The sequence below is a fragment of the Myodes glareolus genome, chromosome 6, assembly GCF_982192425.1.
Source record: "Myodes glareolus chromosome 6, mMyoGla1.1, whole genome shotgun sequence".
In the NCBI taxonomy this organism is placed as follows: Eukaryota; Metazoa; Chordata; class Mammalia; order Rodentia; family Cricetidae; genus Myodes; species Myodes glareolus.
This window is the reverse complement of record NC_142031.1, coordinates 40668282-40812460: the sequence shown is the minus strand read 5'-3', so window position 1 is coordinate 40812460 and position 144179 is coordinate 40668282. Positions and strand designations below refer to the sequence as shown.

The window sequence follows — 144179 nt, the reverse complement described above, 5'->3', positions numbered from 1 at the left end:
CCCAAACACACACATACACACACATGTGCGCATACTCACACACATACATACACACTCATGCACACACACTCAAATACATACACACACACACATACACACGCACACTCAATCTGGCGGAAGCCACTACTATTTCTCTCACTGAAAGCACTACTACTCACCAAGCATATAGTAACTATAGCATCTGGATTTTCAGATTCTACCTCTCCCTCTCAGTAAAAGATTCTCAGTACATCTATTAAAATAATGATTCTTTAGGAAATCAGAGTAGGCTTGAGGACCCAAAGAGAGACATACAAAGATCTAATCTACATGGGAAGTAGAAAAAGACAAGATCTCCTGAGTAAATTGGGAGCATGGGGTCCTTGGGAGGGGGTTGAAGGGCAGGGGAGAGACAGGGAGGGTAGAAGAGAAAATTGTAGAGCTCAATAAAAATCAGTAAATAATAAAATAAAAAGGAACAGAAAAGAAAAAGAAATCAGACTAGGCAACTACTCTGTTCAAGACTCTAATGCCAGGCAGGGAGGGGGGGGGGGGCAACTAGAGAGATGAAGGTGTAGGACTGGGGTGGAAGAGGCTTAACAGAGTTAAACGGAGTATAAAGAAGCCCTCTGAAAGTCGGCATTACATCCAGCTGTGTGAGTGCCGGGCTTCACCTGGGGAGCTAGCTAACTGCTCTCTGTTGAAGACCCATTCCATGGTAGCGAGTGGGTACCAGTGCCCGGCTAACAACTCCGCTCTGGAAGTGTAGCAAGCCCATGCAGGGAGTGCATTCAGATGGTTATCAGTGTGGCACAACCGCCAACTAAACACCTGTGCTGTTCCACAGACCAAAGCAGCTCCCAGCTTCAGTCTGAGAGGCCTCCTCCCAATACCAAGGGTGAAGACAGAGACTCATGGCTGCCCCAAACACAGAGAAAAATGACCTTGAGGAATCAGTCCTAAACAAGTCACTAACACTACCCCCTCTCCCCCTCTAAAGCTTAGGGAACATTTCAAAAGAGGTGGAAGGAAGTATGTAAGGTCCAGAATACAGGGTGATGGGCTGAAAAATACCATTCTCTAGACTTTATTCAACCCTTGCAGTCAATACTCACAACAATTACATTCACCTGCACTGAGCCCTAGCACTAATCAGTCAAGGATGGGAGGAGTTCATGTGACCCTATCTTTTAACCCTGAACTGTTGGTTATTGGTAGATTCTGAGAGAAGGGGAAATCATTACTTTAGCTGTGGACTCATGGACAAACTCACCAGACTCCAGCACACAGCTCCACATTCATGGTGACACATATGGCCCTGGTTAATCATAGTGGAACACAAAACCAAACCAATAGATATGAACATGGGTAGCAGAGGGTGGAGGGGAGTAGAGCAGGAAGGCAGCAGGTGAGAGTGGTTAGTACGTAATGCGTACATGCACAGAATTGTAAAATAAATGCAAACTGAAATTAGAAGGAGACAGCTGTGTCTAAAATGAAAACAATAGCTACTGTAAAGATATTCACTATAAGAGAAATGTAAATTGAAATGGCAATAAGATATATCTTTAACAGCCAGGCAGTGGTGGTGCATGCCTTTAATCCCAGCACTTGGGAGGCAGAGGCAGGCAGAGCTCTGTGAGTTCAAGGCCAGCCTGGTCTACAAGAGCTAGTTCCAGGACAGGCTCCAAAGCTACAGAGAAACCCCGTCTCGAAAAACAAATAAAAACAAACAAAAAAGATATATTTTTAGCAGAAATCTTAGAATAAGAAAAACTTGAACTCTTATTAACATTATTTAGAATGAGTCAAATATTTGTGAGACAATAAAACAGAAGATAGTTCTGGTATAAAACACATGGCATAAGGACATTATCGGTGATTTTCTGTATTCGTCCGACATATGAACTTGAAACCAATCATCACTCAGAGATGAATATTTATTTCAGTGTTTGTCTCTGAATGATGGCTGGTTCCAAGTTCATGAGACTGTCTCCAATTGGCTTCCACTTGCAAAGAAAAATTAGTTTTCTCCAATAAGTCTCACAATGTAGATTAACCACACGTAAGGCAGGTCCCATGCCCAGCAGTTGATAGAAAACACAAAATGAACTCATGGTGTTTTGTAGACTTTTGTCTCATATTGCTTTGTTTGGGCATATTTGTTTTATTGATCTTTTGCTTGTGCATTGTGGTTTCCAATTTTCTGTTTTTGTGAGTGTGTTATGTGTATTTGTGTGCTTCTTTTGTTTCCTCTTAGGTTTATAATTGTTGTGTTTTGTTTTTTTGTTGTTTTGTTTGCTTGCTTAAAAGAAAGAGAGAGTATGTAATTGGGTGGGTGTAGAGGTGAGGAGAATCTGGGAGGGGTTGGAAGAGCAATATCTATGATCAGAATATATTGTATGAAAAACATTTTCATTAAAAAATAATATTAACAATTGTTATCTGAGACTTGCCTCAAAATATTACTAAATAATAATGTTCTTCTTCCCATGGTGCACATTCCTTCAAGCATCTGCTCTAATGATGACTTTGTGGGATGCTTTACGAACACACTGAAATTGTATGCAATGCATACCTTTTATCATCATTTCCTGCCTTGTTTTGCTCTGTATCACCAGCTACCACACTTTTTACCTTACTTAGTACTTATATTTATTTTCTGATACCCCTTCTTTATTATTTTCAGCTCCTAATTTCCCTTTATTAAGCCATTGTTTTTGCCTAGGTTCCTAGGAGAGCAACATGACATGGATGCTCGATACGTATTTGTTTATATTTTAATTGCTTTAACCACATTCTCATAATATACTCTCTCTACTATGAGTTTGCAATAAATTTCTGTGAGGCAAGTCAAGACACTTTGAGAGTAATAATCAGGGTGGAAACCCACAACTAATTAATAACTGCTCAATAGCAGGAGCTTGCCATGTAGGTCCATGGTTGAGCACTGGCTTAGCATGCTAAAGACCCTAGATTCCACCCCAGTGTAGCAAAAAATATATATTTATTTATTCATGCATGCATTTATTCATTTCAAAAATGTAACCACCCACCAAAAGTCATCAGCCTTGTAATTTGTGTAACACAAAGAGGTCACCTTATCTGTAAAGGGTACATCATGGGAAGTTCAGAGGTGAAGTATTGTCCTTGGTTCTTCTTTGGGTCTTAATGAAAGCTGAACTCCTGACCAATCTCTTCATTAATCAGATGACATTTCAATTTTCTTTCCCTCAGCTTTGTATTCTCAACATAAATTACTTGGGAGAAAGTGTAATATCAGGCACGGCAGTGGACAGAAGAGTTCACCTTCTTGACCATACAACCAGACTGCAATTTAGTTTTCATTAACAATGATTTCACACATCTCCAGGTCTTCCTAGAATCTATGTAGTTCTTCCTGTAACATCTACTACTGTTACTAGCACGACCAGAAAAAAAGGGCCTTGACAGCATAGGAAATTCGCAGCATCCCACCTACCCTAAGATCAAATCACCAGCTAGGGAGTCCAGTAGTAGGAAACACAGAAGCTTGAAAATATGGCCATCACAGAAACCAAGGAAACCAGAAGATTCACGTGAATCCAAAGACTACTCCCAGCTTTCTCCAAAAAGCTCTCCAACTCTCTTTCTCAGTGTGTCTAGAGAAACACCTTGGAAAGACAAAGAAGTATCTAAAGCCCAGGACATCATCAGAAGATCACAGTTGCATTTAACAAACTCTTGAGGCCCCTGATCCACATTAGCAGGATCATACAGGATCATAATGAATAAAATATGAACAGAATCTCTGTCCCCTGCATCATTTGGAATTTGTCGCCTGACATTTGCAACCTGGATTCATCAAGGAGATCTTAATGGCTCTCCTGCCTATCTACTTTGCCAAAGAACCTCTGCTTACCTTGAAGCATGGAGCATAGCCCTGGCTTTCACCTCATTCCTCATCCACCCATGCATGCATGAATTCTACTTTCAGTTCTACGATGAATGAGGGAATCTGAAGAAAATAATCTGTTTAGAGATGGAAGAGCAGGCATCAAACCTCAGAGCCATTCATTGACACCTGCTCTGTGGCTTTGAGCTGCTCCTTAACCTCTTTAAATCTGTTTCTTCAAAGACTAGAGATGGAAATGATAATTCACAATCTGGAGGAAGGAAACAATGCCACAATTGTTTACTTCTAGAGCACCAGAACAGCTGCGCCAGTTCTTCTGAAGCTAATAAGACTGAAGGGGCAGGGTTTCTAATCAAATGTCAGTGGAGAGTTCAGCCTTTTCCTGTGGACACTAATTGAATGGAAGCAGGCTGCTTTCCTCAAGTTGAGGACAGTATAGGCTCCAGGGAAGGAGTCCCTGCAGCAATCAGCAGATGCCAATAACTGTTTGCTTTGTTTTCTATTTAGATACAAGGTAGTAACCCTGATGTTTTTGGAACTCACTGTGAACCCTGGCTGTCCTGGAACACCTTCTGTTATAGAACTCTCAAATAACTCTAAAGACATTTCTGACAACTCTGAGGCCTCTCAGCAGTAGTGTCCCCCTCCCCCTGGGGACCAGGAATCTAACAATTATTCTCTGTGAATGTTCTCCAGAAATTGGGGGAAGAACCTGTAAGATGTTGACTCAGTTCCTGATGTATGCACCAAGTGGGAGGCCTCTGGGAGACTTGATTAGACTCAGCCCCTGGGAAAAGGGTCAAAGTGACCCTCAGATGTTTTCTCTAACCTGGCAATCACTCTCTAGCCAATTTTTGGTAATAGCCCTTTTGAATAAGCCAAACATAATAATCAAAGAACAACCCCCAGACACCCACCTTGCTTCTGTGGTTTTTTCCATTAAAAGTAGCCTTTATCAGCTATTCAGGGACTTTCTGGCCTTCCAAATGGTGAAAGACCCTGTCATGACAGAGTTAATAAAATCCTCTTGCTTTTACCTCAAAAAAAAAAAATCTGTTTCTTCCTCAGAGAGGCAAGGATAATAATCAGCCTTGAAATGCATGCATTTGGATTATGTAAGAAAATGGATATGAAAGACCTTAACCTTTTTTTTAACAGTTTTGAAGAATTAAACCCAAGCTTTCATGTGTGTTATGTAAGAACTTAAGCACTGAACTACCCATCTATCCTAAACTTCAGAAGTTCATTTATTTCATGCTGAGAAAGAATGTCTTTCCTGAGGAAAATTGCAAGGTTACTCTCTGATGCCTTCTTTTGAAATGAGTCACTGCATCATTTAGGATCCCCTGATCCTTGGCAAAAGCACTTGCATAGAGAGACATTTCCTTACCCACCAAACATGTGGGAGATACAACCAAAAAATAGTTGGATGCTATTAGGCAGAATTAGGGGCTCACATGAATGCTCAAAGAGTGTTTCTCTCCCCAGACTCTCAACTGGAAGATCTCAGTCATGCCCCAGTGCGTAAGATTCCCTTGTCAGTTGTTTGTAATATTCTACATATATGTCCCAGCTTGCTTGCCTCATCAGCTTAATCTGTATGTGTACTTAGTGAGAAATTGAAGCAATCAACCAGAAAATGGACACCTAATGTTTGTTATTGAGGGACCCGAAATTAGCCAGGAAGCTACTGACATTAGGAAAAAAATATGGGGAAACAGCTCATCTCTCCACTTCATTTTGCTAGAATTACACACGTGAATGTATATACTTTTACCTCATTATAAGATGAAAGTTTGCTTTGCAAATTAAACAGGAGAATGAAGAGTCCGTAGGTCTCTAAGGTTGGGAGTGAAATCAGTGAGCTCAAGGACGTGATCAGTAAACTGAGAGATTTATACATACACCTCGGTGTGCATACGGAGTCTCAACCTCCCTTGTGCCAATCTAAGCATTTATCTATAAACTCAGGAAATCAGAATTTAAAAATTCATTGGCATAAAAGTTAGATGTGTGTATACAAACGTGCATGGGTGTTTTCTCCAAGGTGAAATCAAGTTCAAAAACGCGACTCTTCTTGGGAAGCAAAGTAGAAAGCAGTCCTAAAAGCTCCTCTCTGGACGCTTTTCTGGGGAGAAGATAATTAGACTTTTCTCTCTGATAAGATATGCAAATCATTAGGAGCAATTATCCAATGTCGAGGCAGTGCAGCTGTAGATCTCCTTGGGCTCAGAGCCTGCACCGTAGGGAGGGCGGGGTTCTCGAGGTGACTGATAGAACAAGAGGAGGTAAAGATATACACATCAGAGGGCAAGTTTAATACAGAAAATGTTGACAACTCTATGACGCTGGGAGGTCTTCTTAACTGACATTTTCCTAATTTTGGAGATGGGAAACTTGAAGCTCATCGAGTTCAAACAACGTCTTCAAGTTGCCTTGTGAGTACATGGCACTGACAGGAGCTTTATTTATTTAACTTTATTTTTTACTTCTTGATTGTGTACAATTAAATCAGAGCAGTGTGTGGTGGTTTGAATGTAATTGGCCCCCAAATCCCATCGGGAGTGGTACAAGTAGGAGGTGTGGCTTTGTTGGATTGGATATGGCCTTGTTGGAGGAAGTGTGCCACTGTGGGGGTAAGCTCTGAGTGGGCTTCCTATGCTCAGGATACCGCTGAGTGTGCCAGTCAACTTCCCGTTGCCTGTGAGATGGAAGACCCTTAGCTATTTCTCCAGCACCCTGTCTGCCTGCACGCTGCCATGCTCCCTGCCATGCCGATAACGGACTGGAGCTCTGGAATCGTAAGGGAGCCACCCCAATTAATGTTTTCCTTCATGAGAGTTGCTGTGGGCATGTTATCTCTTCACAGCAATAAAAACTCTAATGAAGACACGGTGCAGTAAGGTATTTATTGGGTAGTTTCCCACTGCTTCACCGGTCCATTCCATGGATAACATTCCGTCTCTGGAGTTGACTTTAAGTAGTTTCCAGGAATGGCAAGGTGGCTCAGTGGGCAAAGGTGCTATCACACAACCCTGGTGACCTGAGTTCAAGTCCTGGAATCCAGGTAAACATGGAAAAAGGAAAACATTCCACAAAAGATGTTCCATGACCTCCACATGTCTGTACACACACACACGTACACACACACAATCATGCTAACAAATAAACACACCTACTGATTAATTAAAATTGTATGCATATGGTACCCTAAATGTTTATTTATTATGTAATACAGGAAAATAGAATTTGATATTCTTGCCCAGCTTCCATATTCAAACATAACATAAAAATGTTCTTGTTTCATTGACAAATGTGTACTGGAGATTTTTCCTTGGGACACCTACAGGGTATCTCATTCGCCATTGGCCACACCTCCATAAAGGTGAGCAGAAGCTCATGTACTCAACCTCTAATGAAGAAATTGTAAGTCGTTCCCAGGTCTTTGCTAATACAATGGGCATCATTACTGATAAACGAAGAGATATGTATCTCGGTGGATCTTAAGTTGCGGCAGCTGTCTTTATGTTCAAAGAAATCAGTCTTTTGTCTAAGACAGGAGTTGCAACATTGTTTCACTTTGACATTCATCATTTGACTTTAGTAATGGAATATGTACATTTTAAATTGCTTTGCTTGATTGTACCATCTTTAGGATATTATTTCGAATGGCTTGAGCTTTGGGTCTTTAAGAAAAACAAATATATCACCCCTTCTTCCTGGTGTATAGATGCTTGTGTAATACTAACACAGGCTGGAACCATTAAAAATCATAAAAAGCCCTTACTTATGCATGCAGCAATGTTTTGGTTGTATGTTTTATAAATATTTTGTTCTACCTTCTGGAGTTTATCCTTGTGTCATGATACATGGATGTAGCTTCTAAGAAATGGGATCCACATCTGCTTATGTAGTCCTGTGGTACCCAAAAGCCAGGCAGTAGGCTCAAAATAAAATTAATTCAGAATTCCAAAATATATACCTAATCATTTCAAAATCATTTTGGTTTCCCTGTTATAGGGTTCTTGGCAGGCTGTTTTGGTAAACAATCAGTGTTCTATGGGCTATCATAAGGAATAGGAGTCTATATGTAGGTGTTTGTACAAGAAGTCAGTAAAGAAGGGAACTGAAGAGAACATCATAGAGATGCGTGCACATCCTTATTTGCTGCAGTACTTTCCACAATAGATATCTTGTATACTCAATCTAGGAGCATATCAACAGATGATGGCCAAAAGTATGGTCCACTATTCAGGCATTAAGAACAATAAAAATATGCTGTTTTAGGAAAATGAGTTCAACTGGAAATCTTGTTGTTAAATAAAATAAACCAGGTCTTGGAAGAAAAAAAAACATTACATGTTGTCACCCATATGTGGATTTTGACATTTTCTTAAAAGAGATGCAAGCATAGGGAAAAACAACTAGGGCTGAGAAAGGAGCAGAGGAAGGATGAGCAAGAAAATGAGAGGTATGAATAATAACAAAGTACATGAGAATGTCATCATCTTTCACAATTAATATATCCAAAGAAAAGGAGGAGGGAGTAAGGGACAGGGACTCCAAGCAGCCTTCTCCCCTGTGAGGCACTGGCCAGCAACCATGGGCTTCATAGATGCTTCATTTCCCCGACAAAGACCTGGAATTCAGTCTTCACTTGAATACTTCACAGTTAGGGAATGTGGACACGCTTTTAAATTCCCTGGGCCTTTATGATATCAATTCCAGAGGGAGAAGGTGAGATATTCCCTGCTTTCCTAGTCTTTGTGTGAGTTAAATTATTTACAGTCTTCAATAGTCCAATCAGATATAAAACTACCCCACATGAACAAACCTCTCACAACACTGAGAGGTAGATAAGATTTTATTTTTCATTTCGTGGGTGAGGAATGTGAGACACAAAGCTTTCAGGAGTCACTCAACCTAAGAGAAGCATGCAATGCAAAAAGTGAGAGTCCTCATGGTGGGTTATGATGGAAGTGTCTTTCAAAATTCACACATGAATGAAGCACAGAGTCATTTGAGCATGTTGCTGGAGTCCCTCCTGGTTAGAGCTTCTAAGCAAGTTCTTTCTGAAGGAAGGTCTTCTGGGATGTGTTTCTGTTTGAAGATGTTGATGATGAGAAAACAGAAAATCATGCAAAATAGGACAGAACAGACATGTAGAAGAGTGGGCTACTAGTGAGAGGCTCAAGGCAAGAACATACCTGAGCTGCTTGGCTGAAGAACAAGTTAGCAAAGAACGAAGCTTCATTCTGGGTCTGGGGTACCTCACTCAATGTGATGTTTTCTAGATTCATTTATTTGCCTGAAAATTTCAAGATGTCATTATTTTTTCTGCTGTGTAGTACTCTATTGTGTAAATGTACTGCATTTTCCTTATCCATCCTTCAGTCAAGGGGCATTTAGGTTGTTTCCAGGTTCTGGCTAAGACAAACAATATTGCTATGAACATAATTGAGCACATGTCCTTGTGGTATATACCCAAAATGTACTCACTCATAAGTGACTTTTGGACATAAAGCAAAGAAAACCAGTCTACAGTTCACAATCCCAAAGAACCTAGTCAACAATGAGGACCCTAAGAGAGATATACATGGAACTAATCTACATAAGAAGTAGAACAATACAAGATCTTCCTGAATAAATTAGGAGCATGGGGACCATAGGAGAAGGTTGAAGGGGAGGGGAGAAGAAGGTACAAGAACAGAGAAAAATGTATAGCTCAATAAAATCCATTAAAAATTTTCTTAAAAGAATGAAGCTTCTCTATCTTCCTACCAGAGATGGTAAGGAACACAGTGTATCATTTTTGTTGGAGAAGCATGATAACTCTTCCTACTTTAAAGGAGCATCTGATTCTGTCTTATAGCTTGCCATGTTCACTGGACTTCTGATGATGTCCCACAATGCTCTGATGAGTGAGGACAACACAGAGAATGAGCAAGATTCAAGTTCTGTGCTAGCTGCATCATCACATTCCCTATGCACTGATTTACATCAGAGATTCCCCTAATAATCTGTTAAACCAAAAGTCTAACATTGAGAAAAATTGAAAACCACGACTGAACCCAAATCATACCATTCAATAGTGGAAGGCACTGAAGGTTTGGAAGACTAAATGGCTTCCCCAGAACCATAGTTAGATGCAAACAGAACCATTACAAGAACTGTCCAGGAATGTCCATGGACTGTCCCATGATGCTCTTTCATGTATTAGCCATTCTTTTTTTTTTAAAAGAATGATCAAAAAAACTATTCTTAACCATGGATATTTTCTTCCCATCTTATTGGGACAAAGATAAATGTCCATGAGATTTGCTTCACATGAAAATCAGAAACCAGAGAGGGGAAAGTGTATGTTTTACATTTGTAGTTCTACCCATTTCAGTTTCTGCAAGGAGTGCTATTTCCTGGTATCTCCAGAAAAGGATTATAGGATAAAATGTGTCGTTGGGATACATGCTAGGAACTGCCATAAACTTTCCTCTCCATTCTCACCACCTCCTATATTCTGCAAGTCATACATATTACCTCTCACCTTCAACCACTGCATGAGTCTCCTAATAAGGAGATTAGATTGTTCTCTGATGCCTCTACGATCTTACCCAATCTATAAGTCTTCATCTCTTCATACAAATTTTCTCTTTCAAACACCTGAAGGCTCTCCCATCAAATAAAAGGATTTAATTACTTAAACTTAGCATTCAAAGCCTTTTGAAATCCATTGCTCACATTATGATTCTCGTTTTATAGTTAAATGTTACAATTTGTATTCTAATACAGAAATATAAGTTTGTTTCTCATTCCTGCTGGAAGCTCTATTTTATCGCTAATGTAGGCCTTTGTTCATCTTTTCCTTTGGCCAGTGTGTTTTCTCTTGACCATTCCTATTGGGAAGTTCTCCACCCTTCATGATCCAACTCAGTATGTCTTCTCCTATGTCTTCTCCTAGGTACAGTGTGACTTCTCCTAGATACAGTATGTCTTCTCCTAGATACAGTATGTCTTCTCCTAGATACAGTATGTCTTCTCCTAGATACAGTGTGTCTTCTCTTAGATACAGTGTATCTTCTCCTAAATACAGTGTATCTTCTCCTAGATACAGTGTATCTTCTCCCAGATTCAGTCTGGCGTCTCCTAGATACAATGTATCTTTTCCTTCACTATGTCAAGAAAATGAGATGTCTTCCAAATTTGATTCCATACTGGTTGACTGTACTCTTTTATGCAGATTTAAAGTGCTGGGTTGTATTATCATTATTTTATTTCAATTATAGGCTGTGAGCTCTCTGAGGACCGAGCTAGAGAGATCTTTATATCTGCTTAATAGGATGCTAAGGTACAATGAGTGCTCAGTATCATATCTGATGAAGGAATAGTGCTGAAAGAAGCTAGTATTTACTCCTCTGCTACCTAGAGAAAAGTTCAAGAGTTGAGGAGAAAGCCTTTTATGAACTATCGCTATTTTCTGCCCAAACAGAAGAATGGGGTATGGAGGCTAATTGAGACGCAATTATAGAGTCAATAAAACTCATCATAGCTAAATGACATTGTTAAAACAAGAAGAGCATCAGTCAGAAAGCCAGCCAGGGATAGGTGAGAATAAGTCATGTCCACCTTGTTCTGGGTCTTCCCTGTGAAACCAGGTTACCAACCCTCTTTATAGCCTGCTTCCAAAATTGCTGTTGACATTTTAGAGCATTGCAGTTATACAGATAAAAAATAAAGGACCAACAGAGGCATGGTGGTGCACATCTTTCATCTCAGCACCCTGGAGGCAAAGACAGGTGAATCTCTGAGTTTGCAACTACCCTGGCCTCTGGAGCAAGCTCCAGGACAACCAGTTTTATACAGAAAAACCCTCTCTCTAAAAACCAAACAACTGCACATCATGCAAACAAACAAACGTAAAAGAGCTATGCAAACCAAAGGTAACTTTAGATCCTACTCTATGCTGCCGAGCATCACCTGGCAGAGACAGGAAGAGTTTCAATGCCTCTTGAAAAATGGGATTTGAGGACTGGGAAGAGGGCTCTGTATTTGTAAACTGCTTGCTACACAAGCAACAGAACATAATTTCAGATCCCTAGAACATACATTAAAAAAAGCTGAACATGGAAGAGCACACCTGTAACCCTAGCCTTGGAAGGAAGAGACAGGAGAAGCCTAGGGAGTTCGGTTCCAAGTCCATCTGGCTGTCTAGGTGTGTTCCATGTTCAGTGAGAGACCCTATCTCAAAAAATAAAGTGGAGAACATCTGAGGATGTTAACTTCTGGCTTCCTTACATGCCTACATGAGTGAAAATATACACATGTATACACATACACACAACCCCTACTTGCACATGCACATGAAGACACAATCATATTTGAGTCTTTATCTAGTCACTTGAAGGATTTATTAAGTCTTTTTCCCTCTGTAAAAATCAATTTTGTGTACTCTGCAATTATTATCAGACCTAAATAACCAATATAAAGAGCTGGAAATTGTGAATACTATTTCCTGCAGGGGGGAAAGGCACATCTGGAATGACAGACTTAAGGGTACTGCTAATTAGGAAAGGAGCTGAATACTCACAGAGAAGACTGGAAGGAGGTGTGGTGTTGCTCTGGTAAGAACGGTGAGGAGCAGCCTGGAGGTTTGTAACACTAATTTATCACTTTTTCCTAAGTCCCTCTATGTTAGAGGAGGAAAAAAACATTTCAGATCTTATGCAATAATGCATACATCCCTCTGTAATCAAGTGCTGAGAGATAGGAGGGAAACCTCACTCAGTCTTGGTCCTGCCTCAAAGTGATGTGTTAGACTTTGTTGACTCCCCATGGGAAGCCTTATCCTCTTTTAGTAGTGGATGGGGTGTAGGGTGGGTGGAAGGTGGGAGGAGCAGGAGGAGGGAAAGGAGTGGAATAGGTATGTAAAATGAGGGGGAAATTGTTTTAAAAAATTAATTAATTTTTAAAAAGAACTCTATTCACAATAGCACAGAAGTGGAAACAAACAAGGTACACATTGAGATTAGTAGATAAGGAAAGTGAGACTCATATTGTATGTGCATCTCACACACATACACACACACATAGACACACAGAGAGAGAGAGAGAAACTGCTCTTTTGTTTCCTTGCTGCCCAGACCCAAATAATCACACAGAAACTATATTAATTACAACACTGTTTGGTCAGTGTCCCAGGTGTATTTCTAGCTAGCATTTTCATTTAAAATTAACCCATTTCCCAGAACCCTCATCTGGAGATGGATGGAGATGGAGGCGGAGAACCACGTTGGAACACTGGACCTAGCTCCCTAGGTCCAAATGAGAGGCAGAAGGAAAGAGATCGTGAGCAAAGAAGGCAAGGGCACAGGAAACCTTCATCCGATGTTGGATGGCGATACAGATGGAGACCCATATTGGAACACCGAACTGAGCACTCCACAGTCCAAATGGATGAAGTCCAGAAGGATGAAGAAAATAAAAAAAAGTAATCAGGACTGCGAGGGATGCGAGCACCCACTGATACAAGGGGACTGATATAATGAGAGTTCACCAAGGCCTGTTGGACTGGGACTGAACGAGGACGTGATCCAACCAGATTCTCTGAAGGTGGCTGGCCCGGAGCCTTTTTGAAAAGCCATTGACAATGACACTGGGACTTGCTTCCTCTGCATATACTGGATTTTGGCGCTCCAGTCTGTTTGGACTCTCATCTTCCCCGGACCTGGAGGGAGGGGGGAGGAACTTGAACTTCCCACAGGGCAGGAAACCCTGACTGCTCTAGGGGATGAAGAGGGAGGAGGAGAGGGAGTGGGGGGAGTGGGAGGGTGTTGGGAGGAGGGGCTGAAATGGAAACTTTTATAATTTAATAAAAAAAATAAAAAAAATAAAAAAAAATTAACCCATTTCTATTAAGCTGTGTATCACCATGAGGCTGTGGTTCTGGCATTCTAGAGTCTTTCTCCTTTGGCAGCTCCATGGCATCTCTTTGACTTTGCTTACTCTCTCTATATATATATCACTTACAGCTTGACTTTATCTGCTAAACCATTGCCCCCAAACAGCTTTATTCATCAACCAATAAGAGCAAAACATATACAGAAGGATATTCTACATCATCTTCCTTTTCTATTTAAATAAAGGAAGATTTTAGCTTTAACATAGTGAAATTACTTATACAAAACAGGCATCAAGCAAGAATTAGATTTACAATAGTTAGTCTATTTGTATCTGGAAAGTTTCATATCTAATTTATCTTATATGATTTTCTTTAGGTTCACCTTCTTATTTAGCTTCTCTAGGATCATGAATTATAGGTTCAAAGTCCTTCAGTTATGGCTAGAATCCACTTATGAGTGAGTACATATCATATTCCTCTTTTTGGGTCTGGGTTACCTCACTCAGTAAAGCGTTTTCTATTTCCATCCATTTGCATGCAAAATTCAAGATGTCATTGTTTTTGACCGCTGAGGAAAACTCTAATGTGTATATGTTCCACACCTTATTTAGCCATTATTCTATTGAGGGGCACCTAGGTTGTTTCCAGGTTCTGGCTATTACAAATAGTGCTGCTATGAACATAGTTGAACAAATGCTTTTGTAGTGTGATAGGGCATCTCTTGGGTATATTCCCAAGAGTGGAATTGTTGGGTCCTGAGGTAGGTTTTTAACATAACTAAAGAGAACTATAACTATTTGTCATCAACTCTTTAAAGACCCCAGAAGGGGTCTTTTGCATTGTAAGCAACTTCCAAAACTCTAGAATTGACAGAGACATCTTGCTGCCTAGACAGTCACCCAAAGTTCTTCTGTAATGTTGGGGCATCAATCTTCACCTTGAGGTCCAAGGTATCCTGAGACTTTTCCATAAAGCAGTAAATTTCAAGATCTGTTATGTCCTGTACTAGTAAAGTTCAGAAGTTGCTTTTTTCTGTGTCCTGCAGAATATTTGGCAGTATCTTCTGTAAATCAGAAACCCTGAAGAACCATTCCATCTTTTGGAAAGTTTCTATCTCTATTTAAGACTTTTTGTATATTGATACAATTTTAGGATATATTTATCATATTGTATTATACATTTTCACCTCTGTCTGATCAAGATACTTGAACATTGTTTACATTTTGAGTTCATTGTCCTCAATTGCTGCACAGTTGTTTAAAGATCGTTTAATATTCTAACATGAAGTCTTAGTCTTTAAGTTACAAAGGAATTGAGTATTATAGGTCAATAGTCATTCGTGTTTGTCATACTTACAGTTAGACTAATAAGTTTCTTTAGATACATAAAGATTATATTCTGCATAGATAGGTAATTTCAACCACGTCAAAGAACTGTAGAACATGGCATGTAAATAACTTAGGTTTCTGTTGACATGAGACATGATCGCTCCTGGCAGCACCATTCTATTTCTGTGAATGTTGAGCACCAAAGACACCCCACTTGGAGTTTGTTTTCTTCTTGGCAAAACTGGCCTTTGGGCAAGGAACTGCCCATGCCTCAACCACTGACAAAATGTACAGTGTCTGGACTGGACAAGCAGGATACAAGAAAAAGATTGACAAACCTTGCCAAGACAGGGTTTATTTTAAAATATTGGGTATGAAATATGCCAGTATAAGAGCAGTTGGCTGTCGGGGTCTAGTGCTAGCCCAGACCATAAATTATTTCTCTGTACTAGATCCCAACATAAACTATCTCTCTCTAGACTGGCGTGGAGGCACAGGAATAAAAACACAACTCACATGTCTTCATCAAGAGGGAGATTCTCAGAGATCCCTCATGAAATCCTGAGTTCACACCCTCAAGAATTCCCCTCGTTTATTCTCCGAACAGTTTTATATATCAAAACATAAACTGAAGGGGAAATTCATTAGCATTCTGTTTCCTAGGTAACCAGGTAAATGAATTTTAGTCATGTCCACATACACTTGTGTCTTCTCTGTCACGTCTTCCTGGTCAGTCTGCTAGCTCAGTCATGTAGGCTCGAATTAGCATCTTTATTCATGCATCCTCCAAATTACAGAGAAAGAGCAAAACAACATCCTGACACTTTGATAGATTAGCGACAGTCTGTCTGGAAGGGTATGTGACTACTTCAGCTGTGGCCTATGGCTTTAGAGCCTGGCTGCCATACCAGATAGAAATATGGGCCTACAATCCACTCTCTCTTATTAATTTTAATAAAACCTGTGCCTCTGCAACAGGACACATGATCATGCCTGACTTCAGCAAAGACTTCTCCAATTACCCAAATTTTCCCATTTCTGGAACAGGCATTCATAAATGCAAGCTTCTGTCTTAAGCATCTGGGAAGAAGAAGCTTTGAACCCATTATTGACTGCTGATCTCTGTGAAGAAAAGAGATTAATGGAGAGAGATACTTTTTGAGCTCTGGTCTCAGAGCTACACTTTCTTTTCAGAATAAATTATAATGCCTTGTGAATAATTGTGCTCCCAAAGGCTATAGTCTCCTATCTAAAGGAGAAGAGAATGGCCTAAGTTGAGAACGCTTTTTCAGTTGATTAGGAACACCACTTAAATTTTACATTGTATAAAATTTAAAATTCTGAACATTTTACATTAATTTTAATTTTAATTAATTTTAATAATTTAAATAATAATTTAATAAATTTAATTTTAATTAATTTTAATTTTGCATTAAATCTGAACATTTACAGGGTGTATCAAACTTTTCTTAATATCTTATAAGCAGTTACAAACATAATCAGGTAAGTATCATAATTCTCAGCATTATTGGTCAATACCAACTTTTCTCAACATCTTAGTTACAAAGATCATCAGGTCTACCACTCCTTTACTGTATATGCAGTCATCTCATCAGCTTTATTTTCTTTCAGTGACAAAGAACATAAACACATACACACACATATATGTCATGTCTTTTTGTAATTCATTGCAAGGGCTTTTTCACCTTGCCTTAGCAAGGCCACCTTGGTGCTATTATGCCTGATCTGTCTGTAGCAGATTTGTCTGCAACTTTTATCCTCTTAAGTTGTTTCCAAGGAGCCATATCACGCTCCACAATTTCTCTTCATTATTAACCATATATGCAGTTCTTCCATTGGAAGAGCCATTTGTAAAATTCAACATAACATCCTAAAAGAGGTCTTTTTTTTTTATGGTTTTTTTTTGGTTTGGTTTTTTGTTTTTTTTTTCTTTCTTTCATTTATTTATTTATTTATTGAAAATTTCCACCTCCTCCCCGTGTCCCTTTTCCCTCCCCCTTCCCACCTCCCCCTCCCTCTCTAGTCTTAAGAGCAGTCAGGGTTCCCTGCCCCGTGGAAAGTCCAAGGTCCTCCCCCTCCATCCAGGTCTATAAAGGTGAGCATCCAAACAAACCAGGCTCCTAAAAGGGGTCTTTAGCTATAACATTGGCAAAATATAGTTCTGTGAATTTCAACAATTTTTCATCTGGGAAAAGACTATTACTCTGACCTTTAAATTGAGCAAATACAATTGTCCAAAAATCAATATCTTAAAATTATCAATTGATCATAGTCAGTATTCTGTTAAACTATCTCCTAGATTTTATCCTGTTCTTTTGTATTAGACAAGCTACTGCTTTAAATTAAGAGTTTAATATCTTAACTGGCACAACTGGGAAGGTGCAGCCATAAACAGTGTTCTGTTTTTTTTATATATATATAAAACTGTTGTAGAATAGTTTTGTACTTAATACACACACTTGACATAGCTGGATCATAACTAATGTACTGTACTTGTTGATTATTGTATACTCTACCTGTTGACCTATCCTCTACCTGCTTGAGTACCTGTTTGGCAGCTTCTATAAGTTCTCTATTAGAAATTGGCTCATTGCTCCCTTTAAGAATTTTATTTGTATCTCAAGATCTCCCATAAGAATATTATAACTAAGGCTTTAAACATTGTATGTTTAATTAAAAGTTTGCAAACTACCCTCCTCTTAAATTGTAAGTTTGCCTAGCTGATAGGAAAATGGAAAAAGGAAAGCATATTTAACCCAATGATGCTTGCCTAAGTAGATACCAACATGCAGAAGAATGAAAACAGACCCATATTCATCTCTATGCACAAAACTCAAGTTTAAATAAAACAAGGACCTCAACATAAAACCAACCACACTGAACCTCACAGAAGAAAAACTAGAAGTACACTTGAATGCATTGACACATCTCAAACACAGACTCAGTGGCCCAGACATTGTGAGAAACAATTAATAAATGAGATCTCCTGAACTGAGAGGCTTCTGTATAGCAAAGGACATAGTCAGTAAGACATAATATCAGTCTATAGAGTGTGAAAATATCTTTACTAACCACTAATCCACTCCAAAAACATACAAAGAACTCAGGAAATTAGTCATCAAAGTAACAAATAAACCGATAAAAATATATGTTACAGACCTAAACTGAAAACTCTCAACAGATGAACTTAAAATGACTGAAAGACACTTTACAAAATGCTCAAGTATAACATTCCTTAACCATTAGAGAAATGCAAATTAAAATAACTCTGAGATTCCATCTTATCCCTGTAAGAATGACCAAGATTAAAAATACTGCTAATAATTTATGCTGAAGGGAATGTAGGATAAAGAAAAAAAAAAAAAAGCTCCTCCACTGCTGTTGAAAGTGCAAACTGGCACAGCCACTTTGAACACTAGCATGACAATTTTTTTCAGAAAATTAGCAACAATCTACCTTAAAACTCAGCAATACCCCTTTGGGGCCTATAAACAAAAGATGCTCAACCATACCATAAGGACATCATCCTTTACAACAGCCATCAATACTATAAAATATCTTGGAGTAACTTTAACCGAACAAGTGGAACTGTATGATAAGAACTTTAAATCTCTGAAGAAAGAACTTAAGACATCAGAAAATAGAAAGATCTCTTATTCTCTTGGGAAAGTAGAACCAACATAGCAAAAATAATAATCTTACTGAAATCAACATACAGATTCAAGGCATATGCCCATTTAAAGTATAGCAAAATTTTTCACAGACTTTGAAAGAACACTCCTCAACTTTATAAGAAAAAAATAAAAACTCAGGATAGCCTAAACAATCTTAAAACCCTGTACAATCAAGAAACTTTTTAATCTATTACAATCTCTGCATTAAAACTTCATTACGGAGCCTTAGTACTGAAACCAGAATGAAAACGGACATAGATATCAACGGAACTGATATCAATCCACACACCTTCAAATTAAAGATGTCTGACAAAGAAGCAAGATTTGTGAAATGGAAAAGAAGAATATTTAACCTACTTATTTATTTTTAATTGTCCTGAAGCTGCAGTTTCCTGAGGCTTCCTTTCTTCAGACCTGCCTTTCAGCTTCTATGCCGAAGCTGTGCTTCATGGAAAGGGTAGGACACAGGCCCTCTCTGTCTGCCAGCTGCCTTCACAAGCTTTGGTGGGTGTAGCTGCACCGATTTGTAACTTTCTTTTTTTATTTTAACTCGTAATCATAAAATTAAGAGAATTCCTGAATACTCTCCTTTGTTTTACTGACTGACTTTGGGCTGACTGTGTGGGGTTAAATTTGTTCTCTAAACTTACTCTGTCTCCTGCTTGCGTTTCCCTGCAGGTGGGTTAGATTCAGCTGGCTACTGTGTGCATGTGGTGCCTCAAGTTCAGAGGTAACCTAGGTGATTTTGGGGCCAAATGCTGTATTTTTTTTACCTATTTAGCAAGCGATAAAAGTTGTAATTCTGTGACTTTTACACTTATAAATTTTAAATATCTCTGCCATTGTTTCTGCTTCACTCTCTTTCCTTATGTGTGTATATATAACTTATATTTACAAATTTTTACTCCCAATTTAAATTTTGTACCACTTCTTTACATTTTTTTTTAATTTGTTCTCTATTTCTGAGCATTAATTACTCACATATCCACCTGTGGTAAAAAAAAATTTTCTCACGGGTTCCTCACATTCTCCTTCGTACTTCTTCCATGTTTTGGGGGGTTCGTGGATCAGCCCCATGTTGGATACCATTTTGTTGGGGTCCAGTGGCAGCCCTGACCATAAATTATCTCTCTGAACCAGACCCCAACATAAACTATCTCTCTCTGAACCAACATGGAGGCACAGGAATAAAGATACAACTCATATGGCTTTATCAGGAGGAATATTCTCAGTGATTCCTCATGAAACCCTGAGTTCACATCCTGAAGAATTTCTCTTGTTTATTCTCCAAACAGCCTTATACATCAAAGCATAAACTGAAGGGGAAATTCATTAGCATTCTGTTTCCTAGGTAACCAGGTGAATGGCTTTCAGTCACATCCACATCTACCTGTGTCTCCTCTGTCAGGTCTTCCTGGTCAGTATGCTAGTTCGATCACGTAGGCTTGAATTATCATCTTTATTCAGGCATCCTCCAAATTACTGAGAAGGAGCAAAACAACATCCTGACCCTTTGTTAGGTTAGCGACAACCTGTCTGGAAGGTTATGTGACCACCTTAGATGTGGCCTATGACTTGAGAGCCTGGCTGTCACACCATGTAGGAATATGAGCCAACTGGGTGAGACCCTAGTTCAGCAAGAGACCTGTTTCCCCAAATAAAGTGGAAGCGATTGAGACAGACACGCAGAACCAATCTTTGGCCTCCCCATCACATCAGACAGACAACACACACACACACACATGCATGCACATGCACTCACACACCTGCACATGTATGCACCTTCACACTCATCAAAAGGTACATGTACACATACACATGCAAAAAAACATCATTTCTAGCCTTAACCACTGAACTTGAATTCACTAACTGTCACAAAGAAAAAGTTCTGAAACTTTATTACTAGTAGTTTCATCTCGGTTTCTTTCTAAAACTTTTCTCTTTAAGTATGTGTGTGTGCATGCATGAGTACTGTTGCCTAGGGAAGTTAGAGGCATTGGATATCCTGAAGCTTGAGCTTTAGAGTGGAACCATGAAACGTGGGTGCTAAGAGCTCAGATTGGGGTCCTCTGCCAGAATAGGTCAAGCTCTTAAGCACTGAGCAATGTCTGCAGCCCCATCCTCTGTGTCTCATCCTCTGAGGAAATTAAACTGGATGTGGGGAGACACCGGTCATTCTACCTACCACTTTGAAGTCTGATGCCTTAAAATGTTGAGACCATGACCAGTCTAGGCTTCATAATGACTTCTACACCATCTTGACATACAGATTCAGATCCCATCTCAAAATTAACTCATTAATTCATTTATTGACTAATTAAAATGAAGCACGGGGAAATTAAAGAATTTTTTTTAGATTTATTTCATTAGAAGCTCTTGATTTTGATCCTGGGTTGCTTATCTCTATAAACAAGTTGAAGTACAGGAAATGAAATTTCATTTCAATTTTTTTTCTTTTTTAAATAATTTTCTGTACAAAGAAAGTGTGGCTCGCCTGTCAACTCTAGGACGGCAACAAGAAAACAAGTTCTCAGAGAGTCTCCAATAAGTTACAGAATTTTCTTAAGGGCAGGGAACCTTCTCTGATGTCTCTAAAGCGTTCTGAGCTCAGGGAAGAGGATGTGTCTCATTTAGTAGAGTGATTATGTAAAACACTAAGGCCTTGGGCTCAATCCCCACCACGTGTACGAGGAGGCTGGTGCATATACAGTCCTGTAACTATAGCTCTCAGGAGGTAGAAGCACTCTGATCACAAATTAAAGATTGTCCTTGGCTATCCTTGGCTATCCAGGGAGTCTGCAGCCAGCCTGAGATACATGAGACCCTGTCTCCAAATAAACAAAAAAAAAATGTGAATAAAAGTAAAAAATGACTCCTGAGCTGGGAGGGGCACCGGTGTTCTGATGGTGGAACTCAAATGGCTCAGAGACACTGCCTGAGTCCTTTCAGTACCTGGCATTATTCAGTCTTGTCCTGTTGAGTGATGATGTCAGGGTCAGTTGGTTTTCAAGATTATCACATGGCCACCCCACAGAAGCCACTCAATATAGGCTTGATGAATGGATTTGTAAATAAATCATTGATTCACCCTTCCCTGGCAACAGATGGCAGCTTTCAAAAATGTCTTTGTAATGTTAATATCTTATGATCTTATCCTTGCAAGAAGCTTTGGGTAATACCCATCTTTTTGTAATCATAATCAACCTGAGGATTACCTTTTAGATGAAGGTTATACTTAACTGTCCCCCTAAGGAAGAATCAGAATATTGTGAGAAAATCAAGAGCAGTAACTGAAAAGGGGCCAGCGCTCCACCCCTCTGGGTCAAACCCCTCCAAGTTTCAGAAGGATTCAAGCAGTCCAAAGATCCCCATATACTGACAGACTTACATCCACTCTGAAAAAGACATTTCTTTGGGGACAATTGTTCTAAGGACTCTTACTTGCAAACAAAAAACAAAAAACAAACACACACAAAAAAAAACCAACAACAACAACAAAAAAAAAAACAATATCAGAGCCTTCTGAAACTTCCAGACAGTTGAGAAGGGTACGAAGGGTGGATATGAGGGTTGTGAATGTCTTTGGGTACCTTACTTTGTGGTTTGTCTGCATGGAATGATATGGCAAAAATAACGCTTTGTCCAGCTCATGGAATGCGCCAACCTACTCCCCTGGAGAGCTGACCTACCTCACCCTATGCCCTAAGCTGACTGTTGTTCCACACTTCTCTAATACTAAACTTCTTGAGTTTTTCTGAATTTATATATATGATCTATGAATGTCCACACAAGAACATTTGCTGTGTTTAGAAAACCTCCACTCAGAAATCATGGAAACTATGAGAAATTATGGTGTTAGTTTAATGAAGTCACTAGAATGCAAAGGTGTAATGTAAGGAATGTCCCATAACTAGTAAATGGTGGAGATGAAATATTATTCTGTTTAGTGTCTAAGCCTATGCATTATTTTTTGGTTCCTTTACATTTTTTAATTTCAAAGTTATAAAAAAAGCCATCTGTTAATTTGTCAAAAATTGGAAAGTACCATGAAATTGTAAAGCATAATAGCACATAAGTGTGCAACCCAAAGTTAAAGGCCAACGCTTTGATCTACCTCCTTCCCATCAGAAAGTATCCAATAAATACAACTTACTTAGTATCTTTTTTAAATTTCTAAAGAAAATTTCCTTAAAGTACAATTTGTTGAGTACCTTTTCTTTTCTATTAATAATACTGCAATCAGGAGTGCCTACCAACAAAAAATTCTGTGAAGTTTTATTTTAAAATATTAACATCTTATTCAACATGTAAAACAGATGCACGCTTCTTCCTTAGAGATGAGTATTGAGACCACTTCTAGCAGCTGCAAATATCACTGCAATAAACACCTTTTGTAGCAATTTTGAATTGTGTTGAAGATTCAGTTCAGTTTCTCAAGTGTGTGCCTTTGCTGTAGTTCTGGGCAGCTTGTTTTCTCAAGATTCAGAAGCTTCCCACCATCACTTGGGAATCTCCTCTTCTGCTTTGTTTCCAAACCATCTCATTTTGCTGCTGCAAATCTAAAATTCATATGTGGGCAGAAGAGGAAAAGGCAGGTGACATCTCATGGAGTGGCTATGACATGATGATAGGTTACCTGGACTGCCTGCCCTTTGTTTTCTAAGCTGGACAATGGGGCACTAACAGGCCTCGTCGGACAAGCACGGATGCGAGGATTAAGGGATGAAACAGGTGTCATGGACTCCAAATCACCACGTGAAACTCATGCAGCCTTGAGAGGTGTTTGCAGATTCAGAAAAATGTTCAAAGAAGTGAAATAAAGGGGGTGAGTGTGCTCCTGACCTGCTCACTGTAGCTCAGAAATGGAGCTGTTTCTGTAGCTCAGAAACGGAGCACAGACATTCCCCGACCCCCTTAACTCCATGGTCATTCTGCAGGGGCTGCTCCACCCTGCTATGCCCTCTCTCCTCCTATCCCATCCCAACTTTCACCCAGGAACCCCTTCCCTTCTTCCTCCTTTCCTTGGGGCCATAAAATCCCCCAGCTCAGCCTGTTTGGGCACTGAGACAGGGTGGTAAGTGCAACCAGGCAGGCGGGAGTTCCTTTGTTTCAATAGCCTGCCAGCAGCAAAGTAGGCCTCTTGTCAGCGAGATTCCTGGCCAGCAAGGGGCACTGATCCTGTAGCAGAAGATCCATCAGAGGGGTGAGTGTGCTCCTGACCCACAGCAGAAGCCAGGCAACGGAGCACAGACATTCCCCAACCCCCTTAACTCCATGGTCATTCTTCAGGGTCTACTCCACCCTGCTACGCCCTCTCTCCTTCTGTGCAGTCATTGAGACTGCTTCATAGGTAAAGCTGATGCTGCCAGCTCTGATCTCATGAGTTTGATCCCTGTGATGAACCGCATGGTACAAGGAGTTAGTACCCATCATCCTCTTGAAGGAAATTGATACTGCCAGGAGCAGACCGTGTCTCACTGTCATGAAAAGTCCTAAGTTTTAAATGCCACATTCTGTAGTCTTTGAAAGGTTTGAAGAATGCCTATCCATCTGAAATACATCTCTGTACATACAGAAAATCTAACTAACATGACCACAAACTTGAGTATTATAGATGATTATCTGTTAACCTATATTTCTTAATTTTGTACATTACATTTTTAAATGAGGTACACAAACACAATACCTTAGTCAAGAGCAGAAATACATATACACAGTATAACAAAATTGACCTTAAATTTATGTCAATAGACCAAGATTCATACCAATGCAAATCTCTATAACATATCCTTATTTAAATGTATACAAACATTTATAAACAACCAATTAGGAAATTTGGGTGTAATTCTCATCAAAGTACTTATTGCTGTTTGTTGGGCGAAGTAATTTTAGAGGTGTTGATGGTGATTTTTCGGGGGCTCTTGGTTCATCAAACCATATTAATATAGAAGGATTCCACAGAATTTCATCCTCTGTGGAAATAGAAGAAGGACTTCTTTTCCAAAGCAGCATATCCTTAGACACAAATTTTGAAGTCAAGAAACCTTTAAAATATCTAAGCTGGTTTATCTTAGCAGCCCATACAACGAAATGTTTCTGTGTACTTAGCTCCTTCACAGTCAAAAATTAAAAGAAAACATAATAATATACATAATCCAGATGATCTGTGTATATTCCATCTTTATGTGGCTTATTTGTTTTTATTCTATTACTTTTTAACATGTGCTTTATTATCTTTACTCCTTTAATCTATGACTGTCTTACTCTGTCTCTTTAAAGACTTTGTTTTATTTTGTTTTAAACTCATTTATTTTTATAACTCTTTATACTCTTTTTCTTCTCTCTCCCAAGCCTATGTACATTTAGTTAACACTGTGACACATTTAGAGGTCTTTTTTGTCTGAATCTGTCCTTATTGTGTATCTGTAATTATTTTCTGACCAGAAGCATTTCTTAAAATGCTAAGCACTTCTTTAAAACCTAAGCTGCGGCATTGCTGGGGGAAATATGGCACTTCCTGCTTGCCCTGCCCAGTCCAGCACGGCAAAGCTGTTCACTGCCTCTGAGAGTCAAGTACATTGCCCCATTTTTAGGCACACAGCTGGTCTTTGTTGCCACTAAGCAAGTGTAGCACTCTGCTCATGAACTCCATTTAAATGCTACATAGCTGGACCTCATCAGAGTTTGCACTGGCAGCATGGCCCAGGAAGCCACAGCAGTTTCAAAACATCATGGCTTTTTTTCTGCTACCGCTAAATCAGGAAAACCTCTTTTAAAGGAACCATGCCTCTGCTTGCTTCTAGTAAACAGAGCCTACCCAAGAAAATGCTGCTACCAAACCATGCTTAACCCTACTTTTGTGTCTAGAATTCCTTTTCAAGCTCTCTCAGGTTTTAAGTGTATTTTAATTGGCCACGTTGGCACACCAATTTGTTTGTAAGGAGCTGCTCTTTTGTTTCCTGGTCGCCCTGCACTCAGAACCAAAATAATCACACAGAAACTGTATTATTTAAATCACTGCTTGGCCCATTAGCTCTAGCTTCTTATTGACTAATTCTTATATCGTAATTTAACCAATTTCTAGTAATCTGTGTATTGCCATGTGGCTGTAGCTTACCTGGTAAAGTTCTATCTGGCTCCGGTGGGGCTACATGGTTTTTCCTTAACTCCGCCTCCTTTCTTCCAGCATTAAGTTTAGTTTTCCCTGCCTAGCTAATTTCTGCCTTGTTATTGGTCCAAAGCAGCTTCTTGATTCATTAACCAATAAAATCACACATAGACAGAAGGACCTCCCACATCAGGTCAGGGATGGGACAAGTCAACACTTTTCATCTTCCTTCCACCTACCTTGTTCTGCCCAACAAAATGCACCTCAAATTCTACACTGATGCTTTAAAAAGCATACAAATGCTGACAGTAGACACCCTCTTAGCATTTCAGAGGTCAGATTTGTCTGTACTGTGCAACTTACCAGAATCATTGAGGAAGAGCTTTGGAATCCAAACCAGCACTGAGATCGATGACAAGCTGTAAAGATTAAGTGTATAATAACAAAAGGTTGGAAAACAACCCTGAGATTATGTGAAATAGGTTTATAATTCAAAAGATTTCTCCCATATAAGTGTGTGTATGTGTGCACACTATGAACATAATAGCTACCTTGTGAATAATGTGTACACACATACAATGATACATGCATGCATATATACATGTTCTGGCACGTGTAAATCTCAGATAATACAGTCATGTGTATATTAACATAGCTATGGACATTATTCATGGGTGTTTATTGCACACATATATATGTGTATACATGTGTGTACATATACATTTAATTTGCACATACTTACTACATATGAGATGGGGAATTACCTTAAAGGCAGCACTGCATAGAGCTTTGTATTTGATTGGCATTCACTAATGCTTGCTGAAACATCTACCTTAGCCATTCTGTTTTTATTGTTGACCAGGAGTTAATGTTTAAAAAAAAACCTGGTCACAAAGAAATTAACATCTAGTGATTTATTGCCATCATTTTAGGGGAATAATCTCCCTATAAAACAGTCATCAGTGAGTCACTTGGGTGGAGCTGCTGTGGTCAGTTGTGAAAAAGAAACTTAATTACCACCATAGGCAAGTGCTCCAAACAGAGGTAGGCTAAGTCTAAGTCCTTCTGGTAGGCAGCTCATAATGGCTGGATGGGACACCAAGGCTGAGGTCTCAACAGTGAGGGTCTAGCCCTATCACCAGTAGCTAGTAAAGGTCTGATGTTGAGGTAGGAGGAGGGGTCCAGGCTTTTCCAAATTGAGGAGAGCTTTAGTGACTTTTCTGGTCTCTTGCTGCTTACACTGTTCCTCACTGGACAAGGCTATCAGGGAACAGTGATTGACACTGAACTGGAGTATGAACCAGATTGAAGTATGTGTCTGCTGGTACTTCATTTCATGACCTTGCTCATTAATTCACCCATTCATTCATTTTTCTAGTAATCACACACGTCAAGAACTATGCTTGTGCATATCCCAAAGAGAGTCAAAATGGTGACTACAGCTCTGAGAGAAAGAAGGAAACAAAACAAAGTATCTTCTACTGTGGAGGCCCAAAAATGTGAGCCTATTTCCACCTTGTCTGGGGAGCAGAGAGTTGGAACTTACTTCTGTTCCTTCAGAGTTATTGTCATTTTTCACCTCAAACAAAGGTCCCAACTAGATTTAGGTCAGAGAGTTCTGTTCTCTCAAAGTTATTGTCGATAGGTGTGGCTAATATCCTGACCTTGTATTTCAGGAACAGAGAAGTAGATATGTTTATATCCCAAACAAAAGTCTAAGGATCCTAGTAAGCTCTTACTTCCTTAAGGAGAGAGATAACAATGGATTCCACCCAAGGAGTTGTTTGCCTACAGAATGTTTTAGTCTAGGGTGTGAGCATTACTTGCCTTGTTCTAGGAACAGAATGCTTAACTAAGAATGTAGCCCACAACCTTCAGTTGGTCTGTTCATTTCTTAATCATGTTAATGTAGTTTTTATCTTATTCCTAGCTTTTGGGGTTGGGGTATTTTAAGCAAATGGAAATTAAACATGGGCGATTTCAGTATTCACTGGAACCCACTCCTGGTACTATCCCATGTGTTCTGTTTTATTATTTTCACTCATGTCTTTGTTCTCCTTACCATTTTTCTAATCCCCATGCCCCTACCCTGGTAAGTGGTATTTTTGCTGAAGCTGGTTCTGACACTTGAACACGAGGAACTCCACACTAGTGCTGCCTTTCTGTAATGCCCCATTTAGTCCTCACCATAAAATTGAGCTGATCACTGTTATTTTTCCATTTTATAGTTGAGGTAACTGAGGCCAGGAAATAGGAAGTTGCTGCTCCAAGGGTCACCATGTAAGAAATATTTGAGTTGGAGTTAGAAGCAGGTTCTGGGTCCCAGAGACCCCACTTTAACCTCCTCCTAGAGTATAGGAGAGTGTGGAGGGAAAGTTGAGCCTGAACTAGGGTAGGAGGAAACACAATGTGTTCCAAGGAGAGGGACCATAGAAGCAGAGGGTACACATGGCAAGGGAGGACACAAAGAGGAAGAAGATGAGGAAACAGCAAGATGGGGACAGGAATACCCAGAAGTCACACCAGTTATCATTCCTAGCATCCCTTACCTGTACAAAGGACCCTCCATCTTGCTGCTATTACACTAAGTTTCCACCAACTTCCATTTATGTAAAAGCACACATGTGCCCTGAAAATTTTCAAGTCCTCTGCCAAGGTAAGGAACATTTGGTACATCTTCCTCAAGAGCCTTCCATGGCTAGGTGAGCCCAGTTTGCCTGGTGTAGCCCCTCTTTGTGCATAGTGTCCTGATCAAATTATTATTTGTTCTCCCATCTTTTCAGGACTGACTTGATTCAGAGAGTAAACACTCTGCTTCCTCTACTATGGAGGACAAAATGTTCCCACTGTAAGCCACTGAAGGAGCAAAGATGAGTGAGTGAGAAACAGAAAAGTCCTTGGACCAGAGGAAAATTCTTTTGGGTGTGATTCCCCAGCACCTCATAAACCAGCCATGGTGACACATACCTGTAACTCCAGAGGCTGGGGCAGGAAGATCAGAAGTTCAAGGTTTTCCTTGGATACCATAGTGAGTTTGAGCCAACCTGGACTCCACATGGCCCTATCTCAAAAAGAAAAACGTGTAGCTGATAAGACAACAGGACTCACCAGTCCTGATCCTCCCAGTGAGAGACCAAAAGCATAGCTGAGCATGGGTTTGCAGCCTCCACGGCTCTGGGGAGACACAGTGACCCCTCTACCCTATATGAGCCACAGTTCCCTCTGTTTACCTTGATTTTGTAATCTCCACTCTTGCAGTCTCAAACCCCAGATGGTTTCTAACAGATCTGCCTGTCCACATCAGTAAGCAGGTGGGGATTAAGGGGATGCCAGAATTATACAGAAAATCCAACCATTCAATGCCAGCATGGTGAAGGAGTGAGAAGGGTGTCAGAAGGAAGGAGCTCAACGATGGTAACAGGTTGGAATGGAGAACATGATCCTGGGAAGGTGAGGATAAGTAATGACCCCTCCAGCTAACCTCTGTTTACAGAACTTTCCCCAGTTCTCAGCCCCAGGGCTCTCTGGCCCAGAGGGCTTCAAAATTCCCCTGACAGACACCCTGTCTCTGCAGGGAAGACATTCTTGTTATCTCAGGGATGGTCAGACATCCAATATCAAACTCTCCTGTGTGGAAGGCATGGGGGAAACATGCCACAGGATTCTTAGTCTTAGGGTCTTCCACAATCCTCCAGGGAAAGCCCAATGCTGGGTCAACTGATGTCAGAAAAACCTTTATCTGAGCCACCTTCTCTGGGCTTTGGATCAAGGCAGCAATGGCCAGCTGGCTGTGTGATGTGTGACAGTGGACAGGTGATGGTAGAGAGACTCAGGGTCTGCAGGTCCTGTCAGGCTGAGCCTCTGCCCCTATGAGGCCTGTACAGCCCAGGGTAGCCAGTGGACTGTGAATCTGTTCTCTCTGCTCATGTCTTTCCTGGCAGTGCTGTGCCTCAGCTCAGCAGGACTCGCTTTATCTCTTCTGGTTGCTCCTTATTTTGCATTTTGAGATAGAACATTATGTAGGCAGAAGTCACAAAATAATCCCACACTAGTTTAGAATTACGCATAGTAAAGGGTTATTTATTTACGGGAGACTTACAGATCACTGCCCTAGATCACAGTCCTCTGCACAAACAGGGAACAAGAATAGAGTCTAGAAGCCAGAAGCAAGAGCTGGAAGCAAGAGAGTGAGTGCATACTTTACAGCTGTATTTATAGTATAATAGACCAGGCCCAAGTGGACTGGTATCTTAAAGGTTAATGTCTGAAGGAGCAGAAGGAGCTCCCACAGCAACATTACAGTCGAGGTGAGCTGCAGAGAGGGACTCTTTATTTGCTCATGGTAATGGGTGGAGCAGCATAGGTTTTCCTATAGGTTTTTACCAATTCCAACTCCGGAGGCTGATTTTTTAACCTTTGCCAATGTCTTTTGTTCTTTATCCTTATTCTTTCCTTCCTTCCTTCCTTCCTTCCTTCCTTCCTTCCTCTTTCCCCCACCCCTCCCTCCCTCTCTTCCTTTCCATTTTATTTACATATGTATGTGTGTATATATGTATGTATGTATGTATTACATGCATGTACGCATTTGAACTAGAGTCTTGCTATGCAGCCCAGACTAGCTTCAAACTCAGCATCTTTCTGCTTCTGTCTGTTGAATGCTGGGATTACAGGTCTGAACCACTGTACAAAGCCCTGATTGGGTTTCTATTTATCTCTTCCTGAATCCTAAAACTTCAAAGCACAGCCACAATAGAAAATAATGGTATTCTGGAAGGTTCAACATCTACCAAAGCAAACTATGTATCCCCACAGCTGTTCATGATTTGTATTTTGCTACCCCCTCCTTCCATGGTTTGGAGAACTGAGATTTTCCTTGACCTTAACATTCTTTTGGGGACCACTTAGGTATGCTATGCTCATTTTTAGATAATATCCCATAATTGAGACACTAATAAAAGAAGCCCTGGCAATTTCTCTCATTCAGAAATATATCCATTTGCAAGCAGTATCAGAGACACAAGAGTTGGATGCACCTGGAGAGAACTTCTGGGTTTCTGTTGGCTGAATCATGCCTGGGAACTGAGCTCATTACTGGACCTTCCTTCTTAGACATTCACTCACAGGTCATACCTCTGTCCCCTGTAGAGTTGTTTAGAGTAACTTTCTGACAATGTTCAAAAACATCAAATCTAGAACCATCGTCAGAGGCAACGTAATCAACAATGTAAGTCACTCTGTCTTTGTAGCTCCCAGTGCTTGAGAAGGGAATAATGGTGAAGGGTGAGGGGCAGCTGCCCACTCCCCACTTCTCATACCCCAGCTGTTTCTCCTTCGAGTCCTTGACTCTGACCTTCCTACTGTGAATTTCCTCTGCAACTTACTCAGGAGCCATTATGTACTAAATAGTTTCTACACATTTACCTCATCCAGTGAGGCTGGGAATTTCCCTGATGGAGGTAACAAGAAAATGAAAGGACAAACATGGAAGAATTGACAGATACATGGACACAGCAAAGCTGAGGTCAGGGGGGCTATGCACACTGAGACGGAGGGGCAGCTGTGAAGCAACCCAGGACCTCAGCATGTTTCCTGGGAACCACACAGAGGACTTAGTTAGCTACTCTAGGAGGGAGGTGCCTGTAGGCAGCAGTCTCAGACTAACTATTGGAGAGGAGGAAGCAGCAGTTGTCGTCTCTGCACAACCTGGTCAACCATTCATAAACAATCATTCTTAGACTGAGGAAGTTTGTGCCAAATTCTCATGCATCTGAGGCACTGGTCCTTGACATGGCTGTTTCCATGCCAACAATACACATTCACTCGGAATTTCATCTTCACACATTCGCTCAAGGCTTCTGGTTCCCCCATACACTGTCCCTTTTTTGTAAAACTTGATACAAGGTCCCACCAAGTGTCTCTAGTTGGCCTGGCATTCATTTTGTAGACCAGGCTGGCCCCAAATTTACAGAGATCCACCTGCCTCTGCCTCTCAAATTCTGGGATTAAAAGTGTGTATACCATCACATTTTGCTCAGTCTCTAATATTTTAAACAACAGTTTCTTAAATGGGGAAATTGAGGCAACAAAAGGTTTGAAATGGCAGAGCCAGGGCTCTTCTGAACTGGATGTGTCTCTTGGGTCACCTTTTACAGTTGTTTCAACCCCAGCTCAAGAAGAGCTAGTCACATTACAAACAATGTAGCCAGGCGGTGATGGTGCACACCTTTAATCCCAGTACTCAGGAGGCAGAGGCGGGTGGGCCTCTGTGAGTTTGAGGCCAGCCTGATCTAAAAGAGCTAGTTCCAGGATAGGCTCCAAAGCTACAGAGAAACCCTGTACAAATGCCCCCCCCAAAAAAACACAGAACAACAACAACAAAACCCAATGTATATTTGCACACTCAGTACAATCTTGTAGTCATCTTGCTTTAACCAAACCATTACAGATTTTCAGGTTCCCCACCCCCCTCTGGATTAAGATCTAGGTGCACTACTCTGGGCTCAATCTGGGAGTTTCTTTCTTCAATATATCTATTGTTAAACTTTTTCAATTCTGCTTGATCTGATTTAGTGTGCCAGCAGAGAAACTTATTATGGGGGATGGCAGAAAACCAATTACAAAGAACTACACAGGTAATTAAGGAAAATATTCTTCCCCAGGGAAGGGCATACCACCTGGTTATTCAATAACAAATGGTCAGCTCTGAAAACAATTGAAGAAAATGAGGCCATGAATTTGAAAGAAGGTTTGTATCCCAGGTAGCATTTCTCCACGGAAGGTAGAAATGATATGTTTATATTATAACCTCAGAAAAATTGTTGAAAAGGTGAAAAAAAACTATGTAGAAATAGTTTCTAAAGGGGAATGAAGAATGAAGCAGACGGAAGAAAGGAAGGAAGGAATAAAGGAAGGAAGGAAGGAAGGAAGAAAGGAAGGAAGGAAGGAAGGCTTTTAAAAATATTGAGAAACATGACAAAAGTCTCCAGGTAAAAAATAAAAACCGAGTTTTTTGTATGGTGATAGATATGGATCTATTTTCATTCTTCTACAGGTTGACATCCAGTTATGCCAGCACCATTTGTTAAAGATGCTTTCTTTCTTCCATTGTATAGTTTTAGCTCCTTTGTTGAAAATCAGGTGTTCATACATTTGTGGATTAAGATCTGGGTCTTCGATTCGATTCCATTGATCAACATCTCTGTTTTTGTGCCAATATCAAGCAGTTTTCACTACTGTAGCTCTGTAATAGAGCTTTAAGTCAGGGATGGTAATGCCTCCGGAAGTACTTTTATTGTATAGGATTGTTTTGGCTATCCTGGGTTTTTTGTTTTGCCATATAAACTTTATTATTGTTCTCTCAAGGTCTGTGAAGAATTTAGCTGGGATATTGATGGGGATTGCATTGAATCTATAGATTGCTTTTGGTAGAATTGCCATTTTTACTCAAGTCCAAATGGATTAAAGACCTCAACATTAATCTGACCACACTGAACCTGATAGAAGAGAAAGTGGGAAGTAGTCTACAAGACATGGGCACAGGAGACCGCTTCCTAGGTAGAACCCTAGTAGCACAGACAATAAGAGCAACAATGAATAAATGGGACCTCCTGAAACTGAGAAGCTTCTGTAAAGCAAAGGACACTATCATTAAGACAAAAAGGAAACCTACTGATTGGGAGAAGATCTTCACCAACCCCTCATCAGACAAAGCTCTGACCTCCAAAATATACAAAGAACTCAAGAAACTAGACACTAAAACTCTAATTAACCCAATTAAAAAACGGGGTACTGAACTGAACAGAGAATTCTCAACAGAAGAACTTCGAATGGCCAAAAGACAATTAAGGTCATGCTCAACCTCCATAGCGATCAGGGAAATGCAAATCAAAACAACTTTGAGATACCATCTTACACCTGTCAGAATAGCTAAAGTCAAAAACACCAATGATAGCCTATGCTGGAGAGGATGTGGAGTTAGGGGAACACTCATCCATTGTTGATGGGAATGCAAACTTGTGCAGCCACTGTGGAAATCAGTGTGGTGGTTTCTCAGGAAACTGGGAGTCAACCTACCTCAGGACCCAGCAATTCCACTCTTGGGAATATACTCAAGAGATGCCCTATCATACTACAAAAGCATTTGTTCAACTATGTTCATAGCAGTACTATTTGTAATAGCCAGAACCTGAAAAGAACCCAGGTGTCCCTCAATAGAAGAATGGTTAAAGAAAGTGTGGAACATATACACATTGGAGTTTTACTCAGTGGCAAAAAAACAATGACATCTTGAATTTTGCATGTAAATGGATGGAAATAGAAAACATTTTACTGAGTGAGGTAGCCCAGACCCAAAAAGAGGAATATGGTATGCCCTCACTCATAAGTGGATTCTAGCCATAATTAAAGGACTTAAAGCCTATAATTCGTGATCCTAGAGAAGCTAAATGAGAAGGTGAACCTGAAGAAAATCATATAGTTATCCTCCTGGATATTGGAAGTAGACCAGATTGCCAGGTAAAACTTGGGTGCACGGGGGGAGGGGGAAGTGGATGTAAGGGAAGATGGGTAGAGAGAAGGGAGAAGGGGAGGATTCAGGAGAGCTTCAGGAAATGGGATGGGTGGGATGGAGGAAGGGTGAATATGGGAGCAGGGAAGTAAATATCTTAATTAAGGGAGCCATTTTAGGGTTTACATGAGACTTGACTCTAGAGGGGTTCCCAGGTCCAAGGAGAGGTCCCCAGATTGTTCCTTGGGCAGCAGAGGAGATGGTGCCTGAATTTGACTTGTCCCATAGCCACACTGATGAATATCTTGCATATCACCATAGAACCTTCATCAGGCAATGGATGAAGATAGAGACAGAGACCCACATTGGAGCACTGGACTTAGCTCCCAAGGTTCAAATGAGGAGCAGAAGGAGTGAGAACATGAGCAAGGAAGTCAGGACCATGAGGGGTGCGTCCACCCACTGAGACGGTGGGACTGATCTAATGGGAGCTCACCAAGTCCAGCTGGACTGGGAGTGATGAAGCATGTGATCAAACTGGACACTCTGAATGTGCCTGACAATGAAGGCTGACTGAGAAGCCAAGGACAATGGCACTGGGTTTTGATTCTACTGCATGGACTGACTTTGTGGGAGCCTGGTTTGTTTGGATGCTCACCTTTACAGACCTGTATGGATGGGGGAGGACCTTAGACTTCCCACGGGGAAGGGAACCCTGACTGCTCTTAAGACTAGAGAGGGAGGGAGAGGTGGTGAGGGGGAGGGAAAAGGGAGGCAGGGAGGAGGTGGAAATTTTTAATAAATAAAATAAATAAATAAAAATAAAAAAATAAAAACCGAACAATTGAGAGAACTAGAAAGACCACAGTCATTCCACTACTTCATCTTCAGGCATGCCCCTCACGTTTGGAAGCGGTTTGCACCCCTCAAACGTGAAAGGGGTTCACTGAACATGCAGGTCCTATCTCTGAGACACTGTCTGTATTCCTGTGCTGAGTCCAGACATCTGAATGTTTAAACGCAGAAAAGAGCTGGGTGGACTGTGTTGGGGAATTCTCTAGATTTCAGGTGCAAGTGGAGAGGCACGTGGCAGAGCTCAAGTTCTTATCCAGATCCATTTATTCCTAGCTATGTGACCTTGAGTGAACCCGTTTCTCTGTTTCTCCATCACTTAACAAAGAAATGCTTTAAGTCAAAGCTTACTGAATTTGAAGAGATTCAGAATTCATAACGCAATTTAAAACCTTAGGGAGTCGAATCTGAAGATTGTCACACATTCCAGATATTCCTGAATTCTTCAGTTCTGTAGACTCGTGGTGACAATTTCTTAGAATAAGTGTTCTCAGAGGACATGCTCTTACTGAAACACATCCTCTATCAGGATTTCAGCTTCAGAATCCCAAAAGGGATATTTGGTACTAGGCATAGAGAAGCAGGTGGTAGAGCATAGACAGCACGAATGATCATAGATAAGCACTGAAGAAACCAGCCATGTTAATCCCTCAGGGTTGTCTCCTCAATGGATGAAATGAGTACCTGTTTTCCATTCAGAGGCTGGGAGTAGATGCTGTTAATGACCTGGGGACTTTGCTATATGTGGAGCCAGAGCTCTCCCAAACCTTCCAGAATGTTTATTCCAGATTAACATTGACCTCCATGGACCTTTATTTTTGACTTTGTTTCTCATCCAATAGAACCTATCCTTAAGGAAGACATCACAAGTACTTTATAGCCTGCTGACTTCAGCCTATCTTGGTCAGAGACCATACCAGATCCTAGGCCCCTAAGCTATAAAACACATCTTCATGGTCACGTGCACTTTGCAAAGGAGTTTTGATGTAGTCACTTAGGTTTTACTGTGCACATGGGATCAGAATAATTATTACAAGAAAACCTTTTTCCAAAATTACACTATACTTAGTTGTATCTAAATAAACTGGCCTGGTGTCAGACTCCAGAGGTTTGAACCAGTCAACCAGTACCCACCAGGAATGTTTCTCTGCTGGCCATGACACTTGGCAGGGACTCCCACAGGGGAGTGTTTGTAAGTAAGTACTCCAAGTTCTGTTGGGAAAACAAAATTTAGTGAGTGAGTCACAGGCAGTGGTACCCACTAAGCAGGTTGCATAACTGGGGCAGGTAGGCACACTGATGAAGGGCAAGTGTCTTGATGGAAAGAAAAGCCTGGGAGACACAAGGAAACAGTTCAAAGGAGCAGTGGTCCTTAGCCCTTGTCCTAAGGAGGAGTCAACAGTCTGACCAAAGGGAATTGCACTGAGAGAAAAAGAAAATGCAAGTAAAAAGCAAAGAGGTGTGGAGGCCATGGCCCCAGTGACTAAGGCAAGGACACTTGAAAGGTGGGGCAGAGGAAGCGAGACTGGTACAGTGAACTCTGGCCAGGTCATAAGAGTGTCGAGACTTTCACTTTCACTTTCACACTAACTGTCCCCTCCTTTTTGAGGAAAGTACAGCAAGCTGGCAAAAAAAAATTAATAGCATGGTGTGCAATAATAAAATGGTGGGAAACAATCTAAGGTTATGTGAAAATGGTTTTGAATTACAAGGCATTTCTCCCTCTGTTGCACACATGCCTAAAAGTATGCATGTTCCCTAACGTTTTAATATTAGACACATATACATAAGTGTATATACACATAGTGTTATTTGTTAAAAATATATATGCATGCTAGTAATACTACATGCATGTATATGTATTATGCATGCAAGCATGTAAAAACACGTACATGTATATCCATTGTTATATGCGTGGCATTTGTGGTCATTATATATATGCACATACATTTCTTGGGAACACACTTATTTCAGGAGGGTGGTAAGTTGCCATAAAGATAATAGTGCATAGTGCTTTGCACTTAAATGGCACTCACTAATATTTGCTGATGTAAAGCAAACCTCTGCTTTGCCCATCCCATATTTTATCATTGACTGTTGCTGTCAGGAGTTAATGTTTATAACTGACAATAAAGAAATCAACAATTATTGACGTAAGGCCAGCATCTGAGAGGAAGTAAACCCTTATAAAATAGCCAACAGTGGGCGACTTGGTAGGCAGATCTGCTGCATTTAGCTGTGCAAAAGGAACCTCACCGCCTCCATGTGTGCCTACAACATGAATGAAATATGGCTCGTTGAAAAGCGTGAGACCACAAAAGTAATGGGTAAGTGCTAGATTGGGCACTGGGGCGTAGGTCATAGGACTGAAGGTCTGGCCCTACTGTCAGCTACTGTTTAAGATCTGATGTTGAGAGAAGTTCAGCCTATTCCAAACTGGGTAGAGCAGATTTTACTGACTTTTTGGTCTCTTGCCACTTGTGCTATTACTGACTGGATGAAGCTTCTCCAGAAGCAGTGGAAATGGAACTGGTTAGAGTGTGTTCAAGAAAGTTTCCCTTTGAGGAAAAGGACCCCTATGAGCAGAGGGCAATGTGACTGGGAGGGTGCCAGAAGGGAAAAGAATTGGAAGAGCAACCACAGGGAAAGGAGGAGCCCGGGGGCCATCCCAGGACTCAGCCTCTTCTGCAGGCTAACTACTTACTGCTTCCAGCATCTCGGCTGTAAAAGGACTCTCGATCCTGCAATCAACCTGGGTGCTTTCAATGAACCCTCATTTATGTAGAAGCACAGATGTGTTCTGAAGTCTGCAAAGCCCTACAGAAGGTTAGAAGGCTCAGTAGTATATTTTTGAGAGCCTTGCCCCACAGGTCACAGGATGCCTGGGTTAGCTCAGGCCCTGCTTCATGCATGCTGTCCTGACCCAACTACTAATACCACCGTCATTACTTCAGGGGTAATTTGATTCTGAAGATAAGCTTTCTGGCCCTCTGCTATGGAGGCTTAACGTTCCCATTCCAAGATTCAAGCCGCTGAAGGAGGAGGAAATGGGGAGGAGAGCGAGTGAGAAGCGAGAGCTGCGGAGGCGGGGGTGGTCTGGCCAGAGGATGGTCCTTACATAAAATGGCTTGGTGACTGGGGATGCAGCTCAGTTATAGAGTGTCAATTCCAGCACCACATAAACCAGGCAGAGTGACACCAGCCAGGACTCCTAGCACTGAGAGTTACAGATGGGAGGATTAGAATTTTAAGGCCATTGTTAGCTATCTAGTGAGCTTGGAGTCTACATGAGAACCTGTGTTTAAAAACACTTACCTAGAAATATATCATTAAGTCCTGCCACTGACCTTCTCTGTCAGAAGTCAAAGACCTTGCTTGCCCAGAGAGTGCAAGGCCCCTGGGTTGCCTGCTCTGCCAGCTGTTTCTTTTATGTGCTGTGACCTTGCAGTACTCCAACCTGTCAAAGAAATACGTCGGAAACAAATTGGGACGTGTCTGCCTGTTGAGATACCTCAACCCATCCCAAAGCCGAAGCCGCAGCCAAAACCAAAGCGGAAGCCTGTGGAGCTTAAGGTGGTGTTACCTGATAATACTCAGGTGGTGATTCCTAAGAAGGTATGTGGCATCTCTTCCAGGTACTCTCTACTTCCAGAACAGAGGCTGGAACCAGGCCTCAGGCCTTCCTGTCTCAGCACTTCTTTATCAGAGCCCCCTAGTAGTCCCTGCCATGTCTCTGGAGTCACAGTCTCAGCTCTGAAAGATGCTCTCATGATCAGGCATCATCTAAGCCTGACCTCTACTGGATGGAGGATGAAGGGGAAATGGGGCACACGGCAAGATCTTCAGTCACAGGGTGTCAGAGGTGCAGTGATCCTGGCTTTCAGAGTCCTCCAAGGAGAGCCCCAAACTGGAGCAAATCAGTGTCAGTGGAAACTACCTGAGTCAGGGCAGTTTCACCTCCTCGGGTTGGTAATTCCAGGTAATGTTAGCTGGCCATGGACTGTGTGAGCAGTAGACAGGTCCAGGGTTTGTAGGCCCTCTCATTTGCCCCTCCCTATGAAGCCTGCACAGCCCATGGTGGCCAGTGGGCTGTGCATCTGTTTTCTCTGTGCCTGCCTTTCCTGGACTCAAATGCAGCAGGAGTGTCTCTCTCTTCTGATTGCTCCTTATTTCTACCTGTCCATACACAGCATTCTCTGTCAAGGTGAGGAATGGAAGGGGAGTCTCCTGATCTGCTCCTGGCAAAGGGTGGGTTGTCATGCGCTTTCTTTTCTTTTTAATTTTTTTATTATTTAATTATTTTTATTGAGCAATACATTTTTTTCTGTTCCCCTCTCTTCCTCCCCTCTTGACTTCTCCCCTCTTCTGTGAACCCCATGCTCCCAATTTAATCAGAAGATCTTGTCTTTTTCTCCTTCCTGTGTAGATCCCTGTATGTCTCTCTTAGGGTCCTCTTTTTCATCTAGGTTCTCTGGGGTTGTGGATTGTAGGCTGGTCTTTGTTTGCTTTACGTCTAAAAGTCATGATTGACTACTTATTATATTTGTCTTCCTAGGTCTGGGTTACCACACTCAATATGGTTTTTGTCAAGTGTTTTCCTTGGCCTTTCCCAATGGCCCATTGTGGGGGCAGATGTTTACCTTGGCCAATGTCTCTGCCACTGCTTTGGGTGACTTCTTTTATTTGTTCATTCGCTCATTCGCTTACCCATTCATTTATTTTGAGCCTGCATCTTGCCATGAACCGCTGAGTGGCCTTAAACTCAGCATCTTTCTGCTTCTGCCTCCTAAGTGCTGGGATTACAGGTCTACATCACTGTGCCCAAACCAGAGAGCTGGGATTTTCCTGGATCTTAGCATTTGTTTTGGGGCCACTTAACTATGCTCTGCTCATTTCTAGATCACATCCCATGAGCTTAAGTGTTAATGAAAGAAGTCCTGATAATTTCTTCCATCCATAAGTTCACCCAATTTCCACTGAATTCCAGAAAATTGTGGGATGGGTGATTGTTGGTTGGGAGTATAGAGAGAAGGCACATGTTGTTGTCATCTGATGCCATGTATGGCAGCCAAGTTCATAGCAGGGCCTTTCTCGCAACCCGAATCTTTTCTTACAAGGTATAATCTCTGTCCTTTGCAGTTTTTGGAAGACCATGAACTGAGTATACAGTATGGCTGAACTCAATGATGGCAGATTCTATACCAACAGAAGTCAGCATTCTCTGCCTATGCCTGAGGATTGAGGTGAAGTGAAGCAGGATGAGCAGCTGCCCCTTGCTTCTCAGACACCAACCATTTTTCTTACAGGCCCCCACCTTCCACCGTTCCTACTGTCAACATCTTCTGAGACATACTTAGGATGCAGCATATATAGACTCGGAAGCTTAGGCACATTGTCTATTATCTTTTAAACAACCGTGTCTTAAATGGGAAAATTGAGGACATGAATCACTTGAAATGACAGAGTCAGGGTCTCCCAGCTCTGGGTCCATCTCTTGTGCTAATCTCACAACTGTTCACTACTCAAGCCCTAAGGAAACTTTCCACTTTGTAAACAGTGAGAACTTGCAGTCTGTACATCTGCAGCCATCTTGCTCTGATCAAACCAAGGCCAGTTATCAGAGTGATTCTGACAGACAGAAGAGCCATGTCTTGAGGAAGGATCACTCTTCTAATTTACCTGCTGTCTCCCCCTCCAGGCGCCCTTCCATTCAGAGTCAGCCCCTCCCACTGCCTCAACTTCTCCTCTTTGCCCACTCCCTGACACTTTCTCCATCCCAACAGCACCTGAAAGGGATGGAGTGAGAAGTAATTGGTGCACTGAAACACAGGGCAGCTTGTACAGAGCATAGCTTGACTTCTCCTGTCTCTGCTGGGATGGGTACAAACCTCCCATTCAGACTACAAGACAGAAATCCATTCAACCCTGAGATGTCCCCAGACTTTACCCCATCTGAAGATCTCCTGTTCAGGAGGCCTCAGTGCCTCCTGCAGCAGTACTTTTCGTCAATGCAAAACCTTATACTAGAGGTTTGGTTTGAGAAAAACCTAGGCTCTTTGATTGCACATCCTATGTGATTAACAGCACAGCCTTTCCTTCTGCCTCAGTACTAACCAACAAGCCACAGAGGCTGCCATCTTCCACAGCTCAGGTGTCTAATAAATACCTCTTCCCACTTGATTTTAATACGAAGTTCCACTACTGTCGAGTTCATTGCAGCTATCAATCTCTGGGGATCCAGTCTTAGACAGTCAGACTCCAAGTCAGCTGTCAGCCGTATCCTGCCCCCAGTTTGCAGGATTATGCAGTCTTCCTCCCATAGCTGTATCTCTCAGCTCTTCTTTGTCCCAGAATGTGCCTTGGGGAGTCACAGAAGGCAGAACCCTGTCTGTGGAGGCTGTCACCACTCAAATTACTCAAACAGAACCTCCCTCACCTGGGAGAGGAGGATGTCAATTATGGAGCAATTGGTCAGTCCAAACTCTCATCCCTCACTTACACAGCAGTGCAGGGCAGCAGAGAGGAGCCATCTTGCATTAGGTCTTGGTCTATCATCTTATCCAACACATCACCCAAATCCTCCTGTCTTCAGGGAGAGAGGTAGACAATGGATTTCATAATCAGGTCATCCAAAATCATTCAGCTGATACGGGGTAGAACCAGAGGGCTGGAGAGATGTCTTAGCAGTTAAAAGCACACATGTTAAGAACAAGAAATCATTCCTCACTGCCAGGACAGGACAGTCCTCCACATGAGTAAGGAAATGGTGTTTTTTGTTTATTTGTTTGTTTGTTTGTTTGTTTGTTTTAAATCAAGGTTTAAACCCAGCACTCAGGAGGCAGGCAGATCTCTGTGAGTTTGCGGCCAGCCTGGTCTACAAGAGCTAGTTCCAGGACAGGGTCCAAAAACTACAGAGAAACCGTGTCTTGAAAACAAACAAACAAATAAAAATAAATGAAAATGGGGATTTGGGGGAGGGTGTTTTGTATGCTAACACATTTGGGGCCACTTAGGGAAACAACTTCACTTGTTTTATATTCAACATTAAATAAACATTTCTTGATTTCTTTTTTCACTTTCAGATCATGTCTTCAAGAGAATCAGCAAAAGACTTAAATAACTCTTCACTTTTTACTATGAAAAAATTAATAAAGAAAGCTTTGTGTTGAAATATTTCTTCTTGATGGCTTCCCATAGATAATACTAGTTTTAAGCACACACACACACACGTGTGTGCATGTGTGTGTGTGTGTGTGTGTGTGTGTGTGTGAGAGAGAGAGAGAGAGAGAGAGAGAGAGAGAGAGAGAGAGAGAGCAAGAGCTTGTGTTTGTGTGTGTTTGTTGGTTACCAATGTGGCTAGAAAATGTCAGTAGATCCCCAGGATCTAGAGTTTCTGACAGTTGTGAGCTGCCCCACCCAGGTGCTTGGGGGTCAGACTCTGGTACTCTGGAAAAGCAGCAAGCACCTGTGACCACTGAACTATCTATCAAGCTTATGTGAAGGCTTAGTGGTGGATGCCAGATAAAAGAGAAGTGACTCAGATGGGAGTTCCCTCTATATTACAGGTAGAGCAGAAATCAGGAAAGGGAAGGAGTTTGTTCAAGGAAGCTAGGGGTTTATAAGGGTTGATTTGAAAAGCATCTCTCTGAAAGTCTCCCGTGAAGTCCTGACTCCCAACTCACACCCCACTATCTTAGAAACAAGATTACTGCAGATACAATTGCCTAAAATGAGGTCACAATGAAGTGGGGTGCTGTGGGATAGTGCTCTTGTACACTGTAAAGATTTGTAACTCATATTAGTTTAATAAAACATAGATTAGCTGGTAGCCAGGCAGGAAGTATAGGCAGGGTGACCAGACTAGGAGAATTCTGGGAAGAGGAAAGGCAGAGACACAGTCACAAGCAAGATGCAGAGGAAGCAAGATGAGAATGCCACACTGAGAAAAGTTACCAAGTCACATGCCTAAACATAGATAAGAATTATGGGTTAATTTAAGTTGTAAGAGCTAGTTAGTAATAAGCCTGAGCAATAAGTCAAACAATTTATAATTAATATAAGCCTTTCTGTGTTTATTTGGAACTAAACAGCTGCTGAACCAGGCAGGACAGAAACTTCTGTCTACAGTGGAGAGGGGGTGCCTTAAGCAAGATAACAAAAACTCAGAATCAAAAATTGGGGTTCATCCTGAAGACCAGAAAAGCAAATCAGCCATCCACTGGCTCTTACCTTGACCTCAGTCTAAAAATGGTGTTCTGGTGTTCCTGCCTCCAGGAATCTCAGAATGAGACTGAACCTGAGAACTGTTTCCTTCCATTTTATAATTCTCTCTATGACTGAGATTAAAGGTGTGCACCACTGGGATTAGAGGTGTGTGTTCCCACTGCCTGGTCTGTAAGGCTGTTTTACTCTCTAATCTTCAGGCAAGTTTTATTTATTAAAATACAAATGAAATGCCACCACAGGTGCCCTAATTCAGAATGACTGTTGTCATTCTCTAAAGGGGAAATTTGAAAAGAGACATACCCAGCTAGTATGCAAATGATGACTGAAGTCACCTGACTCAGTGAGAAGCGGATGCTGGAGGCCAGGAGAGCAACCTGGAACAGGTAGGTACCTCCCTCCGAGGGACCTGGGCCCTGCTCACACTGCATTGCATGCTTCTAGCCTCCAGAACTGTGGACACATTGAGGTCTATTGCTTAAGGATATAGTGTGGAACAATGGCAGCCTCAACAAATGAACCCAGCTCTCAGACACCATAGCTGCCCAAATGTGCCATTTCTGCCTGCACAGTATCTTTCAGTACTGAAAGTGGAGCGGACCCAGAGTAACCCCGATAAAGGACTGCCCTCTTCACATTAGAAATGACACTGTCACTGGTGCCTTGCATTATTTCACAAACAGCCTGTAGCATGTTTGTCCCAACTCTCAAAAAAATTTCATCCTCCATGGAGTGATCTTCCCCACAGCCCCAGTATTCGATTCTCCTTTCACAGCGCAAAAACAACCACAGACATGTCCAAATGGATGACTGAGTTTTAAGAAAGTTTATTTATGGACATTGAAATTTGAATTTATATATTTCACATGCCATAAGATACTGCTTATTTTGGTATTTCCTTTTAAAAACAGAGGCTCAACTATATAACCAAAGCTAACCCTGAACTTCTTGTTGATATGGGATTCCCCTCTGTATGCTGTGATTACCATTGGTTAATAAAGGAACTGCTTTGCGCCTATAGCAGAGTTATAGGGGAACAGAGCTAGGCAGGGAAAACTTAACTGAATGCTGGGGAAAAGAGGAAAAAGAAGGGAAGAGTCAGAGAGAAGCCACATAGCTCTGCTGGAGCCAGGCAGAACTTTAGCCGGTAAACCACAGTCACATAGATTAATAGAAATGGGTTAAATTAATATGTAAGAGTCGGCCAATAAGTTAGAGCTAATGGGTCAAGCAATGATTTAATTAATACAGTATCTGTGGTGTTGTTTCGGTTCTGGGTGACTGGGATAAGCAAATGGCCTCCTTCAACATCTTGTCTTTCTGATACTACATTCTGAGTATCATTTACACATGTCAAAACCATTCTTAATTGACCTACAGCAGAAACAAGGGGCAAGGTGATTCAGACCTTAGAAGGGCAGTCTCAGCTTTGGCAGTCTCTCCACGTTTATTTAGTTTGTGCTATACATTCTAATCAATATGTTCAGCTTCTGCTTCCCCTCACAGTTCTACGTACCCCTTCCTCCCTGTTTTATAGCTGCAAGTGTCCTCTTCATCTGCCTCCGTTTCATCCGCACCAGTCCTTGGACATGATTTTTCTCCTGCCTTAGAAATGGGTTTCTTCTTGGGTTTACTCTCATTCCCGGAGCTGGAATGGAGTTTTGGGGGACAGGGAGATCCATTATTTGTGGGTCTTCAGAAGACAGTAAGAAATAGTGTCTGTAGTTTTGTAAGAACTTGGAGCTTTGAACTACAGAAAATAAAGATAATATACCAGTCACAAATTCCAGACTACTGAAGAGCTGAATAACAAAATAAGAAATATTAGAAATAGATCTGACAGCCAGGCGTGATCCTGTCTGCTTTCAGAGGCTCGGTCAGCTCAAGGTCATCCTCAGTTACACAGGAAGTTAAAGGTCAGCTCAAGGTCATCCTCAGTTACACAGGAAGTTAAAGGCCAGCCTAGGTTACATGAGACTTTGTCACAAAAGAAAACAATAAAACTAATAAAGAAAAATAGAAATATGTAAGGCAGTTAATTATTTCAAATATAGAAACTTTTTATATAAAACACAAAGATCATAAGAACACATTTAGTGGATTGGACTTTGTAAAAAATTTTGAAGTTGCATATGAAAAAACAAAGTAAATATAACTTCTGCACAAAAGAACACTGTGGGAGAACACTATATGGCTTACATAATGAAAGTTATGAGAATATAAAACTCACCCAATATCAATAATAATTTAAAAAATCCAAGTCAGAGTTTGAGAGATGGCTCAGCAGTTAAGAGCACTGTCTGTTCATCCAGAGGTCCTGAGTTCAATTCCCAGCAACCGCAAGGTGGCTCACAATCATCTGTAATGAGATCTGGTGCCCTCTTCTGGCGTGCAGGCAGAACACCATAAATCTAATAAATAAATAAAGCTTTTAAAAAAATCTAAGTCGTTGCAAAGATAGGTCAAGGACCTTAAACAGACAACTCACAATATGTGCTTATTTTCACTGAACATGTAAGGAGAAGGGGATGTAAGAAGAAGTGTTCAAATACAAAAGAGCTCGTCAGAGTAACAGTGGTTACGCCCAAGGCTGTAAAGATGTGATGAAAGGCTCCAGCTTCAGAGATGAAGGTACATAAACTAGTGAGGTCCACAAAGGACACCACTTGACAACATCCCTTAACATGTGTGAAGTCCCTAGCGTCCAGCAACACCACTGAGTATCTCCTGAAGGAACATTATTTATGTGTTCAGAAAGCATAAAGGGTGTGGCAAGCATAGCCTGGGTGGGCATGGTACTTCTGCTCTTGGCAGGCAGAGGCAGGAGGATCCACCTACCTCGTCTTAATAAGCAAACAGGGTTTCGGGATGCAGCTCAGAGGCAGTGTCGCTGGTTAGTGGACTGTAGGTTGGGTGTGTCCAGGTTCTTGGTCCTCTCATCCACCGAGTTAAAGTAAGTCTCACAGACTTATTCAGAGCTAAGGGATAATATAGGCTACAGAGAGGTACATCATCAAGATTAATTGTGGGCCACGTGAGTACTTGAGGGTCCCAAGCTACAGCCTGTCTCACTGTACTGGGTTTAAAAGACGGAGGATTGGCTTCTAAGAGCCATAGTTTGAGTACTTCTCTATTTTGATTGATAGATTAAGTCATACATTCATTTTTTTAAGTGCCGTGACCTTCCCAGAATGTGTTTAATTTTTGTCATATACATGACCAATTGTATATGCATAAGTACAAGATAGTTATCACAGGATTCCTCCCGGAATTCAGTTTGACTTTCTGTGAATATACCCAAAACCAGTTCAGGTTGAGTCCACCCTTTCACCATTTCTACATGGATATACTGAGAATGTACTTGAATAAAATCTATCTAAATTGGACCCTTAGGATTGGAGAAACTTACATTATTGTTGATGGGAGGTGTAGCCTGATGCAGATGCAGGTGTCCTGAGGTTGTGAGATGTATTTTTTTTCAAAGATGGTTGTGTGCATAGGACATACAGATAAAGGAAGAAGGCTTCCACGTGCATTCTTACAAAAACAGGGTGTGTGCATACCCCAAACTATGTGGGGGCCTGGTTGCTAAGTTACTCTCTGTGCTTGTCAGCCTCAGGAGAGTACTTGCCTAACATGCACAGAGAAAGAAAATAATAACATAAAAGTGGAGACATATTTTTTTCAGTTAAAGAAAAAAAGTAAGAACCAGGTGATGGTGAAACATGCTTTTAATCCCAGGACTCAGGAGACAAAGGCAGGCAGAACTCTGTGAGTTCAAGAACAACCTTGTCCGCAAAGTGAGTTTCAGGACAGCTAGGGCTACACAGAGAAACCTGTAAACAGAGACTGCGAGTTAGTTTTCCTACCACCCAGACCCAAATAATCATACAGAATCTATATTAATTACAACACTGTTTGTCCAATGGCTCAAGAGTATTCCTAGCTAACTCTTATATCTTAAGTTAACTCATTTCTCTTAATCTATGTATCACAACGAAGTTGAGGCCTGCTGGTTAGGTTCCAGCATCTTTCTCCTTTGGCAGCTACATGGTGTCTCCCTGACTCTGCTTTCTTTCTCCTCTACATTCAGTTTCGTTTTCCCTGCCTAGCTCTGTTCTACCCTGCCATAGGCCAAAGCAGCTTGCGTGTTCATGTATGTGAGTGTGGGCACATGAACACACACTTATACATACACAACAATAATTTTGACTTGGGAGGCGGAGGCAAATGGATCTTTGTGAGTGTGAGGATAGCTTGGTCTACATCGAGAGTGCTAAGCTAGTCAGAGATACATAGAGAGACCATGTCTCATCATCATCTTCATAGTTTTAAAGATTGGATAAGCTATAGTGCAGACATACTCTTTGAAATAGTAGTCTACAGATTAATGAGGTAAATTTAAATGTACTGGCACGGAACTGTTTCTAAGATAATATACATTATTGGAAAAGCAAGAGTCAGAAATACATACATCTATGCACACACTAGCATCTATTTTCTGGGTTTTGTTTCCTATTTCTGTTATTAAACACCCAACAGTGACCAGGACTGACCAGCTCAGCTATTACCTAGGCCCACAACCAGGCCATGGACTAGCATCTACCCCATCTAGTGTGGGAGCCCAAAGAAGTGGTCAGTTCCAGCTAGACCAAAGGTCAGAGTATTCAAGCCTATTTCTGTTCTTTCAAGGATATGACAGGGGGTTTGACCCAGGGAATAGCTGTCGACAGGATGCTTGGTCTAAGGTGTGGTTGTTGCATGTCCTGCCTAAATAACAGAATACTTAACTCAGGATATAGCTGTTTGACATTTCAGGTATTGAAGCAGGTAATCACTCTGTTTGTCCTTTGTATCCTTTGTATCATGTTGAAGCAGTCTTTTCCCTCCCCCCAACCCCTGCCTCCTTTTGGATTGAGGTATATAAGCATATGGCGAATAAACACTGTCGAATTCAGGATTCACTGGATTGTCCTCCACGTTCTATTCTGCATCTCTGTTCTTTTCCTTTTGTATCTCTGTTCCTCCTGCCTATTATATCTAATCCTCATGCCCTACCCAGGAACACGCTAACCCCATCAAGGCTAGATCCCAACAGATGTCGCCCAACGTGGGACCCTGACAATCTAGGACCTTCAAGAGCTCCTGAAGGGTCTTGTCCTGCAGAATGATACCTGGACGATCTCCATGACTCAGGCAGCCTCAGGATGTCCCAGAGGAGTTTTGGTGAGGATCCAGTGAGGATGGTGAACCAGAAACCAGAGGCCTTGAACCAGACCAATGACTCACTGTAATGAACATTTGCTAGAAATGATGATTGGACCAAAGGGTGTACTGTGTGACACACTGTTCCCAATGCCACTAGGACAAATGAAGAGGTGTTGGAGAGGCAGAGGCAGGAAAGATGGAAAAACAAAGATTTTTTGTTTTTGTTTTTACCTTGTTTTCGTTTATTTGCTTATTTTGCTTTTTAAATGTTTTACTTTGGAGAAGGTGCTGCAGGGCTGAGGAGAAGATGTGCGGGGACTGGTAAGTGAGCAGAATGAGGATGCATGATGTCAAATTTCCAAAGACTCAACCAAGAAATTATGTCAAATTAAAAATGAATAAAAAGAAGAATTGGCAAAGATGGAATTTCCCACTGTGCCCTCCGATGCCTCTTAACCTGATTCCAAGTGCACAGTCGTCAAGCTGTACTTGAAATTTTCTTAATTTTTAAAATCAACGTTTGCACGTTCTCCTGGTTTGCAATGTTAAATAGAGTTTAAGCAGTGACAGCCCAAGGTGTTTGTAAAATGTTGGAATGTGTTAGAATCACTAGATAGGGTGGACTCTCCCCAACACACACAATCTCCTGATATAAAAATATAATTGGGGTCTCATTTCCAAGTGTGCCCAGCTCCTTTCTGTCCCTCTTGGTGGGAGTAATGTGCTCATTTCTGACTATCAGGCCATTTCCCCCACTCCATCCACAGAGTAACCCTACAGCAAGGTACCAGTGTGATCATCTGGAAGGGCCATCATGACTCTGGCTGGGAGATGCCTTGGTAGAGGTTAGCAAAGAAACCAAAAGAGACTACAAACAAGGACTTTGGGTGAAAACAGCAGATGAGATGTGGAAGGCCAACCACAAGCTGGTGTCTTGTCGGCCACCAGTTACAGCCAAGGCAGGCTTGAGAGGTGAGGAAGACTGTGACTTAGGAAGTCTCCATTCTGAACATGTCTGACCCAAAGCCAGGTGTTAATCTTGATCTGACTCTGGACACAGCATTGGGGAAGATAAAAGAAAAGGTGGAGTCGTTTGCCAGAGCCGTTAGTGTGTCCCTTGCTTCAGAAATCAGTAAAGCTGGTGGACTGACAGACAGTGCATCAGAGACTAAAATAATAGAATAGTTGTAGCTCAGCAGGTAGAGTTCTTGTCTAGCAAACACAAATGGGGTGCGCTGGGGCACACCTATGATGGACACCCTAGGGAGTCAGAAGTTCAAGATCAGCCTTGGCTACACAGAAGAGTTCGAAGCAGCTTGGGACACACGAGACCCTGACTTAGCTCCTAGTACAAACACGTCCTAAAAAAAAATATGATGTCGCATATACTCTTCTCTATAGCTTGGTACAGGAGAATTTACCTTCTTTTTTTAAATTTTTATTTATTTATTTATTAAAAATTTCCACCTCCTCCCCACCTTCCTTTTCCCTCCGCCTCCTAACCTCCTCCTCCCTCTCTAGTCCTAAGAGCAGTCAGGGTTCCCTGGCCCCTCCATCCAGGTCTATAAAGGTGAGCATCCAAACAAAACAGGTTCTCACAAAGTTAGTCCATGCAGTAGAATCAGAACCCAGTGCCATTGTCCTAGGCTTCTCAGTCAGCCTTCATTTCCAGCCACATTCAAAGTGTCCAGTTTGATCACATGCTCCATCACTCCCAGTCCAGCTGGCCTTGGTGAGCTCCCATTAGATCAGTCTCACCGTCTCAGTGGGTGGACGCACCCCTCGTGGTCTTGACTTCCTTGCTCATATTCTCACTCCTTCTGCTCCTCATTTGGACCTTGGGAGCTAAGTCCAGTGTTCCAATGTGGGTCTCTGTCTCTATCTCCATCCATCGCCAGATGAAGGTTCTATGGTGATATGCAAGATATTCATCAGTGTGGCTATGGGACAAGGCCAGTTCAGGCACCCTCTCCTCTGCTGCCCATGGAACAATCTGAGGACCTCTCCTTGGACCTGGGAATCCCTCTAGAGTCAAATCTCTTGCAAACCGTAAAATGGTTCCCTTAATTAAGATATTTACTTCCCTGCTCCCATATCCACCCTTCCTCCATCCCACCCATCCCATTCCCCCAAGCTTTCCCGAATCCTCCCCTTCTCCCTTCTCTCTACCCATCTCCCCTTACATCCACTCCCCCACACCCTCCTGCACCCAAGTTTTGCCTGGTATTCTCCTGGATATTGGAAGTAGAGAATTTACCTTCTTGTTCTGTTCTGTAATAAATAAAGGTGGTTATATATAGTACCACTAGATGGCAGCACTTAGCCAGCAATGCTTGCAATAGGTGTTTTACAGCCAGCCTAGGAACTGCATTTGATAATTTGGATTGGAGAAGATAGGATTCATGTAGAATTGTGCAGCTGTTTCCTTAGATGAAACAAAAAGTATTTCAATGTCTACTAGAAATTTTGTTGGTTGTGATATCCCAAAACATCTGCAGACCTGAGTTCAGATCCCCAGCATCCCAAAAAAGCTGAACAGAGCAGCCTATTCCTGTAACCTTGGTGCTGGAGGGGCAGACTGGGGATGGTCCCGGGAGCTCACAGGCAGACAGTCTGGCAAAAACTGGGAGCTGCAGATTCAATGAGAGACCCTGTCTCAAAAGAAGTAAGGTGGAGAGCAATGGACGAAGACACTTGTCACCAGCCTCTGGCCTACACACACACACACACACATACACACATAAACACACAGGTACACAACACAGACCCACATGCACACACACATGCACGCATGCACACACAGACATAGGCATGCACACATCTGTGCACAGACATGCATAAATGCAAATTAAAAATAAATAAACATTGGACTGTAAAAGTATTTTCAGTAGAACGAGAAGCACTAGAGAAACCATGAAAGTGCGTGATTCTGAAGAGGAGGGAAGCCCCGCCGGTGGTTGTTTTGTAAAGCGAGTCTCTCAGCAGCCGCACAAGAAGCATTTGCTGCATGCCGCATGGAAGGGCGAGGAGCAGAAGCTAAATGTGGCAGTCTCTACCTGCAGATGCTTGCATGCAAGGAAGCAGAGGAGAAAACAGAGTTGAGTCTCTGGGTCTCTCTCTCTCCCTCTCGTCTAAGCTGGAAAGATGATGCAGGAGGAAGAAAGGATGAACAGGGGGTGGAAGCAAATGCTGGGCAAAGGAGAATGGCACAGAGACATGTGCGGCTGACCTCACGGTGGAGAGAATGTACAGAGCCCTCCCCCATCCGCAGCGACCTATAGCCATGTTTCTAGCTTCCTAGGTTCATGTGCTCTTAGAGGAGCCCTGGAAGCAGCAGGACCAGAGACCATGAGCCATCTCTAATACCAGCCCTTCTAGCCCCCGATCCTGTGAGCAGAGGCTCCCACACATGGCAGGTGAAGTGAGACACCTCAGGTCCACCTCTGGAGCATCGCTGGCAAACATGACAGGTGTGCCTAGGCCATCAGCTGAAAACCACCAGATATGTCTTGGGATCCTAATTTCCATGTTAATAAATTAGCTGATGACAGCGACTAGACAGACATCATGGTGCATTAGAGAGGCTGAGGCAGGAGGACCACCAATTTGAAGATACTCACGGCATATTGGATTCAGGTGGAGAAAAAGGCTGAGAATGTGATGGAAGACTTAGAGAAGTCCAGTCTGAAAGCTTTCGTACAATTCAGTTGTTCCTGGAGCCTTCAGAGTCTTGTGGACTCATAGTGATGGTCTCTTACAAAAAGTACTGACAAAGGATGTATCCTTACCAGAACATGTCCTGAATCTAGCCAGCAGTTTCAGGAACCCAAGTGGGATGCTAGGTTTTGGGCAGGTGGTAGAGATTTTAAAGGAGCTCCGAGTTTAATTGGGAAGGCAGGAAACAGAGAGAACCCATCCAAGTGAAATTCTGGTCCCTCTGAGCAGGAGATGATCCGGGATGAGTGGGCACAGAGAGAAACATATGTGCAAGGTTTCAGGGGAGGAGGTCAAGAGGGACATTCAAACGGGAGTAAAGAGTCTATTAGAAAAATGACCACTGCCATGGACAGACAGACAGACAGAGAGGCAGCAGCATGGCAGAGGTGTTCAGGCCCCAGATACACAGCAGGGACACAGGGCAGAAGTGGGAGCTCTTCGTACACCTTCCTGAGGATGGGGTGGCTTCACAGGGTAAGGAAAAGGAGCGAGGAATGGGATGTATGGTCACCAATGCCCCTTTGGATAGAGCTCACTTTTCAGAGGAGAGATCCTGGCCCTAGGAAGTCTATTTGCTAGGGACTCACGGTGTCCCAGAAGGTGCCTGTGAGTGGAAAAGTATCAGGGCTGAGCAGCAGCTGGGTGGTGGTACTGCCGACTTCTGCATGTGACCTGTTCAATGGTGAAGGCAGGCGAGACATCATGAAGGCCTACAGAGGCAGTGGTCCCCAGGCCTAATATGGAAGGATAAATTAGGGTTCTCCATGTGGCCAAAGGGAAATCCAGTAGGGTTTGCAAAAGGAATGCAAAACAGAGGGGTATGGAGGCCACGGAAATGTGGTGTGGAGGCTCAGAGCATGATGGAGGGGGGCTGGAAAAGCACGTGGCTGAGGATGTGGCAGAGCTGAGGACCATTCAGTTTTCATGCAGAAGGCCCCCTGCTATGAGTCAAGCAGAAGATCCGCAGGTACCGCCATCCTGACCTCCGCCTGTTGCCTGTGCCCTTAGCTTACTGGTCTCTGTTGTCTCCAGCGAAATGAGGGCAGAGATTTAGAGAAATAAGGAGAGCTGGGCAGGCTGGGAAGAGGACCGTTTTAGTAGTCTGATGTACCCTTATCTTCTGAAGGATTCGAGTAGTAAAGATGTTAAAATAAACATAACAGCCAGGAATATAGATGATCATGTTACCCTATAAACAGCACCAGAACAGACAGAGCCTCAGAGCAGGAGGGAAGCCAATTCTGTTGTGCTGTGTAGCCCAGCTCCTTGGTAAGGTTAGGGCTTTCAGCCTGAGGACCACACACACATACACACACACACACACGCGCACGCACGCACGCACGCACACGCACAGCCGTTTCCTCCACGCTGGAGCCATGATGAACTGTGGCCAGGAGCTCTGGGCTGGGTTGTGTGTCTGCCCAGTGGCTCTGTGACCATTGGCCATCTGGCTAGGAGCCTCAGATCATTAATTAATCTAATCCCGCGATTAGAGGAGAAGCAGGAGCAATGACTCGTATGATTAGGCCTGGACTAGCCTGAAATCAGCATTTAACCAGAAGCCTCTGATGACCCCAGGGCCAAGCCGCCACTTCTGCCTGCAAGGTCACCTCAGGTTTGACAAAGCCAGCTGAAGACCTTCGGACCTCACACCTGCAGGCTGTCCTGTCCCTTCCCAGAAAACTTGTGCTGCCCCATAAGACTTAGGTTATCTTGGAGAAGGCCATGGATAGTTACAGCACAGGTGTAAATGGCGTGCAAACGGATCTCTACAAAGGTGAGGAAAGTTGAAATTAAGAATAAAACAAAGTACAGTGTTGCTAACTGTTGCTTCTCTCGTAGCTCTGCGGATTATAATGCAAGAAAGGAAGCGACAGCTAGGAAGACAGGGAAGGAAGTGATGAAACTGTCAGAGATGATTAAAGATAAGATGAAGAGGGGCGAAAGGATAGGAACACTGTCGCTACCATACCAAAGTCACTGCTGCCGCCATCACCACTGTGCCGTGAACACTGTCGCCACCATACCTAAGTCACTGCCGCCACCATCACCACTGTGCCGTGAACACTGTCGCTACCATACCAAAGTCACTGCCGCCACCATCACCACTGTGCCGTGACCACCGCCACCATCACCACTGTGCCGTGACCACCGCCACCATCACCACTGTGCCGTGACCGCCGCCGCCATCACCACTGAGCCGTGACCACTGTGCCACCACCGCCATCACCACTGTGCCGTCACTGCCACCACCATTACTACTGTGTTATTACTGTTATCCATTATTGCGACCACTGCTACTATTACTACTGTTTCTGGACAAGATAGCCCCCTGCCCCCCGAATGAGACCAAAGAGCTAACAAAATGCATGAGACAGCAATTTCCAAGCCACTAGACATCATATCATACAGGACACTGGCGTCTGAGAGCTTCAGAACCAGTGATGTGAGCCTTAGGCTTAGCTCAGTTTGTTGTCTCTAGGAAGCTTCTAGACCGTGGCGCAGCTCAAGGAGTCGTGTCCAGACGGTGATGAATTCTAAGTTGGGACAAAATGAAGAGTCCAGGAAGACTTGAGTCAGAGCATGTGGGCATGTCCTGGAGAGGAGAGAGCTGCATAGTAGAAGCTTCCAGAAGGTGCCCTTCGAATAGTCAGAAGTCCAAGCAAAAAACCAGAGAGTAATAGTTCAGGGTGAGCACACAAGATCAGGAATAGTGCTTCTTCCAACAGTCAGGACGGAGCATGGCATGGGTGGGAAGAGCAATAGCCATGGCCAGAACCCTGAGAAGTGCTATCTCCGGTACACTGTCACCGCTGATGAATAGTTAGTAGCCATGGCCAGTACCCTGAGAAGTGCTGTCTCCGGTACACTGTCACCACTGTTGAACAGTTAGTAGCCATGGCCAGTACCCTGAGAAGTGCTGTCTCCGGTACACCGTCACCGCTGATGAATAGTTGGCCCTAGTCAAACCACTTACCCAGTCCTGCCTGTCAAGCTAAAAACAAGATACAAAAGAGTCTGAGTGTTTCATAGTAACTGCACTGTATCCAGAATAAAAGTCAAGAATAGTTATGAGAATAAAAATACACCCACTGCCCAATGTTGCTACTTATATGCATCCAGTCAGAAATTACTAGAAAATGCACATAATAAGGAAAATAATAAGGAAATGCAACTGATTCTACCTTCCCACAACTGACATAGAGAAGACAAAGACATTGACTCATTGCCCATATCCCATGCCCACCATGTTACACAGAGGTAACAAAATTCTGAGAGACAAATAGAATCGTATTTCATCTAGAGATGAAAACTACAATACCTCAATGCCTGAGCCAAAAAAAGGAGGAGGGGAGCTGCAGAGATGCCTCGGGAGTTAAGAACACACATTGCTTTTGCAGAGGGCCCAACCTCAGCTCCTAGAACCCACATGGGGTGTTTCACGACTGCCTGTGACTCCAGTTTCACGGCCACTGACGCCCCCACTTGGCCTCCATGGGCACACATACACACACATGCATATACACAAAAATATTTTATTGATCTGTATTGGATTAAAAGACTGAATATTGCAAAAACAAAAATAAACAAACAAAGGAAAAACAGTGAACCCAAAAAGGCAAATAAATATGAACCCAGACACAGAGAAGATTCTAATTAGAAAATAAAGCTTTGGTGAGGTGAACTTTGAGCTGGGCAAGGCAGAAGAAAAATAATTTGAAAAACAATAACCTAGCGATTTTGCATGTACTTATTTATATCTCACTTATTTGTGTACTTACATATTCATGCATGCGCACACGGATGGCAGACAAAGGACAACTGGCAGCAGTCACCTTTCCCCTCTATTATGTGGGTTCCAGGGATTGGACTCCGGGCATCAGGCTTGGCAGCAAGCACTTTCACTCAATGAGCCATCTCAACAGCCTCTCCAAATTTTGTTAAAACAGGCTCAACCAATCCCAAGCACAAGGAAGAGGAAGGAAATTGTACCATGGTCCATCATCAATCAAACTGTCCAAAGCTAATGATTAAGAGAAAAATATGTAAAGAAACCAGGAAAATGCCCGTTACACGGAAAGAGCAGTGGAGACACCAGCAGACTTCACGTGGGAAACAGCACAAGCATAAGGAGCGTTATGCTTTAAAGAGATGAGAGAAAAACAGACCTGACAACCTAGAATTCAACAATAGTAAAATGATCTCCCAGGAGTGAAGGAAAAGACAGATTGTATCAGACAAATAAAAGATGAATGAACTCATATTTAGAAGTCCCACAGTACAAGAAAAAAAAAGTTTATTAGTGTATTTTTGTCCTGAGTATGTTCCTTTAAAAAAAAAAAAAGTGTGTGTGTATATGTGTGCCTGCTGTTTCGTATGTGTATCGTGTGCATGCAGCTACTCTGAGAGGCCAGAAGAGGGCGTTGAATGCCTTCCAACAACAGTTACAGGTTGTAAGCTGCCAGACGTGGGTGCTGGGAACTGAACAAAGTCCTCTGCAAGGCTGCACCTGCTCTTAACTATTGAGCCACCTTTCCAGCTCCATATATATTTAAACATGCACACACTCGAGAGAGAGAGAGAGAGAGAGAGAGAGAGAGAGAGAGAGAGAGAGAGGGGGAGTGCTTTGTTTATGTTCATCTCCTGGCCCTCTCTTGTGTTCTTATCTTGCCTCTTTCTTCTTCTCAAAAAGCTTTCTTTGTACTCTCCTTTAAAAATACCCATGTCCCGTCTATGAGGGAAGACAGGAGGCCTTGGTCTTCTTCAGTCTAGCTTACTTTACTTAACGTAATGATCCTTGTCCATCTACTTTTCTGCAGATTCCAGTCCCATTGTTCTTTACAGCTAGCACAGCCCCACTGTGTATATGTATCTTCTTTTTTTTCCCTTTCTGAGGGGGCCAGGCAGCTGAATTCACTATGTAGCCCTGCATGGTACTGAACTTCCATCCTCCTGCCTCTACCTCCCAGGTTTCTACCTATTTTCTTTATCCATTCATCTGTTGCTGAACATTTAGGTTGAGTTCATATCTTTTGAAATAATATTTTATTTGTGTGTTTACATATGAGAGCAGTGCTTGTAGAGGCCAGAAGAGAGTGTCATTAATAATTGTAAGCCACCACACATGGGTGCAGGGAACTAAATTCAGGTCCCCTGAAATAACAGGAAATTATTAACGGCTGAGCCATCTCGCCAACACCATGCATATACCCAGGAATAGATACCTGAGTGATACGGTGGCTCTAGTTTTTTGAGGAGTTTCCATACTAATTTCCATAGTGGTTGCAAAATTTCCATTCCCACTAGCAGTGCAGGTTCCTTTTCTCCTGATCTAAGGTAAGATCTCAATACAGTTTGACTTTGTATTTTCCAGAGAGTGATCATTTTTTTCATAAATTGTCACTATTGGTGTTTTGAAAAACCTCTTTATCAGTCATTTGTGTTTTTCCTTTTTTAAAAAAATAACCTTTGAGTAAGTTGCCCACTTATTGACTTTGGGTTTTGTGTTGTTGTTGTTGTTGTGTTAGCTCTTTGTTTCAGATGACAGCTCCCTGTCAGTCTTCCCCATTCTGTGGACTGTCTTCACTGGGCAGTGCTTTCTTTTGCTGTCTTGGAGCTTTCAGATTTTCTGTCGTCCCATTTGCCAATTCTCACTTTTGTTGTCTGGGCCACCGAGTGTAACACTTGAAAAGTTCTTGAAGTGTTTCCTCTCATTTTCCTACAGTTTCAAAGTTTCAGGCCATACATTCAGATCTCTGACCCATTTTGAAAGGAGTGTAGAGCAAGGCGAGAGACTGGCTTCTTCTATGTGAGGATGTCTGTGTTTCCCAACACCACTTGTTGACGAGGCCAATGTGCCCAGCTTTCACATAGGTACTAGAGTTTACCTCGGGTCCTCATGCTTGGGAGGCACAAACTTTACCTTCTGAGCCAACGCTCCAGTTCCCTTGTTTCTTTCTCTAGACTTGCCGCTCTAGCTAAGAACCCCAGCACTGAATCCAATACGAATGCAGACAGCGAACACCCTTTTTGTGTTTTGTAAAACTCCAAATCTATAATCACACCCACATATAATAACATAACGTAAAGCTAAATTATGTCAGAAATAAAGCAGTCTACTATCTGACAACTTAAGCATCAACAATTAAAATAAATCAAACTAGAATGAAATAAACACATTAACAAAAATCCAACAATTTGTTACTCTATCACATGTACTGTTGTCTCGAAGGGAAAGACACAAGAAAGCAGTAGTGTTTGGTCGAGACATCACCTCAGCTCCCTAACACCCCTTTATACAAAAAAGTCTGGATTACTTGCCTGGGGGCTTCACCCCAGCTCCTGGCATAAGCTCCCTCCCCTGGGAGTGGCCTCAGTCCAAACTCCACCTCCAAGCAAGCCCACCAACCCCTCCCCAGGAAGGTCAAGACCACTCCCACAGGCTACTTAAACTGCCCACCAGAGAATGAACACGAGGTCTCCAGGTTTAGCGTGGTCTTTCCCTCTCCATGTTTCCCCAGGGCCACTTGGGAGTAAGGTCATCTATTAAACATGAAAATCTTAAATTCGGTTTCATTTGGTCTGATAAGGATTATTAGCACCAGCAGAGAGGCTCATCTAAGAGAAAATACCTAACAAGTAGTATCCCAAGTTAATACTGCTGACAAAAACACACTGTGAAATACAAACACCGTTTAAACATAAACAAACAAAAACCTGGCATTATCAAGCATTCAGAAAATGTAGCTAGAGAAATCTGAACACTCCCCATATTTCAGTCTTACACGTGTTAACTTGTTTTCTAATAGATTTGGGGATTCTTTTTAATGCAGGTTTAATTCTTTTGTTCCCTGTTATATGCCCACCCATGCACACCTCAAAATTTACATCATTGTCTCCTCAAGCTTCCTGTGCACTCCCTGGATTTAGGTCAAGATGGAGTCGGTCGTCTTGCAAATGTATCAGTCTTCAAAGATAGTCTATTAAAGTGCAGAATCTGAGTCAGGGGACAGTGGTTGCACACACCTTTAATCCTAGCACTCAGGAGGCAGAGACAGGCAGATCTCCGAGTTTGAGGTTAGGTTGGTCTACAGAGCGAGTTCTAGAAAAGCCAAAGATAAGCAGAGAAATGCTGTCTTGAAAAGAAACCAAAAAGAAAAACAAAGTACAGAATCGAATAAAACAGTCTGGATTATGTACATATGGCTCAGTTGGTGGGTGGGAATAGGGCCTAGTGTACAAGCTCCTGATACACAGCACTTCCTTCAAAAGCAGACACATCTCACTCTTCAGCCCAGGAGGTAAGACATCTCCCAAGGTCCTTGTCTCATTCTCAAGAGGATATTCTTTCAATTTTTTCCTTCAGTCTGTTATAATATTGATGTTTCAGAGTTGGAGTCTATAGTCTTTATTATACTGAAATGCAGTCTTTATATTTCTGTATCTTCCAGGGTGGGATCCTAGAGGGCTGCTGTGCTTCATTGAAGGCCTTTTAACAATCTCTTGAGATTATCATGCAATCTCCTTCCCTGATTCTTACATACTACTTATAGTACATAAGAGTTGTAAATATGTAAGTAAGTCATGTAATTACATTGACTGAATTGCCTGTGTTTAAGCACCATGGCATTGCTGGGATGAAATGAATTTTATCAGTGTGTGTTAGCTTTTCAAAAAGTTGTTGAATCCAGTTTGCAAATATTTTACTAGGGACTTTTTCATCTATATTCATCAAAGAAGTTATCTATAGATTTCTGTTTTGCTATGTCCTTGAAAGTTTTCATATCAGGGTAATATCAGCTTTATGGGGTAAGCTTAGAAGCAGTCCTTCCATTTCTAATGTGTGGAATGGTTTGAGGGGCAAAGGGTAGTCAGTCAGTCCTTTAATAAGAAAAATGACAGCAGGTGGAAGGCCACGGAGGGCCAGCAGAGGAAATGGCAATTATGTGATAAAATTTTAATTATTATTTAAATCTCTTTAAAAGATAATTAGCCATTTAAACATTAATCACAACACAGCGTGTACATAAGGGTAAAATGTGGCCACCAGTCCATCGAGGTCTACACGTAGGAAGTAGAAGTATACAGCTTCAAAGCTTTTCCGCTGCATCTCAGGTCCACGATGATTCAAAGGGAGAGTTGATAAGTTAAGGTATGTACTCTAAACTCAACGCAATCACAGGAACAATAAAGACTCGCAACTGATATACAAGCAAAGCAGATAAAAAGGAAATAAAATGCGTCATCAATCCAAGAGGAAAAGGGACACATGAAGGGAGAAAGGAGGGAAGGATGGAAAATAAAGGAGGAAATAGCAAATAACTAGAAAGACAGAACATAGAAAAACAATGTGTCAATGAACCCTTTAAAATGAATGATCTAGAACTGGCAAGATGGCTCAGTGAACAGAGCTGTTTGCCACCAACACTGATGGCCTGAGTTTGAACTCAGAGCCGCATAGTGGAAGGAAAGAACCAGTTCCTACAAGCTGTTCTCTGACTTCCATGAATAAGCCATGGAATAATTACACACACACACACACACACACACACACACACACACACACACACACACTAAACATGCTATGAACTCTTGATGGTTCAGATTGAGCCAAGGAAGGAAATGATGGAATCTGCTCTCCCTGAGGTCCCTTCCTTGGCTCAATCTGGACCATCAAGAGTTGATAGAAAATCGGGAAAGTGGTGCCCGTGCAAGACAGGGGTTTCCAAGGCAACACAAAAACAATCTCATGCTTCCCTTCCATTCATTCATCCATTTTTGTATAAAAACTTATGCCAATCGAAATAATAATCATAGAGAGGCTCTAAAAACCAATGAGACTTACTTGGGAACAGCAGAGTACCACAATGGATCCCTCTGTCACAGTGAATGATGTGCATATGAGAGAGAGAGAGAGACAAGGCAAGATTTTACATCTTAAGTCTGTTCTTACTATTAGCGTGTAGATGTGCTGTGTGTGTGTGAGTGTGGACACACATGTGTCATGCACCTGCGTGAAGGTCAGAAGACAAGGTACAGAGCTGGTTCTCCTTCACTGTGTTCTTGAGGTAGTCTCTTTTGTTGCTTCTCTCCCTACACTGCATACTCCGGGCTCACTGGCCCAGAAGCTTCCAGACACTTTTCCTGTCCTGTTTCCCATCTCACCTCAGGAGTTCTGCAGCTGCAGAAATGCTCCACTATGTGCAGTTTCACGTTACACATGAGTCCTGGGAATTGAACTCAGGTCTCTGGGCTTGCATAGTCAGTGCTTTTGCCTATCAGTCTGGAAAGCAGGAGTTTTAAGGGGAAAAGGGAGAGATTTGTCCAAGACATTTGGTAATAGAGGTTTATGAAGGATGTTTAGATATAGGGTTTACTGTTCTTGAAAATCCAGCAGAAATTGGTATCAGCTCATTTATGGGAGTGCTGTAGCTAGGCAAGTGTTTGCACCAGAGAATATTATCTGAATTGTTGCAGTCTTTAAAAAAAATATCAGAGATGGGTTGACCAGATATTTGTTGCACAAACCTTGCAACCCGAGTTAAATCTCTAAGACCCACATAAATGGGGAAGGCAGAACCAACTCTATGGAGTCCTCCTCTGAAGTTTATGTACAGGCTGTGATACTTGTGCACTCCCATGCCATACTGTAATAGCAAAAATACTAAAAAAAAAAATAAAATGTAAAGTCAAAAATGAACATTGTTAGAGTCAGGCAGTGGTGGCACATGCCTTTAATCCCAACACTTGGGAGTCAGAGGCAGGCAGATCTGTGAGTTTGAGGCCAACCTGGTCTACAGAGGGATTACCAGGACAGGCTCCAAAGCTACACAGAGAAACCCTGTCTCTAAAAACACAAATAAATAAATAAATAAATGAACAAACAAACAAACAAGCTTTGTTCCATAACTGAGTGCACACATGGAAGATAGTCACAGCATTCAATGTGCAGAGTAAGAAGATTCTCTTCTGAACCTTTAGAAGTTTTGAGAGAAAGCACTGTCTGAGAGAGGCAGGCAAGAGCCCTGCCCCCATATGACTTCATTGGGTTGAACTAGAAAGACATCAAAGTCACCAGGCTTACCGCTTATAACTCAACAGTGTGCTAACTAAATTTACTTTTCCTTGGGAGAGGGGAATAAATTTCTCTTTGCCCCAGATAGGGCACCAATAACAGACCAAAGTAAAATTTCTGGTGAAGTCCAGCATGGTGAACCAGTGAGTTCATTGGGATCACTTACATAACATGGGCACTTACAGGTACCTGGGTGACCCTAAACAATTGCTTCACCACAAAGTCCCACCCCGTCGCTGCTAATGACTTCATGAAGGCTGCATCAGGGAGCTTTGCTTTTAGTCACCTTCTACTTCCGGTTATTCTAGGGTCTTCCAGGGCACTTGCAACCGGTGAGAAGCAGAAGAGGATAATGACTGCAGTTCCAGGCAGGGGTTCAGTCTTCTCACTCACTGTTGTGATCACATTACCATTACCACAGACCTAACGATCTCTGTATAGTTCTATTTCCTTGGCCTGACTAGCAAGCCTCAGTAGTCTCTACTATACAATGGGCACAAATAAGTCATGTTATGCCTAGAGGGAAAAGCTGTAGTACAATAATGCGGACACCCAAACTCTCCAATGATGTCGCAAGGGTGTTCTGTCTGGTTTTATATCAACGTGACACAAGCTAAAGTTATATGAGAGGAGGGAGTCTCAATTGAGAAAATGCCTCCACAACATCAGACTGTAGTCCATAGGAAATTTTTTAAATTAGTTATTGATGGGGGAATGGCTCAGACCATTGTGGGTGGTGTTACCCCTGGGTTGGTGATCTCAGGTTCTATGAGAAAGCAGGCTGGGGAAGCCTTGAAGAACAAGTCAGTATGCAGCACCTCTCCATGGCTCCTGCATCGGTTCCTGCCTCCCGGTCCCTGCCCTGTTTGAGCTCCTGTCCTGACAGCCTTCAGGGATGAACTGCGGTGTGGAAGTGTAAGGCAAAGGGTCCTTTGCCTCCTCCAAGTTACTTATGGTCGAGGTGTTTCACCAAAGCAAAACCCTGACTAAGATAAGGGAAAATCTCCAAGGCCCAGGAAGTGTTCTAGTTCTACGTTCAAATACAGACGCTGCCCTGCTCGCCTGGAGATGAAGGTATTAGGAAGTAGAGGCCTCTCTTCCCTGCTGTCCCATGAGGGTGTGACCTCAGGCAACATTTCCTCAAAGCAGGGTTCTCTCTGATAAGATGAGGTCATCGTCAGTGTCTCCTCTGCCAAACAGGTGCTTAGAAATGAGCTGGGGGAGGTGAGTCTAGGTATGCCTGGCTGTATAGGCAAAGGTAACCATCACATTTTGGCAGTTCCGGCGGTTGTGAGTGAGAATTGGTGAGCTATGCCATGTAGGATAAAGTTCACCGTTGAATTCTGGCTGTCCCTGCCGGGGCCATACGTCTCTGTAAATAAAGGTTTGCATCCCTCTCAGATTAGCGTTGCTGTTCTTGCTTAAGACAGGGAGGTTTCCCTTTGCCCTGGTTTTGAAAGCTAACTCCCGTCTATGCTATTATCAGCAAAGCCAGAGAGGGCTGACAGTTCCAGGACTCTAAGTTATCAGGGAATAGTTCAGTCAAATAAAATGTAGTTGAAATTTAACTGAACTGTCAAAAGCTTTAGTGAAATGAGGAGTTCTGTCCAGAGCTGTCCACATGATTAAAAACGATCCTCTGTGTACCCGCCTCTCGGCAGGTGGGGTGATCTGTCTGGCCACTCAGTGGGCAATGTACATTTACAAGTTCTGTGTAAGCCGTGGAGACCTGTCCTGTTCCAGCTATTTCTAGAAGACACTTCACACCAAATGCAGGAATTTAAGAGTCTCTGTGAAATGCTGTTTGCTTATTTATTCCTTGGCAGGGTCTCTATCCTACCCTTGAAGCCACTACTTAGTGGAGAATGACACCTTAAACTTCCGACCCTCCCGCCTCTGCCTTCAGGGTGCCGAGCTGTAGACATGTGCCATGCTACCTTGTTTCATGCTGTGCTGCAGTTGCAACCTAGGTCTTCGTGCAGGGTAGGCAGGTGCTCTGCCAACTGAACTGTAGTCCCAGCCCTTCCATGAATGTGTATAAAGATGCCACTGAAGAGACTCCAGGCCTTTCCTCATAGATCTCTTATTATCACCTCCTTTTCTCATAGATCTCTCTCATCTCCACTCTTTGCAAGGCTTCTGTTCTCATAGGTAATCAAGGATTCTGCCAGGAGAAAGTGAAATCTGTGGTACTTCCTATTCAATCAGCCATTCAACATGCATGATCGGAATGCCTTACTCAACCACATTCTTAAGTCCTAGAGATATAGACAAAGATGCATAAAAATACCCAGAGACTAACATATAATAAGCAAAAGGAAGTTAATAAAAACACCATGACAAACACCCAGACTGTCATGTTTAGATTCACACTCGACCCTTGACTTATTCTTATGTTTATTTCCCAAAAGTTAAAAACTTCTTAATCAAAGATTGATACACAGAAGTCAAAGAATGGCAATTGTATCTTTTTTATTTTTAAGAACTTCTTTTCAATCCCCCTAGTTATTTAAACATTTAGAAGCCCACAGAATCTCATTGGCTGAGGAATGCTGTGCTGGCTGGTTTTATGTCATCTTATCACAAATTAAAGTCATCTGCGAGGAGGGAACCCCAATTGAGAAAACGCCTCCTTAAGATCGGGCTGTGGGCAAGCCTGTAGAGCATTGTGGTGGTGCACCCTCTGGGTTGGTGGTCCTGGGTTCTATAAGAAAGCAGGCTGAGCAAACCAGGGGAAGCAGGTCAGTAAGCAGCTCCCCTCCATGGCCTCTGCATCAGCTTCTGTCTCCAGGTCTCTGCCCTGTTTGAGATCCTGTCCTGACTTCCTTCCATGATTACCAATGATGTGGAAGTGGAAGCCAAATAAACCCTTTCCTCCCCGAGTTACTTTTGGTCGTGGTATTTCTATTGCAGCAATAGAAACCTTACCTAAGGCAGAAGCGAAGCAGCTAAGGGAAGTCAGGACAGACCTATTAACAATTTTCATGTGTCACTGGTTTTTTTCTGTTGGGCCATTGGTATAGATGCCCTCAGGGGGTTTTTTTATTTTAAAGATTTGCTTTATTTTTTTAATATGTGTGTTCATGTACATGTATATGTACGTGTGTATAACACACGTGAGGTTGCCCTCAGAGACCAGAAATGTGCATCAGTTCCCCTGGAGTTGGAGTTATGAGCAGTTGTGCGTGAGCCACCCAACATGGGTGCTGGGAACCGAATCTGGGTCCTCTTCAAGAGCAGTAAGTACTCCGAACCACCGAACCATCTCTTTGACTCCTACCCTCAGGGTTAGGAGGGTACATAGGGCATCTGACAATGGACAAACCATCTGCCTGAAGTTACAGGAGGGTGAGGGATGGTTGTCATTACATCACAACAGTCGTGGTTTCCTCAGATATTCATCAGGCATGTCTGTACAAACGAACCATAGAAGTCTTTGGTTGGAGACAGAAGTGAATTTTGTACCCTTCTTCCTCCAAGCACTTTGCCAAACAGAAAGAAAAGATGTGAACCTGGGTATTGTTGAGGAAGAGAGCAATCCAAACAATGGGTCTACAGTAGGAGATTCAGAGTGGGAGGAGACTGCTCGCTGGAGACGGGAAAGAGAAGACTGGCTGCTCTCTTTCCATTGTGCCCCTCAGCAGATGGCACAGGCATTGCCATGGTGACCACATGAGGAGTTTGCAGTTGTGCCCAACTCCTGCCATTTCCTCATGCTTGCCTATCCTAGATCTCCAAGGGATCTGTTTAGAATGCAGAAGCTCTCCAGTCCACATCTCCTGCCCATTCCCAAGTTTTAATCTGTTGCTAGAATTTCTCATATCTTCATATGTCCTGTGTTAGATATTCCCTGTGTCTCTCAGTCCTTGTCTTTACTTCCGTTTTTGTGACTCAAATCCTAACCAATGTGGCACCATTTGATTGCATCCACACCTACAGGCAACAGCCACCTCCAAGCCTATAGAAGCAGGGGCAGACCACTTCATTCCATCTCAGGCAATAAAAGAACCAAACCCCTACCTTTTCTTGCTCTTCCAAAACTTTAGCAAACCATCTCATATGTTTTTTTGCAATTTCTAATTTTCTTATGTTTTCTACACTAGACTCAATTACATTCCTAACCTATGTCATGAACCTATAAACGAACTTTCTAGTAGAAGGAAGAAGGAAATTCAAGATTTCTCTAATATGCTCCATAAACTTGGGTTAAGGGAGTAGCTTAGAGATAGAATGTTTGCCTAACATGTACAAGGCTATGGGTTCAAGTCCCAGTACCCCAAAAAGGGGAGTGGGTAAATATAGCTCAATGGTATATTTGCTTGCCTAGCAAGTATGGGGCCTCAAATTCAATCTATACAAAAATAAACAAAATACACTTGACTTTATTCTAAACAATAATATCTATAAGATAGCGAGTTGCTATCTATTTTCTAACATATATTAGAGCAAATTCATAATCAGTACTAACCTCTATGCATCTAAAATGGCTGTCCAGGGTAGTCCAGGCTCTTCCCCCATCTTCTGAGGCCGTGTCTCCAGCTTCCACTCCATTCCCTTCCATGGCTCCTCAAATCTTCTCCATCTTTCTACCACTTGCACACACCTTTCGCAGAAGCAAGCATTTTCATGCTTCCGAACACCCTGTTATCTCTTCATGAAGATATCCTGCCTCTCTCCCCAACCAGAAAATCTGCCTTCCTCTTACTCCAAACAGTCCCTACATTTTGAGATTTTATTCCATTGTTTCATCTAAAAGGTAGCTCTAACTTAACTCCACTGGCCTTACTACACAGTGAGTTCCTTTTTTTCATTCAAAATGGAATCCCAGCACAATGCTCACATAGTAGGTCAGAGTATTCCTGCTGAGTGAGTAACTGGGTACAAAGTTTATTCATCTGAAAAAAGTTAGGAAATAACGCCTACCTTATAGTATTATTTTGAGAATTCAGTGAGGAAAATGCACTGGGTGCTTTTGCAATCAACTCTTCATCGTTTTATCTCTATTAGAATAATGGAATAGAAATTGGGACCTAAAGAGAGGGGTTATTGTGCACTCTTGCTCGGCATAACGACAACAACAAAATCACAAGTACACGAGACACTTGTCTTGAGCCTTCCTTACAACTCTGAAACCTGAACAATGAAACGCTCCTCAGAATAATGACTGAATGTGTTTGAGATGGCGTGTCTCAGGAGGATTCTAGGAACTGCATGAAGAGAAGAGATAGCCTGCACAATGATGACATTAGGAAACATCTCCATCTACAGAAGAAAGTAAACTACAAGATACGGCAACAGTGCTTGAGATACTTTGACCATGTTATGAGAATGACGGCAGATACCTGAAGATAGCACTGCTTGGAGGAGTGCACCGGGATAAGGCAAAGAGGAAGGCTCAAAAAACTAGATAGACAGCATAAAGGAAGACTATGGAACCTTGGGTATGACAGTAACACAAGTATCTGGGACTGCCCAGGATAAGAACAACTGGAGAATCGCCATAAACGGCTGCCCATGCATGCTTAAGAGTTGTCGGGGCATAAATGATGACAATGATGATGATGATGATGATGATGATGATGATGATGATGATATTGTGCACAGAGACCCCAGGGGGCATTTCTGGATAGGGATGCCTGATGGATGCCCTAGTGTGGCCAACAAGGCTTGGAAAGGCTGCACACCTATCGGTCTAGAGTTCAGAAGCCAGGATTCAGGATGTAGGGTAGGTGTGGCAAGTTACAGGGGCATGCAAACTTTGAACCAAACTAGGCTAGAATTCAACCCTCAGAGGGCAAGGGACAGAGAGACACCAGAGGAAAAACAGTATTTGTTTCTGGAATCAGATGGGGCCTTGTCTGCTGGGCTAGTGAGATGTTTTGTGTTCTTTAATCAGAACAGGGTGCACTTGCTCTGAACCACTTCCCATACCATCCCAGGCTTTTCCAGTTCATGACATCAAGAAGCCATTGAAAGCCATAGAACAAATATCAGGAGCTCTCAATTTAGACAAGACAGTTCTAAGTTACTATGTAGAGAGAAGGTTATCTGTTGAATGCACTTATTTTTTTTTTTCATAGAGAAATTTACAGGCAAGCAAGATGGTTTAGTGAGCAAAGGTGCTTGCATGTCTGGTAACCTGAGCTTGAGCCCCAGAATCCACATAAAGGTGAATGTAGAAAACAGACCCTACAAAATTGTCTTCTGATCTCCACATGATCACAGTGGTGTGTGCACCACCCCATCTTCATATCGTGTACACACACAGTTTTTTTTTTTTAAGACAGGGTTTCTCTGTGTAGCCCTGGTTGTACTGGAACTTGCTCTGTAGACCAGGCTGGTCTCAAATTCAGAGATCCACCTGCCTCTGCCTCCTGAGTGCTGGTATTAAAGGTGTGTGCCATCAATTTTGGCTGATAAGTTTTTAACAGAGAGAGAGAGAGAGAGAGAGAGAGAGAGAGAGAGAGAGAACATTGAAATGGCTGAATGATTTAGAGCACTGGCTACTGTCCCAGAGGACCAGAGTTTAATTCCCAGACCTTGTGAAGGGCCACTACTGTCTGTGACTCCAGTTTTATGAATTTGTTGCCATCTTCTGGCCTCCATGGGCATCAGGCTTGCAAAGACATACAGACAATATATCCATACACACAAAGTAAAATGATGATTAAAGCATTTTTTAAAAGAAAGACATTTACTTTGGGGCGTACTTACCACACAAGCCTAACTAACCACCTGAGTATAATCCCTAGAACTCCCAGTGAAAGACAGCGTTAGCTCCCCAAAGTTGCCCTCTGACTTCTACATACTTGCTGTGACATGTGTGAACATGCACTCATCATATGTACACACACACACACATACAAATAATAAATGAAATTTTAAAATTTTTTTAAAAAAATTTACTTTAAAATAATGCTTTGGTATACATATAATTTTACCATTTATTAAAGATAAAGCAAATAAAGCAAATTTGCATGCCAACAAGATGAATGCACCTGTTTATTTTTAGATAAACAACCTTGACTGAATGTTTGACACTATAGGGCATAAGACACTCTAACATGTTTCAGAGTTGGTCAGTATTCTAGTTCTAGCATGGTCAATGCTGAAAATACCACTTCACACAAATACATCATACAAAATGGCAGAAGTACTTTTAGGACCATTTGATAAGTAGGCAATACTGTCATAATACCAACCCAAAAGTCACTGAATTATATTTTTAAAAAAGTAAAACTCAAGTTAACAGAAACAGAAATTTTAAAAACCAAGAATCCTACAACAATATAACCAAAAGATATAATATCCTGCTACCTATATGCTAAAGAATGGCAATAGGACCCTGTCTCAAAAACCAAAAAAAAAAAGAAAGAAATAAAAAATGTATTTCTTATGAAGAGACACCATGACCATGGGAACTCCTTCAAAAGAAAGATTTAATTGGGGCTTGTATACAGTTTCAATGGTTTAATCCATTATGGAATATGGCAGCCTGGGTCAGACATGGTGTGTGGAATATTCCTTTACACTGTGCCACTATATCTTACGGTGATTGGTTTAATAAAGAAGCTGACTGGCCTACGGCTAAGCAGGATAAGATTAGGTGGAGAACCAGACTAAGAGAACTCTGGGAAGAAGAAGGGAGGAGTCTCAGAATCGCGAGGAGACACAGAGAGAAGGAAATGAGCTTGCGGTACTGAGCAAAGGTACCAAGCCATGTGGCAGAGCACAGATAAGAAATTTGGCTTAATTTAAAATGTAAGTTACTAGTGACAAGCTGAAGCTATTGACCAAAAATTTGTAAGTAATAATAAGTCTCAGTGTGGTTATTTGGGGGCAGCTGCTGGGACACAGAGAAACTCTGCCTACAAGGGTGCTGGGGAAGTGGCTGACTCCTACATCGGGATCCACAGGCAGCAGGAAAAAAGTGACTCCAGGACTGGCTTGGGCTTTTGGAACCTCAGTGCTCACCCCCAGCGACACACTCCCTCCAACAAAGCCACACTCCCTAGTCCTTCCCAAGTAGTGCCTTTCCCTGATGACTAGGCATTCAGATATATGAGCTTATGGGGACCATTCTTATCCAAACCACCACACTGACATATACCAGTCTGGACCCTGAGCCGAGGTTAGGCAGCTGTGCTGGCTGGTTTTGTGTGTTAGTTTGACACAAACTAGAGTCCTCGGAGAGGATGGAGCCTCAGTTGAGGAAATGCCTCCACAAGATACCGCTGCAAGGCATTTTCTCAATGGTGGAGGACCAGCCCACAGTGAGTGGTGCCATCCCTGGGCGTGTGGTGCTGGACTCTCTAAGAAAACAGGCTCAGAAAGCCAAGGGAAGCAAGCCAGTACGCAGCATCCTCCATGCCTCTGCATCAGCTCCTGCCTCCAAGATCCTACTTTGATTTACTGTCCTGGCTTCCTTCTATGATGAACAATGCTGTAGAAGTGTAAGTCAAATAAACCCTCCCGCTCCCCCAACTCAACTTGCTTTCGGGCAGTGGTGTTTTATTGCAGCAATAGAAACCCTAACTAAGAGAGTAGCCACTCTCTGGCATTTAATGGCAGGCAGCACCTCAGTGGAAATATGACTGTCGAGTATTCAGAAACAAGGCTGGGCTTCTAGCCTATCGTGAGTGAAGCCCTGGGTTCAGTCTTGAATAGGAGGTTTTTTAAAAAATTTCCCCATAACAACAATTGGCCTATGCCCAAAATACCTGGAACTCAGCACATATTTGATTTTGAACTAATTTTTGGTTGGTGTGGGTTCAAAAACAGCTTGTTTTTCACCAATTCCACGCTGATTGCACTTTCTCTGTAGTTCACGTGGTGTGATTTCCTTTTACTTGCACACCACTACCTGTGATCTTTAAATATTTGTCTCTTTATTTACTTTCTTGTTTGCTTACTTTTCTGTGTGTGCAGATGCGAAAGCACCACGACTTGCATATACAGCGTGCATAGCGTTCAGGATCGGCCCTCTCCTTCTACCTTTTCAGGGGAGGGTCTGTCTTGTTACTATTGCTGTGCTATGCCCTCCCAGAAGCTGTCCTAGAAGCTTCCAGATAAACCTCCCGTCTCCACCGTCCATCTCTCCAAAGGAATTCTGGGATCACAGGTGTGTGTGCTGTTGGAAGACCCCGACCCAGCTTTAGCTGCAGTAACACCATTCTGCAAGGCTCTTTCACAAATAGAAATAATGGAAGGTCAGAGAGAGGGCAGCCTCACAGGCTGCAAAACAGGAGATTTATGGTCAGACATCTGGCAGGATATCTGAGGTCAGGGGGCGAGGGCAGCCTCACAGGCTACAAAACAGGAGATTTATGGTCAGACACCTGGCCTGGGAGGGGAATGGAAAGTTCGGGGAAAACCATACGTGCTTTAGATAGGGTCAGGTCAGCTATTATCTGGTCTCTTTGTCCCGGCCAGGGGCCAAGGGATATCTGGTTTCTTTGATCCCGGCCAGGGGGCCAAGGGACCTGCCCTCAAATTCACCCCTCGCCTCATTCAAACTGACCAATGAGATCCCTGTAACCATGCATCTGCTTCTGTACCTTGCTTCTGCCTACCCCAACCCTGTATAATTTGCCCCAAAACCCAGCCCGGGGTGCTCAGTTCTCCATGTGACTGTAGCACCCGCAGGTCCTCTGTGAACAATAAAAAATTTCCTCTTGCTCTTGCATCCAGTGGCTCGGGCTTGGTTCTTGGGCGAGGGTCTCCAAGTGTTTAAGACACCCTCTGGGTGGTCTTTCACTGTGCCCCTGTGTGTTTTGTTTTAACATGGGTTCCGAGGATTAAACTCAGGTTGTCAAGGTTACACAGCTATTGTCTTTACTCTTGAGCCATCTTCCTAGCCCCTTGCGATGGTTGTTTGGCATCTGCTTTGACTTTTGTCTACACAGTGAGCTCTTCTAAGGAGATAGATTTCTAAAACAACAATAAATCCCCACCATGGTCTGCTTACATGGGTCTCATTCTACGGCAGAGCACTGTTACCAATGGGAAATTCCATGCAGTTGCCACAGGGCAACTCAGAAATGCACTCAGGGCTTTCTGCATGCTAGGCAAACACTCAGTCACAGAGCAATATCCCCAGCTGCAGCGATGTTCTTTAAGGAACTTACCCGTGTTCCCCAAACCTGGCTGAGAGTGGGGGTTGAGCCATCTCAGTTTTCAGATGAACCTGTCACACACCCCAGGTTATGGGAACCCTGAGGGAATTAACAGCTCCAGTGAAAAGCAATGAGATTGGGTCACTTAGGCTGGTAGCCAGACCTGGACATAAACTCAAGTGGACAGCAGCTTGGGTCCACGTGGCCTGTAAGCAAAAGACTAGGACTCAGGCCTGCAAAAGATCCAGCTGAACTCTCAGCTAACCCGGGATTGGAGACACTACCCAGTAGCCCAGGAGATGAACTACAAATGGGTCCCAGACCGGTGACCCCACCGAGAAACTAGCAGGTGCAAAAGCCAAGTGTCTTGACCCCTTGTGATTGGAGTTTTGCATTCCCAAAGCACAGAACAATTTTCACCAGGCAAAGAATATTATGACTATTTAACAAGTAAGGAAAGTAGAAGCCCGATGAGGCTCAAGGGTGGTATTGTGGGCATAAAGAAGAGCAGTGTAACACACTCTTTTTCCTTCTACAGTCCAGGTCTGGGGGCAGCATGGATTCCTCCACCACCGTTTGTGCCCCAAGTACAGAAAATGGGCACATGGGCACTACGGGCACTACGGAGGACTCTGGGTCACATACAAGTGCAGAAGTGCCTGCTACACTGCCACAAGAATGTCTGATGTATTCTGACTGCCAAGAGTGTGCGCTTCCTTCCTCTCCACAGGCTCACATTCTCCATCTGATGAGGGAATGTGGTGACTAGTGGGACCGGAAGAGGAGACAGTCTGGGAGTTGAACAAAACCCAAAACTCTGCCCATGGTATCACAACTGTTATGGTTTTTTTTTAATTTGAATTTTTTTCTTGGCTGTCACTTGAACTTTGTCTTTGCCGTTGAGCTTTGTCTCCTCTCGTGTTTGTTCAGGGAGTAGGTGGACGATGTCATTGCACTCACCTAACTTTTATGTAAAGTACGCACACTGTTCCTTTACATTGTTTTCTGCTGTTGTTCATTTTTATTATGTATGTGTCTGTTTGCAAGTTAATACTACATGAGTGCAGATGGCTACAAAGACAGGAGGAAGCCTTCAGATCTCCTGGAACCGGAGCTTCAGGGGTTGGGAGCCACCACACATGGGCGCTGGACACGGAACTCGGGTCTTCTGGAAGAGCAGCAAATGTTCCTAAGCACTGAGCCATCTCTCCTGTCCTGATTTTGGTGGTTTTTGTTTATTTGGTTGTTTTTGTTTTTGTTGTTGTTGTTGGTTTGGTTTGGCTTTTATTGTTATTGATGATATCTGTTTGTTTTTTGAGACAAGGTTTTTACACTGTAGTCCAGGTTGGCTTCATACACAAGTAAATCCCCCTGCCTCTGCCTCCCAAGTGCTGAGGTTATAGGTGTGAGCCACCATGCTCACACAGTACAGTTTTTTTTTTGACATAGTTATTAACCTCTGTGGCCTCAAAACTCACACATCTCCTTGCTCCAAATCTTGACATAAGAAAGTTGTTGGGGTTATCTTCAAATGGTCAAGTCTGATGTCTGTGGGGAGTCCATCCTGTAAATCTCCTAGGCTGCTTTACTTGCTTTTCTTCCTGATAGACTGTCTGTCTCTCTGTCTGTCAGAGAGTCTGTTGCATCTTCACCTGCCATACCAGGCCCTGAACCAGACTCATGTCCCAGAATTGGTTACCGTTTGCAGGCATTGCCTGGATGGGTAGACAGGAAGTGAGAGGCCAATCAGAGGTTCCAGTAGAAATTTGCTCATGTGTTCTGCTCTTTCTCAGATTTTAGAAAACTACTCAATACTCAAACCTTCCCAGAGGCCTCTGGAATTAGTGTTGACTTGCCCTATGGAAGAAATCTCATGGTTTTCTTCCCATGCCCACCTTAGGCCCCAGAAAGTTGCAGTCTGATATCTACAATCAAGGGAAGAAGACCAGGATGTGAGATTTTAATATATCAGATGCTGCTTTCAAATGAGTGGGCTTCCCACAGGCAGCAGGGTACATGGTATATAGAAGGCACTACCCACAGATTCTCTCAAAGGAAGAACTTGGTGGGTGGGCTGGGTAGGGGTGGCTCTATCATTGTTACCTTGGTGATTGTTTTATTGGTGTTAGCCTGCAAAGCTCCTAGGCTCCCCTACCTCCATTCTTCCCTCCGCCTTCCTTACCTCTTCTAGTTCCATCTTTTTAGCTTGTATGACCGGGATCATGTGCATACTAGGCTAGTACTCCATCATGTTGGACTAGCTCTTTGGCCAGGTGTAGATAAGTAGGGCTAAGTGAGGGGCAGGAGCTCCTTTTGGGCACGTTAGTGACAGCAGGTGTGCCTGTCCTGGAAGAATGTTGTCTGACACAAGGTAGGAGGATTTATGCATCAAAATGTGGAGGTCTTCAGAGCCTGAACCGATGGCAGATGCTGATCTTCAAAACTGATCATCCTCTGACGAGACAGAACTCCTCCTGGGCACAGCTACTGATGCCAATTCAAACTATTCAATTCTTAAGCTAGGGGAACAGATGGACCTGTGGAAGGCCAAGGTTGCTGGCTCCAGCCTTCAGTTGCTAAAGAGCCACCACTCAAACTCCCAACTTCATGCTGGCATGCTGCCTCTACACTCTGCAGTGAGCCCACAAATCCTGCCTTTTCAGGTTTATGCGGCCATCATGGCAGGCCAAAACACCAAGTCCCAGACTTCATTGGCCCCACATCCCTGTGACGGTGATTCTCTATGATAGATATAATAAGGGAGGTCGGCTGTGTTCATAGCTGCATCACAGGACTCCACCCCTGCATGGTCATCAGACAGGCACTGGCTGTCTGCAACTCAGATTAAATGAGCCTGAACCTCCTAAGGTCCTTTCTTAGATTTTTGGGGTCCTCTGGGGGAGGGTATCCCCACGGGTGTTCTGGTACTGCTTCTACATGAGCTTCCTTAGCTCCATGGTGTATCAATCCAGAAACAAAACTAAGTCCCTGATTGTTTTCTCCATGAGCACTAAATGAGTCTCATATAGCCCAGTCTGGCTTTAGTGTAGCCAAGGGTGACCTTGAGCACCTAACCCTTCTGCCTCCATTTCCTTAAGGGCATGCATTACTGCATCCACTTTGTATTGTGTGTAGATGGAATCCAGGGTGGACCCAATGCAGGCGGCACGAGCATTCCACCAACTGAGTCATCTTCCCAGTCCAACAATTGCGTCTACAGAAGCTTATGAGGAAGGAGGAGAGGGCTTTAAACAAAGGAAATAATTCGCTTTAGAGTAAACAGCTAGGCTCACAGTCAACACTGGCCTTGGAACCCCTGCTTCGATCACTGGAGGTGTCTTAGTGGCCTGCTCTCCAAACTCTCACTGGTTCCTCCTATTCTTGCTTACTCATTGTTTGGTGAAGCTAGCCTATTGAGCAAGAGGGTAGCAGGCATGGCAGGCACCAGAGACTGCACACAGCCTCTCTGGCCCCTCTCTTTCCCCTCCAGGCCTTTACTAGTCTTTTGTATAGGGAAATAACTGCTTTCTCAGTCTTGACTCTTGCTGCCCCAGGTTGGAGTTTCAAACAAACTTTCTCCAAGTAATTCATCCAGTCACTTACACACACACACACACAGAGAGAGACAGAGAGAGAGAGAGAGAGAGAGAGAGAGAGAGAGAGAGAGAGAGAGGTGGAGTAAGATCCCTCAAGAAATTTCTAATGCAACTTCTTAACAGAGTAGACTTTTGGATTCATTATATATGTAAATCCAGAAATTCAGTGCCCCACTGGGAGATCAGTGCCTAGATTGCCCCCTTCATAGCATAAGTCACATTAAAAGATACACATCCAGGCCGCAAGCAGGAAAACATCTTGCATGTTCTAATCATCCTTTGAGTCACTGTGCCCAGTCCTGTCCTTGTATTCAAGGGGTTAGGTGACAGTAAATGGACATAAGCTCTCAACATCCAAGGATGCTCAGGGACAGCCCTAATTTGATGTTGAAGTGACCAAGGTCATGCCATCTTGATTCCCCATTTTGTGTTTATTTAGATAGCTCTGAATCTTCTACCTCACAACAGTCGCACATGCCTTGGCAGCACGTGTGAGATTTCCACGACCCTGACCATGGCCCAGATGTATTAAGTTTACACAAACATAATATAAACTAAGCTAACAGAAAAAGATATAAGTGAAAAGAAATCATCACTATTTATGTCTGAAATAACTATTATGTTCTGCCAGAATAAATGTTTCAGGGTTAGTCTGACACTCACCTAGCTTTGATGTACATTATGATTTTTGTGAGTTTTGCCTTTTAAAATGTGTCTCCATGAGCTTCAGTACCAAGAGGCTCTGAGGTGTTGGCTCACTCTTGCTTGCCAACCAAAATTAAAAGACTCATATACTCTAAATTGACTTAATCTGTGTGATTGTGCGTATATTTCTCCCGTGGATTATTTCAATGTGTCCTCAACACTATTAGAGGAGGACAAAGCAGGGGAAGTAGAGTGGAGTGGTAGTCTGGGCTGGGGACAGAATCTGTGTGATGCTACCCGCAACTAATGCTTCTGCTCTCATAATGTCAAAGGTAAGGACTTCCTCATAACAAGTGCACATAAGAACTACGTATCAGGGATGAGTGAGAAAGGTTCAGGCATTGAGCATGTGGTGTATAGATTCAGACTTTAAATGCTTGGCTGGACCAGAAGCTGTAGACTCCAGAGGTTGTGGGAGTCTGTGTGTGGGTACTAAGGTGACAGGATACATTTGAACTGTGAACTGGCAGGGCTGTTGGTTCCAAGCTGTCTTCCTGGCATTGGTGCCTCTGGCATGCACTCTCACCAGTTCAAATTCCTCACTTTCATCCCCACTGCAGATCTGCCGGACTAGAGTCTTGTGGCCTAGATGTAGTCACTGCAACCCAGCAAGTTCCTGAGTGGAGCAGAGATCTGCTGGGCAGATGAACTGGATAAGCATGTGATCTTTTTGGTGCTGATGTGAGTGGGAGGGAAGAGTCCAGGAACAGAGAGGATGCTATGTAAAGATCTCCCACCATGGGCTCAGTCCAGTCTGGAATGACACAGCAGAGACGCAGAGGAAAGAGAACACTGTGGGGGGAGAGGAGTGGGCTGTCAGCCTGGAGCAACAATTTCCCATCTTTCTCCACTGGCTCTCAGCCCAGCCGCATCCACATGAAGCACACACGTGCCCACACGCACACACACTCACACTTGCCCTTGAGGCTCCTTGCTTCTGGAGTCCTATGATTCACTAATTATAGGACTGGTTTGCTGACCTGACTGCTCCATATCTCTCTCATTACCTCTTAACCATGAGCCGCGGCCTCGTTATCTTCTGATGTTTCTTTCTTTGCTGAACCATCACTGATTGAGCTCATCTCATGTGCCAGACATTGGGAAAAGGCGAGGAAGAACATGGAGAAGTCAGCCCAGCTGAATGGAGGAGGCAGGCTGTGGTGGGGGATGTATAAAGTTCTCCACTAGCCGAGCGAAGGAGGAAAGAGCAGAAGAGACACAAATTCCAACCACAGTGGACACCCCGGCACATTTGGCTGGCCCTGTGACCTCCAGAGAAAGCGGGTATGACTAGGGCTGGATTTTGAAAGCCTAGCAGTCACCCTAGAGGTCTAGACAATGACCATCATTTTCCAAGACAAAAGTGAAAGCTCATGACAGCAAAGAACAAGTTCTGTTGAGAGCAGCCATCACAGCCAGGACAGCGGACACAGGGACCTTCCATGTCATCCTGTGACCGCTAGAGCACGAGGGGCCACCAGAGGTTTAGAGCTGAGGAATGAAACAGTCCAGGTTCTGATCTCTAACAGCCTATGTAGCCTGAAAGTAGAGAGGACTGGAGGATGGAAGGCTGCAGGCTATGGTGATGAGAGCTGCCTCAGACCGCAGACGCGGGGGGGATGAAGAGCACAATCTTCATGGGGGAGAAGCATCCCTATGCCTTCCGCCCAAGACCAACTCCCCTGATCACTTCTGTTCCCTGTTCCTGCCTTTAAGGCAGGGATTGGACAAGTCAGCAGGCAATGCTTTCTTTCTTCCCTTGCTTTGTCTCGACCAAACAAAACACATCGAAATTTCTACACTGCTGCTGTAAAGACCTTACATATGCTGAGCATAGATGTCCTGTTAGCATTTCGAAAGGGAGGCCTGCCTGGAGTGTGGAACTACTTGGAACCATTGAGGAGGAATTCTTGGAATACTAACAGGTCTAGGGACTGATGAGACATATGTAAAATTATTTTTGTATAATAAAAGGTTAAGAAACAAACATAAGGTTATATGTGAAAAAGGGTTTGAGTTCTAAGGTATTTCTCCCCCATGTAACACACATATATGTAAATGCATCTATGTACATATGTGTGTGTGCATTTGTAGCTACATGTATATAAATATGTGCATACAGGTGTACAAATACATACATTGAGATATGTATAAATACATATGTACACTGTTAGAGACATGATTGACATATGTCTGTTGCACATATACATTCGTGCACATACATGGCAAGCACACACACTTATTTCGTTAGTGGTGGTAAGTCCCCATAAAGGCGACATTAGAGAGAGCTTTGTGCTTGATTGGCACTCAGCAATGTTTGCTGAGTTAGAACAAACCTCTGCCTTGCCCATTCCGATTTTTATCGTTGACCATTGCTCTCAGGAGTTAATGTTTGAACCTGGCCATAAAGAAATCGGCAACCACTGACCTATGGCCTATATTTGAGGAGGAAGAAGCCCCTTATAAAATAGCCAACAGTGGGAGGCCTGGGAGGCAGAGCTGCTGTGGTCTGCTGTAGAAAGGGAGTCTCATCGCCACCATGAACTTCACCGGCAAGTACCAGCTGCAGAGCCAAGAGAACTTTGAGCCCTTCATGAAGGCAATGGGTGAGTGCTGGATTGGACACCAAAGCTGTGAGGGTCTAGCCCTGCTATCAGAAGCTAGCCAAGGTCTGATGTTGAGGTGGAAGGAAGGGTCCAGGCTATCCCAAATCGAGGAGTGCTTTAGTGCCTTTCCTGGTCTCTTGCTACTTCACGGTTCCTGACTGAACAAGGCCACTGGGAGGCAGTGGAAATGACACTGAATTGGATTGACATGTGTCTCCTGGTTCTTCATTTTATGGCCCTGTTCATTCACTCATCCATTCATTCATTTTTCTAGCAATCATTGCCTCAAAACTAACCATGCCTCAAGCACTATGCTCGTACATACACCTGGGAGACAGAATGCGATCAGCTTTAATCCCGATCAATGTTTGGAGACAAGGCTACAATACTGATCAGTTATTTGAGAATAAATGCAATGCAGTGTCCCTTATGACTTCATACCAGGCATTGCAACGTCCACATTTAATACTTACCATAAAACTTAGTTGGTCAATGTTGAGGAAACTGAGGTCAAGAAAGGGAAGTAGCAATGACAAGGGTCACCTATAGGAAATATTTGAGTTGGAGTGAGAAGAAGGCGCTGAGTTCCAGAGACCCCATTTAAATACCCTATGTCTCCCAGGGTACAAGAGGGAAGACTGTGGTGGTGAAGGCTGAGCCTGGGACCAGGAAGAGAGAGCCCCGTGAGCAGGGAAGAGATGAGAAAAAGCAAGAGCAGGGAAATGAAGACACTCAGGTCACCCCAGAACTGAAAGCTGCTTTTGTGGGCAAGACACAGCTCACAAGCACAGGGACCCCCTAGTTGTACAAAGGGCTCTCTACTCTGTGAACTCATAATTCCTGTGAACCTCCATTCAAGAAAAGGCACAGATTTGCTCTGAAATCTGCAAAGCCCTACTCTCGGGCAAAGGACTTTTATACATAACGCGTAAGAGCCACGACTCCAAAAGCCACAGCAAGGTTGTCTGGCAAGGTTCCACTTTGTGCATGGGACCATTTGATTCGGAAGATAAACATCCTGGATGATGAAGTGTTCCCCCTCTAAGAACAAGGCCACTGAAGAAGGGGAAAGTTGGGGGAGGAGAGAAGGAGTAAAAAGTATGGAGTCACAAAGGAAAGGGACTCAGGCCAAATGAGGGTCTTTGTCACAAACAAGTTGGTGGGCTGGGAATGCAGATCAGTGGGTAGAGCGCTTGCCTAGCATGCATGGAGCCCTGGGTTCAGTCCCCTGAACATATAAGCCAGGTATGGTGACACATGACTGTAATTCCAGCACAGAGAGGTGGAAGCAGGAGGATCAGATGCTCAAGGTCACCCTCGACTATACAGTGAGTTAAGGCTAGCGTAGGCTACAAGAGACCCTGCCTCAAAAACTAATAAGACTAACTGGGAAAATAGGAGCAGGCCACTGACTTTCTCTGTCAGACACCAAAGGCCTCACTGCCCACAGGTCTACCATATAGTAATCGTGTGAGGCCTCAGGAACACACAGTGACCTCCTCTGCTTCTCCCGGCTCTAACCATACATGGCCTCTTCCAGGTGTGCCTGATGACTTCATCCAGAAGGGGAAGGACATCAAGGGGATAACAGAAATCGTGCATAATGGGAACCATGTCAAACTCATCCTCACCTACGGCCCCAAAGTGGTCCACAACGAGTTCACCCTTGGGGAGGAGTGCGAGCTGGAGACCATGAACGGCGAAAAGGTCAAGGTATGTAGTCCCACCTCCTGTTTCCCAAAGCGTCTCCTTAACAGAGAACACGGGGCTGAACCCGGTTCAGGCAGGAGCCTCAGGGAGCTCTGAGAACAGACTTCTCATTGTCTCGGGGATCATGAGACGTCTGGGCTCTCACTGTGGAGGATGTGGGGGAAATAGGGCACAAGGTGAGATCCTCAGTCACAGGGTCTCCCAGGCACAGTGCTCCTGGCTCTCCGGAGTCCTACAAGGAGAGTCCGAAACTGGGGCAAATCGGGGTCAGTAAAAGTCTGAGCTAGGGCAGCTTCAACTTCTCAGGGCGGTGGTTCAGGGAAGCAGCACCAGCTGGCTGTGGGCTGCGGGCGCAGTGGACAGGTGATAGCAGAGAGATCCAGGGGCTGCGGGTCCTCTCACCTGCCCCTCCCTCTGAAGCCTGCGCAGCCCAGGGAAGCCAGTGGACTGAACCTCTGCTCTGTCTGCTCCTGACATTCCTGGCAGCCTGTGCCTCGGGCTCAGCAGGACCTCGGCTTCCTCAGGTTGCTCTTGTTTCTGCCTTTCTTTCAAGGTGAAGAGCAGAGGAGGGGGTTCTCCTGATCTGCTCATGGCAAGGGTTGGGGTGTCCTGGGTTTTCTAACGATCCATTGTGGATGTAGATTTTCGACCTTGCGTCTTTTGTTCCTGATCAGATTTCTTCCTCCACCCCTCCCCTGCTTCCCTCCATCCCCTCCTTTCTTCGTATTTTCTTCCTCTAGCATCTTGCATGTAGCCCAGACTGCTCTCAAACACAGTATCTTCCCACTCCTGCCTGCCGAGTGCTGGGATCACAGTGCTGCACTGTGCCCAGTCACAGCTATGCTTCTGCCTACATCCGTCCTTGATATGTAAGGCTTGGAAGTGGCACCACAATAGGAAAGGCTAAATACCTACCAAAGCAGACTGTGTCCCCTCAGCTGCTGGGGGTTGGAGTGCTGCTACGAGCCCCCTCTGTAAGCTTGAGAAATGGGAGTTTACATTTTATTTTAGTTATTTTTTTTCTTTGCAGGGAAGAACCACTTAGGCAGACTTGACATTCTCTTTCATTTATAAATTTCCATTCAGCCCTAGAGAACTGATGATGAGCAGGACGTTTGACTCATTGTTAGCTGCCACCATACAGGGAAACAACCTGATTGGCTCCATTGCTAGGCCTTTCCTCTCTTCCCTGCAGACAGTGGTGAAGATTGAAGGTGGCAATAAGATGGTGACCAGCTTCAAAGGCATAAAGTCCGTGACTGAACTCAACGGCGACACAATCACCAATGTAAGTAGCACTCGGGTCTTGCCATCCCAGTGTTTGAGGGGAGTGGAGACGTGAAGGGTGAGGGGCAGCTGGACAACATCTCTCATTCTCCATCTTTTCCTCCTCGAGACATTGACGTTGTCCATGCCGTCTACCGCTTAAGAGAATCCATTACGTACCCTGTAGTCGATACATGTTGTCTTGACTCTTTTGAACTATGCTTTTCTAAATGGAAAAGTAAGGCTACGACCAGGAGAGTTGGTCAAATGGCAGACAGGTCCCCAGGAACTGGGTCCATCTCTTAGGCTGATCTCCCCCAACCATGAAAAGAGAGGGATGTCAATCATGCAGCAACATTCAGTCCCCGCTCTTGCACCTCGCTCTCACAGCAGAGCAGGTGGGCGGAGAGGAATCACCCTGGACTGAGTCCCGATGCACCTACTCTAATCTTCCTGTCTCCTACAGTATAAAAACAAGACTCCAGCCTATGAGAGGTGACTGTTGGAGCTAAGGTGCTCCTTTCCTAGGTGATAACATTCGACACAAAATCAGAGACCTGAGAAGGAGGGAAGGACCATTCACCATCAACCCTAAAACTGATGTTTTCTTTTTATTGCTATGCTGAGACTTTGAGCGTGCTAAGCAAGCATCCTGTCATACAAACACATGCCCAGTGTTATCATGTGCTTCATTCACATGTGTAAGAGGAAAATCATAGGGCCGCTTCTATGTTCCGGTCTAGTTGCCCAGTGTATCCACGTACATACCCTTCTCTTCAGCCACAGGCAGTTAATGTGCAGTAATAGAACGCAATGAAATTTTGAGACAACAGATCGGGTGTCTCTGGATGGTTTTCCTATAGCTGTCATTGATTCAGGAAACAGTTCAGTGGCTGGCAGGACAGCCCTCCATGTGAGCAAGAGAAGTGACAAGACACAGCAAGGTGTTTTAGATGAAGTTGCCAACCATTCCTCTGCCAATAAAGAAAACGGAAATTTTTAAAGTTACCTCATGTGTGTACACATTTGGGGATGTTAATACTTGGGTTTTTTTTACAAATACCATCAAGAAAATATTTCATAATCTCTCTTCTGACTTTCAGACCATGACACTGGGTGACGTTGTCTGCAAGAGAGTCAGCAAGAGAATTTAGACATGGCTGCGTTTTCTATTCTTTTACAGTGTAAAATTTATGCAATAAAGCTGCTTTTGTTTTGAAAGTATTTCTTCTCGATAGTTTCTCATTGTGGCACTGCTCTTCTTTAGTGTGTGTGTGTGTGTGTGTGTGTGTGTGTGTGTGTGTGTGTGTTGGGAATTAAACACAAAGCCTTGCAAACGTGAGCATAAGCTCTATCACTGAGCTACACCCTGAGCCCTGACATTTTCAATGAACATTGATCACCTCTGACTTTGTAATTATAATCTGTGAGTCACCCTACCAGCTCAGATCTGTAGAGCACTGCTCACCCCAAGCACCAGCCTCTGACTCAGGTGTCCTTGACAAGAATTCCACAAGTGGCTGAATCTGTGGAGTGACCAGCATGCCCTCTCTTTGCTAGTCACATGGTCAAGAAGCTGGAGCCAGAAGGACTCAGTGAGTCTGAGGGTGTCTCTGCAAAAGGACAGGGATGAGGAAGACCAGGCAGGCAAGGGAGAAGCACTGTCATAAACACAGCGACAAGTGACCCACCCATCAATGGACAGGCTCTAAAAGCTTGGGCCCTCAGCTACCAAATGAACAACTTTTTCTCTTATTGGAGGGCTTAACGTCCAGAAGCAGTACAGGTGGAATTCCTTCACAACGTGGGTAGAAGCAGGAAGCAGAAAATGGAAATGGCCCCCTGAATACTACTTGTCCCAGACTGCTAGAGGTTTGGTATGAGTTGAACAGCAACTAGCAGAAATCCGCACACTGAAATCCTAATGCCCAGTCGCTCAGAATGTGACCTTATTTAGAAACATGGTACAGCAGCTACCAAAGTTCATAGGGAAAAGATGGTGGGCTCCTAATTCAATATGGCCAGTGTCCTTATTAAGACATACCCAGGAAGCATCTGTGTGAAGACTGGCCTTGTGCCGACACACACCAAGGAGTTCTCAGAAGCCAGCAGAGCCTTGCACCAGATGCTTTCCCTGCTCCCTCAGAGGGAACATGGCACTGCCAACACTGGATCTCAGACCTCTAACTTCAGAACTGTGAGGTCTGCTGCTTAAGCCACCCAATCTGGGGAGTAATGGCAAAATAATCCAGTTCTCAGACAACAAATTGCTGCCCGCTTCTGCCATTACCACCTGCATAGTCTTTCAGTACTAGAAGCATCCCCGCCTGTAGGAGCCTTGGCAAAGAGCAAGCAGCTACAGTGGAAAATAAAATCCAATAGCATACACCAATATGCCAGTCACAGAAATAAATTCTAGACTGCAGAGCTAAGTAGATGAATATGCAATGTTGTAAGTAGACGTAACAGTCAGGCATGATAATATATGATTATAATTCCAGCATTTGGGAGGTGAAGGCCAGAGGCTTATGGTGTCCAAAGCCACCTTCAACTACAAATGGAGTCTGAGATCAGCCTGAGCTAGATGAGTCCCTACCTCCAAACAAAACATCTAAGAAATAGAAAAAAGTCAGATGCTTGTCTTTAACCCCAGCACTTAGGAGGCAAAAACCAGGAGGATCTCTGTGAGTTCAAGGCTAGCCTGGTCTACAAAGTGAGTTCCAGGACACCTGGGGATACAGTGAGAAACCCTGTCTCAAAAAACAAAAAATTAAAGAAAGAAAAAGAAATAGGAAGAAAAGAGAGACACATGGCACAGCATCAGAGTAGAACTAGAACAGTATGATACTCACAGAACTGAGAGAAACTGTCATGGCCGAAGAAACCAAGCTGAGTGTCTGCGCAGAGGAAAGACGCTTACATTGTCTGCCTGCGGGTAACTAAGTTCTTTGACTCTGAAGCCAGAAAAGGTATTTCAAAGGTTTTTCAGCAAAGTCTCCAGAAATCAGACAACTTCCTCAAAATGACTCCTAACATGATCTTGCACTAAAATGATCTCTGGGTTGGGGAGGGGTCATATATTTTGTCCTGTAAGACCCTGAACTCAGATTTTGTACAGGCACCCGGAGAACTCAGTACCTGAGCAGACAGCTGCTGCTGAGATCTGCCATTTTCACCTTGGCTCCTCCTCTCTTCACCCCACCCCAACACACTCACACACAGTGTGCACACACTTGCTAACACTTCTGCCTTTGCCTAGCCTGTGGACATTTCACCAACAGGAGGCGCTTAACTCTGTGAGACCGCGTTCACAGCAAATGCACACTAAGTAGGTCCATCAAATAGCTGCTTCCTTTTCCATCCCTTTTTCTTTCTGTTTTTGTTTGTCTCTCTTTTGAATTTTTCTTCATAATTGACTCTATTAGGGTAAAGAAAGTGATTTGGCAGGATAAAGGAGGAGAGACTCTAACACAGTCTACGCTCAAGCTTCTGGGTACTTTCTCGTTTATCTACTTTTACATTTCATTTATTTTCTTGGAAAAGGGGGTGTGCAGGTGCCATTGTGCACTTGTGAAGGCCAGGATAACTCACAGGAGTCTGTTCTCTCCTCCCACTCTATGGGATCTGGGAGCTGAACCCAGGCTGCCCAGCTTATTGGCAAGCACATTTACCCACTGAGCCTTCTCACTGGCCCTGGATCACTCTTTATGTCCATGTTGAGCATCCATGATTTTCTAGTGTCCTGCATCAGAAGAGAATCACAGGAGGTCCGAGAGCATCCAGAGCTATTTGCTTTGCAAATGGCTAGGATGGATGGGGGCATACCTGAGAAGACACAGACAGAACCGAGTCTCTGCAGAGAACCTTTACACTCTGGAAAGGAGTTTGGACTTGACCCGGGGCAGCAGGTGCTTACTGAGGGGTTCACATGCTGTAAGCGAAGTGACATGTAATACTCAGTAGGAAAATCATGTGGCCATGGTGAAGGTCCCACCAGTTTTTCATCTCAGAGCTTTAGAGAGGCAGACCCTTAAAAGTCACCAAGCCGTGGCTATGCCTGGTTAGTGCATCGACTCACCTAGGTCAGTGCAGGTGGCTTCATGGTGAGGGTGGCACATAGAACTTTGTGTGTGTGGCTCTGAGGGGATGGAGGTTTGAGAGTGAGTCTCCACTCCTACTTAAGCAGAGATCCCTTTAATATTCTAAGGATCCATTCTGTCACTCCTCTCTTATAGTTAACACAGGTATTCTAAGCTTAGGACAACAGGCATGGACAGCTTCAAGTTATCTGTCAGTGTGGTATTGGTAAGCATGGTGCTGGTAGACACGTGCACAGTTGGCTCCCACTGCTGACAAAGCCAATTTCACTGTACCACGTCCTACTCTTTGCTGGTCTAATTGGGAAAATGGAAACCCTGAGAGAGATGTGGTTTCGACCAGTATAACACTATGGAGTTTTCTTTAGACATGGCCCATGGGCCTGGTGCTATCCTAAAGGCTTTATAGGTTAAAAATCCAGTCTTCACTGCCAATCTAGGTAGAGAGAGAGAAATCAGGAAACTGAGGCAAGGGTGGAGTAACCAGTCTGATATCAGGAGAGCTGTGAAGAAGGCGAACTTCAGTAATTTTTATCAGCATCCATGCTCTTAAAGCAACACTAAGGTATTTCTCTGAAATCACAGTTAATGAAGTAGTCACTGGTCATCTTCCCTAGTTAAACATAAATTAACTGGCCTGACTGTGGTGACACACAGCTTTAATCCCAGCGCTTGGGAGGCAGAGATAGGTGGATCTCTGTGAGTTCAAGGCCAGTCTGGTCTATAAAGTGAGTTCCAGGAGAGTGAGGACCATTACACAGAGAAACCCTGTCTTGTAAATCAAAAACCAAAACAAACAAAAGCAAAAATAAATTAACTCACATTAAATAAAACTAAATTTTATGTCCTTACTACTATTCCAGTGCTATTGTCACAATCGGTTAGTGACTCCTAAATTGGACATCACAGATATAAGTCCTCTCCATCATCACAGAGAATTTCAGGAAGTTTCTAAGACTGTCAGAAGGAAAGAAGCCATGGCCCGCAAACACAGAAGGTTTAATATAATGACTGTTATAACAAAAATACTCAAAATACACGGCTGTGCAACTCTTTAACTCTGAGATAAGAATTTCATTCACTTATTTACTCAATATGCACTTGATGAACCCTATCATGTTCCAGGACCTGTGCTAGGGACAGGAAGATGAACAAAGGGATGTGACCTTGCCCTCCAGAACCCACAACATGATGGAGGACACGGTATTCTTGGGTGGTGTTCTGAGAATAACCAGGTGTTAGGAGAGGTGTTAGGGAAGTCTCATCCTGCAGAGCAAGCACCCAAGAGGATGTGAGGGGCTGGAGTCTGAGCTGTAAGATCAGATAACAGACCTGAGAACCAGAAACCTCAATGCAGTCATCACAGAAATTGTCAGGTATATTCGTGCGAGGGGTGTGCAGAGCAAGAACAGAGTCAACCAAGGACAAGATCAGCTCAGGGGCTTATCAGGGGCAGGTGAGAAACAAGACCAGGGAAAGCCAGAGAAACCACATCAGAAGCTGATTGCAAAGGGATGGAGCCACAGAAACCAAGTTTGGGGTGTGTTGCTAACAGAAGGGCTAGATAATGTAAGGAACTAGAAGAGAGACATTTTAATGGGGGGGGCAAAGGTAAAAACCAGTATGTAATGGGTTTCAGAAAAAAAATGGAAAGAGAAGAGAAACAGAAGAAAAAAAACCTGCAACTGGAGAGAACTCGCAGCTGTGAAGATGGTGATCCAAGGGTCCTCAGCATGTTTAGTGACTTCATTAAAGATGCCCAGCAGTGCATCCCAGCACTCAGGAGGCAGAGGCAGGCACATCTCTGTGAGTTTGGGGACAGCCTGGTCTACATAATAAACTCCAGGACAGCCAGGGCTAAGCAGAGAGACCCTGTCTCAAAAAAATAAGAGGAGGGAAAAAAGAAAAAGAAAAGAAATCCCATGGTAGAAGAATGGCAAGGCCTCAGGATGGAGAAGAGTGATACTGGAGAAAGTTCTGGAGAGCACAGGAAGGCAAAGAGTCCAGAGCAGGGGCATCCAGCTAGTGAGAGAAGGGGAACCGCGGTCTGCGGTTTGGAGAGACGGAGGTGCACACGGAGACTAGTGCTCCGGTTCGGGGAGACGGAGGTGCACACAGAGACTAATGCTGAAGAGAGCAGATGTGAGGACGATGAGAAGCAGCAGCCATGAAAGTGGGTGGGTGCCCGACGACAGCAAAGGAAGGAAGAGGATTTGGGGGTCCACACTGGGGAAAGAGTGATGATTCGACCGACTGCATCTGTGGGTTCCCAAGGAGAAAGCTGGTGCTGTCCCTAAGCCTAAGCCGCAGAGATCGAAATAACTGTCAGTCTTTTATAGAAGCTTCTAGAGAAGAATAAATCCTTGAAGAAGAACCAAGGATACTAATATTCTGCAAGGAGATGCCATTTTAGCGACCTCAGCTGCCGGGCAGGGCTCAAGGGGACGCAGGATCATTCGCGGATGAAAGGGTGGAGATGGAGGAACATTTTAGACAAATAAATTTGTGTTTTAGTGGGAATCGTGTGACTTCAAGATACTGGAGTTCTGGGGTCAAATGGTTGCCCAAGATTGTGTAGAAGTTTTGGTGACACCCTCAGCTAAAGGAATTTACTTCATGATCCCCCACCATGTCGGGGAGAAAGTTGGGGTCCCAGAAACTCAAAGGTCATCCTTAGGCCTTCATTTCTCAGATAAAAATGGGCCTCTCAGCAAATAAGAACAAGCTGGGGACACTTCTGAAGAGAGCTGGGCCCAGGGGAACTGCCTTCTGTTAAGAAGGGCAGAAGCCCCCAGAGCATGGACAGGAGAAAGAAAGTCAGCCCAGGAAGTAGCATTCACTACAAGGAGCAGGGCCCCACTGGGGCCAGTGACCAAGCCTAAGCTGCTACACACCAGCCTGGCTTGAAAACCCTGCAGCCTCCTCTGCTGGGTCCACTGCTGCCAGGCATGCACACTCTCGGCCTCACACTGAGAAGCCTTCTCACTCCTTCTGGCAAAGGCAAGGAAAACCTCAGCTTCTCTTAAAGTAGTCCTCACATCACAAGGAGCTACAGGCTTGGTGCATGGGACCAAGGAGGGACAAATTCCTTTTGTGTGTCCTAGAGTTATTTCAAGTTTAGACTAGGAATTGAGACCACAAATGGTCTGATCAAGGCCCCTACCTCTTTCCAGCCACCATTCCAAATGGGGTTCAGGTCTCAGAATGAATCTCAAAGGATCAAACACAGCCCAGCCCTTTGTTAATAACTCCACCGCCGCCTGAGGACATAGGACGTCAGCCACCCCAGTCTGCCAAACCCTAAATATTCCCAGCCATCGATGAGACCAGCAGCCCCAGAGACACCTGCTCAGACAGACAAGCAGCCATCTGAGATCCTAGGTCCCTACCACTGTTAACTCAGATGTCACCACACACACGCAAACACATACAGGCACACACACACACAAACACACACACACTCACCTCCTCTGGACCCCTCTCCATAGAGTCTGCCATTGCATTTACTATTATAACATGCCTTTTTTGTTTGTAATTTTTCTTCTGGCCCCATTATATTTGGGACTTCTTTATTGACTAGATGATGAAATCTAGCACCCGACACATATAGAAAGAGTTGGTCTGGGATGAGATAGAGCTAAGCTGAGTTGAACTGAACCAAAACGGCAGTGGAGGACACAGAGTAGTAATTTCCCCAGCTCCCAGTCACATTGCCCCCACTCTCCAACAAAGTCTTCATTGCTTCTTATGGAACAGAGCCGGGGCTGGTTCATTGCTGGGCTCAGCCATGACCTGCATGGGCTGGTTGTTCAGGGCAGCCTCTCGCATCTTGTGGTACATGAACTCATTCTGGCGGAACATACGAAGCTCCATCTCTGTCTGTACCCTCATGGCCTGCGGGACAGATAATAGCACTGAGCGTGACATGGTCCCAAGACATGGTCCTGATATAACTTTGAATAAATGAACCCCTAATCAGTAAGATTCAGTTCTATCACTTCACAAATGTGTGTGAAATGGGTGTGCAGGGGTGGGGGCACCACTGTGGACTGATGGTGTAGCAGCATTCCTAGCGCCACAGGGAGAGGGAGCTGGACCCTTGAGATGGCAGCTGAAAAGTTGCTTTCAGCAGAGAACACTTCTTCTCCCTGACGCCTGAGGAGCTGGATCTGAACCCTGGACTCTGACCTCTGTGCTTGTAGGACCTCAGTGGAGGGACTTACCCACAGTGCGTTGGGAAGATAACAGTGGTACAGTGCACAACAAAGTCTTTGTTCTCCCACATATCCACTCAGGGAATTTTCAGAAAGAGCTAGGTGTTCAGAGGCTCAGGATACCATGGTAAGGAAGACTGACAGAGATAAGCCTTGGAGAAGTTTAATATACTAGATATAAAATTAGTCATCTCTGATCTTACCATCAAATCCCTGGTGAGTCCTCCCCTCCTTTGGGCCTCTGTTTCCTCATATGTAATCAAGGGGGCAAGGGTCAAGCATCCTAAGGTCCTTTCTGGTCTAGTTGGCAGCCTACAGATTTCCATAGAGCAAAGTCCAGTTGCACCAGGACTCCCATCTCAAGAGACCTTCCAACAAGACAGTGACTGTCCACCAGGATGCTATTTACCTCCAAGTCCTTGGTAATTGGGTGGGAGGGTCCGTGTGTCACCAGGAGAATTGCATAGGCTTTGCAGATCATCCCGTGCCCCACTTCAATGTTGCCAGCATGCCAGTTGGTCAGCCCTGTCCGCATCACAGCCATGCCCAGTTGGGCATTGTTATGGTGGTAGAGCTTCCTGCAGAGGCACAGAAAGTAATCATGACCTATAGTGCCAACCTTTCTTACATCTGCATAGCACAGAACAACCCCTAAAGTACTCTGACAGCTCTCATTATCAACTTGTTATCTAGCGTTACGTGGGAAGAGAGTCTCGTTGACAAATCCTCTAGATTAGGTTGGCGATGAGTATGTCTGTGGGCAACCGTCTTGAGGATCTGCGGATAGCACCATTCCCTGAGCAAGAGGCCCTGAACTTTGTAAGAGTGGAGAGGACCAACTGAGAGCAAGCTTGCATGCTTATTCATTCCATTCATTCATTCATTCCTCTTTGCTCTTGAGCCTGGGTGCAGTGTGACCTCAGCTTCCCCACAATGGTGGACTGTGACTTGGAACTATAGCTAAAATATACCCCTCCTCCTCTAAGATGACTCGTTGGAGTATTGTGTCACAGAAAGTGGAAATGACACCGAGGCCAGTACTCCTACTGGTCAAGTCCACCTAGTCTTCCCGCTCTTGCTGTGAGGCACCAGCGGCTTGTTGTGGAGTACTGAAATCCACAGAGCTGACCAGTGTTCTACACAGTGAAGCCAGGAGAGTTGAGACTATGTCCTGGACAACCAAGTCAAGGCATCATGGACAAAGAGGGCCACAGCTGTACTGAATCTAAGGATAGGAAGCTAGGTACCATCGGGAGCACCCCCAGATCTCTAGGTACATCAGGAGCACCCCCAGCTCTCTGGGGAATGTGAAAGGGAGTTCAAGACAAGAAATAGAACTTTAGTGTCCTTCCTGGGGCTGCGCTGTATTTTCCTTCTCCCGGCAGGACTCCTTCCTGCATGCTGGACCATTTACCTGTGGTTTTAAATGCAAAGCATGCTCTAAAGAAAAGTCTTCTTGTGACAACTTACTCTTCTGTCCAGAAACACAAATTCCTAAGCTAATGTGAACATAAAGAGACAGCCAGGCCACATGACTTTAATCCCAGCACTCAGGAGGCAAAGGCAGAGGCACGTGGATCTCTGTAAGTTCGAGGCCAGCCTGGTCTACAGAGTTAGTTCCCAGGACAGGCTTCAAAGCTACACAGAGAATCCTGTCTCAATAAAAAAACAAAACAAAACAAAACAAAAAGACAGAAGGCAAGAGACAATGTTGGTATAGGGGAAATGAGAAAGCATCGTATTACAATTTTTTAAAATTTATTTATCATATGTGCATTAGTGTTTTTCCTTCATACATATCTGTGTGACGGAGTTGGAGCCCCTGGAACTGGAGTTACAGACAGTTATGAGCTGCCATGTGGGTGTTGGGAATTGAATTCAGGTCCTCTGAAAGAACAAGAGCTCTTAACCACTGAGCCATCTCTCCAGCCCAGAGAATTTTTTTCTTTTCTTTTCTTTACTTTTTTTCTTTATCTTTTTCTGTTTTTTTTTGTTTTGTTTTGCTTTGTTTTTCAATACAGAGTTTCTCTGTAGCTTTGGAGTTTGTTCTAGAACTCATTCTGTAGACCAGACTGTCCTTGAACTCACAGAGATTTGCCTGTCTCTGTCTACCAAGTGCTGGGATCAAAGGCATGCACCACAACTGCCCTCATATTATAATTTATAAGTAAAAATGGCCTGTTTCTCTTCACAGAAGAACTGTGAAAACTATATGCATGTGTGTATATATATGTGTGTGTGTGTGTGTGTGTGTGTGTGTGTGTGTGTGTATGTGTATCTGGACACATATTGTACTTGTGTGTATGTATGTACACACATGCATAAATATGTAAATATACACACAATGCAAATATATTGCTATGGTTTGGTTAAGTCCCGTGTGTTGGAGGCTTGATCATGGGTTTTTAAAAAGAGAATAAAAAAACTTTTGAAACATTTAAAATCAAGCTTCATTTAGGAAAATCCAAAGCAGGAGATGTCATTCAAGTGACAAATAAGGAAGTAAAAATAAACAAACACACCAGAGATGACAACTAGGCTTCCTCTGAGTGTCAACTCTGACGGTCTAAGCATTGTTGCTTGGGGCACTATGATAAAAGCTTAATTTATGAGGAGAAGTTCGGCTCTGGCTGTGGCCTGTGACTCTGTGTACTGTGACCATGTCATTGTAGGTGTAGGAGGAACAATCAAATGCGTGTCATCTCTTTGGCATCCCTGGGACAGAGGGTTTCCGGGAGGCTAACTCGGGGCCATCACCTACGTGTAGCCATCCACCATCCTCCTGGCGTAGTGTGAGGCCTCCTCAAAGGCCTGGAGATAGGAGAGGACCTCTGACACAATGCTTAGCAGACGAAGCACGTAGAGGTTGGTGTCGGCAAACACTGGTTCCTGCTTCTCCAGACACTCCCGGCACAGCTTGACAACCTGGAGAGAGACATAGCTTCAGCCAAGGCCACTGTACCAGAGTTTATGCTAAACTGACAGGCGGAACATCAAGACAATCCTAGACTCACTCTTTGAAAGCTGGAGAAATAGAGGGAAGAAAGCAAGGTTTGTGATTTGAGCTAACAAAATAGTCTTCCCGGCTAAGACATTGGCATGGGAAAGGGTAGCGCTAGACATAAAGATGGTAAAGCAAAGGGAGGAAGTTTGCCCACTCAAAGCCAATAGGCAGGAGAGCTGTAGAAACTACATATGCATGTATGTGTGCATGTCTACACATAAACTAAACTTGTGTATACATATGTACATAAACATATGTCTAGATATACACAACGTAAATACATTGATAAGGTTTGGGTGAGTGCCCACTCCTAAGGCCTATGTGTTCAAGGCTTAGTCATCAGCCTGTGGTATTACTGGAAGACAGAAGAGAAAAAGAAAGCCAGAGGAATGGAGCCCAAGGAACCCCACCACTTACTCTGGTTCCTAACACAAGCCTTTGCCACACTTTCTTTACCAAGCATAAAACTTAGTTTTCATGGCTTCCTCTCACCTGACAGAACTCAGGGGATGAAGAGAGTATCTTGCATTGGTCACCCTAGCAAGGGTTCATACATGTGCAATGGATGAATCCGTAAAGGAGAAGGAGGAAAAGAAGGGACATGGAGCCAACACGAAGTGAAATTAGTCACCATGTTAGCATAGCCTAGTGACGTCCACACCTGGCTCATTCAAGCCACAAAATGAGCTTGTGGGGAAAGTCACTGATTCGTGGTGCCTCTGTTCTATTTCAGAATTAATAGATAGATCCCTGTTGCAGGAAAATTGTTTGAACAACCATCTCACTGTCCCAGTAAAGCCACCTTGAATCAAAGGACCGAGTCAGCAATTCACTGACTGAGATTAGCCATAGAGTTCTTGAAGGACTAAGGAGATCTGCTAGAGAGAACAGAAAGAGAGAAGGGAGGATTTCTGGGAGAGGCGCTTCAGAAAAAAACGTGGAGGGAGGGTCAGCTGTCTCTGGATGTTATCAGATCTTTATCTCAATTTCTGACTCTCAAGTTCTTTTTTTTAAATTTATAAAAGTTTATTAATTTATAAAAGTTTTCATTTCTGCCCCTCCTCCCAACACCCTCCCACTCCCCCCACTCCCTCTCCTCCTCCCCCTCCATCCCTAAGAGCAGTCAGGGTTTCCTGCCCTGTGGGAAGTTCAAGTTCCTCCCCCCTCCCTCCAGGTCCAGGAAGGTGAGCATCCAAACAGACTGGATCCCAAAAATCCAGTACATGCAGAGGAAACAAGTCCCAGTGTCATTGTTCTTATGATACTGGAACAATTTAGATACTCAGATCCCAGCTTAGAAGGTGAGACACAGGACTGACTTCCAACAAGCTGTTGAGATTAATTCAAAGCAACTTCTCAGGTGTGGATGTGTATGTCTGTGATCCCCATACTCAAGAGGATAGAGAATTCAAGGTCAGCCTACATTACATAGCAAGGCCTTGTCTCCAAAAACTAATCCAGCAATATTTCTGCAGATCACTTGACTGCACACTGAAAGTCTATGGAAGCTATGAGACCTTGATGCTTAGATCCCTCTAGCAGAGATTTTAGAGAACGTGTCCTGGTATGAGGAGGGGCATAAGGTGGTTACCTAGGTGATTATGCTATAGAGCCAAATGAGAGTCTACAGGGCTCTAGGAGACAAAGCTGAATGCCCAGTGGGTGGTGACAGGATGTAAGAGACATGTCCAGTGATGGGGAAGCAAGCAGGCCACTCTCAGTGTCCCCCCAAGGCCATTGTCATTCTTCCAGTTCTGATTCCAGGCCCTCCTCATGGATCCAGCAACACTAGCTCTCCTTGGACAGATCTCACTGGGTTGAGCCATCACTGAGAATACTTCCTTAATGGGTGCTAAGATGGAAAGGCATAAGATAGAAACGGCCTTCCAGGAAACACACCCTGTTCACGGGTCTCGTCTTTCTGTTTACACATCTCCCTGACTCTCCACCCTCTTCCCCATCACTACCCCCCCATTAACAGTGCTCTTACCTCATGATACAAACCCTCAGAGCGAGCCTTGTCTATTTTTTCCAGAGTATCCTTTGAGAACTGTACCATCTCCTTCACCACTTCTGGGGAGGGCTGCAAAGAGAGGGACATGCGATCTGAGATCATCTCATGGGGCAGCCCATTTTATCTCAGAGCACCTGAAGGCTGGGAGTGCAGTTCCATTGTAGAGCACTTGCCTTTCATGCATAAGGCCCAAAGTTCCATCCCACTACTACCCAAAGAGAAACAAAAATAAACTGGCTTCAAGTGTCTGCCATCTTTGATGTTCACGTTAACGCAGGATCAGAGCCCTCCACACTCTGAATGTCTCATTCTATAAGTACATAAAGACCCTTGTGGCTTCTCCAATTGCTTCTTCGGGCTTCTTTTTCTCAATTTCTTAATTTAAAGGTTTTTGGTTGTGGAGCACTGTATTCATATCATTCCCATCCTTCGCCCTACTTGGATCCCTCCCATGTTTCCCACTCCCTCTCAGTATTGCTCACAAGTGTTTAGGGAGGACCACTTGGCCTGAATAACTTACCAAGTTATAACTTGGTAACTGAATAACTTACCAAGAAGCTCATCCCTGGGGAAAGTTGGTTCTCCCTCTCCACAGCCACTAACTGACTCTAGGGACAGTTGCCCTGTCCACACTGGCATATTGACTATTGTCTTTAAGCAGGTCTTGCTTAGGCGACCACACTGTTGAGATTCATGGAGGCAGCGCCCCTGTCATATCTAGAAGACACTCTCTCATAGCAGGCATCCTGGTTCTCTGGCTCTTACAATCTTCCTGCTCCCCTTTCTGTAATTTTCCTTGAGCCTTGGGTGGAGGGACTGCATTGCAGGCGTTTTGGTTGGGGTTGGTCACCCCATGGTCACTTACCCTCTGCTTTTTGACCAGTTGTGGATCTCTATCATAGATTCTGTCCGCATGCAAGAACTTTCTGTGACGAGGAGTGAGAACTACACTTACCTGAGTATAAGGATCAGTATTTAGAGAACAGTTAGAAAGTATATTGGTTTAGGAAAACAGGTTTTCCTCTGAGGTCCACGACCTCTCCAGTCATGGTAGTTGGAGAGATTTACAGTGCCAGGCATAAATTCTTTCCTAGTGATCGGGTCTTAAGTCCAATTAGGCCCGATCTGTTGTTTGCTGCCTAAATACAGTCGGCCCTACTGCATGGTTGAGGATACCTTGCTGGGCCAGTCGTTGTTTGTAGGCTTCACACGTGGGCAGAACTGCCAGTCGTTTTTCCCTCTCAGCGGACTGCATAACACCTTCTGATACTGTGAGAGCCGGTCCTCAGGAGTGAGGGTTCCAGCTCAATCCCTCCACGTCCTGTCTGAAGTCTGTGGTGACTTCCGTAATAGGGTCTAACCTTCAAGTGCTGGCAGACAACCAAGGGCAATGGCAGTAGCCTAGATTGTTTTGGGAGTCTGCTGGACATCCCTGACCAACTCAAAGGGAGCTTTTGTTAGTCTACAGTTTTGGGGGGGAAGCATTATCCCTCAAAATTGCGCAACTCCATTTAAACCACACACACACACACACACACACACACACACACAGAGTACATTTTAAATATGGATTGTTAAAGTCTTATGCAACCTGACCTATACCTGTTTCTTCTTTTCAATTAAGTGTGTGCGCATGTGTCTATGTGAGGTATGCCACGTGTGTGCATATGTCTCTAGGGATCAGAAGAGGGTACTGGATTCCAACAGGGATGCTAAGAATGAAATTCTGGAAGAGCATCAAGCTCTCTTATCCACTTAACCATCTCTCCAGCTCCCTCTTTACACTTTGGTGATTAAGGTTCAGAATCTTGCTATTACCCAGTCCTTGGAAGTCTGGCTCCCTGCTGGGCTTTTGGACACAAGAGCAGAACTTGACATTGACCCCACTTGCGTTTCCTCTAGAATTTTGCACTGGGATCCTGTTGTCTAAAATTCTTTGCTTCAAGACCACATAGTCCACAGTTAGGCCTTGCAGCTTTGTCTTCATCTGAGTCATTGATTTAAATACAGAGAAGCTAGCCACAGGGGTGTGTGCCTGTAGCCCTTGCACTTAGGAGGTGGAGGGCAAGAGGGTCTGGAGTCTAAGGTCAGTCGGGACTACAAGAGAGCCCATCTCAAGAAACCAATAAAATAAAATTACTAAATAATTACTGGCCAGAACATGAGTAAAGCCTGAGGGCCCAGTCCAAGAATCGTACTCCAGTGGCTGCTGGAGTTTGCTAAGACAGCTCTTCTGGTTACGGTCTTGCAGACCCTCCCAAGCATCTTAACATGCAACCATTTGTTATCTCTTGATTGAAGGAACAGCACAAGAGGTCAGCTCTCTGAAAGTCTGACTTGTGCTGCCCACGATAGACAGACTAAGCAGTCTAGTGATCTGCTCAAAGCCTATCCAACTAGGTTTGGTTAGTGAGGAAGGAGGTACCATGTCTGCAAAAAGAGTTCCTATGAGGACACCATTAGTTTTTTTGGGGGGGTGTTTTGTTTTGTTTGTTTTGCCATTGTTTTTGGTGGGAGAGGGAGTGCCAAACATCTCAAAGTCCAAAGAAGGAGATGAAGAAGCAAGAGGAGAAAGCGGGATCAAAAGAAACCCCAGGAGCTAGGTGAAGCAGCAGCAGGAGGAGCTAGGTAAAAGTGAGGGACGAGATTAGGGGTGGGGCTAAAAGAGAAGAAGAGGAGCAGCTGCAGCCAGAGGCAGAGAAGGAAGAGTTATGAGGGATGCTTGTTCCTGACCTTCGAAAAGTAACCTTGCAGGATAGCGAGAGAAAGAAAAGACTAATTGGGCAAAACAGAAAGTGTCCAGAGGTACAGCTGAGGAAGGTGTTTTATATTCTGTTTTTATTTTCTCATTTAAAACTTTTGGTTTGCATTTCCTATGGGTTACTGTGCACATATGAAGCAGGTAGGATAACTTCAAGGACTGACAGTCACGCTGGCTGGCGTACTGACCAAGGTACTGCTGACAGGGCTGCGGTCAGGCTACACTGAGGTTTACACTGCCCAGTTTGGGGCAGCAGAATAGCAACTCTAGCAATCTGAGATGTGTACACGGCATCTTTGGGCCCCTTAATTCTTCATGCATTTGAATGGTTTAGGCCATTTCTTCTATTCATATGTTTCCCTATGTGTATTGATTTAAAGGTTTTTTTCCCCGGTATTTTATTGTTACGAAAAGTACCACCACAGTCTATCTGTTTCCATGTATCTTATAGCAAATGTGTAAGCATCTCTTCTGGGTAGATTCGTAGAAGTAGAACTTGTTAGAGAAATGTTTATATGATATAGTAAAAAAAAATACAAATAAGTTATTGGCTAGAAAATTGAGTAAACAGTCCAGGGATGAAGGGGAGAGCTACACTGAAGTGGCAGGTGCTCAGGGTGGGGTGGGGGTGTTTTATGAACATATTTAGTGAGCACATACACCACTAGGTAATGGGGCCAAGAGATAGGTCATATGACCAGCACCCAGGAATTCACTCAGCACCTCTGCTCTGACCAGGAACACATTTCCTCTTCCACACAGCACTCAGAGGGGAGTTTAGAAGTCCGTGTATGTGTATCCCACAGACACTAGTGGAGTGCCAGTTATACAGAAGCATCCAGTTAACCCCTTGCGTCCTTCCATCGAGACCCCCTCACTGGGGAAGAGAAGAAGCCATGAAGACACTTTTCCCCACTCTGACCTGGTAGCCAGTCATTTTGTGCCCTGCTTTTCCCCCACTTGTTCCTCCAATCAGATGGAGAAAACTGCCTGAGCCTTCTGACAGTTTTCTCAGCGGTGAGAACGGTATCCCCACGCCTGTGCTGACCACAGGGAGGACACGGATGAGCAGGACTGACGCCCTCTCTGCTTTCTCCTTCTTTCTTATACTGTTTGGAAGTGTCTAAACATTTCTCTCTCATTTCACTGGACACTCTGTCCCCTGGCAGCTCAGCTCTCTCCCAGCTCAGCTGAACTCCTGGCATCCCCTTGACAAGTCTGCCCCAGCTCCATAGCACCCATCTCTACAGAACTGGGAAAGCCATATTCAAATCCCTTTGCCTATTGAACTTTGGTCTCTGAAGTCTCCCAAATTACTTAACCTGCACAAGGGCACCGTGGGGAGCTGATTCCTGCTGAGTGCCTGTGTGCCAGCCCTTGTATACAAGTCATCTTGTCCAATGTTCATAAATTAATTAGGCTTTTGCTCTCCTCTCCCCGAGAAGACTGACTTCTTCAAAAATCCCCTATACCTGCTGGGACCTGCCTGCCCTGCCTTGTGCTCCATCCTCTGTCGCCTCCTCAAGGCTATAAGCCCCACCCTTGCCCAGCCCCTGGGAAGGTGACCTCGAACTCTGAAGCACAGCTGTGTGTACCTTGGGGTCTTCCTTCACTGCCTGGAAGAGGTCGTCCTTCAGCCCTTTCTGGCAGTGCTCACAGGAGCAGTCAAAGTAGTACTGCTTCCTCAGCTGCTGCCTGCGCTCCTCGCTGAGGTGGAGGAAGTCGATGTAGGACACGGTGAGCTCCTCACCTTCGGAGATCTTGCCCAGAGCCCGGAGCTCAATTCTGGAACAGGACGAAAGGGACGCTGATGAGCATTCTCCGGGGCTTCCAGGACCCCAGCCCCAAAGACAGCAGCTCCCAGTAAGGCTCTGAGAGAACACCCATTCCCTCCCGAGGGCTCATAACCAGGTCATCTTACTCATTCGACATCACATCTGCTCTGCTCAGTCAACTTTTCTGGAATCGGTTCACATAGAAAGCCCATAAAGGACTGGGCTTGGTCTCAAAGCCCTACACAGAGTCTATGCCCACAGTTTCATACACTTTCATACTGAGCTGTAACAGGATGGGAATAATAGCAAAGAGAAAACATGATGAGATCTAAAATTCTCTGTCTTAGTTTGGAGACTACATCCTCTGTAACAGACATGCTGAGCTGCCGCCATCTTGGCACCTTGTACTTTATGCTCCTGTTCAATGGTTTAGGCCTATGTTATGTAGGGAATTTATGCTCACTGGAGACCACCAAAGGAATTTGAATATAAAAAGGCTGAGGCTGTGAGCCTGGTTCACTTTTTTATTGTTGTTGTTTTGTTTTGTTTTGAGACAGGTTTCTCTATAGCTTTAGAGCCTATCCTGGAACTAGCTCTTGGAGACAGGGCTGGCCTTGAAGTCACAGAAACCTGCCTGCCTGTGCCTCCTGAGCGCTGGGATTAAAGGAGTGTGCCACCACTGCCTGGCCTGGTTCACTTCTGTGTGTGCTGGAAGGTGGTGCTAGCTGGTTGTTAGAAACTATTTTTTTTTCTTTTTATGCAAGGTTTCTCTGTGTAACTGCCCTGGATATCCTGGGATTCACTCTGGAGACCAGGTTGGCATCGAATAACAACAGTATTTCTATTTTTATTTCCTCTCAGCCTGAGCATGGCCCTCCAGTTACTCAGAAAACTTCCCATCTTACTGTGTAATAACACAGAAGGTGCTGAAGTTAAAAGGCCCCTGAACAACTGACATCCATCCAGCTAAGTCAGCACAGTGCCTCTCAGTCACGCACTTTCGACCAAGAAGTCAGACTGTAAGAAGAGGAGGAGGAGGAAAAGGTGGTTGTGGTGAAAATGGAGGAGAAGGAGGAGAAGATAGAGGAGGAGATGTACTAGTGACAAGGCTTGTAAGCTCGGGTCTCAACTGTGTTCCTGAATCCCCAGGAGCCTGAATTCTCACTGCTGGGCAGGGATTCTTGGTCACCACTTCCCCGAAAGAGTGTCAGGCATCATGTGAAAAGCAAGATCCCCGCACCCCAGAGAGATTCAGAGGTACCCCCTTCCATGTCTTCTGAGAAGATAAACAGAGACGTAACTGCCGAGAGGCGGGGATAGGCAGGCCCAGGTGTCTGAGGTGACTGCTTAAGGTTCCAAAGCCTTCCCCATAGATAGAGGACATGAGATAATGTGGGTGGCTGGGTGGGAGTGTAGTTCAGAAGAGTGCTTGCTAAGCACGCATGAAGCCCTGGGTTGGCTCCCAGCACTAAAGTCAGGGAAAGAGAGAGAGAATGAATGTGTGCATCTGCTATTGAGTAAGGGGCATTCTTGTTATTGACCAAGGAGAACTGGAGAGAGGAAGTGCAAGTCTGTCCGAGGATGCATTGTGGATGCCAATCTGAGTGTTCTCAACTTGGTTATTGTAAAAAAAGGAGAGAAGGATATTCCTGGACTGACAGATACTACTGTTCCTCGTTGGTTGGGAACTAAAAGAGCTAGCAGAATCCGAAAGCTTTCTAATCTTTCTAAAGAAGATGATGTCCGCCAGTACGTTGTCAGAAAGCCTTTAAACAAAGAAGGTAAGAAGCCAAGGACCAAGGCACCCAAGATTCAGCGTCTTGTGACTCCACGTGTCCTGCAACACAAACGTCGGCGTATTGCTCTGAAGAAGCAACGAACAAAGAAGAACAAGGAGGGGGCTGCAGAATATGCTAAACTTTTGGCCAACAGAATGAAGGAAGCCAAAGAAAAGCGCCAGGAACAGATTGCCAAGAGGCGAAGGCTGTCCTCACTGAGAGCTTCTACTTCTAAGTCTGAGTCCAGCCAAAAATAAGTCTATAAGGGTAACAAATAAATGATGAGACTTTGAAAAAAAAAAAACAACTGGAAAACCTGAATGCCATGCTCCTCTTGCTCCTTTGTCCCATTTGAAAGGGGCAGGAAGAAAGGGTGGGGACACTATTCATACTCTGTCCTATAAGAGACAGTTAAGCTCCATGTTGTAGAAAGGAGCCTGCATGTATATATATTACTGATTAGTTCTTCCATTCCAAGGTAACTGCTATCTATACACGCAGCCAAGTCGCCCACTTAGCAGTAATGCAATCAAGACTGTCACACGAACTAGACCCAGTATGTCATGAAGTGCCTTGGCCCAAACATCCACCAAATGAGGTCAGAGTGCAAGGAATGATACACAGAGGAGCCCAGACACTGTCAGAGGAGTGACTGACCACTGCCCCCGGTGCGGACTGAGCTCCTCCAGAGGGACTGCCTGCCTGTGCGTCTCCCACCCACACTATACTCTCCTGGCAGAGGTCACGGCTGAAGATGCAGTCTGCTGCCTTCGCAGACCCTTGACTGTGTGGACAGAGCACAGTTTAAATGTTAATTCTCCGTGGTGCCAGGCAGTCGGAGTTCTGGCATTCCAGGGACACTTCCCAGCATTCGCTAAGAGCGGTAACTAAAGTGATGAGACAAGTAGGGAGAGGGAGACCACATGATCCTGCTCACGGCTCTGCTGAAAATGCTGGTATTTCCAAGCCGCAGAGGCCTCTCATGTCACAAAGAAGGCTGTTAATATGAGAAATGTAAGTCACTTTCCTCAAGATCCCAGAGCGCTAGGAAGACAAAGCCAAGGTTGGAATTCAGGATCCGTCTATGCACTTCAGACAGACAGCAGATGGCTTTCAGGTGCCTCCTGGGTCTGTGATACATGGGAAAGGGCCTTGTTTTCAGGGTTCCACTAATATCCTAAGATATGGTAGTCCAGTCACTCCTGGGCCAGAGAGGACAGCGGATAACTAGTGCCCTAAGGCAAGAGGAAGGCGAACTAGAAGCATTCTTCTGCCGAGTAACATATCCCCAGTCTTCTTATTCTATGTTTTGGGCATGACATGTTTGGGGGACTATGTGTTCCCCACTGGACCCTTTTACAGAGCTGGCCACCATAGTGGCGTGTTATGATCCAGTATGATTCAGGGGTAGATTGGTCATGACTTTCAGAAACTCTGATTTCCACGCAAGACCTCAGGTTTCTCAGACTAGAAACGGTGTGGAGTGAAGAAGCCCAAAGGCACAGTGAGCGTGGCGGTGAGGCTGCCATCCCAGCACTCCGGAAGAGCATGAGCTTGAGGCCATCCTGGGCTACTCAGGAAGCTGGGGCCAGCCTGGGTTATGCAGCAAGACCCTGTATCAAGAAAGAAAGAAAAAGAGAGGTGTTGGGGCAGGGAAGAAAAGGAAGAGGAGGAAAAGAAGGAAGACAAGAAGAAGAGGGGAGAAAAGGAGGAAGGGGAAGGCACAGGAAGGGAGGAATAAAAAAGTTTCCAAAAATGAATTAAATGTATGTCACTTATATATGACAGTATGCCTATAATCTCAGCTACTCCAAAGACAGAGGCAGGAAGTTCAAGGCCTGCCGGAATGACAGAATTCAAGGCAAGACTTGGGTAGATTAGTGATGGATGGTTTCGATTAAAAAAAAATAGAAGAGGCAGGTGGATCTCTGTGAGTTCCAGGCCAGCCTGGTCTATAAGAGCTAGTTCTGGGACAGGCACCAAAGCTACAGAGAAACTCTATCTCAAAAATAAAACAAAAAACAAAAAAAATAGAGATGGGGCTGGGGATATATCTCAGGAGGAGACTGCTTGTCTAACAGCTGAGGTCTTTGGTTCAATCCCTCAGACTAGAAAAGAAGAAAAAGGAAAGTAGAGGTGAGAGAGGGGAAGGAGGAGATACATAGATTCCCAGGCTATTTTATACTACAGATGCTTCTCCATACATAGCAGGGTATGCCCTCAATAAATCCATGATAGGCTGAAAATATTACAAACATGTATTTAATATATCTAATGTTCTTAGCTTTGCCTGCCTCACTGTGCTCAGAACATATCCAACAGGCCAGTGAGGAAAATCAACTAGCACAGAGTGTTTTATGATGAAGGGATTAACATCTCCCATAGTTTGCTTCTTGCTATACTGAAGGTGAGAAACATCATAGTTGTATCCTTATGTGTCTGTTGTCACCATTAAACATAAAAGCTGTTAAGTCAAACCACCTTATGTTAGAAACTATTTATATTCAGAATCATGAATTGAGAGATGAACAGTGGCTAAAATAATCACAACAGGAGCCAAGAATTGAAGGCTTAGCGGGGCTCTTTCCTCCACCCAGCTTCCTCGGGAAAGTCTGATTCACCCTGAGCTGCAAACCCCTTCCATCTCCAATACCCTACAGCTCTATAGTGGCGCTAACCTAACTGCAAGCCAACAACTTATCCAAGTGCTTCTTGAAGACATTAGGAACACAGCCAGAGCTAAGGAGGATTAGAACCAGGAAGGTCCTGAGAGTTGATTTTGTTGCTGTTGTTTATGTTGTTATTTTTTATTTTGTTTGTTTTGAAACAAGGTCTTATGTAGCCCAAGCTGTCTCAAGCTCATTTTGTACCTAAGGATGACTTGGAACTCCTGATTCTCCTGGCTTACTACCCAAGGGCTCAATTACCTGCTTTTGACCTTCACACTACAGGTTTGGAACCCCAGACCTGGACACAGTGAGAGCTGCCCAAAGGCACAAGCAGTACACACAGACACAGATAAACCAACCACACCTGCCTCAAAGCCCAAACTTTGGAATACAAAATTCTGTTTAAATCCAGAGACTGCTTGAAGGGTTTTTAAACCCAGCCCAAGCAAAATACCTATGTGATCATCCTTTTTAAAAAAGGTCCAGGGAACATGGAATTTGAGATAACCTAAATTTGTGTTTCCAGGCCATGGTCACTCAAAATAGCTCCAGAATAAGCTATTGTTCCTTTTAAGAGGAGAATTGTGGTTTTTATTGAATCAATAATTACGGTGCTACAACATGGGATTCTGAGAATGATCCACTTTTTACCAGAGGAATCACCTGAATAGAAGCCAGGTACAGGCATGGATCCGTTGAATCCAAACCATCTGCTATTGCTTCTAATGAAACAACCTGCATTCATCTTAGACTTAAAAACTATAGTGTAGTAAAGACAAACTAAGTTCATTCCTGCTTATGAGTCGATCTATTTCTCAAAGATTGGGCTACGCTTCGCCTGTACTGCTAACTACAAATGGTTCTGTACTGCCTGTTCCAGAAAGCAGCAATCATGACTTTGTTTCGAATATTTATTTATTTACTTATTTATTTATTTATTTATTTATTTATTATATATACAGTGTCCTGCCTGTATAGGTCAGAAGCAGGCACCAGATCTCATTATAGATGGTTGTGACTCACCATGTGGTTGCTGAGAATTGAACACAGGACCTTTAGAAGAGCAGCCAGTGCTCTTAACCTCTGAGCCATCTCTCCAGCACCATGTCTTTGTTTCAAACAGTTGTAATGACCATCTTGTAACCCTACCTTTGTTTCAAAAGGTTGTTATAACTATCTATAGTCATGACTCTTACTATGATTACCTTGTCACAACCGCCTTACAATCATGTCTTTGTTTCAAAAGGTTGTTAAGATCAACTTATTATGCTTCCATTCTGCTCCTGTAACCCTGCATGTTTTCTCCCACTTGGAAATCCCCTGAGTATAAACAAGCCTTGTCTTTTTCACATCTAATATTGATCTCTCAAACCCTGTCTTAGGGGAGGCAGACAGACTGAAGGGATGAAAGTTTCTCTGGGGAGAGAGTGGCCATAAAGGGAACTTGTCTCTCTGAAAGAGATTTTGCCCAGTTCTAACAACATACAGGAAGAGACTAAAAACCAGATGACGGGGACAGAACCGCACCTCGACCGAGCAGAACCGTTCCTTTTCCAGTACTGCTCCAATGCGCATATTCCTGTCCCTCTCGTTAAACTTTGATTTTCACAGCATTTGTCCCTCTCGTTAAACTTTGATCTTCACGGCACCTCGACCAAGCAGAACCGTTCCTTTTCCAGTACTGCGCCAATGCGCATATTCCTGTCCCTCTCGTTAAACTTTGATCTTCACGGCATTTGTGGGATCTCTTTGTTCTCCTCTCCCCAATTTCCCAGTGGGACCTGAATGTAAAAAATCCTTTTCCACTTCCACTTTTGTCTCTTTTAATTGGCGTCTAGTCAAAGGGTGGCCAGACCTGACTGGGCACAAACTATGACCTCCAAGACACCTTCTAGAAAGCAGTCTGGGACACAATAAAAACAAAACAAAAACATTAGTCCCTCAGCTTTTTAAAAGAGGGAGAGAGAACCTTAAGACTATATGACTTGATCTTTTGTGTTACTGTCTTTCTCACATCGTTGAGGAAATAAACTTTTTTTTCTAAATTGGGAGAATCTATCTATGATAATTATTTTTGTATATTTTTGTTGTCCTCATGTGATATTTGTGTCAAAATTTTTTATTCTACTGCATGGATTTTGGCACTGGGTTTTGATTCTACTGCATGGACTGACTTTGTGGGAGCCTGGTTTGTTTGGATGCTCACCTTTACAGACCTGGATGGAGGGGGAGGAACCCTTGGACTTCCCACGGGACAGGGAACCCTGACTGCTCTTAGGACTAGAGAGGGAGGGGGAGGTGGGAAGGGGGAGAAAAAAGGGAGGAGAGGAGGAGGTGGAAATTTTTAATAAATAAATAATAAAATTAAAAAAAGAGAAAAAAACAAATTGTGGACACTTCACGTCACTTTTTGAATTCATTATTGTTATATGCTAAAATTATTTTTTGGCATGCCCAATTAAAGCACAAATACCTATTAAATTGAAATATTATGATCACATATTAAGGCCTCATAAATATATACTATTTATAAATATGAGTACTCTAAACATCTTACAATTTATTAAAATGATATTTTTAGAAATATTAAATGTTTCATAAACCTTTGTTGTATGTACATAGATTTTTATAAGGATTTCATTCCAAAATAGATTCCAAATCTATATACCTAAAATATATATACATTTTTATCCCACTCATATAATTTGTAACATGAAGTTCATATGATTTCCTCAAAATATTTTTAAAGAATTGTTAAATGTAGGTTTTTATTACAGTTGGACTATATATAAATTACTAAGCATACGTTTACTAAAGATCTCTATGATGCTTCCTTTTCATAATGAGAGTTATAGAAAATATAGTCCCAACAAGCAGTAATGTTGAAAATCTTGGTCTATTAAAATATATCTTGTGTATGATTACTTATATAGACTATCTGTCTGTACATGGCTATGACTACCTTATTTTACATAGTGTACTTGCTGCCACGCTGGCTTATAAGTACATGCGCAGATAAACTAACGTTGTTAACTTGGCTGAGGTTCATTTTGGCTCATAGTCAAACTAAATCTTAAGAAACAGAACAATGATAAAAGACAAAATGTGTATTTAATCAAAACGACCACATAGGTAAAAGAAACAGAGATGGGAAATGGCCCTAAATCTTTCTTTGGGACAATTAGCATGAGTTTTTAAATTTAAAAAAATTTAAATCTGGACAGGAGAGATGACTCAGCAGTGAAAGAGTACTGGGTGCTTTTCCAGAGGACCTGGTTCAATGCCCCGCACTCACGTGGCTGGTCAAGACTGTCTGCAAACCGAGTCCTAGGATCTGGTGCCCTCATCTGTACTCCGTGAGTACTGTTTGCACATGGTACATAGACACACATGCAGGGCAAAACATCCATACACATAAAAATAATAAATAAATAAATAAAAATTTTAAATCTGCTTTTTAGACTACATAATCAAACAAATAAAACCATATTAATCTGTCCAAGATGTTATCTCTTTGATCCTAACCCCAATTCAGGTTCCATTTCATGGTTCCTACTGCTCAAATATATAAATTAATTTAGAATACGCTTTTTTCCTAGCAGACAATTGACTTCCCCTGAGATATTAAACTCTTCATTCCAAAGATTAAGAGGACAACTTATGTCTATGCTTTTAGATATTTTTTCTATGTGTATGAATGCAACCATTTTAAGGATTTGAAGGGTTCTTTTGACCATCACCGACTCTTTAAAAACAAAGCATAAACAAGCAGTTTTTCAAGATTCTTATTTTAGCGAGGACTATGAAAGGAAAAAAAAATCCTTAAATTTTTTTTATTTAAAAACCTACTTCAAGGCAGGAGAGATGGCTCAAAGGTTAAGAACACTCACTGACTACTCTTCCAGAGGTCCTAAGTTCAATTCCCAGCAACCACATGGTGGCTCACAACTATCTGTAGTGAGATCTGGTGCCCTCTTCTGGCAGGCATGCATGCAGGAGAACGCTGTATACATAATAAATAAATAACCTTTCAAAAAAAAAAACCGCTACTTTATGATTTATCCAGACCTCCAAGAGTTTACAGATGACCTTAGTGTATTACCTCATAATAATATGTTTAATAAATTACTCATCTCTGTTTTTTAGTTTAAAAAACAATAATGAAGTTATAAATGCCGAGCTTTTCCCTGGTCTGGATGTCTTATCATACTTCAGTGCCTCATAAACACCAAGGAAAGGTAAATGCTTGTTCTAACGGAAACATTTCAAGCTGCATTTATAAGAACTTGATTTTTAACAAGCAATTAATGTAAATTTGGTTAAGAAAACAGTCAATGTACTTTCCCTGTGCTTGTAACTTTTAGACATCTAAGATTTCGTGTTTTCTGTATTTTAGATGCAGCCTTCTGAGCTTTCATTTAAAATTACCTCATGAAAACTGTTTCCTAGATTCCGTAATAAAAGTAATGTTAAGATGAAAGCATGCTGGGGAAGGTTGTTTTAAAAATATAGTTGTGACTTAGTTAGAAACAGTGTGAAGTTTATAAAAGTTTTAAGATTAATTCAATTCCCTGAGATAAAATTAATGCTTGTTTGTCTATGATATTCTCTCAAGGACTGATTTGTTCTTGATATCCTTTTACTAAACAGCTATTTAAAATCTGTGATTTAATTTGCTTTCCAACTTGACGAAAACCTTTGCTTTTGAATAGCTGGTCATTGCTCTATATAGACGTAAAAGACATAGGTGTTTAAATCTGTGCATCTGTGCAGAGAGCTACGCCACTTAAGTGGTTCTAACTCACATAGTGATGATGAAACTTGTTCTGGTGGACAAATGTTTAAATCTGTTTATAAAATTGTGAGAGCCAAGGCTTTCTCAGAGGCCCTGGTGAAAGGACAGAAGGAATCTCGTCTGTGTCCTTGCCAAGAGCAGGCTTAGCAAGGTACAGTCTGGGGCTGGCAGAGCCTCAAAGAAGTTAGAGTTCCTATTCCTGGGAAGTTGGCTTTTCTCTCTGAAGAGACTGGAGTTATGGGTCCCAAGGCCGCCCTGTGCTGGGTCCCTTGTACACTGCTTGATCAGCTTCCTGCTGACTTTGCCCCTTTGTATGATGGCGTCCTGCTGACTCGGTCCTATTTTTCTCCCACAAATTGTTTATAAAATTCTACACTTCTTAATAAACTTGCTTGGCGTAAAACATAGCTTATGCAAGATCACTTGCCCCTAGCTTTTCTATCTTCTTATCTTCTCATCATCTGGTCCTCCCCATCAGGACCCTGCCACTGAGAAATGACATGTGGATCCAGGTCAATCAAATTTGATCTAGTAGATAAACAAATAATGCATAGTACTGTAAAAAATAACTTTTGTATTATATGAAAGAATAAATTTTAAAAATTTAAATTTAACTTTAATAATTAAAAATCAAAATTAGTTACAAAATCTTCCAAAAAACAAAAACCCAGATGAGTTTATCAGCTGAAAGAAAAAAAGACATTGCATCAAAGGCTCCATACTGATTAAAAGACCAGGACTATGTCCAGGAGTCAAGACGCATTCCCACATCATCTGAGAAGTGCTGCATGGTGTCCGTCTCCAGTGACAAGCATAAATGCCAAGGTACTAAACATTTCTCTCACTTTTTATGTTTCGTACATATTTTTGTAATTAGTTGTTAAAAATTGTTCATGGCATCCAGGTGGTGGTGGCACATGCCTTTAATCCAAGCACTCAGGAGGCAGAGGTAAGAGGATCTCTGTGAGTTCGAGGCCAACCTGGTCTACAAAAGCTAGTTTCAGGACAGGCTCCAAAGCTACAGAGAAACCCTGTCTCGAAAAACAAAAACAAAAACAACAACAACAACAAAAATGTTCTTGGCATCCATTATTTTACTTGATATATTTCTAAATGATAAAATGTTACTAAATATTGTGTTCTTTCATTTGGCCATGCTTTTCCATGGGACTATTTGCTTACTCTAAACCCTACCTTATTCAAAATCAATGCTTAGAAATTCAAGTTTTCATTGTTTTTTATAAATACATAAATATATATTCTGGCTGTTAAGTATGAATTGGACAAAATAAAGCTTCTAGTTTTTAAGTTAAACTTTCACCCCATTTATTCTAGCTAGAGGTATCCAAAGATTTGAGTTGACTCTTCTTACCCGGATTAGACAAACGACATCGGTCTCTAGTAACAACACCCACGATGCTTTGCACCTTCAGTACTGATGTTTAGTGATCTAATTTGTATCGAAAATGTCCTACAGTACAATTAGCCAGGATTAAAAAATAATTAAACAACATTTATTTTTTACTAATAAAAGGGGAGATAATCCTACAGTGACTCATTCTAAAGTTCCATTTCAAACCATTTAAATACAAGTAAGACGGTTCATGGGGTACAAATAACTGTAACTGCAGGGGGAACTATATTATCAATCTCATTTAAATATGTAAATTTTAATTGTTTTAAAAAGATTTGTTTCATAAGTTACTTTCACCCCATTAGACCAGACTGTGTTCTTGATTACTTAATTTTAGATATTGTCACCCTATGTCACATGCAAATGTTATGTCAGACACAGAGAATGCAAAAAAAAAAATTCCGATCCAGATCACATTGGGCAATGGCTGTGATATGATCTAGGGTGTCCTTTCTTAATGGCCTTTGCCTGCTCTTTCTCTCTCCTGACGACTTCTGTCCCACCTCTACTCAGCCCCATCTACATCAGATCCTAGAAATGAGCCTTCCTAGGGACCTTACAATATTTAACAAGTAATATGTGTCCCCCACATGTACAAAATGTGGTGCTTGGCCAGAGGGCAACTGTGATGAAGACTCCTGAAATGAAGCTGTGCCTGCAGGATTTATCAGCTGCTTAGAATTTCAGGATTGTGGAGCGCTTGGGATGTTGCTGGTCCAGAGACTAATTACCTCATCCAGGCTAGTCCTAGTTCCCCAGAGCAGCCATGCCTTGCCCACCTCTGTGTCAGATCTAACATCCTATGACTTATAGATAGAAACCTTCTAGAATTTATTAGCTGAGTAGACTATTAGCTTCTGTGAACCCAAAAGCCAAGAATGTCATCAGATAGCATCTTGGACCTATAGAAAAGCTTCCCCTCATCTTACCATACCTACCTCTCTGCTGTACCCCTCAACGTATTTTAAACTTGCCTTGATCTGTGACTTTCTTTGTTCTGTGAAACTATATAAAAAGAAAACAAACTCTTCATGAAATTTCTAACATATTGGAACATGGAATTTAGGGTAACCTAAATGGTCACTCAAAATCACTCCAGAATAAGCTATCTCTTGTTTCCTTTTTTCCTAAGAGTTCAAAGTAAAATGTTACCTAAGCCACATGTTCATAGTTTTGATCAATAAAAAGTATGCTATGAATACATAGTTACCAAAATATCACAGTTCTGAGTGCTATTGACTTGGATGAAAAGCTGGGTCTACAGACAATCGCACAGTTCTTTAATTGGTTAGTAATAGGCATTCTTATTTCATGGTAAGCAGAGTTTAAGGAGAAAATAGTTTGGGGCTAAAATGATGAACTAGAAAGGTTCCAACTTTGAGTAAAAATGAAGTCAGGAGTGAAAGGCTGAGAGTGGGGGAGAAAGCAAACAAAATAGAACAAAGGCAAGGCCGGTGGTAGGTGGGTGAGGACAGAGTGAATTCAAGTGCACGGAAAATTGCCATTCAGTGAAGCCAAGACATTGCAGTGTAGGGCGTGACACATCATGACAACAGCCAAGGAGTCGGCAAGGGCTGGTCCCGGGAAGCCAGGCAAGTGAGGGAGATGGGTCAGAGAAACAGGGGTGTATGAGAAGACTGACCCACCTCATCTGCGTGTGAAACATGGATTTCACTGCCTCATGACTGAAAGACAAAACAGACACCCACAGGAAATCAGTACCATCCGCTGCTCCAGGACAGTCAGAAGAACTCACAGCATTCTGGGCTGATGCAATCAGTGTATTGACAATCACAATCAACTTCATCCCTCCCCTGCCAGGATGCTGCCTGGTACAGTGGAAAGCACACTGGAACAGGGTTACAGGAGGTTACAGGGGGATTCGGTGCTGACCAACTGACTTCCTCTCCCATATCCTCGTGTTCCACTTAGAATCCAGTAATGAAGCAGTCACGAGGTAACACGTTTGAGAATAGACGGCTTAGAAATGTAGGGATGCTATTACTGTCCCACTGACAAGCATGATGGATGAACATGGCCTTTTTGGATGACTATCTTGGGAAGAGCCAATTGCATATGTAGAACTTACATACTTCTGGGGTTGAAACTGGCCCGCTAGGACCACGTTCAAGGTTATTTGCAGCGTGGTAGACAGACAGGCAATGACTGTAATGATCTTTGTTGCACAAGAGCCAACAAACCCAGGGAACACATGGCCACTCACAATTAGTAGATGCAAAGAAGCTACAGCTGACACCAGAGATGCCCTGAAGTAGGGGTCCTAGGTTCCTAGATTTTTACAAGTGACAAAAGGGGCCTGGGGTAACTGGCACTTACAGAACGGCCATCTTGAAGTTGCACATGGCTAACTATGATTCACTCTGCTAACCGTTCTAAACCTGAGCAACGCACCCTCTAAGAAAGACTCCATGAGGTTTAGACAGAGAAACCCAAAACGCTAGAAAATATTATTCTCAGAGTCCATAATAAGCTTTCCTAATCTTTGTCATCTTCCTCAATGGCTTTAGATGCTGTAGTCAGAAACAGGAAGGAAATAAGAAATCACAGTCCTGGCCATGTTGCCACTTCAACTTGATTCTCAACTGAGACCCAGAAATCACTGTCCCAGCTTTAAGAAAGTTTTGGAGAGAAAGTTGCTGATTGGTGGCTCAGAGTTGGCTGTTATAAGACACCATCTTTATGAGTAAAGGCAATGCATATTGCTCAGGCTTCATCCTCAAGACCTAGTCTGAGCCATGCACAATCAGGCCCCAGTTATTTATTGATCCCTCCTTTTGTGCCCCACTCCCAAGACCCAGGTGTTTGCCCACGTGTCTTTGATCTGTGCCTTCCTGGGGTCAAAGGGTTAGACTGCATCACCCAGGTTCCTTTGCTCTTTGGCTTCTGGGTGGAGTTGGCAAAGAGGAGGAGAACATGATTGGAGTTGTCCCATAACCCCAGCCGTGGTCAGCTTCTGTGCACGCACCGTTGTATGGCACAGCTCAGCCAAAGGAACTGTATCATGGCTCAGTCATTCACTTGCTGCAAGAGCTTTCTCTGTCAGCCTGCTAAGTCCAGGAATGGTTTCGTGCACTCAGCAGTGAACCCCTTGCCAGTCCTTGGCTGATCCTTCCTAAATCCTGCCCCCACATCAGTAAACTGTCCTTTCATTAAGCTCTGTTTGAGCAAACTATTTGAGTGTGTTTTCTAAGTTCTTGTGAGACCTTAGCTAGCATAGGATCCTTCTTTGATGCTTTGGCTCTAGGCAAATGATCCCCGAGTTCAAGCTTTAGAACAGTAACTGATGATTTACCTAACACCTCTAGGCAGCCTCAAAGATTCAGAATTGACCAGGTAGAATACTTCGACACCCACCTCACTGCCTTCCTCTCCTCGTGGCCTGGACTGAGACCCTGAGCTGCTGGACATTCGATATCCATGGTGGCTCAAGTTCAAAAGTTTGACTTTGGTTGAAGTCAAGCGGATGATGGTGTCCCATCCCCATTGCACAAGCCCAGATAAAGGAGACACTCACTTGCCATTGTTGAATATGACAGTACAGTTGGGCCAGCAGTCATGGTTCACCAGGCCCAGGTTGGGGAAGATGCCCACGCCCACTGCCTGAAGACCTCTCTGGTCGCTGAGAGTGAAACCATTGCAGTTGATCTACCCAGGGGACAGGAGAATAGTCAGTCAACAGGCAAGTATCCAGTACAGAATAGTCAGTCAACAGACACGTATCCAGTACAGAAGAGTCAGTCAACAGACACAGTACAGAATAGCACCTGAACCGCTGAAAGACTTTGAAAATAGAGAACTCGCTGCTTAATAATAAAATTATTTTTAGAGAGAGTCCATTCTTGTCCTGAAGAAGCCTAGAGTCTGTAAGCCTTTTCCTGTTACCTGTGTGATTTCAAATGATCCGAAAATGAGAGCCGTGAGGGGAGTCCCACGTTTACCAAAGCACTACGACTTCGAACCTTCCAGTAGTTCTAACCTAATAAAGCCACATATAGGAACGTTGGCTCCTTGATTCTACACCTAGGACTCAGGAGTCCTTTTAAATATCCATCCTGGTTTACCTCCCCATGCTCTGTGGGGTGGGTATGAGTCCCAGGCAAAGAAGAACAAATACTCTGGGCTAGGAGAGGTGGCACACACCTGTATCCCAGCACTCCGGAGGAGGATATAGAAGGATTGGGAATTCAAGGCCAATCTGGGCTACATGGTAAGACACCACCTTGGATAGATAGACACACAGAGAAACAGAGAGAGAGAGAAATATGGTGGATTAAAATAGCATCATTTTAAAAAAAAAATAGCATCATTTTAAGTTTCTTTCCCTTTCAGACATTCGGCCTTCAGTCCTGAATCTGGCTGGTCTGCTTCTGGAAGCTTCTTAGTTGTATAATACTTGGTGTCAACATGGCCCCTCTAGTATAAGAAATCGTACTAGAAAATTCTAGGTTTATTTTAATGGGATCATTTAGAAGTCTGCTTCTGAGTTCAGGATTAGAAGGGTTAGTAGGTATTTCTGCTATACCTGGGGTGCAAAAGGGCAGACTTCATCTCTCTGACTGCCTGGTCTAACAGCTATGGCCATGGAAACAAAAGCCACTGTCCAGGGCAGCTGGGGCTTCCTTCCATCTCTATGTTCCCAAAGTGGAAGAAGGGAAAGAGGGAGGAGACAGACACAAGGGACAGAGCAGGGGAGGCGGGGGGGGGGGGGGGGGGGGGATGCAAGGCCGTGCGTACCACGCCAAAGATGTGTGAGATATACTGCATGCTGAACTGCTGGCTCTGCGGGGGCCAGTACTGCAAGAACGTGTCCACGTCAATCCGAAGCTCCTTCTGCTCCTCTTCCCCAAAGTGCTCCACGTGGTTCTGTAAGTCATCCACTGACACCAGGCAGCCCTCTGTGAGCCCAGTGCCCTCTCTCTCCACCCGCCACATGATACGAGCTGCCAGCCTGGGAAAAGAGGGGAGGACAGCGTTAGGGAGACTGAGAACCCCTCATCATCCGTTCGTTCACTTACTCACTCATTCAGCAAGCACCAGTGCCGAGCGCACACCGGACACAGTGTCAGGGGCACACTTCTATCAAGATGCTTCTTACACTATGTGAGATTTCAGTAAACAAGAGCATTTTTCAAGCAGTGCTAAGTGCTAGGCAGAAAATAAGGGTGGCTGGGAAGAGGAGGCTAAGGGTACCAGGGCAGTGTGGACCAAGAAATACATCTGACTGGGCTGGGCAGAGGTTCCGACCCTGGGACTGAAGGAAAAGAAGGCATGTTATTCTGTGGCCCAAGGCAGACAGAGCAAGACAGCCCGAAGGCTGCAGCACAGAGAACAAGGAATGGAGACCGAAGGTAGCTGGATAAACAGGCAGGAACCAAGTCACGTGGGTCTGGGACACAGAAACATCTAGCATCCTGGGTCTTGGGCCTAAATCCTGAGGGAGGCAAGGCAAAATGGGCCAGGAAGGGACCCTAATGGCCTTTGAGTCTAACACAGGGGGGTGTGCTTCACCCCAAGGGCTTCCTTGTTGACTTTTGAGGTGGTACAATCCCAAAAAATGAATTCTGTGTTCCAGAGACCCTTGGTGCTACACTGTCACCTGCTGAGTGGGGACTGGTGGTGCTCCTGCCAGGAGAGACTTCTCTTGCTTGGCACAGTGCCGGCCTTATTTCTTTCTGTTTGGCTCAGAATTATTCTAAGAAATGTGCCCTTCTAGGTTCTCCAGGTACCTGGGAATCAAAAGGTTTCTCTACAAATCCAAGGGCAGCATGGAGGAAAATAAGGTTCGGGACAAGGTGTGGGAAAGATCAGTAGCTTCCGAATCCCGGGGATATGGTTCCACGAGGAGCAAACAATGGGTGACTGAGTTCAAGTCAGTAACTGATGTGATCACTGGGAGCTGTGCAGAGGAAAGAGATTGGGAGATGATGTCATTTAGGGCCCTAAAGAATATGACTCCAGTAGAGAGAACAAGGAGGGGGCGAAGCTTTTGGGGTTTCATCCTGTAGATTCCTGAAAGTTCCCAGGAGATGACTCTATTCTATCTTTGTCTTTTGTTTGTTTGGTTGGTTAGTTTTTTTGTTTTCTTTTCGTTCGTTTTTTTGTTTGTTTGTTTGGTTGGTTGGTTGGTTGGTTGGTTGTTTTTGGTTTTGGTTTTTTTTGAGAAGGGGTTTCTTTGTGTAGCTTTGGAGCCTGTCCTGGACTTTGCTCTGTAGCTCAGGCTGGCCCCGAACTCACAGAGATCCGCCTGCCTCTGTTCCCAAGTGCTGGGATTAAAGGCATGTACCACCACCACCTGATTAATGACTCTATTCTTGATTACCATATCCCCTGCGTTCTGCAAATGCTTTTAATTACTAGTATCCTCACCCCCTTTGCTCCGAGGTCACTCTGACTTCCTATACACCTGCCCACATCCCAGCGTCAGCACCTTCCAGAAGAGCCACCAGCCCTTGGGGGACTCTCAGCCGGAACTCTCAAGCTAAGCCAAGATTCCTAGCAATGGTCCCGTGTGGAAGTTGGCATTGTGAACGCAGATTGCTGAGATGATAGAAGGACCATTGTACAGTGAGCTCACTGACTCAGAAAATCGCCTGGTAAAAGAGACGCATGCTGGTAAGCAGCAGTGCATCTTGTCAGAGCTTCATTTTTAATCTTGTTCTCCAGAGAAATCAGAAACCCTAATTTTCCACAGCGTGTAGTTTTCCGAATTTCAAAGTTTGGCAGATCAGTTGTTTTTTTTTTTTAATTAAATATTGAGGAGCTATGCAGAGGCCTGTAGGCCTCTCTGGGCGCTACAATTTGGAATCACTGCTATAGATGCCCAGTGCCCCTCTCAGACCTAAAGGAGCGAGAGGAACAAACGACCTGAGACATTTGCACTCAGGCTGGCACCCTGAGAGCTGAGAATGCTGTCACTTCTGCCGTCCTGGCCTGACATTTGGAAATCCCAAACCCTGTCACAGGGACCAGCTCTGACCTGATGTTCTCATTGGGCACCTTCCCATATCTCTTGATGGCGGAGCACTCGTTCTTGTGGTTCAGCCAAGCGTCCTTCTGGCACGTGCGGTCGCAGTAATGGGCAAACTTGCACTGCCCGCAGCGGTGGAGCTTCTCCTGCCTCTTGAAGCAGGTGTGGCACACGACGTTAATGAGGCTGCAAGTGAAGGGGAAAATAAAGTCAAGAAGTACTGGGGCTGGAGGGATGGCTCAGAAGTCACGATCAAATACTGCTCTTGCATAGGAGCCAAGTGTGGGCCCAGCATTTACCCGGGAGGCTTAGTACCAACTGTAATGCCAGCTCCAGAGTATCTGATGCCTCTGGCCATGGAGGTCATCCACCTTCACACGCCCATACACACCTTCACATAATTAAGAGGTTAAAACATAAAGAGGGTGATGCCTTTGACCATATTTTGTTGCAAATAACACATTGCCACATACTAGGTAAGTCATTAAGAGGAGAGATCCGGCCTGGCTGGGGGCACATCTGCAGAGGTGGGGGAGTGTGACGCCAGCCTGAACAACCAAAAGGAGAAAAACAGATTTACACTGGTTCGAAGTTAAAATTGTCCACTCAAGAACTAATTTCATCCAGAAGAGACATTTTAGAATGAGAACTTTATTTTGAAAAGTGGAAGTCTAAAATTAAAATGATAAAGTGTAGCATGGGGGGCAGGCTTGTTGGGGTTTCTGTCCCGCCCAGTACCCCACAACTGGCAAGCCCAAAGAAAATCACACACAAGACTCCATAAGGTTATAAACTGATTGGCCCATTAGATCAGGCTTCTTGTTAACTCTTATAACATATATTACCCCATTATCCTTATCTATGTTAGCTACATGGGCTCAGTACCTTTCTCAGTGTGACAGCTTACATGTTGCCTCTTCGGTGGTCTGTGCAGGAATGGCAGAGGAACCTCCCTGCTTCCCAGAATTCTCCTGTTCTCATTACATCACCTCTACTTCCTGTCTGGTTTTCCCGCCTATACTGCCTGCCTGGCCAATCAGCGTTTTATTAAAATATGATTGACAGAATACAGACAATTCTCCCGCATCAATAAAGACCATATTCTGGGTCAGAACTGGAACCCAGGTCTCCCATCTGCCAGCAATGTGCCCTTTCCATGTGCCCTGCTACAGTCTGGGTACAGTCTAAATGCGTGAGCAGTCATTGCCATTGAGAAGTACTAAGACAGTGGAAACACATAGACTATGTGTTTCGAGGTGGGGCCTTCAGGAAGGAGAGTTCATCAAGACATCAGAGTGGAGCTACTCTCTTCCGTATGCATTTGAGCTGGGCTTGGAGCTTAGTGAAGGTGTGCTCAGTGTAGACAAGGTCCTGGGTTCAATCCTAGCCCAGTAACAATAATATTAATCATCATCATCATCATAATAATAATAATAATCCCTAATAGAGCTGCCAACATGCCTCAGAGGATAAAGGTTTGTCTCCAAGCCTGACAGCATGAGTTCAATCTTCAGGACCCACATAGTAAAAGGAAAGAATTCCTTTCAGGTGTCCTCTGACCTCCACATGCATTTCATGACATGCTAACACGCGTGTGTATGAACATACACAGACACTCACACACAAATGTAATTTTAACAAATAATCCATTTTAAAAGAAGAGAGGTCACCTGATGTGGGTGCTAGAAACTGAACTTAGGTCCTCTGCAAATGCAGTAGACACTCCTAACCACTGAGCCATCTCTCCACCTTGTGTTTGGTTCCTTGACAATGTCTCATACAGCCCAGGCTAACCTCTAGTTCACTGCATAGGAGACCTTGAATTTCTGATCCTCCTAGTTCAACTACAAAGTGCTTTTTACTTCTGGACTTGGCCTGTACCAAGAATGAACCAGATGTCCTGCCCTGCCCTTCTCTGGTCCACACAACCTATGGCTTACTGGTACAAGGTTCCCCAGGCTGACTCAGAAGGAAGGAATGTGCTTTAACTGGCCTGGCCTCTAGGTGCCTACGAACTGACTTAATATACTTTGAACAGAACAAGCACAATTATAAAACTATCTGCTTGCCATGAACTGCTCCTATATTATATCCCTAGAAATAGGTTCCAAGTGCATGGCCCCAATGTCATCAGCGTGACTTTGACCAGGAGAAAGCTGCGGGGAGATACCAGAGGTTCTTACAGGAAAATCTTCGCCCACGGCTGAGAAACATGGAGACATTTACAGTCACTCGCTAAGCTGTGAATCAATACCCCTACCAGCTCAAGCATATTTCCTCATCGTGCTGGTCAGTTTTAACTGCCAGCCTCACACAGCACAGGTTCACCTGTGAGTGAGTCTCAGTGAGGAACTGACCACATCTGGTTGGCCTGTGGGGATGTCTTGATATCTTGATAATTAATTGATGTAGGGAGATGTAACCATTCCTTAGGGCGTGGGTGGGTTCTGAACAGTAGAGAAGAGACGCCAGTTAGCGGAAGGCAAACTAGGAAATGAACAGTATAGAAGAGACCCGGTTCACGGAAAGGTAAACTAGCACATGGACAGTATGTAAGAGACGCCAAGCTAGCACATGTTTACTGTATCTCTGCACTTGATTGTGATGTGATTTATTTTCCTGAAACTCCTGCCTTGATTTTCCTGAAACGATGGACTGCATCTGTAACTTCTAAGCTGTATAAACCCTTCTTCCTCCATGTCATTTTTGTCAAGATATTTTATCATAGCAACAAAAATGAAACTAGGACACTGTTACGTTTCAAACCAGGGATAAATGTTTGAAGCGACCATTTAACATATCAAAACGGACCTGGCTTCCAGATTCACCAGCATCCCTCAGTTCCTACCTATTATGGGGTATGGGTGGCTTACCTCACTCTCTGCCCTGAGCTCTCCAGTCCAAGGATTAAGCTGCCCTTCCCCTAGAAGCTCTTTCCTATATAATCCAGACGTTTTGGTTACCTGCCCCTTTTTGTTCCTTTGACCTCCAGGTTGCCACATATGATTCCCCTCCCTCCCTGTCTCCCCACATGGCTCAGGGTCATGACCACTCTGGACTCTCCCAGATATTCCTGATTCTGCTATCTGTTCACACTCTACTTTTATCCATAATAAATTTTATTTCTTTCTTTTTCTTTATCTTTCAAGACAGGGTTTCTCTGTAGCTTTGGAGCCTGTCTTGGAACTAGCTCTTGTAGACCAGGCTGTCCACAAACTCATAGAGATCAGCCTGCCTCTGCCTCCTGAGTGCTGGATTAAAGGTGTGCACCACCACCACCCAGTCATAATAAACTTTCTCCTCCACCATACCAAGGAGCAGTCACGTCCTTTCCTTTCCTTTTCATTAATTTTTTAAGATTTATTTACTTTATGCTAATTGGTGTTTTGTTTGCATGTATATCTTTGTGAAGGTGTCAGATTCCCTGAAACTGTAGTTACAAACTGTTATGAGCTGCCATGTGGGTGCTGGGAATTGAACCCAGGTCCTTTGGAAGAGCAGCTGGTGCTCTTAACCACTGACACATCTCTCCAGCCTCTCCTTTCTATTTTTTTTTCATTCATCTGGTGCCAAAACCATGGGAATGGCTTAATGAGTTCCCTCCCAAAGGAACTCAGCTCTGAACCAAGCTGCTGTTCTGACTCTCTTAAGGTATGTACAAATCATTTGCTTCTGCTGGCTTTTGCACCCACCAAATTTGATTCTAGAATCCTCTTCTTCAAACTAACTAACCAACCCTTCTCCCCAATTCATTAAATGTCCTCTCTTCATACTATGCTCTTTTGGGCCATTCACCAGGTGGTCATCTCCCTTCTATGCCCTTTGGTCTGCCCACAATGTGAACATCTCCTTACTATACCCCTTTGGGCCGTCCACCAGGTGATTATCCCCCTTCTACGTCCTTCAGGGCTCCCCCACATATGTATCTCCCTTCTCTGCCCTTCAGGGCCCCATCACACGGGCATCTCCCTTCTATGCCCTTGAGGGCCACATCACATGGGCATCTCTCTCCTACTCCCTTGAGGGCCCCATCACACGGGCATCTCCCTCCTACGTCCTTCAGGGCTCCCCCACATATGCATCTCCCTCCTGTGCCCTTCAGGACCCCCATCACACGGGCATCTCCCTCCTATGCCCTTCAGGGCTCCCCTACGTGTGCAGTCCTGCTCACTAAGACGCGTGCGCCTCTCCAGCTGTTTCCTCCTTTCCCTGCTCTAACCACCTGTCTTTATTCTGCCTTTTCTTCTGGGTGTCACTATGAAGCTCTCCGTTTTGTTTTATTTTTTTCTATGAAAGTCACACTGGTATGCCAGGAAGCTTCCTCTCACCCTACTGGGCCCCAATCACATAGAAAGGGATGCCCCTCCTCCGTGATTTTGAACATTTCTCCCTGACAAATCTCTCAGTCCACTTGGGGATACCCCAGATTGAAACTCTTGTTACTACAACACTTACGCCCTCTGCTCCCTCACGGTTCCTCTCAGCTCCTTACTGGAAACTTCCTCACTTCTCCTTAGGAGCTGCTACTAAATTCCCACAGCTTCTCTACTGCATGTTCCTGGCTCTTCTATCCTTTCCTAGTTCCATTCCCCACGGATCTAGCTGCTCTATCTCTCTTTGTGCCCTCCTGGGCCTGTACATCGCAAGTTCCTTGTCTCCCCCAGGAGCTGCCTGTCCTGTAGCTTTTCTATTCCTTGGTGGCACTCTTGGGAGTTCCAGCTTGTTCCTCCTTGTCTCTTATGACTACACTGTTCTCTGCTGCTTAGTTGCTTGACCCTCCCTTTTAAAAAAAATATTTAAATTATCTCTTTTTACTTTTTGTTTATTCTTTGTGTCTTTCACATCATGCATCTCGATCCCATTCATTTCCTGCCCCTGCGTATCTGCTCTTGCAGCACCCTCACCCTCAGATAAAATTTAAGAGAAAGAAGAAAAAAGGGGAGGGGGATCTCATCGTGGAAGCTGCAGTGTGACACAGTGAGTCATGAAGCAAACCCCTTTGTCTATGTATCTTTACTTACAAGTGTTCATTGCAAATGAATCAGCCATTGGTCTGGTTCTACCTCTGGTTTCAGCTACACTGTCGATGCTGGATCCTCACTGGAACTTCTCTTAGTCATCCTGCTGTTGCCCTGTGTTGTGGAATCCTGCAGCTTTGGGTCTGCAGTACTGGTCCCTTCATGCTGGAGCACATCACAGATGCGTAGACACCGGGGTGGGCCAACACATAACCCTGGTTCTGGGTCTGGGTAGTTGCAGCCTTCCTGCTCTTCTTTTCTCACCACTAGGGTGAGCGCTCCTGCATTACCTTGGTGAGTTCACCCTTTGTGGCAGTGAGCAAGGGGTGGGGCCAGTTCTCCTGCTTTCTTGTCTCCAGGCTCAGATCTTCCTTACTTCTTCAGGGCCAACTCTACTGTGCTGCTCAGAGGTGCAGGGTCTGCTCTCCTGAATGTTGTAGCTGGTGGCAGGTAGAGGCAGCTCTCTCACCTTTCTGACCACAGGTCCAGCTCTCCTGCCTGCCTCAGGCATAGGTGGGGTGGGGATGAGGGGAGAGCCAGAGATGTTCTTAAAGCCCCACTGTTTTACTGAAAATGGCTTGGCCTTAATATAGCTCGATGGCCAAATATGGCACGCTCGAGTTCCAAATTCTTGCAGATTACAACAACTTCTGCCACTGAACAAGCAAGTGATCCCAAAGGCTCTTCTTATCTCTAAGGTTCTACAACTTTCCACTCTTAAATCTTTTATCTCTATGATTTCTTTGTGCTTTTTGAATTTTTTTCTTTCTCTTTTTTTCCCAAGGCAGGGTTTCTCTGTAGCTTTGGAGCCTGTCCTGGAACTAGCTCTTGTAGACCAGGCTGGTCTCGAACTCACAGAGCTCTGCCTGCCTCTGCCTCCCTCCCAAGCACTGGGATTAAAGGCGTACACCACCACTGCCCGGTTTAAGAAATCTTTAAGACTATTGTGTAAACAGTATTTATCCCAGGACACTGGGTGTGGTTTACAGAATCTGTAAAACCTGTAATAAAATTTGGCTAAAACAGCAAAAGGCTATATAGTTAAAATCTACACATAGGAATTTTAATTCGCTACAACATACTATATATGTGAGTCAATGCTAGTTTAGAATATATTGTATATGTAACTTGGACTCAACTCTTATTTAAGAAATAGATCTACTTAGAAAAACATGCTCTCCTCCACCTTGGTGGATGACCTCATGAAGATATAAGCAGTCACGTGACTGGCAACCATCTTCACTAAGGTTAAAGAGTGCACACCTTGTGATTACATCATCTTAAGATAATCACCTGAATAAAGCAACAAATGGAACTTCTCAGTCCCACTGAGCTATTATTTTATCTGTTTTTAGACTAAGGAAGTTACAATAACCCTCCAAAATATTTTGGATTAATATGGATTTTTGTACGATGATAAAAATTAAAGTTACATTTGCTACAGTATACTATATATGTGACTCAACTTGGGCTTACAAGATACTCTATACAGTGGTAAAATGTTAAGGTTATAAAGCTCTATTCAGATTATCATAAGCAGACTTAGAAATTGACACCTAAGTATGTCTTTGATAATTGTTCAACATCAACTTTCTAAATAAGCAACATTTGTTTCATAAACAAGATATATTTGATAAATAAGATGTATAAATTCTTAAGGTCTACTCAGTTTCACAGTATGACTAAAAGTTTTATTTTGATACTAAAAGCACTTCACTTCTAAATTGTATAGATTTTTGCTGTGGTGGTGGTGTTTTTGTTTTTTGTTTGTTTATTTGGTTGGTTTTTGTTTTTTTGGTTTTACAAGACAGGTTTGTCTTTATAGCTTTCAAGCCTGTCCTGGAAGTAACTCTTGTAGACCAGGCTGACCTTGAACTCACAGAGATCCGCCTGCCTCTGCCTCCCTGAGTCCTGGGATTAAAGATGTGTGTCACCACCGCCTGGTTTAAAATTGCTATGTTTTTTTAAAGGCTAAGCCTGACAGGGACAAAATGTAAAATCCCAGTCTTAGAAAAGTTGCAAACTTAAGCAAACTGTTAAAGATAATTTAAAAATGCAAATTAATGGCCAGCTCCCTTATACATGATAAAATTCTTTAATATTCAGAGCCATGCTTGTAGTCATACTTAGTGCTAATGCAATTAGTTACACAAATAAGCTTTATTAGCCTCCTGGATAGGGTTTCAAAGTTAAGAGACAGAGAGATGAAAGAAAGATAAAAATTTAAAATAAAATCTAAAAAACAGAAAATGAAGCAGGAAGCATTATAGGTTCTCTTCTAATTTTGGGTCTCTTTGGGAGGAGACAGCCTTATTTTTCTTATCAGAGCTGCCACCCAGGCTCAGCTGTGATCCTGGGACTGCGACACAAGAAGATGTGAATGGTACTTCCCAACTCCCATGGACACACACATTCTTCCTCAAAGATCATGCTAAAATTCTGGTTCTACCTGCAGATCTGAGTGGATCTTGGGATTTCGCCTTTCTTATTCCTGAAGATATTTTGCAAGAATGTGGAGATGAGAGAATCCTGAATCCTGTTCCTTCTGGTTAAGGCATGCTGAGAAATGGTAAGTGTAAGTAGACAGGAAGGGGACATTAAGACGGACTGACAGACAGACGGGCAGACAAAAAGGAAGAAAGAAAGGAGACATAGTCCTCTAGTTCCCATCCTTCCTGTTGCTGGTGAGGATGTGAAACGTCAGATCTGGAGTTGGTTTATGCTGGATTCTGCTCCTGACTTCAGTGTCTACCCGCTGTGTCACCTGAGCAAGCCTCATCTTTTCTGAGCCTGTGCTTCCTTACGTGAAAATGGGGGTAGTAACAACTGCATCTCGATAGCTTTTATACTGGCAACTATTGCTTTCTTTTACTGAAAACAAAATTTCATATCATATATTTGGATCATGTTTTTCCCTCTCCCACCTTCTCACCATCTCTCTGCTCACCCAACTCCAAGCCCTTTCTTTCTCCCCCTCCTTAACAAACAAAACAGAAACTCACACAATAATAATAATAATAATAATAATCACAAAAACACAAAATCAGAAACCAAATTTTAAAATTAGACAAACTGGAACTGGAAAGATGGCCATCCGTTAAGAGCACTTGTTGCTCTCTAATAGAACCCAGGTTCAGTTCCCAGCATCCACACGAGGATTTGCAAACATCTGTAGCTCCAGTTCCAGGGGATCTAAAGTCCTCTCTGACCCATATGGTCACCAAGCATGCACATTGTGCACATACACACACATACAGGTAAAAATACACATACACAAAAATAAAAAAATAGCCTTTTCAATTAATCAAACTAGTATGGTAATGCTTTGTAATCCCAGCACCTGGGAGAGTGAGGCAGGAAGGTGGAAGGGAATTTGAAATACATAGTGAATTTCAGGTCATTACGGGCTACTGAATGACACTTTGTCTCAAAAAACAAATGAGTGATAGCTGAGCTGGCAGTGTTTGCCTAGCTTGTAGGAAGCTCACAAAGACTGAATATGGTGGTTCATGCCTTTGTTCCCAGCCAAGGAGCTCAAGACCAGCTGAGGATACAAGAGACTGTTTCAGAAAACAAACACATACGTAAATGTGTGTGCTGGAATTGATTAAATGTTATATGACTGATTTTCTACTGGATCCGAGCCCCAACACTGCATACACAGGTATGTCGGTTTAAATAAGAATGACCCCTTAGGCTCATATATTTGAATATTTAGTACCCATTTGGAAATGCTTGGGAAAGATTAGGAGGTGTGGCCTTGTTGGAAGAGGTGTGTCCTTAGAGGTGGGCTTTGAGGTTTCTAAAGCCTGTGCCATTACCAGTTAGCTCTCTCTGCCTCCTGATTATCTGAGGATGTGAGCTCTCAGTTACTGCTCCCCACTAGGCCTAGCTGCCTATTGCCCTGCTCCCTGCCACAATGGTCATGGGTTCTAATCCTCTGAAACTGTCAGCCTGAAAGAACCTCTATGTTCTATGAGTTGCGTTGATCACAGTGTCTCACAACAGCAATAGAAAGTGACAAAGATTCATGGGATGGGGGCATAGACCTGAAATCTCAGCACTCAGGAGCTAAATTCAGGAACATCCAAATTTCAAGGTCATTCTTAAATAAGAAGATAGTCAGTTGAGGTTGACCTGGGAAATGTGAGACCTCGACTCAAAGCAAACAAAAAACCCAAAACTCAACCACAAAAAATTTAGTCAAAAAGGAAATTGTAAAGAAGTTCCAGGGACTGGAGAGACAGTTCAGCAGTTAAAAGTACCTGCTGCTCTTCCAGAGGACCCCGGGTCATTTCCCAACACCCTCATCAGGCAATTCACAACCACCTGAAACTCTAGCTCCAGTGGATCCAACACCTTCTGGTCTCTGACACACAAGTGGAATATTCTCTCTCTCTCTCTCTCTCTCTCTCTCTCTCTCTCTCTCTCTCTCTCTCTCTCATAAAAACAATAAGGAACTGAAAAGATATCTCAGTGGTTACGAGTACTTTCTGCTCTTGGAGAGGATGCAAGTGGTTCCTGGCACCGACATCAGGCAGTGTATAACATACACTCCATGTGGTACTCACATACATAGACACAATACATAAATAAATAACAGAAATTCCAGTTGTCCCATTGTCAAGGTGACCAAGAGTTAAATGGAGAAACAAGAATAACTAAGAAAAACATGCAAGGATCCCCCTGGGAAGGGGAAATAGATAGGATCTCCTGAGTAAATTGGGAGTGTGGGGGAGACGGAGAGGAAGGAGAGGGGAGAGGAGAACATGAGAGAATGAGATGGTTGAGTTGTGGCAGGGACAGAGAGGGAAAGCAAGGAAAGAGATATCTTGGTAAAGAGATTCATTGTGGGATTAGGGAGAAACCTGGTACTATTCCAGGAATCCACAAGGATGACCCCAGCTAAGACTCCAAGCAATAGTGGAGAGGGTGCCTGAAGTGGCCTCAACTATAATCAGACCGATGACTACTCTAATTGTCATCACTGAGCCTTCATCCAGTAACTGATGGAAGCAGATGTAGAGAGCCACAGCTAAGCAGTGGGCTGAGCTCCTGGAGTCCAGTCAAAGAGAAGGAGGAGCGATAATATGAGCAAGGGGATCAAGATCATGTTGGGGACACCCACTTAAACATCTGACCTGAGCCGATGGGAGCTGACAGCTGGGGAACCAGCATAGGACTGAACTAGGCCCTCTAAATGTGGGTGACAGTTGTGTGGCTTGGGCAGTTTGTGGGACCACTGGAAGTGGAACCAGGATTTATCCCTAGAGCATGAACTGGCATTTTAGAACCCGTTCCCTATGGAGGGATACCTTGCTCACCTAAGATCCAGGGCAATGGGGGCAGGGGCTGTTAGTCTTGCCTTCAACTTGATGTACCAGACTTTGCTGACACCCCATGGGAGGTCTTACCACTCTCTGAGGAGTGGATGTGGGGAGGGAAAGGGAAGGGAGCAAGAGGAGGGAATAGAAGGGGAACTGGGATTGGTATGTAAAATGAGAAAAGTTTGTTTTAAAATTTTAAAAGAGTGAATTTAAAAAAAAAGAAATAACAAGTATAAAGCAGGTGCCTCACCACTCTGCTCTGGGCATAAGTCCCACAGACATCATCCTGCCCTGCGCATCCCATGCCCCATGACAAGATTGGGCCAGGCAACTCACGTTCTCTCTCTGACAGTGCCCCCACATTCTCAGGCAGCCATGGGAAAGGAAGACAGCTGGGTAGGGGGAACCTCTATTTCAGGAAAAGATCACTGCCCTGACAGAAATACACCACCACTTCCTTGCTCCCCAGTGATGAAGAGTGTCCAAAAGATACCAGATCTCCAGCTCCCCAGTGATGGAGATACCAGATCCCCAGATTCCTTTTGGATTCCAGGAGAAAAAGTTCTTACCCCAGCCAGGTGACCTTCAGTCAGGACCATCTCGAACTTCCTGTTCACAGGAGGCAGTAACTCCTATTTTCACCAAACTTTATAATTTTCAAAGTAATGTTCTGTTAAGTAGGGAGCATAGTCCCCAGCCCCCAGGCCTGAGAGTTGTATTGTTCTGGACTCCAAATCCCAGCATGCCAGGTTCTGACCCCCAAGGACCACTTCCACAGGGTCCACAGCTATTTAGATAGCTCCCAAAGGAGAATCACGTGGTCCCCCCCCCCCATGGTCGTGTTTGCAGCCTCCTGGTTCCCTCTCGGGGCCACCCAAGAGCGCAGGAATCCCATTAAACCTGGATATATTTTAATTTGGCTTGATTGGGATTTTTGTGTCAGCAGAGAGCTCACGTTAGGAAAAATTCCTAACAGTTTCTAGCCATTCTTTCTAACTTTTGTATATTTATGGGTATGGATGTTTTGCCTGCATGTGTGTCTGTGTACCAGGTATGTGTGTGGTGCTCACAGGGATCAGAAGAGGGTGTCAGACCCCGCTCCCAGGACAAACTTCTGTGTACCGTGCAGGTGCCAGGAACTGAACCCAGGACCTATGGGAAAGCAGCTAGTGCTCTTAACCAGCTAAGCCTCCTCGCCAGCCTTGCTACTCTCTTTCTAATATGCTCTTTAGAGTGCTAGTGATTGCCGTCTCCATAGAGACACTGGTCTCATAAGTCTCTGCTCCCAGCCAGCCACTGCTCCCAGAATACAGGGCAGGCATCTCTTCGCCAGAAGTCTGAGTACTCTCTGCTCTGGAGGAATGCCCCCAGTCACTCCTCACCCTGCAGCCCTGTCCTGGGGTCTGTCATCTGTCAGAGTCAAGAGGACGAGAATGGCAGCTACGTGCAGCTCCTTGTATGGGGATAACCAGCCATAACAGATAAAGGCAGAGACGGCAGAGACAATATCTGCATGGTGAATGAACAGGCCTGCAAAAATGTCATAGAGCCAATAGGACTGAGCCAATGCCTTTGTGTCTCCAAACTGCTTGAAACTGCATCCCCTGGATGCTCAGTTGGTAAAATTTGTCTAGCATTGAGAAAGTCCATTCGAGCCTATCACCACCAGAGCGGGAAGCATGGCAGCAGGTAGGCGTGGTGACTAGCGCAGCAGCCACGAGCTCACATAGAGAATCACAAGTGAACACCAAATAAGCAAGTCCTCAAGCTCTCCAAACCTGCCTCTAGTAACATACTTCCTCCAGCAAGGCCATGCTTCCTGAGCACCCCCAACTGGGACCAAGTGTGTAAACGTCCGATAATGAGGAGGGGCATCTCACTCAAGTCATCACAGGAGGTCCTTAAGATAAACAACACATAGACTTTTCTTCCCAGTAGACCCCAGGATGAGCTGGCACATAAACACGGATGGAGACAGAGGTGAGCTGCAGTGAGAATCAAGAGAGACTTTATCCCCACCGAGGTGGGGGAGGCAAGACATCCAGAAACTCAGTGCACTGACAGTAAAGAGGCATTATGCTAACTCTGAAGATGACCAAGAAGAGGCACTGATGGCAGGCAAAGGCTTGAGGACAGGTGGCGTGCAGACACATGTCGGACGGTGAGCTCATAGAATGCCCTGCTCTGAGAAGTGATGTTGGGAGATGACCAAGCTGCAGAGGCAGGGGGAGCCCCCAGTCACTCCTGCATTTGTATCCTGTAGGCAAAGGGAGTCACTGCAGGCATCTGAAGAAGGTGTTAGCATGCATGGCCAGCAGTGTGTGTGTGTGTGTGTGTGTGTGTGTGTGTGTGTGTGTGTGTGTGTGTGATGCATATATGTTGTATGAAAAGACAGAGTTCAACACCCAGTGTCTTCCTCTATCGTTCTCCACCTTACTTTTGGAGATAGTTTCTCAGTTGGAACCTGGAACTCATTGTTTAATATAGACTAGACAGCCAGCGAGCACTGGGGATCCCTTGGCTCCACTCCCTGTAAGAGCCAAAGTACTGCCCCATCCTTTTACATGGGTGGTGGGGAATCAAACTCAGGTCCTCACGTCTATGCAGCAAGCATTTAACCCACTGAGCCACCTCCCCAGCCCTGACTGGTTATTTTTAGCACCACTTTTTGTTAAAACACCAACTTCCACAAGCCGGAAGAGTGGCACCAATCAGCGAAGTAGCTGTCCAGAAAAACTCACTAAGGATGCTTCAGAGGAGTTCCCACTCAGCCACTAGAGACGATGTCAGTAGCAGCAACAGCTAGAAGAAAGCAGAAGAAGAAAGATGCAGCCCACAACAGCTGCCAGTAGCCTGAGGGAGTGTCTCCCTAGCCTTAGGGTTATCCTTAGCAGCGTCCTTAAGCAGCTCGCTTTGTGGAGAACCAGAAAGAAGGAAAGGCCACTTGTGGACATCAGACCAATCACCGGGAAGGCACTACAGCAAGATGGGCTGGAAAAGGACCAAGTTTGACTGTAGGTCCACCCATGCCTCGCCCTTGTCAGGAAGAGTGTGCTTCAGCAGTCCCCGGCACCCGCGAGTCTGCACAGCAGGCCAGCTCAGGGAAAGGAAAGCTGAAGCAAGAGAAGCAAACCTCACAACAGCTCCTGGGAGAACAGAAGAAAATAAGATCAAAGAAGCCAAAAGAAACAACAAAATTCAAACCAAAGTTAGAGCCTCCCTCACAAAGAGAAGGGAAAGATGGAAAAGAAGCAGGCACAGAGAAGCTCCTTATTGTCTGCAGCGGGAGACTGCCTACTCTTAGTCTTGTCTTTAAAAGTCAAGCCTGAGAAACACTGCTCTGAGATACATGGGTCTGGAGAGATGGCCCAGTAGTTAAGAGCACTTGCCAGCCCTTCCAGAAGACCCAAGTTCAGTTCCAACACTCACATCACGGGCACCTGTAACCACAACGCCAGATGGCTAACACCCTTTTCATGGCCTCTCTGGGTATCCCCCATACAAATAAAGATAAAATAAATATTTGTTAAAAAAATTATTCTGAGAACAGGAAGCGGTATCAGAGACCCATTATTTTGAAACACACCAACAGATGGCAAAACTGAAGGTCTCTCTCCAAAAATGTGCCCCCAAATAGTCGCTCTTCAGAACTAGCCTTCCCAAATGTGCCGGGATATAGATGGACCCAAAGTCTTCTCTCCTAAGACATGCCAAGGGCAGTGGTCCCAGGCCCTTCTGTCTACAGGACCCAAAGAGGTAGCTGACTTTGGAAGGGGGCTTTCCAGAGAGCCATTTCTCAAATCAGATGAGCCCAAAGGCTATCCTCTTGACAAAAATCAGGAAAGACTTGCTGGGCAGAGGAATTGACTTTGAAACAGATCAGGGGAGAGCTGAGAATAAAGCTTTCTTTCTAATAACACAAGAAATACATGCTACAGAAACATGGAGAAATACATGCTGCAGAAACATGGAGAAATACATGCTACAGAAACATGGAGAAATACATGCTGCAGAAACATGGAGAAATACATGCTGCAGAAACATGGAGAAGCAGGTGAATCCAAATGCTATCTCTTAAGACACATAAAGGAGCTACTGGACCCAAAGTCTCCACCCATTAAACAATCCAGGAAGCATCTGACTTGAGGCATACTCACCTCAAACCTACCAGGAGACACCTGGGCCTCAAGGATAGTCACGTGACATATACTACAAAACTTGTAGACCTGAAGACCTGACTGTCTTCTAGAACCTAACCCAGGAACAGGCATGTCCAAGGTCAGGACCCTAAAACACTCCAGGAAGATGGTAAGGAGGTTGATTGACACTTTTTCCACAAGAAGTGACTGAAAATGGGGCAGTAGGGACAGCTCAGCAGTTATGAGTACTTGCTACAGAGGATCCAGGTTTGGTTCCCAGAACCTACACAGTGGTTCACAACTGTCTATTAACTTCAGTTCCAGGGTATATTGATGCCCCCTTCTGGCATCTGTGGGCACTAGGCATGCACACAATGCATATACATACAAAGGTAAAACACCCGTACAATATAATATAAAATAAAATAAAATCTTAAAGAAGAAATGGCAGGTGGAGGCATGGTGGTGCACGCCTATTATCCCAGCACCCAAAGAATCAAGGAAGCAGAAGCAAGCAAATCTCTGAGTTCCAGGCCAGTCTGATCTACAGACAGGCTGTTACACAGAGAAATCCTGTCTTGTAAAACAAACAAACAAACAAAAAACAACAAAAGAAAGGAAGGGAGAGAGGAAAGGAGGTAGGAAAGGAGAGAGGAATAAAGAGAGAGAGAAAGAGGGGGGGGTAATGACAGGAAACACTCAAGCAGGAAAACCATGAGTGCCAGCAAGCCTGCATAGGCCTCAAGAAGTTTGTTCAGAAGATGACATCAGTGATTCTGCTTTGACAATGCAGCAGGCATGGTACCCACACCTTCGATCCCAGCACTTGGGAAGCAGAGGCAGGTAGATAGTGAGCTCCCGGCCAGCCAGGGCTGCACAGTGAGATGTTGTCTCACAAACACAAAAACAAAAGGAAAGAAAAGAACAGAGCTCAGCCATAAAATTATGGTGTGGTAGTATGTATGCCTTAATGCTTTCTATATGTTTTTCAAAACAATATAGAAATCTCTATGTTTTCATTAATATATTAATTTGATCCTTTTTTCCCATTTCCAGGACATATCTGAATTAAAAACTGCCATTTTTTAGTCTCTAGCTCATAGACTATGCACGGCTATGTAGAGGAGTACATTACTGCTCTGCTTCATGCTTGGAATGTGTGTATGTGAGGGAGAGAGCATGCATTCTGCTACAGTATTCAAAAGATGACAAATGTATATATGTATGTATATGGGATACAAATGGGTTTTTAAAAAAGGTCAAATAAGAAAAGATCAAAGGCAGGCTGGCCAGATGTCTCAGCAAGTAAAGGAACTTGTAACCAAGTCCAATGAATTCAATCCCTGGAACCTACATGGTAAGGGAGAAAGCATCTCCAGAGAGTTGTTATCTGACCTCCATACCCATATAGTATAGCACTTCTGTTACACACACACACACACACACACACACACACACACACACACACACACACAATGTAATTTGAAACATTTTTTTAAAAAAGACAAAAAGCAAACCTGAGTTCAGATCAGCAGTACCACATAAAATAGACAGGCTATAGACATGCACGGCAATGTATGTCCACAGCCTCAGCACTGAGGAGCTGGGGTGTGAGGGATCCCAGGTTCACTGGCCAGACAGTCTATCTGAAATGGGGAGCTCCAGGTTCAGTGAGAGGCTGGGTCTTAAAAACTAAGTTTGAGAAGACTTGTGTGATGGCTCAGTAGATAAAGGCATTGGCCAAACAAACCTGACCTGCTGTCCTGTCTTTAGAACCCACAGAGGTAGAGAATAAGACTCCCAAAAACTATTCTCTGACTGCCACATGTGTATCATGGCGCGATTGTACCCACGTCCACACATCCACTGAGACACACAAACACAGTTCTCAATGTTTGCTCCATGGCAGCGCTCACAAGATGGGACACACACTCCCATGGTCACACCTGGATACCTTCTGTTTTCCAGCTTCACACTCATTCGGAGTTCAAACCCACCCTCAGTTTAGTTATAGCATTTCAAAAGCTGACTTTTTTTGTATTATCTAAGTTCCCAAGATGGAGTTCTTTCTTTCTTTTGTAAAGAATCTCCCAGTTACATTATGCTTTAAGCATCTAGTGCTTTTCAAAACCTCTCACTGCTGACAAGAACAGTCTAAGACACCCATTGATTGTCTAAGAGGTGCTTTCTGTGTCTCATCCCTGGGGTTGTGGCTCTGTGAGCAACACATTATGTACCACTCTGCAAGGAGGAATCCGGTATTCAAAACATCTCCCCTCAATTTTTTAAATCTATCTATGTAAATTATAGCTGACAAAAATAATAGTGGAATCAAAATCACATACCAAAAGAATGCCACACCCTCCCAGAAGATAATTAAAGGGAAATACTAGAGAAAAGATTCAGGGGAAACACCTCTAGTACATCAGTATCCATTCTGTTCTTCCCACAGTATCTGTTATGACCATATTCCATATTGCTATAAGAGTTTAATTGGCCACGGTTTTTGTTTTAGCAAGTTATGTAAAATGCCATAAATTATGTATATGTTAAAAAAGTAACTTAACAAGAAATCTATACCCAAAGTTGTTTTGTATATTTAAATGTTTAGCTTTATTTTTTGTAAAGTACAATGTGCTCCCACATTTGTGTAATCTTAGTAATCAGATGTTTAAAACTATTTAAAATTCACCACTAAAGCCATTTTATGATTTAAAAACCAACAAAACACACACACACACACACATACACATCAAAAAAAAAACCCACGCTCAGAAGGGAACGAGGACAATTATCATTTTATTCTGGGTTTTAAAGGCAGTCGTTGCTGATATGGAACCTTGAGCAGCAGGAAGGCAAATGTATCAGGATGTAGAGTTCCAGGACAGTCTGAGCTACCAGTGAAACCCTGTCTCAAAATATTAAAACTCAGGGTCAAACTTGGTGGTACACGCCTTTTATCCTGGAATTTGGAGGGAGAGGCAGGAAAATCAGTGGCTCAAGGGCACCTTCTCCAACACAGAATTCAAGGTCAACCTGAGCTCTGTAAGACTCATCTCCAAAAGCCAATAATAAGATAAAATGTCAATTATTTTCAAACTTCTCTGTTGGGTTATTATTTAGTAAAATTTAACAATATAACTCACAATGGTTTGTATGGTATGACAACTGGCCAAATAAAAGGCACAATTCTAAATCGATCACAATTGTTCTCAAGTTTAGACACTGAAAAGAGAAACTTGAATAATGTAGCAAGCGCTTATCTCATTTTCTGAACTAATGACTCAAGAATTTCTCTAATCCTGTTCTTAAATTATTTCCTTTTATAACATTGTTTGTCCTCCACCACCCACCCAGCAGCTAATCTTACCAGATTAGAAGCCACATGTGTGCTACGGCACACGGCAGGCCTAATCCTGTCTCACACACGGGCTCACATAAAATAAACCGATGAAAAGCCCAGATGTCCCCACTGGGCCTAGGAAAGCACATAACTGATTTGATTTTCAAAAACAACCCGACTAACAGTCTCTTTAAAAGTATTCAATTTTTTCTCATGTTCCCCCTTTTCATTTTATTTAACACATAGAAACATGCACAACCCTGGGTACTGTCAATTCTTAACCAGATCATTCGGAAGGGATGCCAAGTGGTGCTGGTGCAAGTCTTTAATCCCAGCACTCAGGAGGCAGAGGCAGGCAGATCTCTGAGAGTTCGAGGCCAGCCTGGTCTATAGAGCAAGTTTCAGTACAGCCAGATAGAGAAACCCTGTCTGGTAAAAAACAGAAAAGGGAGTGGGGGCTGGGGTATAGTTCAGTGGTATACCATTTGCCCAGAATGTACAGACACTGTGTTCATCCTTCAGCACAGGAAAAAAAGGAAAAGAATCTAAAAGAAAAATCCAGTAACTGTCCTTGCTTCTTAATATATTTTTACGATGAACTGAATTAATCTAGAAAAGTTATATAATAGGGTATGGTTGTAGAGGGCTGGAAAGTGTCTCTGAAAATGTCGAGGTCCTAATTCCCAGAACCTGGTAATGTGTTAAAGGGACTTTGCATATGTAGTTAAGACTAAGGACTTTCAGATTGCAGAGAGGGGGCTCATCTCTCTCCAGCAATGAGTTAAGAGCACTTGTCGCTCTTGCAGAGAACCAGGCTTCACTTGCCAGCACCAACTTGGTAATTGGCAACTGCCTGTAACTCCAGCTTCAGGGGATCTAACACCCTCTTCTGGCCTCCATGGGCACCAGACATGCACATAGTGCATGGGCATACATGCATTTAAAATTTAAAAAAAAGATGCAGAAGGAAAACTGTGAGCCTTCTTCCTAGCTAGGAGTGGTCTCTAAAAGCTAGAAAAGAGAACAAACAGAATCATCATCCCATTTTAGACTCTTAAGCCCAGAACGGGTAGAGAACCTATGTTGTCTTAAGGTCATAGGGTTATGGTGATTTGTTACAGCAACTAGAGATTATAATGTATTGACTTATTACTGCAAGCACTTTCCCCCTTTAATTAAGTGTATATTCATGTTTTTTACATCTCTTTTTCTATGTGTGTGTGTGTGTGTGTGTGTGTGTTTTCATGTGTGAGTGTGGGTACACAAGTGCCATGGCAGATCCATGGAGCTAAGAGGGCAACCTCAGGCCCATGAGCTTCTTCTGAGGACTCTTGACTCTATGGAGCCTATCCTGGAACTAACTCTTGTAGACCAGGCTGGCCTCGAACCCACAGAGATCCGCCTGCCTCTTTCTCCCTAGTGCTTGGATTAAAGACATGCACCACCACCGCCCGGCTAGAACATGCTGATTTGGGGGCAGCAGTTAGGAGTGATGACTTGGATAAGACACAGTGGAGACACTCAAGCTTGCCCTGTGACCGTGACCTGGGAAAGGTTACTATCCCTTTAGTCTCAGTTCCCCATTCTGTCAGAAAGGAATAGATAAACTTAGTGGGTCTCTACTTCTATACTGAAGACCATTTGAAAGCAACAAATGCTATTGACTTTCTCCTTGGAAATAAAAATCACACATACACATCCACACAAACTTTGATCTTCCTTATGAATGTTTCCCTAGCTTAGGATCCATGAAAAACTCAGAGGCTAAATTAACTCCAAATTCAAGACTTCTGGAACATTGTCATTATTATTTATTATTGTTGTCATTGAAGGGGTGGGAATTGGGAGGACTAAGTTAAGGGCAGTTATTGTTCTTGCAGAAGACCAGAGTTCGGTTCCCAACACTCATGTCAGGTGAGTTACAGCCATCTGTAACTCCACTCCTGGGAAATCTGAAGCCCTCATCTGTCCTCCTGGGCAACTGACTCATGTGCACATCACACACACACACACACACACACACACACACACACACACAGTTGAGCTAGGTGTGGAGCACTTAGAAAGCTGAAGCAGGAAGACAGCATGGACTACATAGGGAAACCTTATCTCAGAAAAGGGAGGGAGAAATGAAATTGTGGGGTTCTTAGCACTGCCCACAGTCAGCATCACTGTGCCTTTCTTGTATTTGATATTAAGTTAAAATGACTATCAGAATAAGCTCAATTTTATTAGCTGAGCACCTCTCCCTTGCTGCCCCTTAGCCCACTGCACTGCAACACACAGAATTTCAAATGGTAAGTTCTTTTGGGTCATGTGATTCAGTCCCCTTCTGTGGCCTGATTCTGTGCACAGCATCCTCTCACCAAGTCTTCCTTAGCAGACAGGGAAGGCCCTGGAGAATAGCCCTTTTCATCTCTAGACAGTACTTCCAGGACTCTTCCACATAAAAGCAATGAAATTCAGTGTCAAAGATTTAAGAGAATCTAGGCATCTCCAGAAAAATACTTTGGTGCCTGACCTTTATTTAATGCAGAGTTCAGTAGGAAGAGGCAGAGTAGGTGAAGTTCTGTGAGTTCCAGGCCAGCCAGTACTACATAGAGAGACCCTGTCTCGGGGGGGGGGGGGCGGGGGGGAGATTACTAGGGACTGGAGAGATGGCTCAGCTGTTAAGAGCACTGGCTCCTCTTCCAGAAGTCAGTTCCCAGCAACCATATAGTGGCTCACAACCATCTGTAATGAGATGCCCTCTTCTGGCCTACAGGCATACATCCAGGCAGAACACTGTATTGCATAACAAATAAATAAAATCTATTTTAAAAAATTACTAGAATATCCCACTTAACTTCAGAATCCTGAAACAGAATCTGGCAGATTGGCTCTGGGGACTTTGAGGTACACAATGGTGGTGACTGACCCAAGAACAGCATCTGCCATCTGTGTGTTGCTGTGTTTTTATATTTTAACTCTAAATCTAGCTGACTTCATACCTGTACTCAGCACAAACATGCATGCTTGTATGCACACACAAAGACAGACTTCTCTGATTTGCTATTCCTGTCACTTGGGCTCCTGATCACTCCTTGGATGGCAATGAGCCACATGCCCTGGTTCACAACCGTTTTCCTGAAGGTCTCAGAAGGCACAGACAGAGGAAAGAGAGTAGAAATGCCAACCAAGTTATTTCTGAGAAACAGGACCCACCCCACAACAGCTGACACCGTAACTACTCACCCACCCAGCTTATCCGAACCTGTCTTTATTCAAGCCACACAAACGCCAGACAGGTCACTCCAACTGTGGCTCAGAAAATGCTGTCATCCTAATGTAATCACTATGTCGAGGAGTAGCCTGCTTGTTTTTAAGTAAGGATTAAGTACTGTTTTAAAACTTCTGCAGCTCCATGTAGACAGGGTTGTAGGGAAATGCGAATATAACTTTAACAGATCCTTTTAAAGCTGAAAACAGCAAGTCCCTTCTTGTCACGTGCCCTAAAGAAGAACTACACTGTGTACCTGTGGACGCTGATGGCCTAGAGAAGAATCACACTGTGTACCTGTGGATGCTGATGGCCTAGAGAAGAATCACACTGTGTACCTGTGGACGCTGATGGCCTAGAGAAGAATCACACTGTGTACCTGTGGACACCAGGATTCATTTTAATTGCGCACATGTTTGATTTTATAAGAAATAGGAACCCATCAAATGTCTCTTGATTAGAAAATAGACGAGTCAAATGTCGTACATATATTTATGGAGTGGAATATTTACAGCAGTATTGCTACATGATATCCCATGCAGTTCAGGGATCGATATGGAAAGCTCTACACATGGTTAAAATAACTAGATGTTTGGGGATGTGTTAGATGTATCAGGACCAGCAAGGTGGCTCAGCAGGTAAAGGTGCCCACTGTCAAAGCTGAGGACCTGAGTTCAATCACTGGTACCCACAGAGGGGAGGTAGAGAACGGACTTCAGAAAGTTGTTCTCTAACCTTCACGGGTACACAGTGGCACATGTACGCTTACATGCAGGGACACACACACAGTTTTTAAAGTAATAAAAACAAATGAGGTATTTGCAGACTTACTCTCCTCACAAGGATAGACCCAGAAACATTGTTTAAAGAAACAAAAAGCAAGCTCTAATCTGAACTTGAAGCATGATATCATTTCTATAAAACCAATCTCCTCCAAAAAAAAAAAATGCAATGAAACTGTGGCTATCCAACTTGTTCAGTATAAATCAATGTATGAAATAACATAAGAATGTTCTGGAAAAAGTTGATTTAAAGGAAAGTACAAGCTACCCCTGAGGTAGACATTGGGCAAGACTCCAATATTTGGAAGTAAATGGATTCTTATGTTACTTATAGTTAGAACTAATTTCCTAGTTTCAACAAATGTTTTATATTCTAACAGGTTTATACAGACATTTAGCCTCTTTTAAATATCCAAAGAAACTAAAGAGTTTTTTGTAAGAAAATGTTTCCCACTGTGCCACACGCACCCATTCAACCCCAGCACAGCCTCTCAACCACATTCTCTGTGATTAGGATAAAGTGTCTAGAGGGCCCTGCTCAGCTTTGCCACTAGGACAGGAGCCATATAGAGTTAGAAACAAGGACTCCTTGCAGAAAAGAAATGCCAACAGAGAGTTATAAGAAGTGCAATTTGAAGGGCCAGCAAAATGGCTCACTTGGCAAAGGTGCTTGCAAACAAACCTAACCACCTGAGTTCAGTCCCTGGAGCCTACATGGTAGGAGAAAACCAACACTGAAAATTATCCTCTGGCCTTCCAGCTTGCACTGTGTTAAATATGTTCCACACTGGGGCATGTGTGTGTTCTGCACACACAGACACACACACCCATAAATAAATGTAATAAAATTTTAATTACAAATTAAGGACCCCTTGAACTTTATTTCTTCCCCTGATGGTTTTGGGAACCAGAATCTGAGAGATTACATCAGTTAAACCAGCAGTGGGAAGACCTCTCCCCGCATGACTTACCTGTCAAAAACCACTGCAGAATAAGCACGCTCGGCAAAGACGACATCCGCAGCCCAGAACTCCTTCGTGGCCTTCAGACCTCTGCCTTTGCCCTCTGAAGTGAAGATCTCCACATTCTCCATGCTGCCTATTGTCATTTCAGAGTCTGTCAGGCCCGCGGGGTGGGTAGCTCACACTGAGCCAAGCCTCTTGTCCTTGCTGCTATTTAGCACCTTCACCGTCCCTAAGAGCAGGACTATAAATGGACAGGCCACCTCCCCTTCCCTACTCCTCTCTGGAGTGCGGCCCTCACCTCCCCCTCCACCACTGTTTCTGGAGGGAAAAGGCAAAGGAACAGAGTGGCGACAAAGGTCTCATTCACCATCCAGAAAAGACACCAAGACAGAAAATGACCAAAGGCTGGTGTGGTCCTGACATGAAGCCTAGGTTTTGAAGACCTGTTTGAAGATAATCCCCACGTGTGCTGTGTTCTGGACGGCAGTCATGTTCAACTTGAGTTAAAATCAAGAGCACTCGGTCAGTAGGATATTTTTAGCCTCCAGATGCCTCTGTCAATCAAAAGCAGACAACTGGAGTAGACAGAGAGAAAGGCAGGGTAATACTGGCTGCTCTGGGACCCTTCAGCTGTCAGGCCCAGACTTTCTCAAGTGAGATGGGCCCCTTGTCCCATCCCCATCCAGTCTCTCCCCATGACAAGAAATAAATAGCAGAAACCAAAACGGGCCTTTGGCATATGCATACCAGAACTCTTAAGATTCAAGGAATGTCTTTCTCGCCGATGTCTCCGGGTCTTTCACAGCAGCGCACCCCATGGCATGGAAGTCAGGGGTCCCCTGTTCTTAGAGCATCACGGAAGGTGCAGAGGGCTGGCTACAGAGGCTGCAGGCTTGGAAACTAACAGCACCCATGCCCAGCTTTCTACCCAACTCCCCTCAAGCTGATTTCTACTGCCAGGAAAATGCCAACGTGCTCTGCCCACCCAGGAGGGAGGACACTAAAACCCTGTGGACTTGGAACACTGCTCTTTGGCCAGCAGGCAGATCTCCCTGAGTCTGAGGGAAAGGCCCGTGCAGATTCTGCACTGTGGCCTAGCTTCTATGTATTACGTTTAGTTTCTGAGTATGTTTAGATTCTAGATTGCTATGATATGAGTCTGATCTTCAAAGTTCAAGTGTCAGAAAACACTACTAAATGGGAAAAAAAGTAAGAAAGAAATAAAAAGAATAGGACATGAATACTCCTAAAGTATGAAGATTTTTATTGTAGATATAAGGGAGAAGCAGGCAGAGGGAAGAGTCCAGGCTGAACATGGCCAACAGACTAAACTGGACCGTGAAAGGAGAGAAGGGGAGGGAGAGCAAGAGAGGACCTCCCAACTAAAAGGTGGCCTTGGCCAAGAGGTCAAGAGACCGGGGTAGCCATAATGGCTGAGTTATATAGACTCAGGCTGGAGGAAGGGAAACGGAAGCCCCAAGAGGGAGAGAGGAGTGAGGAGCATTGGAAGGAGCCACAGGTATTGAGTGAGACTTGTCCTGAGTTTGAGTCCTAACAATAATCAGCGCTGCAATCTGGAGAGGCAGCACCTTCAAGAATGATTAGTTCAGGGCTGGAGAGATGGCTCAGTGGTTAAGAGCACTGGCTGCTCTTCCAGAGGTCATGAGTTCAATTCCCAGCAACCACATGGTGGCTCACAACCATCTGTAATGAGATCTGGCGCCCTCTTCTGGCATGTGGGCATACATGGAGGCAGAATGTTGTATACATAATAAATAAATAAATCTTTAAAAAAAAAAAGAATGATTAGTTCATTAGAGTTCCACTCTCATAAATGGATTAATTCTGTTATCAAGGGAATGGATTCCTGCTAAAAAGGATGAGTTTGTCACCATGTCTTCTGTCCACAGGGGACCTTCTGCCATTCTGTGATGAAGCCAGAAGTTCTATCATCAGCCTCTAGAATCATGAGTCAATAAATTTTTGTTCATTATAAATTACACAGTCTCTGGCATCCTGTTATAGCAATACAAACAAACCAAAATGCACTGGTTTATGGAGGACCCTCTGCCCTAGATCTTAACAAATACAGTATCTCTTGAGTGCTGAGTCTGTCACCACCACCTGAAAATGGACCCTATGGAACCAGGGTGGTGATTTCTGCCTCACTGGGTTGTGGTCAGCATCAACGGAGGTGACGTGTGCAAGGACAGCACAGCTCTTGACCTTTCATAAGGCATTCATTCAGTGATGGCTGTTTTATTTTATGTATTTATTGCATGTATTCTGTCCCATCCTCCCCCAGTTAGTAGGATGTACCAGAAGTTCTGGAGTGTCTTCAGTCAAGTTACATGTCTGAAAACTCCTTTGAGCCTTGGGAACACAACCAACGCCCCTGTTCTACAGCATGTCCTGATTCTTGGAACACGGGAGATAGAGAATCTCAGTGATTTCAGATATATCCTGAAAACCAAAACAACTCAAAACCTTTTAAACTAGTACTTGATAAGGTAGACATCAGGGTTGGATGTGGGGATGCCCACTGAATTCCAGCTGTCACTGTTTAATTGCTATGAAGGGACACTAAAAAGAAAGAATTTAACTTGAGAGCTTGCTCACAGTTCCAGACTGTTAGTTAGTCCATGACCCCCATGGCAGAAAGCATTGTAGGAGGAAGGCAGGCAGGCACGGGTGCTGGAGCAGTAGCTGAGAGTTTATATTTTATCTGCAAGACAGAGGCAGAGGGAGAGAGACTGGACCTGGTGTGGGTTTTTGAAACCTCAAAAGCTGACCCCTAATGACACACCTCCGCCAACAAGGTCACACCTCCCAATCCTTCCCAAACAGTCTACCAATTGGAAACCAAGCATTCAAACATGAGCCTATGGGAGCCATCCTCATTCAAACCACCACACCACCCACTGTAGAGATTAGGGCTGGTGGATTGTGAGTTTGAGGTCATGGGCTTAAATAGTATCACCCTATCTCAAAGACTAAGGGGAGGAAAAGGAATAAGAAAGACAAAAACAAAAACAATAAAACTAAATATCACTGATGCTAAGAGAGTGCAAACAAAAGTATGAAGGAGTTTTCAACCCAGTAGCTTCCAAAAAGTGCCCGGTATCAAGATGGCTCTATAACTCATAGCCTTTGTAGAAACTGTTCTGAGGATAACACTCAGTCTGGCAAGGACTCAAACCTACTCTAGATGCTGTCCTGGGACAGGTTCAGCCTAAGCCATGGTCAAGTAAGAAATCTACCTGACCCGAGACTGAGATGAAAGACAAAAACATTAGGTTCTGAGCTTTAGCTTTGTCTATGGCCATTCATGTTGTCGCAGCACAGTTATGGGGTAGGGAGA

The 144179-nt window shown here is 43.7% G+C and overlaps 2 protein-coding genes, 1 long non-coding RNA gene and 1 pseudogene across 4 annotated transcripts; 3 read left to right on the top strand and 1 right to left on the bottom strand.

The window, feature by feature from the left end:
• Positions 1 to 37420: 37420 nt before the first annotated feature.
• LOC146894198 (uncharacterized) lies at positions 37421 to 42426 on the top strand. The gene is made up of 4 exons (XR_015738102.1): positions 37421 to 37582; positions 38704 to 38870; positions 40395 to 40498; positions 42338 to 42426. It is a non-coding gene; the product is annotated as an uncharacterized LOC146894198 (long non-coding RNA).
• Positions 42427 to 79341: 36915 nt separating this feature from the next.
• Positions 79342 to 83700, top strand: Fabp1 (fatty acid binding protein 1). The gene is made up of 4 exons (XM_087907155.1): positions 79342 to 79500; positions 81041 to 81213; positions 82406 to 82498; positions 83580 to 83700. Exons 1-4 carry the CDS (start codon positions 79434 to 79436, stop codon positions 83628 to 83630), a joined length of 384 nt encoding a protein of 127 aa, XP_087763281.1. The 5' UTR covers positions 79342 to 79433; the 3' UTR covers positions 83631 to 83700.
• Positions 83701 to 90242: 6542 nt separating this feature from the next.
• On the bottom strand, positions 90243 to 141303 carry Smyd1 (SET and MYND domain containing 1). Of its 2 annotated transcripts, XM_087907152.1 has the most exons (10): positions 140825 to 141301; positions 117995 to 118171; positions 115753 to 115966; positions 114533 to 114663; positions 112644 to 112682; positions 100162 to 100351; positions 95782 to 95874; positions 93549 to 93712; positions 91197 to 91365; positions 90243 to 90467 (listed from the first exon to the last, which is right to left on the bottom strand). In XM_087907152.1, exons 1-10 carry the CDS (start codon positions 140959 to 140961, stop codon positions 90309 to 90311), a joined length of 1473 nt encoding a protein of 490 aa, XP_087763278.1. In that variant the 5' UTR covers positions 140962 to 141301; the 3' UTR covers positions 90243 to 90308. The 2 variants fall into 2 exon arrangements, with proteins under 2 accessions (XP_087763278.1, XP_087763279.1); XM_087907153.1 differs by lacking the exon at positions 112644 to 112682 and having other exon boundaries at positions 140825 to 141303.
• Positions 101732 to 102426, top strand: LOC125399096 (small ribosomal subunit protein eS6 pseudogene; annotated as a pseudogene).
• Positions 141304 to 144179: the final 2876 nt, after the last annotated feature.

Bases quoted from the DNA above. Each gene is read 5' to 3' on its own strand.
- Fabp1 (XM_087907155.1), top strand. From the start codon at position 79,434: ATGAACTTCACCGGCAAGTACCAGCTGCAGAGCCAAGAGAACTTTGAG. The intron at 81,214-82,405 runs GTATGTAGTCCC...TCTTCCCTGCAG, and splicing joins TGAACGGCGAAAAGGTCAAG to ACAGTGGTGAAGATTGAAGG. The intron at 82,499-83,579 runs GTAAGTAGCACT...TCTGACTTTCAG, and splicing joins ACGGCGACACAATCACCAAT to ACCATGACACTGGGTGACGT.
- Smyd1 (XM_087907152.1), bottom strand. From the start codon at position 140,961: ATGACAATAGGCAGCATGGAGAATGTGGAGATCTTCACTTCAGAGGGC. The intron at 100,352-112,643 runs GTGGGTCAGTCT...GTCCTGTTCCAG, and splicing joins ATGTTTCACACGCAGATGAG to AATTGAGCTCCGGGCTCTGG. The intron at 95,875-100,161 runs GTACACACAGCT...CTCTCTTTGCAG, and splicing joins CAGTGAAGGAAGACCCCAAG to CCCTCCCCAGAAGTGGTGAA.